Source organism: Neolamprologus brichardi, chromosome 7, assembly GCF_056152115.1.
Source record: "Neolamprologus brichardi isolate AB-2024 chromosome 7, ASM5615211v1, whole genome shotgun sequence".
Lineage (NCBI taxonomy): Eukaryota > Metazoa > Chordata > Actinopteri > Cichliformes > Cichlidae > Neolamprologus > Neolamprologus brichardi.
In genome coordinates, this window is record NC_142110.1 from 55,134,692 (window position 1) to 55,259,030 (window position 124,339).

Below are 124,339 nucleotides of genomic sequence, written 5' to 3' on the forward strand. Positions count from 1 at the left end.
GGAAAAAAAAGTGGTGCTGTTGTGGAAGTGCCAAAAACCACAGTTCATAGACATTTGTGGCTGACTCCAAAACTGAGTGAAACACTGTAGAAAACTGTGTTAAAAAAACACTGGACTATTAATAAGCCAGTTTACAACGTGGTGCAAAAACCAGATTTCGTCTCTATGGATAGTTTCCACCTTTTTAAAAAAATATGTATCAGTGTGGGTACTGGAGTTAGGGGCATAGCTGCTTGACAGGTACACTGGTGGAAGCAGCTGTAGCCAGCTGTTGTTTCGTAGGCCTTACCTCCACTAACTGGAGTCACCAAACTGGAGCTTTTGACTCTGAAATTACCTGATAAATCCTTTTTCTTACTGTGTGCTATAGAGAGTTTTGGTGAGAAACTTGCAGCCATACCACACTTAGGATGCCACATCTTGTCTGATCTCTGAAGCTAAGGAGGGTCATGCCTGGTTAGTAGTTGGATAGGAGATTCCTCAGCCACTTATTCTCAGCTTCTTAACTGCTAAGATATAGCAATCTGGAGTCAGAGCCGAGCCAAGAAGAAAAGAAAACCTGTCTTCTGTGGCAGGCAGAGAGAATAATCTCTAACCCCTCCTCTTCTGTGGCGATCCGGTTGGCCACCCACTTTGACGCCAAGCTGTGATATGTCAGATGGTCGTTGTTTTCCTTCACCCTCTTAACCCTCATGGCGCGGGCTAACCGTACGCCACTTGTAATATGGTCAATATGAGAAGATGAGGGATTGTTGACCTCTGGCTTCCTCCACAGAGGCGCAGCTGAAGAATGACTTTGTCCTAAACTGGATGTGGATCACAGTGTAATTCCTGCAGATGACTTAGGTCTACCAGAATCACTCCTGCTCCACCTCAGCAGTGACACACAATCTGTCAACATTACATAAACAGATGTTTCTGGGGCGAAATGGTGACCGCATGCACAGAGATCAAACAGAGGTGTGCATGTTTAGATCCAAACGTGAATGTGTGAACCGTTGGTATTTTATGATGTTCTTTGTGTTAAAAAAAAAAAAATACTGCTGTTCTGTTCTGTGGGGGACGTGTTATAGCGCCACACCTCTCACAGGTGTGCCCCCTGCTGACCACTAGCTGTGGCTTCTGTAAACCGTACCGCCATTATTCCTTTTCCCTCCTTGTTTCTTTCCCACACTCCCGTCTTACTTCCTCTCGAGCTCAGTGTTGTGATTTCCTCGCCTCCAACACACATGTGTGTTTTTGCTCCAGCGGTACTCCCGAGAAAGTTGATAAAATAGCAAATATGCTGCAGAGATAACACTCCCACGCTAAGATGCGGGGAAGTAAAAGCACCGCTGACGAGAGCGGGATGGATAAAAACGAGTGGTGTGATCTCGGTGGGGAGATTTATCTGTCTCCTGACCTCAGCTGTCGCATTAGATAAATGGATCGCTGTCAAATGTGTGAATAAGACGCTGAGGTTGTGCGTGACGATGAGCCAGTGTCAGTGAAAACACACTCCTTTCATTGCTTCCGTCATGTTTGGCATTGCGTAACATGAAATGAGATGGCACAGGCTACACATACCCAAATATTGTGATCAAAGTGTATCTATAGCATAGAATAAAGTAGTAGTAGTAGATCCTAATTTTTTTTTAAAAATTGAGACGAACTCAGTCAGTATGCTGCTTGATATTTGCTGATTTGTTAATAAAGTTAATGCCTGCTTGTTTTTTGAGCTAAAGAATCAGTATTCTTCAGCTGACACCGTACAGCCCTGCCCAGAATGTTATTTCAGTAGATGTGGACCTCGTCCCCTGTGTGTGCGTGTCGAACATCTGTCTCCATGTGCCTGCTGATGGGCCTCAAGCAGCCGTGGCCTTGAAGTGGCAGATGGTCATAGCGGCTCCCTCTGTGGGATTCAAACTCAGCTCGGGCTTCTCCGATTGCGCAGAAGCAAATGTACATCACTGCAGTCTCCCTACATACATTTGTCACCCCTGAGCTGCTTTTAGACTGCACTGATGATCCCGAGGTGCTTTTTTTGGATAACTAAGGAAGGTTATAAAAACAGGGATAACATTTTCTTCCATGTGCTACCATCATGTGCAAGATGCTCTGTTTTGTCTGGGTGTTTGTTTAGTGCTCTAGAGATTTTTGTCTAGCAAACTGCATCTGATTTCAGCACTCAGTAAGCTGTTTTTTTCACCCCCAACTGGAAACTCCATAGGCTCTCATCAGAGCCAGATATTCCATCTGTCCATCCGTTGCCTCCAACTCTTTCCATATTTCTCTCCTAATGCCATCTCTTTCCACCGCAGTTCTTAAAAGCGAACTCGGGGCAGCCTCTTAAGGGTGGCTGGACGCTGGAGTGACATAACATGTGCAGGCAGAGCTCAGATTGAAAACATGTGGAGATAAAGCCTCAATGAGATATCTGTGGCATGTCTGGGAAGCATGCGTTGACACGAGCCCAAATAAAGCATTTGGTTTCTCTACTATGAAATCAGTTCCTTCCTGACTCAAACTGGGGCTTGGGCACACCTGAGTATTCAGGTCACAAGTGCATGCACAGTCATGTTAATAAGTTGTTTGTTTGTTTTTTTTATCATTAGATGGTAAGTGTATAAAATCAGAACATGCTTCAGGTGGATAAACAATAGAGTTCTCCATAAGTACACCCGGCACCTTTACAGTGGCGCCTGCCATAGTAGCTCTTTCAGGGACCACATTTTGCCATGACTCGCAAGATAGAAGAAACACCATTCAATCTGTCACAGTCAGCTGGGATATATAAAGCACTCCCAAACTTGGTTTCAAATCCAAAAGCTTGCAGATTTTTACACATTTATTTTGTTTATTGGGCTACTTGGGGTCAGCAGAAGAAGCACTGACACGTTATAACACTACACAGCTGCTTTATGTTCAGTGTTGTGTTTCTGTCACTGAATGGATGTAAGAAGAGTGTATATTTCTTTTTGTTCTTTGTTCACTTTCCACCAGCTCTAGAATGAAACATGTGGCTCTAAATGCTTCATTAGCTACTATTATTCACTTTGTGAGTCCAAGCAGACAGAACACGTTTGGATTTGAAACTTTTCTCATAGTGAGTGTGAGTTAAAACTGTAAAGTGATGAGATGTCCCGGCCCATCAGATTTTACTTATTTTCATATCTTATCTTTCTTATCTTCCATGTTTCAGAGTTAGTTTTTTTGTCTTTTGGTTACTTTGAAGTTCACTTTTCCCATGTACCTTGTGATTTTCCCTGTTTGCTTGTTTCCTCCTGTGTCACATTTGCTCCCATGTCTAATTGCCAGTCATCTGTGGATGTATTCCTGTCTCATTATTAACTCACTGAACTTTACATTTCCTGGATGAGCCCAACAAAGACTTGACATTTGTTGTTCCGTCCTGCATTGATATTCCAGTTGGAGAACTAAAACAATAACCTGCGAGCCTGAAAAAGGCTGTCGACCTCATTTTAAAAGGAATAAGGGCTCAGGTGATAGCTTTTTGTGGATGTGTAACTATATACATCATGAATCCATATATATGTAAATGCTTTTATGAGTATATGAAGAATTAGGGCTGTTTAGACACATTCATTTCTAATTTTAATGATTATTACAATTTAAATATATGTCATTTTTTTCTTTTGATCAAAACAAATGTATTTAAATACTTTTTATATTTATTGTGGGAGGCTAATGAGAGCATTTTTTGTAATTGGGGGAAAAAAAAATCTTGTTTAGGTTTTCCCCAAAAAACAGACAATCTCGCTGCACTGTCCGTTGTCTTTTTATTCTCTTCCTTTAAGTTTTCATGATTCCACAGACAAAAGTCTGTCAAGGAAAGATGAATGACTAGCGGCTCAAAGCAAGACACCTTATGTTCTGTTTGGATCTGTATGAATGATGTTTTAGCCTGGCAGGCGTCTGGTGTGTACATGTAGATGGTTACTCCCTGCTGATCCACTGGTCTTTGATGTGAGCGTCTGTGCTTTGTCTGAGTTCCTGAGGCTGCCAGGAGAAATCTCTCGGAGATGTTGGTAGCTTTATCTTTGTCTGTGAGAATCAATTGAAGTCTCTGGGTGTTCTGAGTTTGTATCTCTACATAACAAATATCATATCTGAGAACTAGGCCCACTCACAGTCAGGATAATGAGTAAAAATATTAACTGAAAGTGGAACTGATTGGTGTCAGTTGGTGCCCCAACACCTTGAAACAGCGATTATCTGGATAAAAGCTTAAGCAACAGCCAGTGTGCAGTGACGTTTTTCTCTGTGTGCAGTACACGGAGGTCTGATAACAAAACCAAACCACAGGAGTATACAAGAAGTAAATTGAACAGTGTGTCTTTTCTGGTGTAAACTGCCAACCTAAGTGTATCCAGCTACTTCTACTACATTAGTATTCGAAGCAGTAAATGGCAAGAAGCACATAACCAATTAATATTAGTTAAAATAATTAAATATTATAAAAATAATATAATAATAAATAGCACATATAATGATTATTATTATTAAGTAATTTCTGCTTAAGATTCTTGAACCATCTATATTGTGATTACACTGCCCCTTAAGTTTGTTTTTCATTCATGTACCTATGCATATTTTGTGACATAAAACACCTAAGTATTGAGTAAAATGAGGAGTACCATAGTATCTGACCTTTGACCTGGGGGTGGAGCAATCCTTTCTAGTGCCAAATCTGGATGTGGCACAGTGCTAGCTACTGCTAAGACTACAAACATTTTTATGTATGTTTGAATTTAAATGAGTACATTTAAGAAAATATGTGCATGTGCAAGAATATCTGAAGAATTACTTTTAGTTGATTAGAGACAGACTCTGATTTATGAATCAGAGTCTGTTTTATGTTTTTAGGGGTTTCTCCACTCCAAAACACCTGGTTCAAATGATCAGTCAGGCAGTTGCAGCCCAGCAGGACATTTGAAGGAGGTATGTTGGAGCAGGGATTGAGATCACTTTTTGAGAGCATTGATTGATGGGATGTGTAAGCAATCAAATCATGCACTAAAATAATAATGTACAAAGCTGCAGGAAATGAGCACAAGCAGCTTTCATAGGAGGATAAAATTTGATTGGACAGTTAGGGTCATAAGTACACTCCCTCGGTGAGGACGGCGAACTGGATGAGAGTGACAGCAAGTACAAGAGGGTCCCAGAATCAGGTCTGAGGTACAGTTAGGAGATCAGGGGTCATATTGATTCAAAAAAATGCACGCTGTGTAGTTTTCTTTTCTTCATTGTTGTAGTTTTTTGTATTATTTTTATTCATTTATAGATTCTAACAATTACTGCTTACTATAGTAGCAGCTAGTAGTTGGTTAGCTAGTAGTTACAGTGTTACATTTAATTTTAGTCTTGTATTTACTTTTGTCTTGTAATCCTAAAAATAAAGAAAACTGTAAATTACTTTTTAATATAAAGAATAATGAAAGCTTATATTAAACAAACAAGGTTAACCTGTTAATTAGCTAGCTACAGCTTTTCACTTCTGCTGGATGCTGCGATCACACTGTTGGACACATATGAGTGCTCTGGTTTCTAAAATCATTTGACATAAAGCGCCACTGTATCAAGAAATATTAAGAATTTTGAATTGTATCACTGCTATTACAGAAAACTTTATGTTCACAGTATAAAAAAATAAAAAGCCTGGAGCCTTCGTAGCTGTTTTGTTGAGTGTGACTGGGTTGAATTAAAATGGCTCATTTAACTTCTTCCCATACAACTCTACCGTACGAGGAGGATGAGTCACCAGGGTTTATTAGAAAATAGGTTAAAGTTGAAGTTTTATTTGGTCTAGCATGTATACATCTGCATTCACAGGCTGCGTTTTTGAACTGTTCTGGCCTGACTTTAATTGAAAGTGATAAGAAAGGCCTCTTCCTCATGCTTTGCAGGTTGCATTCAAGTGTCTAACTGACCTATTGGCTTCTCTTCCTGTTTGCCTCCTGTCCCCCCCCCCCCCCCAATTTTATTATTTTTTTGTCTTCATATGGATCTCATTTGCGAGTGAACACAAAAGTCAGAGAAACACTGTGGCTGAGTGCACTGTTGGCTGAATGCACACAGTGCTGCTGTAAGCAATCCCAGGGCACTTTTCTCCCATCAGCCAGAAAGGTTAATCCATTAGTCAGACATCAAACCATCTGCTCAATCAGTCAGTTAACAAGCATCGAGGCAGCTATCTTTTACAGCAGTCTGATGTAACAGGATCTGTGTGTGTCATCGTTCATGGAGCCCTTTTTAATAGAAACAAGCCTGATTACAAATGTAGAGTTTTACAAACTAAATAGCAAAACCTATTTATATTCAGTGTGCCATTTTATACATTAGTGAACAAATCCTGCACTTCAAAGGTTACGTATATATAAGCTATATAAGTAATTGTTTTCTTTAGGTATACTTGCATACATACTTATTCCTTCCGTCTCACCCGGATACTGAAACATTCCGAAATCAGCCAATAGACGTAATCTGGATGTAATCTTCTCAGCTGGATGTACCCCAAGCACCTCACCTGTGACAGACACCCAAACCATTCCAGCTGTGCTCCCACCAAATAATCAAGCTCCGTATCTACAGTATACGACTGAGCTCAGCTGTCAGTTCCTTGCTCCATTCATCCTCGACTCATACGTAATGAGCTTCTCCACCTGAGGCAGCCACTCGTCCCCACACAGGAGCAGGCAATCCACCCTTTTCCTGCTGAGAACCATCATTTCAGACTTGGAGATGCTTATTAGCATCCCAGCTGCTTTGCACTTTGTAGCAAGTGGTCAATCAGGTCAGCATGACCACCCACATTCAGTCCCAAGCCCAGCGAGCTTGGCACTGCAGCTAACTCCACCTAGAATTTCTATCCATAAATGTTCCCAACACATCCAGTAAAAATGGATGCAACCATAATATGTAATTTACAAACAAAATTATAGAAATGCCATATTGTAGTTTATTATTAACATGGATAAATAAGTGTTAAACCAGTCTATTTTGAAGTGATGCTCACACAGCTGTATGTTAACCAAATGCTTAAAATTATATATTTCAGATTTAAGAAAGTGAGAATGCAAATCTTATTGAAGCTGATAGTGAAATGTTGGGCTTGGATGATTGAGAAGGTGCAGTGAGCCATGAAAACAGAGCGAGAAGGTGAGAGAAACTGAAACCAAGAGAGAAAGAGGAGAGAAACCCTGGGCAGCTCCAGATCTTGTTATTTTAACCCAGATTCAGCACTGAAATATGGCCACCATGTGGACCCTTTCAGAAAGTTTGGATCTGCTGTCAGTCTAGCCAATCAGAGCAGATGCATTGGTCCAAGAGGAGGGACGGTGGGAGGGTCCTGGAGTCTCGAGCGTGAGGGAGGTTATTAAAGTGTGTGAGCAGAGGAGAGCAGGGGCACAGAGGCCGCATTTACAGGAGAGCTGGACTATCCACAAGCCAATGGAGACAGGTTGGACTATTGTCTCATTTCTCTTAATTTTCCTGATTTCATTTCCTGTTTAAACAACTGTGTTGACTCCTGGGGTAAACTAAATCTAAAGAACTGCCTTGCTGATGCAGTAAAATAGGATACCTTGTATTTGGTCTTAATCACAGACTATTTATAGTGTTTCGGAGCTCCGGGATTCTGAGCAGATGTGCAGAAGTGGTGAGAAACAAACTCCTTTGTTAGTGACTGAAACTGTAATTTTCCTTAAATAAACAAAGGAAAGTCTTGAAATACAAAGAAAGACAGATGCTGTGCTTTCATTGCAACTTATTTACAGAGTTGACGTTGACCCAAATATTATATTTGTAAGACTGCTTGTCATCTTTTCACCATGTGGTTTATCTTGAATGGTTATTAGTTATTTAAGACCAATCACAGCCTGCGTTCCCCCTCCATAGCTGCAGGGGCTTCTCATTCAAACAGATCCTCACAGATAATAAGCACACGAGAGGTGTGGCTGGGAATGCAGGGAACCCAAAAAATAAACAGGATTTGTGATTTGTCACTATGGTGGTATTACCAGAATGACACCAGAGGGTTAGAAGTGCTTTGTATTAATTGTATCTGATCTTTTTGGCTCTTTCTTAATGAATAAACTCTTTAAATTTCTTTAGGCAGGTTGAAGCAGTGGTGGGATGGGATTTTAGTTGCAACAAGTCCATATAGTAGATATGTAGATTGCTTCCTGTCAGGGGCAGTGTGGAAAGGCGTTTCCTTCTGTTTTGCTGTTGTGATAAGGGAAAAGCTGAATGGATGCTCTCAGCAGGGGCCATAGTGTTAAGCTTTTCAGGCCTATAAACAGCTTAGTTTTTTGGTTGACAATGAATGTCTCAACAACTACTGGGTAGATAGAGTTGTTTTCAGAGCCATTCATGACCCCATGACTTAGGTGAACATCTAAGTGAACAAGTCCCATTATGAGTGGAATTATAATCTTGCCATGAAATTGGTGTCCACAAAATCCAGAGGATAAAAGTACTCCACAGAGTCAGCTAAACGTAATTGTAGTGGGAGACTGTTTCAAAGGGTTGGAAAGGAAGCCACACTGCTAAAGCTCAGTCCACCCCTAGTCTTCAGGCTTGTACGTAGAATGACCAGCAGATTCTGAGATTCTCATAGAAGACTATGAGTAGCAGTGTGTTTGATATAAAGATGGACTAAATAGTTTAGTTCTTTGTAATGTGAACGTATTAATAGTCTGGCCGCAGCTTTCTGTATCGTTTGGATGCATGAAAGAGATCAATTGTTCAAGTTAGTAATCTTAATTGTGATGACAAATGTATGAATATGTTCCTCTAGTTCCACCAAAGATCAATTTAGAAATGTTCCTTAAATGAGAAAAACAGGAACAAGAAAGGTTTTTACATGAGAGTCAAACCCAGAGAGGAATCAGATATTTCTCCAAGTTTTCAAACAAAGGATTTACTGGTTAAACAAAATGAAGTTTTGTTGGTGTCTAAAATGAAGTAATTGATACAGAGCCAATCATTAATCCTGGGTAAACGCTGGACTAGGGTGGACAACGTATCCAACTGGTGAGGCGTAAAAGACATACACAGCTGAATGTCATCAGCATAGAAATGATAAGAAAAGACTGAATGATGCGAGCTGAAGGGAAGAAATGTAGAAATAAAATAGTATTGGTATTAATGGTTTCAAGAGGATGATGCTCAGTGACTTAAACAATCCATTAACCTTTTCTTCTAGCTACACCATGAGTTTTTTTTGTGTTTTTTAGTGAAGTGTCTCCATAGCTTGCTATGGAATTTAGTAGACATAATCGAGTTAAAATTTGGTTTGCGTCCAAGTGTAGTTTGGTCCAAATGTCATATGTAAGTATGCTGATGTGATTGTGTGTAGATTTGAAGGGTATTGGCATCGGCATCAGGAGCATTTTAGCATTAGCTTAGGAGTGTACCCTGAGCTAATGCAGCTGAGGTGTGTTCCTCTTTATTTGTTAATTTGTTTCAACAAGCACAATATTTAATGACTGCAGGACAACTGAGATGCAACTCTGGAGAAGTTCCTTTTCTTTCTAACAGCTGGTTACTTGCTCACACTTTATGGGAGTATGTGTCAGATGCAGGGAGTCTTGTAGATGGGGATTAGTGTTGGGTGTCACTATCGTGGCGGGTGCAGTCTGAGGGCTGTTAACTCTTTTGTGTATGTAAACTGATCCTCAAATAATTCTCTATCTCCTGCCTGGTTACTCTGGGAGCATAAAAGACATCATAAATCCACCTCAAGCCTCACATTTATGGACTACCATGCTCCACTCTAGCTTGGGAAACCTGCGTTCTTCATACCTGCTCAAATCTGTCTGTCTGGGAACAGGAAGCAGACGTCTGGGTATATATTGTCACAAATACCAGGTGCATTAATTGAACCAGACTTGTTTAAGTACCCAAATTCAAAGAAACTTCACAGACATAGAAACCTGCTAGTTGCATTTGTGCAACTGAGAGGCATGTGGTGCAGACACACTATGGCTGAGCAAGGTCAAAGTTTAAGGCTCAAGGTCTTCAAATACTTTCCAGCTGGTTTAGATTTTTTTTTTTTTTGGCTCCAGTGTGTTTTCAATAATATTTCTGTCAGGGAAGAAATAGTCTTTGCAACTAGCTAGGAAATGTTTGACTAAATACTTTAGAGTCAAACATTAAATCTTAAATCCTTATGTCAGACATTACTCAAAACACCCCTGAGACATCATCAGTTTAAGGCCTGGGAAGAGTTCTCCAAAAAAGTGAACTGTATGAGTGTGCATATGTTCTCGCAATTGTTCACGGTGAAGCAACGAAAATGCTTGTGATTCATAAAACTAACTCTGGTCCAACTCCACTGAAGCAGCTCTCTGTGCCTGTTCTTATGATCTCATCTGCTTTACACAGTCCAAACATATTGTACGTCAGCTCACACACATACACAAGGACCACATATCTGGCTCATTTTCTCCACTGGAAAAGACAGGGGGGTGGAGGAAGGCGAACCACTGTTGATATCTCAACAGGGTGACAAAGATCAAAGTTTGTGATGTGCTCTTACACACACACACACACACACACACATACTGAGTGTTACACAACGGGATGTAACCACAAGGGGACGAACGTCTGTCCCGACCCTCTCTGTAAGGGCACTCCAAGGGCTGGGCAATGGAAACCTCACAGTGCGGGCGGCACACGTGTCAACAGTGGCCCCCGGCTCCCTTTGCTGCTCTGCCAAACATTGGTTGGAGAATGACTAACAGACTCCCCAGAGGCAGCAGGGAAACCATGGCACAAAAAACCCTCAAAGAAAAGAAACAACTCTCAGCTTTAACCTAGAGCTGTATTTAGAACATGAGCACAAATACTTAAAAGCTCCTATATAAGCTCCTTTTAATCTTTTCTGGCGTTCCTGCTTACATTTGTTAGACAAAAACTCTCTGTAGGTTATCTACAGGTTGACATTTTATCCATCTAGTCTTGAGACAGCCTCGGGTAGGGAAACCATTTTTTCTGTGTAGTAAAATGAATGATATCTCTCACCCGAAAAGGGTCTTATTGCAGTGTAATTATGATATGTAAAAGGTTTGCAATAAAATAAAACTTGGCGATAGCAGGAAGGAAGAACTTCTTTTTAACAGGAAGAAAGTTTACAGCTCATCTAAAAACGCTTTCGGAAATTGATAAATGGAGAATTCAATAGGAAAGTTCAACTAGTGGAAGAACAATCAGATTAATCCACTTAGTAGTAAGACCACATTATAAAGAATGACTATGAGTCTTGAATTCAAAATTATGAAGTGTATATAAGTTTTTTCAAGAGAACATATGCCATTTATAATAATCTATTAAGGTGCATTAAACTTTAGGCTTTTATGTGCCAATTAGTTATAGCTTGTGATAAAGTATAGAGGATTTCAAATGGAAACACCCATGCATGAGGTTTGGAGCTTGAGTAGCAGCGTATATTTCATCCGTGTGCTGTGCCAGATGTGCATTTGGGACCACCTGCTGCTTCCTGTTTGTATCATCTTTAAATCCACAGAATTGCTGCCACTGAGGTTATCAGTGGTTGTGTGACAGCCGGACGGCCGTTACGCTATCAGCCGTTGACTGACCCCAGGTCAGCTGTGTGGGCTGCTTGATGAGAGGCCTCGGGCTTGTTTTTCTCTTCGTCTGCATCCGCTCCTCATTCCTCTTTTTTTCCAAGTCTATTTTAACCTTTCCCCTCTTCCCCCACAGCACACACACATATGCACAAACGAGCACAGGCATAGATAGAAATGTTCTGTTTTTCAACACTTTAAAATTTTACTGCCTCAATCACAAAGCTTTACAGGGAGTCCAGAGCCTGATCTGCGGCCTGATCACAAATCATTCAACATAAACACAGCGAATGAGGCCCACTTCAAACGAGCATGTCTCTTCACAACTCATTAGACCCCCCTCTTAAAGATCTACACCAGGAGCCTCCCTGCCTCTTTTCTCTGTTCCTTCTGCACACTCTTTTCATCCTCCACACTCCTGCTTTTGTAAAATATGATGGGAAACCGGGAGGCGTAACTCTGACCTGCACTTCCTCAAGCACAGCAGAAATGACTGATCATCTTCGAGCCTTTATATGTGCAATTAAAGCACTAACCCTGTTCTTGTCCCTCCCTGTTTTATCTTTTAGGTGTGTTTGATGTGACGCCAGCGGGCTGGCTCAGGGAACACAACTTCAATACAATGTAGACACCAAAAACCAAGCACAATAAGAGTCTGAAGACCGCACCGACAGGAGGGTGAGCTCAAGGAGGAGGAACCTGCTGTACTGAGACAACACCAGGTTAAGATAAGGAGTGAGAGAAGTGGAGAGAAAAACAGAGAAGGAGCAGGCTGTGAATCATTGACGTGAACCTTTTGTGTACAGCGGTGTCACCTTCTTCTTCCTCTGAAGGGTTTTCACTCGCTCTCACGTTTTCGCTGCAGAAGGATCACAACCTTTGCTCTCTGTCTTTTGAGGACTTTCTATCCACAATCCAGCTTTTCATCTTTCAGCAAGTAAAGGTATTAAATTGCAACAGAGGGAGCCATCCAGCCACCGTCAGCATGTGCCATGTTATTGTCACCTGTCGCTCCATGCTGTGGACTCTGCTGAGTATTGTTGCCGCATTTGGAGAGCTCATCGCCTTCATGAGCACCGACTGGCTCGTTGGATTCCCCCGTGCATCCGATGCAGTTTTCGGCCCCCATGGGGCCACCACAGCCGGAGAGGCTTACAGGCCCACTTTAGGCATCTATGGTCGCTGTATAAAACTGCCTCAACTGCGGGGAATACTGTGCGGACCGTACGCAGTCCACTTTGGAGAGATTGCCAGCGGGTTCTGGCAGGCTACTTCTATCTTCCTGGCTGCAGGGATCCTGTTGCTGTGTGCCGTGGCATTCATTTCCGTCTTCACCATGTGCTTTCAAAGCATCATGAAGAAGAGCATCTTTAATGTGTGCGGACTGCTGCAGGGAATTGCAGGTGAGATTCTCACACAATTTATATAAAACAGTTTTGATATTTAACACTGCTTTGAAAGGTTTGGAGCCCATACTGGTTTGTGGTCAGATGCTCAAATTTGTCTGATGGATGGAGAGCTTTAGAAAAGCACACGCCTTTATGGGCAGTAGCTTTCCGAAAGCAACAATCTGACATCCACACTTTGGCAATGATTGACCAGATCTGGATGTGAGAAAGTAAACGAGGTCTTAAACTGCCTTACTTTTCACATCAGTGATACAAAGAACATATAAGCCGGATTTAACAAATATTTGTCTGCTTTCTGTAATGCCTGGCTTTCAGTTTACCTTCAAAACACTGTGACTGAACGACTTTAATCTTCCTCGTGCTTGTTTTTCTCGTACATAATGAGGAGTCAGTTTAGACTGAGGACATGGAGTTGAGAAATACGTGTTCAAGTTTTGTAATCTGAAAGAAAGTTTGTTCATCTGAACCGTATTGTTTCTGTTCGTTCCTGCGGCGTCCACCGTTCATCAAGGTAAATGAAACGCTGTGCTCTCAGTTAAACACATTCATTATGAGCACCACAACTCCCACTGCTGGAATTATGTGTTTTATTCTTGTGGAGCCCTCAGTGAGCCTTAACCCAAGCAGAAGTTTAAAGGGCATGGTAACTCTTTGTCATCAACTGGAGCAACTACCGCCCAAATATTTATTCTTCACGCAGTCAGCTGGAGCTTTCTGATACTCCTCTGGTCTCCAAAGGGGTCGAGTACGCATGCGTATCTCTCTTTATGTGTGACGGCCGTGCATTCTGTGTCTGTGCACATGAGGTCAGATCCCGGGCCACTTTGACTCGCTGTGGTGAATTATGGAAGGGAGGAGGCCATGAGATCATGCTCGCTGAACCTCATCTTTTTTTCACAGAGTGTAGCCTTCAGCTCTCCGGTGATTATGGCTGTCCTCCCCCACAGTTGTTTATTTGTGGGAGGCCCAAACAGAAACGGTGGGTGTGTAGACAAGGATAAGCCAAGCTGTACCCTCAGATCTATGCAGGCCTGCTGACCTGAGAGAGGAAAATCCATTCAGCCAGTGGGTGGCTCCTTTGAATGCATTTCTTTTCATTAAGATTAAGTTGCTCAATGTTTATTTAGGACAAAACATTCATTTACCAATGCCTCTATTCAGCGGCATAACCTTCACCCATGATCAGTGAGTTAATGTATAGGAGACAGATGACTCTTTGTCAGCTATCTTAAATTTATTATGCTGCTGATACTGAGGAACTAAACATTGATTTCTCTGGCTATTATAGGCCATATTGAACAAGCAGAAATCCTTCAAAATACTATTTGTATTGCCAGTCATTCTTTCTTTAGCTTTCTACATATGAGGAGGTGGCGGTGTGGCAGAACTACTTGATTTTATAATATACATAAAAGTCAGTCTTGAAAATAAATGAACATTTCGAGGTCATCTTGAAAGCCTACAGAAATTAAAAAACAAAACAGAACTCCCTACTCCCAAGTACCTATTTGACCCATCACTAAGTCCTACAGTGACTTGATCAGTTTAAATGAGTTTACCAATAAAATTTGTTGCAATTTGAAGGGATCAGGTGACAAGTAAGTTTGCTTCCCATTTTGGTAAAACAGCATTTGCTAGCAGGATTCAGGATTTAGCATTAAAGGTTGTTTCCTGAGATCCTTGCATGTTGCTTTCCAGCTGATGTTCAGTTCACAGTTTTCAGTAACAGATTGAGGTTAGAGTAAATGCAAAATGAATGTCTGTTTCCATCCGCTGCCATTATGAGAAAGCCACATGTGTTTATAACTAGACTAGTTGTTGCAAGGAAACTCCAACTAAAGAGCCACTTTGGAAGTCTACAAGGAAGTGGTAATTAATAGACTCAAAAGAATTTTGGTGGGGTACACATTTAAGTAAGCAGTTGAACATTTGCTAAGCCGTACAGCGTCTCAGACTTCTTCTTTGGACATGTTCATATACACTTCAGAATAAGTTGGTCATATATCATTCGAGCTTAGTTGCAATTTTTTTTAAAGTAGATACTTCATTTTGCACAGAGGTAAATAAATGTTTCCTAACAGATGCCTCAATCACACAGGACTAGAGATCAACTAGTTTTGTGCAAATTACTGTCAACTGTGGCAGCCTAATAGCCACCAAAGTAATGACAAGAGGTTTTTGGGTGCAGTGCTGTAAACCTGTTTGTGGCCAATTTCACGCTAGCAACTGCCAGGAAACACTCGCCAGCTTATCAGGGCATACACATTTTTACCTAGGGAATGCTAGTTACCAGGGAGTCGCTCAATTTGTTCCCCATAACACACATTACTGACTAGCATGATAAACTACAGTTTACACTGAGAAGTATATTAATGATTGGATTGAATCCATTCATTTTACCTCTGTTTATGTTCCAAAGAGTGATGAAAAACAAACCATCCTCCACACTGAGCCCAGATTGACGGGCATATGTCAGGTGAGCTATAAAAGTGGATTCATGGCCCCACAAAGCACAGTGTTACATAACCGTAAAGTCCTCTATTTACATATTAAGACATTGGATTGCGGGAGACATGGTTGAGATAAAAAAAAAAAAAAGGGAGAAATGCACCCCTGAGTTTCCTCTTTGTTGAGAGAATGAGGATGTGAAAGAGGAAAGGGGGCGAGGAAAGCATCAAACAGTTGAGGAGGCGGGAGAGTTTCTTTTGTGCTTCCGAAGCACTGTTTTCAGCCACAGGATGAGAAAGGAGATGGTCAACTGCATCGGTATCTTAACAGTGTCACTACTTTCCTACATTAGTCAGCCATTGTGCTCTACAGCCTTCTACTCCACTTTTCACGAGGCCAGTGAATGATATCACAATCACTTGATATCCATCACCAAGGCTACCACACCGACTTTTCTACTATCATTATTTCCACAATGCGTGCCGACCCTCCGGTAATGAGAAAACTGGAGCCAGACGGCAGATGTTTGGGGAAATGATTGACCTCAGATAGGAAGACTGCGACTCTCTTGCCAGAGACGGTCACGTCATTTCACTGGAGTGACTCCCAAACCTATTAACCTCGTCTTCACATTCGTTGATGTCACTTGGACTTTGTACTTCAGCCTCTGCAGTCTTTTTTTATACGACGCCTTTCTGATGGCCGCAGTGTCCCAGATGCAATTTAAACTGACAAATAGTTTAAGCTCAGATGGTTTTGAGATTTCAGGAGAAGTTCAAGTCATTCCTTTCACCTTATGCAATCAGATAGCTAAAACAGACTTCTGTTGAAGGTCAGCCGGGTTAAACTTTGCATCCTGCAGGCGCACACTTTAGGGGCCCTAAAGACTTGTTATACCCCAGTTAAACTTGCTGTACATTTACTAAAGTGACTTACTCACTCATCGTCACTCAAGCTGAAAGGGATTACAGATAGAGCGGCAAACAAACAGGGCCATAAAACTGTCTCAGATTCTTGCACGTTCTGTGTCAAATACTTTTATTACCTTCCATAAACTTAAACAGGTTTAATCGGTGACTGTGACTAAGCTCCAGGCTGGAGGAGAAACAAAATAAAGCAGCGTCTTGCGGGAATTTAAGCTGTGCTGTTGAGTAATGACGACTCTCACACAAGATATCACGTTACATAAAAGAAGGAAGCAGACTTGTCAGCTCTGAATGATAAGAGATGCGATTCCCATGCACTGATTCGCTTTTCCTGTGGTTACAGCGGAGGTGTGGATGTTTCATAATGACGGTAAACAACTTTTAAAACCAAACTAACAACCTCTCTTACTGAAGACAGAACTGACAGTTTGGAAGTGAACAGAGACGCAAGCCAGTGCAGAGAGAGTAGGGTGGAGCACACTGGGATATTAGGTTAGAAGGTCCAGCTTGAAGGTGGAATGGGAATGAGCATGTGTGTGTGTGGAGTGGGGGTCTTTGGAGGGGTGGGGTTGTGAATTAAAACCATGCCTTCAATCCATCAGCAGAGCCGGTCTGGCCGTTAGGGCAAGGCAGCAACATGTGGAAAGAATTTATGACCTAGTTTTCATTTCCCTGTTTAATACGATATTGGGTGCTTTAGCGAATGGGAGGAGGAAGAAAGAGGAAGAGAGATTAGAAGAGAAAAGGCATGTTCTCCTCCAGACTTGAAGCAGGCTACACGTGAGGTTTTTATGGAGCAAAGCTAACAGGACCTGCTTGTTGAAAGAGAGCTAAATCCTCGTTCCCTGTCTGGCTGTTTTATTGTCAGTAATTGTATTACTGTAAATGCTTCCTCCTGAGCTTTGATTGAAGGCAGACTCCTCGTCCGGCCATCTGACCTCGTCCGCTGTCATGGCAGAGCAGAGCAGAAGAAACAACGCAAACACATCTAGAACAAAGGTTGCCTTTCCATCTATGAGACAAGCCGTGCGTGCCGAGGGGCTGAAGCCAAGCTGAAGAGGCAGTGTGGTAGAAGTGGGTCATGGTAACACAGGAAGCGACCCCCCTCCTTCTACAAAGACTCAGGACGCCGGAGGGTCGGCCAGTGACCGGGCCAGGCGGGAAAGTCCATCGGCTACTTTTATCCTGTTGATCTAGTCTCTGCTTTGTGCACAGGATTGAGAGGTCTTTCTGTCATATATCAGACAGGAAATCATTTCTGCCAGTTTAAACGTTTTCTTCTTCTTTGTGTCCCGATAGGATGCTTGAACTGCCAGCACGCCGCTGCGGCCGGAAATGTTTTTTATTTTCAAAAAAATAATCGGCCCAAGTCTCTTGCAACAGTGACACTTTCACCCTCACCTACTTAGCACCTATGTGGCAAGCACTACTTAATACATGTTTAGAACACAGGAGGCCTTCTCGATGCACCGGCGAATCCACGTTCAGTTTACGGAGTCACTGCTTTATCATGTCCTCTTTGATGGATTTTCTTGATGCCGTCCCCTAGATTTCATTTAAAAAGTCTTGACAAGAATGTGTCCAAACCTGCAGACGTCCCTCCTACCGTTGAAGCAACCCTGGCCGCTGCATAAACAGACGCAGTAAAACAAAGCTGTAATCATATTTAACCATATGTGATTAGAATCACGGGCAAATACTGACAATGTGTTTATATATGTGCACGGATTTATAAACATGCAGACGAGATGACGTGGCGCTCCTCGGTTAATTGTTCACATTGAAAACAACATTTCACTCAAAAGCCACTCGGTAGATTTTCCATGTGCGTTCAGCTGCTTCTCATGGATGAAGTTCAGCTGGCACAGAAGTATTTCTGATGCTTTTTTTCCTCTTTATTTATGTGTGTAGACATTTTTAAGATTGCAGCTGTTCTATATTGTAAAAGTCATCTGAGCAAGAGGCCTGAATGTTCGCCAAGATAAGGAGCTGTGCTGACGCTGTGTTGTGGGTAATAAAAGCAGCCTTTCTTTGTAAAGAAAACTCATCTTTCTTGACACCGCTGTCACAGAGTGTTGTGCAGGCTAACTGCTATTCCTTCTCCTTGATACAAGCATGCCGTGAAAGCTAGTCTGTCTCTGAAATGAATCCGCTCCTAAACTGTTGATGTGATGTGTTCGCTTACTGACGTACATTATGACGTTACTGCTTAGCTTAGGAAATTTGGGATTTCCATCTGTAGTATGCAGGATTAAAATTAAAAAGCTGGTGAAAGCCTGCTTTGAGTTAAAAGCTCTTCTGCTGTTGAAGCGCACCGTATTTCAAGGTGTAATAAGCACAGGGCTGCTACGTATGCTGGATTTCATTACAAACACTTGAGTTATGATGTCTTTTATTTGTTTCCCTTCTTGCAGGTCTGTTCCTGATCCTAGGTCTGATGCTGTACCCTGCTGGCTGGGGTTCAGACAAAGTCCAGCTGTACTGCGGACCAGACGCGGCGCCATACCGCGCTGGCCTCTGCTCCATGGGGTGGGCCTTTTACACCGCCATGGGTGGCACTGTGCTCACCTTTGTCTGCGCTGTCTTCTCTGCTCAGGCTGAGATTGCCACCTCCAGCGATAAGGTTCAGGAGGAGATCGAGGAGGGCAAGAGCCTGATCTGCCTCCTGTGAAGCTCAGATAACACTTATTGTGCAGGTGGGGGGAGAGAAGAAGGATGAGGCAGAGATGTGCCACTTATGATCTGGCCCTCTTCTGCCTATTCAAAAAGAAAAAAGCTGGCCTGTGAAATTGAGGGCCCATTCATTGTTTACCACTAATACTGACTCTTATTTTGTCTCAGTTTTCTGTTTGAAGTGGGAGAAACTTATAAGTGCCAAGTTTGTTTGTTTTATTTCTAAGTTTCTGTCTTTGTCTTTCTGCCACTAGAGGTGCTGTGTCTGTTATTGTATTCATTTTAAGCATGTGGATGCCCTGCGAGGCATTGTCTGTTACCACATGTTCTGTAAATAAGCGTGATTATATATATTTTGTACATAGTTATGATCGCAGAATGATGGTCAGCTGGATCCAGGCTGGGCTGATGATGTCACTCTTGCCTTAAAAAAAAAAAACTGAAAAAAAACTTTAAAAAAATAAACCTGGATCTGTTAACTGTCAACAAGGGAACCACTAGTCAGTCAGAATAAACTGCTCATAAAAATAAATGGCCTTTAGCTCAGAGTGGATGTTCTTTAGAGCTTACAGAATGTACTATTTGATTAATTAATGTGTTTGTAGACGCTTGAAATGTATCGGTGGAAACGATTCTTCACATGGACTGCACAAGGACGAGCAAAGGAGGCTCTTCGGTGCATTTTGTTTGTCAAATCCTAACATGAAGTGAGCTTAATCCTAACCAGTTGGCCTGTGAAGTGTCTGGTCCTCCTCAGCAGACATCCTGTAATCTGTGCACATGGACTGAATGATGAGGACACATAAATAAATGAAGTATTGCTGTTGTTAAGTAACGTCTGGTTCAGGGAGTGTGTCGAGTCATACAGAGTGTCCTATCTATTCCCATTTGTTTCTGCCAAACAAATAAAAAGGAGGGGGAAAAAAATAAGTTTGGTTTCAGTTCTTATCCAGGGAGAGCCTTGCTGTGGGGAAGGGGGGAGAAGGAGGCCCAGCAAGTGGAGCAGCCAGCTTGAGACCTCGGTTTGGCCCTTGAGGTGGGGGTGGGTGCATTTTCCAGCCAGTGGGTGATCAGTTTTTCCACTGATGCAGAACTCAGCTCTCCATATGTGTACCTCATTTTCAGTGGTGTAATGTAACTAGGTATATTTAGTGAAGTATAGCTTTGAAATACATGTTCTTTAGAACTCTGAGCTACTGAACTGCAGAAGAAAACAATATATTTTATACAGTTAAATAATAAACCAGTTTGATTAGCGTCTAGCTAGGATTCATTATCATGTGCAGATCTATCATCTAAATTAATATTGTTTTGGGAATATATGGTATATTGGGTATTTTGTTGACAACTTGATTTTGTAAAACTATAGACTGTATGTAAAGGATGAATGTTGCCACCTTTGCATTACTTAGCCTTTTGTGAACTCCAGTTTGGAAGCCTTTAAATTAAGCATCTCCAGAAGTGGATATATTAGGTCAAGAGAGCAGATAATGAAGTTAAAAGCTAATATTAGCCACCTTGTTTATCAACAAGATTTCTTGAACAAGTTCTTAGCGCAAAGTAATGCACAGTAAGCCATATTACATGTGAGACTAGTGCATTAAAATGCTCCCAAAGGTAAAACACACAATAAAACATGTTCAAAAGGCCCAATTCAATGACTGGATTTAGCAAAAGTGACTACTAGCATTCAGTTAGCGACCTAGTCTGTACTTACCGTGTGCTTAATGCAAAAACCTTCAACCTTAATACAATTTAACTGTTTTCAAATTTTGAAAAGAACTGGTCAAGAGGCCTGAACTGTTCCTATAATGTGACACTTACATAGGAAACAGTTTAAGTAAAATAATTGTACATTAGCAAAACTAGCTCTACTTTAAGCATCTTCAGTCGCAGAATGCTAAGTATCCAGTCCAACAAGCTAAGAAGTTGTTATACTTGGAGTCAGTAAAGTAAACTACATTTTCATAATTATTTTATCTATTTTTTTGTTTTTATACTCGTTTAGCACTTCACTTTTTCATTTAACTAAAAGGATTTCACTGCCTAAATGGACAACAACACATTTCTCACCTCTAGCGTCTGTTTGGCCCTTTTTCTCCCCCAGCACTCAATGCCAATACTTGCACTCAACCTGAGTGTACTTGGAGTTCCTTCCACAGATGTCCCGGCCTCCATGTGGACTACAGAGAAGCTTCTAGCTCAACCCAGTGGCTCCCTTCCTCCACTTCAGACTTAGCTCAAACTAAACACAGTGCTTGATGACTTCCAGATTAGGCACATGACAAATAGTGCAATCTGAAGAGCGCAGCAGAAAGTCAGGCCTGCTTTGCTGCCACAGGCTTTTACTTTTTGCTTCTCATTTTCCTTTCGAGTCAGGAAAAAAAAACTTAAAGAAAAGAGCCAGAACTTGTGAGCTTTGTTTCCTTTCAAACCAGGAAGAGGAAAATTTCAGTCTCACATGTTGATAAGTCATGTTAGAGAGGGACTTACACATGATTGTATGAGAATCTGGTTCAAATTTAAAACTGAAAAAGCCTGGACTGATGTCAGATTCTACCTTAACACACACAAAAAACTGTTTTTATTGTTCCTGTCCCTATATGTAATGTTAACAAGGGTGGTTTGTAATGAGAAACCTCCCTCACTGCTGCTTTACTCAGCTCCAAGAAGCTAATTAGTGACATTCTGCTCATTGTTTTAATTTTTTGGAAATAATAACGCAACTGTAATCATCCAAGGGCAGCTGACAGTCAGAGGAAGCCCATGTGACAGCACGGACAGAGCAGCCAACAGCACATTGGGTTTTCACACACTCCTAGAAAATGTTTCAAATGCATTAAAGAATGGCTGTTATTTCTCTTCTGTGCCCCTTCCTGTTGGCAGTGAGTCTGGTCTGCTAAAAGTTTCCTCCTTTGCAAGAGTGTCGTCCTGCTTTATTTCACGCAGATCTGTTTCAGACTCAGCAACTTGTCGCTGATGTTGGAGGACATCTTCAACTTCATAAAAGCGTTCAAGGGACTGGATGGAGATGATCTCAGCTAGTTTTTCTTTGAAAATTGTTGTTTAAAATCATCATCTATAAGAATTAAAAGACTTACAGGTGGGTATATTTTTTAATTAAAGTGGTCAGCAACAATATTCAGGTAGGCTGTGGTTTACAGCAGGTCATCTTAACCAGGTCTAAATGCCTATATGCACTGAGTTGTTGCCATGTGGTCTAATGAAGTGGCCACTTGAGCAGCTAGCTGTCAGTCAGACATATGTCAGTGCGAATTAGCATCTCAGTCTTTAGCGAAGCTGAAGCAGAGGCGCAAATGTTACTTACATTTTTACACATAGCAAAGGGACTTATTTTGTCAATCACATAACAATGAACTGGTTTCCAGCAAACATTTAAAGACTCATAGATGAGCCATGTACACACAAAACCCAATTATTCTGAATCACTTTCTGTTGGGTCCAATTCTTTTATAAAGGTCAGAATTGTTTCAAATCTCTTTGTTCAGGAGACATATTTCTGCCCGTCTTTCAGTATATGTCGTTCATTCTAGTAAACATTTGACATGATTTGTCTTCCCCATTGTTTCACTTTTGGTATACGAGTTTCCTTTTTATTTTCACAAAACATGTTATTAGATTTTCAGCATTTAAAAAGTTGAAACTCTGATCTCTATCCGAAATGTTTCATTAATCCTAAATTGTTAAACAAAGTAAAACATTGTTCCTTTAGCCCACAGGTGTCGAACTCCAGGCCTCGAGGGCCCTGCAGGTCCTGCAGGTTTTAGACGTGTCCTTGATCCAACACAGCTGATTTAAATGGCTAAATTGCCTCCTCAACATGTCTTGCAGTTCTCCAGGGGTCTGGTAATAAACTATTCATTTGATTCAGGTGTGTTGACCTAGGGTGAGATCTAAAACCTGCAGGACACCGGCCCTCGAGGCCTGGAGTTCGACACCCCTGCTTTAGCCTCTTCATATTTAGTACTACACTGAGTGTTGTTATTTTATTGATAATCTTACTGTCTTTCTCAGATGTGGCCCCTTTCTTCTGCCTACCTACAGTTTGAACCTCTTAAATGAACTCAGATTAATCTTCTTGTAAAACAAAATCTGATGCTGTTGGCTGGAAGTCACTCTAGCCATATTTACTCTGAGGTGACATCCTTTGATAAATACTGACCTCATCTGGTTTTCGACAGATAGTGCAAGCTCATTTTCCCCCCTGCTTTTTTCCCAGCTTCAAGTCTTATTCTTGGACTCTGCTGAATAGTTTTGCTTAACTGAGGGTTAAAAATATCTAAACTTATTCCGGGTTTTTGTGCAACATTAATGCAATGTTGTTGTTGTTTTTAATCCAAAAAACATTTAAAGCTGTTGTTAGCTGGAGTGGATTTCAGTGGGGATGAATCCATCACTTGTCTCTTCGTGAGATAGATTGAGATAGATTTTTTTTGTGAAATTCACAAACAGCTGACAAAAACAGGAAAAATTTTGAATTTTTGGAAGGCTTTATTTATAATCCACAATCTTGCACAATCACAATCAAAAAACAAACTTGTTGTTCACCATAAGCGGCAAGGTGGTGAAATGTTAACCTGCAGTAACAAAAGGTTTGTGGGTGGGTGGGGAGTCTGTACTCATAGCCAGTGCTCATGCTGTGCTTGAGTTGACCATGTACTTAATGACATCATGCAAAGTTTTTAGGGAGGTTTGGTACTTTTGGCTCACAGCTAATACTTTTAGCCAGTAGTTAATACTCATTATTTGAAAATTTGGTCATGCTTAATATATTAAGACATACTCTTCTTAGATGAGACCACATTTTTAGCACCTATGAAATTTGAAGTTTTTCATAATTTTTCCCAAGTGCTTTTTTAACAGCGCAAAGGATTTTCAACATAGCTTTTCTAAATTCGTTTTCATTACTGACTACGAGAATTAAATTACTAGGGTCAATATTATTAGCCTCCTGAGAAACGGCCCTTTTATTGAGCCACAGCACAAACCACTGCTGTGCAATGATGAATTTTAACTTTGCTCAAAGCTGGTAAAACCAAGTTAAAACTGAGGGTTATCTTCCAATTTACACACAGTATAAAAACATCAGCGAGGGTGTGAGCTGTCACTTGTCATCATGCCAAAAACAAAAGAAATGACTTTAGACTTCAGTTAAGAGAAAAAGATTCGTTGATGCTCACAAAGCAAGAGATGGATGTACAAAGCTATCACAGCATTTCAAAGTGTCAAGAACTGAAGAGAGAAGTTTCATCAAGAATCAAGAAAGAGTCGTACAGCACAGAACAAGTCTCGCAGAAGTAGGAAGCCAAAGATTTGAAAGACTTGGGAAAGAAAACACATGAGAGATGAGTCTAAAGACCCCAGAACAACTGCTAAGACACGAGCGAATGACTTAGCCAAGTTGGGAATTACAGCCTCAAAAAAGATAGTCACTTAAACCCTGCACAGTAATGAGCTGTGAGCTTACAGACCAAGAAACACTCCACTTCTGAAGAAGAAACAATGGAGAGGTGTAGAACCCAAAGTCACCATCATCACAGGGGTGAGAGTGTCATGCTGTCAGGAAGGACTCATGAAGAAATAAAAGGCATGTGAAGATTCTGAAAGAAAACCAATCAGCATCAAAACTTGATCTGGGCCATTGCTGTGTCTTCCAACATAATAACGACCCAAAACATACGTTGGTCCTGGTGAGGAACTACCTCCAGAAGAACATTAAATCTGGAGAAGCTTGAGAGAATTACCAAAGAATGGACTGGGATTGACAAGACAATATAAGAAGGCAATAAAAAAAAATCCAAAATAAATTTAGGATGTTTGGAAAGGCTGTTTAAAAAAAATAAAAAAACAATTCCTTGCTCTGTTTAACAGCATGGAAATACTTACATTTTCATCTATATGTCTGTGTGTGACACAGAAGATAAGTATAATAGGTACCTTTTAACGTTTTTCTCTACAATGCAAATATGAGCATAATTTCATACAAAGAGAAGCCATGAAACACATATAGAAGAAGAATTTTATTCAGTGTTAATACAATAAATATACAAAACTCAAACTACTGGTCATGCGATTGTAGGTGAAACCTTAAAATTGCACAAACATTTAGAGCAGATAGTCTACCATTTGTAAACCATACAAAACACATCCCTTCATATTTCATCTCAAAAACATATATTAATATATATAAAATTTAAGAGATGCGGATCAGCATTTTAATTTTCATTGTTTCTCTACCACAATTCATGACTCTAAAGCACAGCTTGAAGCCACAGTCGGTCTACAGTACAACGCACAGTTCACATTGCATTGCAGCTTCATGTTTATATTAAAACTAACAGCAAAAACTGGAAGTGTAATTCAGCCTGATGCTCCTTAACTGTACTGGCCCAAATTAAGCCAGTGTGTAGGGAGAAAAAAAAATAAAGAAATACAAAAAAGGCAAGAAGGAACCCACAGCCAGACTGTCCTGCACACACATTAAAATTTAAAGACCCAACTCCCTCCATCTACTCACCACACACACACACACACACACACACACAATGCAAAATCAAGGAAAGTGCTTTGCAGTTTGAATAACACATAGAAAGACAGATTCAAAGACATTTTAGCAGGTGGAATTGTATTGTTAAATCTGATCACAAAAATGAGAGTAAAAGAACAGATGTGGTTGTAGTTTTGCTGGACTTCCATAAAATTAAGAATACGCAAGTGTCACAACACAACATCAACGTACTGGCCCCTTTTGTCAAATTTAAGTCACTTTTATTGTGATTACAACATACTGATACTGATTTACAAGACATACTTAAAACCAGAGGCCTGTCAAATTTTGTACAATCTTGTATAATATTTAACCTCGTCATGCAAGCGGAGAGCATCCTGAGTAAAGCTGAGGTAAATCTCCAGCACTGAAGGGAAGCTAGAGACGAATTACACTTTCCTTGCTTATAAATCGTGCAGCTGTATGTATGGAGTAGTGGCTCTCTTTAGGAAAGGACACAAAATGGTAGGCTTCAGGTGAAAATCAAGCTGACTCAGCTAATGCAATAAAAAAAGCAAGTTAAGCATCTAGACTACTGAGCAGGAAGGCCTGAGGGCACTGTTAGAAGTATCTGTACCGACTGCCAACGTCAGAGAAAGAACCAAGTCCAGATTTAAAATGCGACTTGCTGAGATATGCAGATCAATAGAAGCAGAAGATTTCAGTCAAATAAATACTTGACAATTACCTTTAAAGTGATACTCAAATATCAGACACTGTTTGTGGATTGTAGCTTTTGCAGAATGACAACTGTTGTCTGCTTAGATGGCAAAACAGTGCCATCAATCTGTGAGCACAATCTACTTCTGTCCATCCCTGTACTAACGACGCAGACTATAAACGATGGCGTAGCCACTGTGCTGTTGCCCACTGCTTTGTGAACTCTGAGTTTTGAAACTTGACTGTTAGCACTTCCACAGTGCCAAAGCTGGATTTGGAGCCAGAAGTGACCATATTTGGATGAAAGAGTGGAGTGGCTGATGTTAGCGAGCAAGTAAAGTTGTCGAGGCTCAACCCCTTTCTTGTTTAAAGCTACAAACACGTTAATCTAATGGCTACACTTGGAGATTTTACATTGGGAATCTATGGGGGCTGACTCGCGTTTGGAGCGTTTTTGGCACTTCGGTGTGTTTCAGCCCCGGAAGTTGCCGTTTGCCTAAAATTGAAGGGTTAATCATTATTATTTTTATTTCTTGCTTCATTCTAATTGTAATATTTCATTAATGACAGAAATATCTTCCTTCTGTTATTCTACAGTCTCCACCGGTGAGTGTTGATACTTGGGTAGGTAAGATTTCAGATGAGATATCACTTTAAGGAATTTCAGGCTACATACTTTTTACATACCCAATTCTAAATCGAGCGAAGAGAGTAGAAAGCAAAGCAGCGGAGTGGAATGCACAGCATTCATCTTCAGCAGTATACAGTTACTCCATTGGGGGTCAGCAGTGTTAAGCCATGCACTCATGAAAGAAGAAAGCACCGAAACAGATCAAGTAATGCTGCTTTAACTCAAAGATAACTTCTGTTTGCCAGATAAATAAATAAATTCAGAAACAGAAAGTGGTGATTAGGTTGATAAACACACAGAAAGCAAGCATCTGTTCATGGTGAGAAATGCCCAGGTAACTTCAGACAGTCGGTTCAGCTACTTTAGAATCTGCCTGAAGACGAGCAGGCCTCGAGGACAGCAACAACATTTAAAAAAGGCACACAAACCTTCATTTAATTGGCCATACATCCACACAAACCCTGAAATCCACACAGAGACAATAAAGTTGAGCACTCTGGTTAAAGGACTCCTAGAGTGCACGATGTTGCAGGAGCAGGTAGACTGGGACAAGAGAGCCTGTTTGAAGGTTGAGAGGCTACAGATTGTAGATGAGTGGATGTTCAGCTGTAGCACCCCCACAAAAACCCCTTCAGTAGTGTCAGAAAGATGGGGAGGGGGGTTGTAACTTGTTCAAACAAGGCAGGTATAAGTGGAAGCTGGATACAGAGGAGGGTCAGATGAGCGAGCTCTCTGCTTCAGACTTGCTCCTTGAAGGCTCCTTGTGCAGCCCTGGAAGCAGCATTAGCAGTGGCCGTTTGTACCGTTTTGTTAGACATGACGCCCGTGGCAAATTCCTGCTGTGCCTTCTCAAAACTGGCACCGGTGGTACGGTACATCCCATGGACCTGAGGGGAGAAGGAAAGGGGGACAAGAGGGCAAAATTAGGGCCTGAAGAGTCTGTAACAGACATTACTCAGATATCTTATAGGCCTACTGTGCATTTACCTTTTTGAACATGATGAGAGACAGGACAGCCAGAGCGGTAAAGAGAGCAGCAACGAGGATCATTATAATGCCCACTGGGATGCTTTTATTCAGGCCAGTCAAAGCTGAGATCCACCCGCTAGGGATAAGAAAATCATTAACACACAACAACAACGTGACAACTAACCAGTCTCACTACCATCTCAATCCTCTGAGAGAACTACTTGTTTAAAATGCTGTAGTTTACTTGGGTGAAGTCAAACACCGGAGCACTCAAACTACAGAGGGTAAAGCAAAGACCCGGCCTCCACACTACCTAGACCTAAAGGATGTGTCACCATAGACACTTACAGTGGCACAACAGGGACCTAAAAAAAAAGATCTGTTCACTTTATTTAAAAAAAAAAAAAAAAGACAAGAAGTTCAATATTAATTAACACAAATATAGAAATATTTCAGACTTTGTCTTAATCATCACATTAACTGATCAGTTCATGAGATCTACGATATAGAGTACAGATATTTTTCTCAGTATAAGACCAAAATCTAGACTAAATGCAAAGCCAACCACCTCACTAAGTAACCCCAGATGTGTCTTTGTAACATCCGTCTTACCTAAAAATGTCATAAAAATACAGTGCTATGGAAATTTATTTTAAGTCGTGTTATCTTACCTGGCTCCCCAGCCAGCGATGCCAATAGACTGGATGACATAGATGCCAATCTGACAGACGTAAATGAAGAAGAAAATAAAGAACCTGAATGAGCTGTCGATCCTGTAGAAAGATGAAAGTGGAGGATATGAAGAGCACAGTGGGCACAGGAGGGTCCTCGTGATTGTTGTGCTTGTGAACACAATTTTGGATCATGTCGTTTACCTGAATGCAGCATAAAGCGGTCTGTACCAACAGACAAAAGAACACGGTGTGAAAAGCAGAAGCCAGAGGATCGACAAGCCAAAGTCCACACCTCGGTTTCCATCCACGGCAAACCAGGACAGGCAGGCGATCAGGTTTGCAAGCAGAGTCCCAGTGTGCACTGAAAGGTCAAGAGAGAGAGGAAAAAAAATACAGTAAATATGTGGAGGGAGACTTTGGCTTAAGTGTGACAGTGTGCCAGCCCTGCTGTTTAAGTGTACATGCCAAAACATGGAAAATAGGCTGAAGGAGAAGTGTCCAATCGAGTCCTACCAAATCGAGCCTTGGATGGAAGAGGAGGAAACACTGAAACTTAATATTTAAGCATGTAACACAGTGCAGGACTGGAAACAACATACGCACACACACACGCACGCACACAGTTAATAATTCATTACCATTTGCTCTCGAGGGCCTAACAGTATCTGCAAAGTTAAAGGTATTACACATTCACTGAGTCAGTTTGACTGCAGGGATTTTACAGCACAGTGTGAAATATGACAATAGCCCGCTAGCTGACATACCAGTGGTACCGAGACCCTTCACCTGAGCTTGAAAAAGATACAGCCTGTTGATTTAAAAATCAAGTCTTTGTACTTATTAGTAAAAACGACTGAATTCTGTAAACCAGCCTTATAGCAAATCATATGTCCAAGCTGCTTCATCAGGTCGCAAGACTGCGGCACGTGCATTTGTCATGTGGCTACTGAATTCTACTTGAAGTATTGATTCCACCCCCACATACACCAACAGACAGTATTTTTCACCATCAGGAGCTGTGAGGTTTTGACTCGGGGAGTTGGTGGATTAAACTACTCAGGGCGGCTTTAAAGGTCATCTGAAACAGCAGATTATCAGCTCATTAACAATTTCATTATTTCAGCAGATGTGGTTCTAGGTGTTTGCATGTATGAACGTAGTTTAGAATGCAGTTTGCTAAAAAAGCTTGCTAGTACTAGCTGATAATTTAGCACAAATGTTTAATGCAAACATGGCCACTTCATTGGCAAGTGCAGAATCAATGGGTGATCTCACAGTGGCTATGTCCATCTTTTAGATACAGTCTGTGGGGAACATGCATAAAACTATGTATGCAAGCAGGAATAAAACTGCAGATGCTATCTTTTTATCAGATACGTACATTAGCAGGCTGCACTTTTATAAATCTCAGTTACTATGAAATTTTACATACATCTATGAGTCATTTCGACTCCTTTCTTTAGTTGTAAATGGATATACACACCCTCTCTTGTCATTTTGCACAAAAAAAAAAAAAAGGAACTAAAGAGCATGAGTAATCTGAGCTGCAGTGGCCGTCCCTGTAAGTACAAGTAGGCCACAGGTGATGCACTACTTATAGCCTAGCTCTGAAATCCAGAGGATGAAAAACTCCAGACTTGGTACAAGACAGCAAATTTCTTCTGTCAATTTTAAGCCAGACACCTTAAACTGAAGGGGTCAACATAAAGAAAAAGTTTACTTACACATCCAGAGGTAGTACATGATTTTGACTGTCTTCTGAAACTCTACGGGAATGTCTACAGTAATATCGTGGTAGAAACACGGAGCCACAGGAAACCTCTCTGGGAGAGGAGGCCAGTTGTTTTTCCTGCCTACAATAGCAGAAAAAAAAAAATCAAAGTCAAGCTTGTGAGTTACTTCAACATCTTTTTGAAAGTGTCGCTCAGGTTTTACGTGCTGCTCTTCTGTCAGATGACAGTTAGCAGTTACTGAGTGCAAATACTGATTCCCGCTTATTTTTTGTGTGCATGACAATTAACATTTAAATTAACGTGTAGTCATTGCTTGGCATATAATGAGCCATTGTGTGCATTTACAAGCGTCATCATTATCTGTAATGCTTTGCTATGACAGCACTGATCTGTGGCTGTGTTGTGATGACATACTAACCCCCAGATACGTTGATTGACTGCATCTCTCGCTCCCGGCGGTCCAGCTCTGCAGCCTTATTTTCCAGCTCTTCCTGTCTCCTTAGCAGCTCAGCAGCTGCCTGCGACTGCTCCTGCAAACACACACAAACAAATGTCAACACATTGGAAAAAGTACACAAACTTTTTGGCCAATTACTTTCCCCCTCCCTGCTCACTAGAAATGCTCTATTTCTACTTTTGGAATAAGTCCAATTCTCTGCAGAGACAGCACCAGCAGGAGAACAGACATCATAACAACACATTCCCCAGAGTCTGCTTCACAAACGAGATGCTCAATCTCAAGTTATTTCCTCCACCAACCATGATTTCCCTCTGACTCTGTGTCTACTTCTGCTACAAAGGCCAATCACAGATAGAGGCGGTCTCCCGCAGAGCCACTTTTCTGTCCACAAACTCAGTGTGAAATCAGCCGTGGTGTTAATACATTTTCTCTCAGTCTCTGCTGGTGTTGCTGGACTAAAACAATAGATGCACCACAGTCTGCTTACTCATGGTGACACGTAACGCTCTCACCTCAGTACCAATAGCTTTGGTAACTCAATCAGCATGTCTTTGTGTAAAAATAAGAATGCCTTTGTATAATCTGAAAAGAAAGTGGCAGAAACTACAGCAGCAGCTGTAAGCATAGCCAAAAGTTCTACTGAAATAACTGCTGTTATTTGGCTGTATACCATCAACACATATACCTGTGGTTGAGCTTGTGAGTAGGCTGGGGGCTCCTCTGTGGGTTTCATGATGGCTGGCTGAGTGCTGACAGCAGGGCCCGTAGTCTTGGGGGCCATACTTGCAGGTGTCTATAAAGTACACATGGTTAGAGAAAAACTACATGATTCCTATAACTGCTAACGATGTGACCTCACAGTTAATCAGAGGTTTGTAATGCAATACTTAAAACACAAGCCAAAGAAAATGTCAAATATGGTACAACTAAATCTCATATTTTATTAGAGCATTAATAAAGATGCACAGCAAAAAAAATAAATAAAATAAAATAAAATAAATGAAAGCAACAAATGGTGAAGAGCACATGTATGAAAAAAAAAAGTACAATACAAATTTGTGAAATTGATGAGGTTGTACTGTAGAGAGAGAGAAGCCTGTGTAAGCTCTTAAGAGAAACAAAAATGTTTGAGCCAAGCTAAGCAGTGATACAATATCCATGCTCAAAGATCTAGTGCCCAACCTTTTGCAGCCCTATAACAACATCTTTTCAAGGCCATTTCTTCTCAAAGCTTCAAAAAGCTAAACTGACCACAATACTTCAGTCTCTTGGCTTCCAAACTTTTTATTGAAACAGTCTTCTCACAGCCCTTTGTCACTGATAAAGTTGGTTCTCAGATGGATTCAGTCAACTAACATTTAGATGGCTGAAAATGATTACACTGATGCAGTCACATATCTTGCGACTGCTGAAAGCAATCTTGAATTCCAAGGTGGGAACCGCTGCTCAATGTTAGGATTTAGTCTTATGTAACTGCATGTGTGTATGTGCTAAGATATGTGCAGTTAGAAGGCACAAAACAACGATGGCTCCTCCTGTAGGCAGTGAAGCTATCGAAGAATGGCTGAGCCTGTTGGGCTGCACGGGTAAAGGCTTAATAATCGGGGTCTTGCCAATGGACCCTAACCCAAGGTCTGAAGGATTCCTAGTATTCCTCTCCTGGGGAAGATAACAGATAACTTTCTTACCCATCGCCATCTTTTGAATACTTTGCTACTGGAGACCCTACCAGGGGCAAGTCAAAACTCCACCTCAATAAGGTGGCAATTCTTAGAGTGGAAGCTTTCAGGACACATGTCTTGGTGGCTTTAGGTGCTGAGCATGTGAACCATGTGATCACTTTATGTTCTAGCAGTTGCCTATATATACAGACTGTGGGCAGCGACTCATAACAAGACTACAGCTACAGACAAGAGAAAGAAAAAAAAACCCAAAAACTTATTACGAAGAATTTCTGGACTCATCGCTAGAGACGGGGTGAGATTAGACATTTGGAAGAGGCTCAGAGTCAAACCAATACTGGGATGGATATTTCTCAGCATTTAGATAAGGTGTTCTGGCCATGTCTAGCTGAAACAACAGGGCAGTGACATCAGCAACAAAGAGAGGTCCGGTTTGCCTGGTCTGTACCCACGACCAATAACATAGCTAAGTGCATAGAATACATGTCTGAACTATACAAAACTGTAATTGTATATTCCATTATTAGCTTGGGATCCATTAAAATGATGAAATATCACAACTCTTTGTTGTCACACTTGTCTGCCTTGGCGGACAGATGTGGGATTTATTAGTCTTTTATTCTGCTGAATATAATTTTAAAGGAATGTGATTTTCACATGATGTATTACAAAGCTGGAAAAATAAGTAAAACTTTAGGCTCAAATACCTACTGAGTAATTCTGGTGGACCTACCTGATCTTTAACCTCACTGCTACTAAATGCAAATATCCAAGTACTCACTGATTTGCCATCTGCAAAGGGATTGTACTCCTCTAACCCTGGAGGAGACATCTGTCTCACTTGTGTCACTGATGGATCCTAAAAAAAAGGAAGAAAAAAGGATTCAAAGGGAATGCTTTACATGAGATAAATGTAATTGAGTAATACTATTTTGTTTGATCTGTCTTGTCTTTGTGTTTTAACCAGGGATAGCAGTAGAAATCCCTACAGAGTAAAACCCTCCATTATTCTGCTGAGATCCAGGCCAAAGCTCTCTGTATTCAAAATGCAACAGGCCTATAATTCAATACTGGCAAAGACAAGATGATTCCAATAATTTTCACGAGAACGTCGTTATAAATAGCCAAGACCACGAGTTTCTTGAGCTGCTCTGGCAGCCAAAGACCGAAATAAAAAGACATACTTTGGTTATGCTTTGTGCTCCTAAAGTGCTAAAGCACTCCATGCTTCTTTTAACTACAGTCCTAATTTGCCAGACTGACATATCAAAACTACTTTCAAAATAAAGCAAGCCACTACTTTATATTCTACCTCCATTTGCATGCAAAACTCCTTTTTCCTGTTGGTGTCAGCTAAGCTACATTGTCATACATCACTTTTGATAATAAACTCACCATCAGCTGCCGTCAGTCACGCACGAATTTCAAATTGTTGCTCAAGATTAACATCTAATCCGTATAGTCCGAAGTGCTGTCCTTATCCCGTCTCAGTGCAGTCCTCTCCGTCTCTCTGACTCTTAAATTTCTACTGTGCCAACACACACACGCGCGCACACACACACACCTTGTCACCAGACCAGGAGCATAAATATTTCAGGGCCTGTCGTGTTTAAAATTTAACGCTGCACTAGTGCTGGACAAACACATACTGCAGATTCACCGAAGTCTTCATTTTGAAACCTCCAGCTCTGGAGTTCCTGCTCCAGAACCTTTAAAAAACAAACAAAAAAAACAACAACCCCCCCCCCCCCTCCCCCAACCAAAAAACACAAGGAGAATCAGCAAACGTGTGTTCACCATGATCTTGATTAAAGTGCAGGATTCAAAAAAGGTGCACTGTTCAACCACCTGACGACACCATATCTAAGACTTCAACTCTCTGTGGTTTCTACTCATTTCACATTTGATTAAGCTACAAACCTTACAAAGTGAGCTCTTAGCTGCCTTACAAAGTTTTTTTATTCGCTAACATAGAACCTAATGTCTGAGCCCACATCCAGAGAAATAGGCCAAAACAGCCTCAACAATCTGATGCATGACTGCGAGTGATGAAGCTTAGTAGGAAAGGAGCCAACGAGTACCCTGGAACCACATGTCACCATATGATTTCATGAACTATTGAACATAGCTCAGAGAAGGGAAAAAGCTCCCATTATCCTGAGGCAAGGCAGCCAGAGCCAACGCATGACAGAGAAGTGGGAGGACAGCAGGGCTTCAGCACTCGTGTTAGTATGTTAATGAACCCAATTAATTATTCACTCTCCTTGCGTCTGTGTGGTCAGCCTGTACCATCTTCCCATCAACGCTGGGTTCTTTTAAGTCTGTGCAATGAATCAAATCAACTAAAATAGATTCTTTTTAATGTGGTATTCTCTGACAAAAACAAACAAAAAACACACATGCTTTCCTTGTACTGTGTAGAACCGAGCAGGCACAGATATATCACAATTAACAAATGCATTGTCTGAGGTTAAAGAACCACAGGTCTAATTCTGGATTAGTTTGATTCTGACTCAGAAAATTAGATCTGTTATTTATGACAAAAGGCTGATCTATTTAGTTCAGCTGTATGCTCTGTTTTATACTGCTAAATATCAGCAGCAGTGTACTGGTGGCTACCGAGAGGAAGTTAACAGCAAACTACCAACAAATGAGATGACTCGTATAAAAAACTGTGGCTTTGGCTTCTCTTTTTGTTGTTATAACACTTGCAGGGAAGTATTTACTACATTTACAGTAGAACAAGGTGTTGTCATCTATCAATTACTGCTATTTTACTTCCTGCTTCTTACCAGCAACATAACACACGTTGTGTGTATGTGGATGTGCACAATATTGACTCTTAGACTGAGCTTAAATTAAGCTTACTGTAAATAAATTACAGGATTACTACAAATACGTGGGTTCAACCACTAGTTTAACATCAAACAGAAGACACCATAATGTGCATTTTGTAAATTATCCTCATTTAAAGAGCATAATTTATAATGTTCTTTGAATGAGCAATGATATTTGAGGGCTTCTAGTTTCCAAATATGAAGATTTGCTCATGTTCTTTGTTGTGTATGACAAAAATAAAAAGTTGATTTTAAGCTTTTGATGGACATAACAAGCACACTGAAGATGTTACTGCTGATTTCAAGAAACTCAAAATGACGTCCAGATGAACAGAATCAACTTTTGGAGATCTAAATGACAGTCCATTTATTTATCTTTTAAGCATTTCATAGAAAATACTAAAACAGCATTAAATGTTTAGATTCTCAATCAACTGCTAAAGAAATGAACCCAGTTTGGCTGGTTGATGTTAAACAAACAAACACTTCTTTAGCTTATTCTTGGCATGCTCCAATCAAACAATCAATGTTAAAACAACCAACGTGGTCTTAATGAAACTGAGGGAAGCACCTCGTGATTATTTTAATTAATAAATAGTCTTATGTTTTTGGTCCATTAATGTTAGAAATTTCAGAAAATAGCAAAACTTTATTGTTTTGTTGAGTACACCTGATATGAGCGGAGGAGGATAGGCCTGGAAATACCAAGGAGCACATGATCACATGAATGCTTTCATTATGACACAACACTGTGTGAGCGTAAACACAAGACGTCTTCAGTCAGACGCCTAAATAAAGACAACAGCACAATAAAAGCAAGGGAAAGGATGTTTGTCTCTGTTTTTACGTTCCTACACAGCATTACATGATCAGTTTTTAACATTATCGTCTCCAGGTTGGCAAGTTGAGTCAATCACTCTAACGTAATGTCAAACATAAAAGAAACAATACGCAACATCTGAGCATAAGTTGTTTAACCAGGTCGTAAATGTGAGGAAAAATGTCGAACAGGTGGGAATTTAAAGGGATGGGGGATAATTATAACAAAACCCAGCGACCCAACCTGCTTCAGTTTGAATCAGAGCCAACACCTGGAAGCCTAGCCTCATATATTTTAATGTTATGTCACTTCTGCCAGTCAGAGTGCGGCAACGTTAAGTGACAGTTCAACTGAAACCGAGCAGCAGGAGGACGAGAGGGTTTTGGCAGCAGCTAATTTAAAGTCGCCTTATCAGAGCAGGTTTATTCAAACCAACCCCATGCCAGTCTTTCCTAGCCACGCAGTCTTAATGTAAAATGATACGGCAGCTAAAGTTAAAGTGGCTAACGTAGGCTGTTAAGGTTACCTGAAACGGGTTGCTGAAGTCCGGGTCCGCGAAAGGGTTGCTGTCGAAATCTGACATTGTCCAAATAGGACGACTTATTCCGCTAAATGTGTCTTAAGGCTAATATTTATAGCCAAAGTCGGCGCAGACAGTTAAAAAAGACCAACTGTTTCGAACAAATTGTAATAGAAAAGACAAGGGCTGAAGTCAAACGTCAGACTGTCCAGGTGGGGGATTGGTCACCAGCAGCGGAACACACGTGACATAACGAGACGTCAGGCGGAAGTAGGGAAACGTCAAAAAAATAAATAAATCCAAAAAGTTATTTTTTTTAAAAATAATGTTTTATTTAGAAATAATTTAACGCTTTACTCACACTCATTTTTACATTTTGTCATAGAATTGTGACATTTTATCTCCGATTAAATGTCAGGTCGTACATCGACTTATCTACGTAAATGAAAGAATTAAATATATTTAATATTTATAAGTTATTTTAAAAAATAATATTATTACTTGGAAAATATTTGATTTATTTTTTTTTATACCCGCACTCATTTAGACTTTTTGTCGTAAAGTTGTCATACTTTATTACACTTAAAGTGTAAAAATAAAGTACGACAACAATAGCACAAACTTCAGGAAAACCCACTTTTCTTGAAAATATCCTGGTCTTGACAAAAATGTTGCTGTTTTGACCTTGTGGACTTTATCGTGATGCTTTGGCTATTCAACGTTGTGGCTACATCTATTTTTTGGCCGGCTCTCTTCTAGTTGCGGTAGATCTATGAGCTCTCTGCCTCTGAATCCCTGTCATGTGACGCTCACTTGTCCAACTCACACTTCCGCTACTGCGTGTAAAAAGTTGGGTGATACATTAAAGAAGTTTTTGCAGGAACTTCAGCGTCAACATTAAGTTAACATTATCACCAACTTTATGAACATTTCATAGCTCGTAAGAAAAGGCGAGTAAGTTTTCTTTGTCGGCCGTTTGTCTTAAAGCTCAGCATGTCGACAGGAGTCTCATACAACGACCAAGGAGGAGCGGAGGCTGCGGTGGAAGCGGGTCAAGAGAGCACCCCGACCTCCTCGAGCACCGGAGCTGCCTTCGGACTGTTCAGCGCCGACTTTAAAAAGTAAGCTAGCTCAGCATGTGTTCCGTTTCTCGTCACGGTGGTTGTTTTTTGGCACAGTTGGGTTGTTTTTGTTGAACTCCATATGGCTAACTTCCAGTGTCGTAGTCTTGAAAAGAGGCCAGTAGCATCCACAGGCAGGGCAATGGTGGCAAATGACAGCCCCCTATCCCTTCTGCAGTAAGCAAAGTTGAGCGATAAAATGGCAAGACGTGGCTTGGACGTGTTTTGTATTTGTGATCACTGAGTTTTCCTTTTTCTGGTTGGTTTTCCAGTTGCTTTGCACCTTTCTGTGTGCTCAGGGTGTACTTGTATTGCCTGTTTTTTTTGCTGTTGGTTTTTCTTTTCCATCTCGTGGTTGTTTTTCATATTGTAGTGTACACTTTTTGTCACGTTTTGTCATTTTTGCGATCATTTTTTTTTTACTATCTCCACCTGATTACTTTGTATTTTACTGTGATTATGAATTTTGGTGGCTCTTTTGTGTATTCATCTCTGTCCGCTTTGTGATTGTTTGGGTTAGTTAGTTCAGTAAGGCTCCAGTCATTGCAATCACTGCACAGGGAGAGCTTGATAAAATATCAACTGCAGTGGCTTCATCACAGAATCTTCAGATACCGGTATTTATTGTGAAACAGCAGAAAGTGCTTGCATGTTTTTAAGCGGATGCTACACACTTCACTGTTAAAAGGGACGCAATCCTCCCCACTGTCGCAAAGTGGGGGGTTATAGTGGAACACCTGATAGTTGGAGTTCTCTTCCAAATCTTTCAAAAGTTTTTACCAATTTAAAGCACTTTAAGATGAGAGCTGCTGTGAATTTGCTGGCTATAAATGAGCAAGCGCTGGGACACACGTGTAGTCCTGTTCCTGCAGGTGGATTGCGCTGACCCTATTACACAGTGGTCAAAAGGCTTAAAGGAAATGTCGAAAACTTCATTTTTTTTAATGCTCATTAAAGCTGCTGTTATCCAGCTCTAAGCAAGTAAAGGAATCCTTGGAAAGATAAGTTTGCTGTATTTCTTGTCTGTACTTTATTGACCTCTTTCTGTCTCAACCTGTTTTCCAAATGTCATACTGGGCCTATTGACTTGTCAACAAGTAAGATGGTCTTATACTTATATCATTGATCTTTGTTGGATCAGTTTTGTGCTGCATAACGCTTAGTTTATACGTCTGCTGTAAATCTATCTAGAGCCTATGATGTAGCCCACATAAGTGCCCCATACATTTGCAAGCATTTATACCTGTGCTGAGAGTAAATGATCAAATATGGAATGATGATAAAATGAAAAGTTTCAAAATGTATTTTTTATCATGAGAATTTCTTTGTTTTCTTGGCAGAAAAAAAGCACAATAACTAGCAAAACATAATATACCACCAAAAAAAGGAAATAAATACTGGACCCAGAATTTGACAGTCAGTACATTTCTTTCTAAGACCAGCAAATGGAGAAATGCTAATAAGTTGCCTTCATAAGCTTGTGTTGCTCATGTATTTTAAGTTCCATGTCTGCATTCTACCACTAGAGGGCAGCCAATAACCAGTTTAATCATCTTTTGACTTTGGAAATTTCTTGCAAATTCTGTGACTATGCATCTCAGTTGTTCTAGTGTAACAATCTGTGTTTGAAGGTACATACACAGGGTACCAGATTCTCTGGTCTAGACTTGACTGCAGTACTTAAAATCTGAGGAGCTCTAACTTGATTTAGACTTATGCGTTAAGCCTATGTCCCTGCGACGTAACCGGAAACCCCTCTTAACCATACACTGCATCTACTGTGCTTTAGCAAATTTCCTACTAAAGCATAATTCAGGCCCCAGTCTGTTAGTAAGTTTTATACATTCATAAAAGTTTTGGGTCACAGTTCAGCTTCTGATTTGATTTAAAGCTTTTCCTGCAGGATCCGTCCTCATGTATCCTTTTGCTTTTCATCACTGATGTAATCTTAACAAGAAACATTTCCGAAATGTTTCTTATTAAGTTGAAATAAACCTTAACACTGTCTCACATGATCATCTACCCAGTTGGGGGAGGTTTGGTCATGTGTTTGGCCAACTCAGGGCCAAGCTGAGGGACCAGAAGAATATGCAAGGGCTTGAATGATCCTTCTGTTTGTATGTCTGTCAGACACAATTCACAATGACCAAGTCTGTGAATCCAAAATGCATTTCGTGCTAGTGCCAATATCTGTGTCTCATATTAGTGCTGCACTCAAGGCTTGTCAACTTCACCATGTCCATGCTTGGAGAATACATTGCATATTTGTTCATTAGTGTTTTAATAGCTGAGGATATATTTAGAGTCAGTTCTTTTAAAATTAGATCAAATTTGGAAGTTTAGTTAAAATTGCTGAATGTGTGTTGCACGTGATGAGAGATGCAACTTTGCTCTAATATGTTCTAGTGTTTAAAGGGCGCTTGTTTCTGTTTGAGAGCTCTGTGCTAGGGTTCAACAAATCATACACACATAAGGCTAATTTATTATCTGAGACCAAAGAGATGTCTCACTGTGGCCGAGCGGTTTGGTTGTATAGACTTATTGTATTTCTCTGTGTTGAAAGCAGTCACAAAAAAAATAAAAGGAATGATGGATTTAAATGGAATTATACTATTTCACTTCCCTAAGCTTGGGAAGTGGTGGAAGATTGAATTTTGTATTTGAGGCTGGTTGTGCATGTTAAATGGTTATTTGGTATTTCCAGACTACTGGCATTAGTCAGGAGTCATGCAAATTTAGGCTTGCTACTCTTTTTTTGTATTGTTGCTGCCAGTTTATCCCTGAATCAGCTGATAATTCCCACTTGCAAAATATTTTTTTTTACAGTTCTTCTTTTATTACTGCTGTTCCAGTATTGTAGACTAGTCTTGCTTTTCCCAACCTGTTGATAATGTGGATATTTTATAAAATATATAATATTTTAACAACCTTGCATCGTAGATTTAACTTCAGGGTGATTCCACGTAAAATAACCAAATGTGAAAAAAGTTCACATCTGATCTCCTCAGGGTCAGCTGTTTATTCTTCCCAGTAACTTCAGCTCACAGTAAAAAACGGTACCATCATATTATGAATATTTTCCGAGTTGCCGGTGCTTAAAGGACATAGAGGTGGAATGAAATTTAGTGCTTTTAAATTTTGCCAGCATTTTTCATCCCCTTTGACATAAACTATGTTATGTAACATGATATTGATGCTAAAGTTTGGTCATAGCAAAAACAAAACAAAATCATGATTTTGCTTTTAGATTGGGACCATTGGTGTGGGTGTGTAATTGAACTGGTTACAACTGCTGACGACAGATTAAATGTGCTTTACAGGTTTGAAAATTTCACCGGAAGAACTCCTGTTCTTACGAAGTTATGATGGCTCAAAAATGCTGCAAATGCTGCAAAATTTGGCACCCATTTAGTAACCACCTTTTCCTTTTTTAGATCTGGCACTTCAGACTCTTTTCCGTGTTATTTTAAATTGATGATGATTGAGTGCCAAGAAATATTTTCCCCATGAAAATATTTTATTTTCTAATTTTATACAAGTTATTTTCTATACACATCATAAGGTCTGTGATCAGATTTCTGCAAAAAGGAGAGACTACATAATAAAATGTGTTTGTGTTCACATATTACAACACAGCATTAAATGAGATGGATACACATGTGGCCTGTTTGTGATAAATATTCATTAGGAGACTGCCATGGGTATATTATATTCTAATCAATCTCAGCAGTGATGGGGAAAAAAAGATTTGAAAAGCTAATAATCAGCCACACGTGATGCAGCTCTTCCTCTTTCTTTTTTTAACCTATTTGAGTTGTTTAGGTTTTCAGTGTAAACAGAAAAAAATTGGATGCTATGTTTTTTTTTTTTTTTGTTTTTTTTTTAAAAAAGGAAAGAAAATTGGATATTTCTGTCGCTACCAAACACAGATTTGTTCCGCTCATGTGCAAATATGTGCTCACTGAAGCCTGGATTATACTCTGTTGTGGACACATACAGCTGGTGACCCGACAGCCAAGTAGTGATTGCTGTTTTATACTTTTCATGTTCACGGGTCCACTTGGGTCCCTGTGTTGTGAATTTCGTCCACAGAGAATTTATATTACAATGCATCAACCAAGCATGTGCCCAGGCGGCGGATTACAAAGAACTATAAAGGGAATAACTTTTTGGCCCTTAGGTCTCCTGCTGTCTGTGTTCTGCAACAGAGTATATTTAAATGGTTACTATAGATGGTGTAAAGGATCAATTTAGCTTAGCTTTAGCAAGCACACACTTTAATTGTGCATTCTTTTTGTGACCATCGTGTGGTCGCGATACCTGTGTTTGCAAAAAGATGTCTGGTCCCATAAAAGTGTAGGAAGGTTGACTTTGTAAACATTTGTCGATGGGCTCAGTTACTCATTGTAGTTTCTACTAAATTGGAAATTATCCACATTATGCTCACTGGCTAACAACCTGTCAATCAGAAGTCCCCAGCCAATGAGAGCGTGATTTCAGTCAGATTCATCCATGGCTTGTTTCAAAACACAGAAGATGGCAACAGTGAAAATGCTCACCTTGAGACTTTAGAACAAGACTTCAACATGGTAGCCATGTCCTTGTCCTTTTTACTTTCTATCATGTTACTCAAGAAAATCTTTTGGAGGAGGGAGCTTTGGATATACCTGCAAAAATAATCCTCTGTCATATTGCGTGTGATGAATGTGATACTGTGTAGAGCAAAAACTTTTCCCAATTTGCGCCAATGTTGCTTACAAAACATTTCAAAATCGAGTCATTACTCAGTCAGGCCCTCATGTTACTCATCTACTCCGGAATAAAGTCCACATTTCTCCCTCTTCAAAACCCTTTTGTACCATTCACATCTTCAGGAGTATTTCCTGACATTCAGCTCGGTGCTGTTATCTTTGATGTCGGCCTGTCCTGTTGGCATTGTCAGTAAAACTTGGCAGACGCATGTGCCCTAAGTGGTGCCAATTTAAAGTAGATTATTGTGCAGTGGTGGTGATGAAAAGTAGCTCAGTGTTTACCCACCAGAGATAAGGCCCTCCTTTTTCCTCTAGAGGGAAGTGACCATAGTCACACAGAGGCAGAGTCACATACACAACCAGGAGCCAGGTGAGACAGCTTTCCATATGAAAGTCAGCATTTTTCAGAATAGAGGAGTAACAGTTTAATATAGTAATGGCTAATTAGCCAAGTAAGCGGTCATTACTCTCAGGCATAAGGATGACTTGCCATTAGCGAGCTGACGGGGCATCTTGTGACTTTTTTTTCCCCTTTGCCCAACAGAAGAGGAAGGGAGTACCGGTGAATGACAGTGACAAAGCAGTGGAGCCTGTGCTGTTTTTCCACAGTTCCTAGCTTTGACAGTTATGAACTGGACAAGAAGACAGCTGTAAATAAAGCCAAGAGAACTTGGGAGTACACCCTGAAGGAAAGTAATTACCACAGCTCTCTTTGGTCCGTGGAAATTCAGTCAGCCGTGGTTTTGTGGACTCTGTTCTTTAGACAGCTAACACACACACGCACAGACACCACTGAATGGACTGCAGCGGTATGGACGCTGGTTTCTCTTCTTTGCGCTCGGAGGCAGCAGGAGCCATGAGGACAGTGTTGGTGTCTGCTGAGAACTTACAGCTTACTCTGAAGCCTGAGCTCAGTCAGGAAGAACAGTCACTCACACACACCAACAGTAGCCCTAAGGACTCACACAAAGCCGGGTACTGTAGTAAGACAACACAGGTTGTTTTCTTGTAACATCTGACAGCGAAATATATGCGTTTTCCTTTAAATAACACTGAAATCTTTAGATGTAACTAATAGAGGTAACAAATTTTTAAAATGATGTCTATTTGTGGATGGAAACTGAATTTTCAGATTACCATTACAAATTATTCCTTTAGAATTAAGATTATCATATGAAAAAAAGTATGAACAACAGTCATTGACTTGAGTGCAGTCTTTTTAACTTGGCAATGTTTAAAGTGGATTTAAATAAAATATTGAAAACCTATAATGAATTAAAAGTAAAGCTGTTTTCACTCCTGAATGCTAAAAAATGTCACAGGATCAGGTCTAGTTGTGACCAAAGTTGTAGAAGTGTAGATGCTGTTTTCTTTCCCGTCACCTCTGAACTAGGCCGATGGCTTCCCCTCCCTGAGCTTGGTGCTGTCAGAGGTTTCTTTCTGTTAAAAGGGAGTTCTTCCTTCCCAAAGTTGCACATTCTCACCTTTGGAAAGACTGCTAGGCGTTGGTGAGTTTGATGCGTGGGTGTTACACAGGCGAGTTCAGCATCTCATGGACTTTGTACAAGGGAGCAGTTAAAGACAGATTAAAGTTTGATCTAAATGTTTGGACAAGTTCTCATATCATGGTAGCACATCTGACATGTCAGTGTTTTTAACGAAATGCTTGTTAACAGCGTAAATTGACAGTTTTTATATCATTTAACAGTGTCACCATTTGTCTATTACAGTAAGATATAGAGTAAAGTCAAGGTTGTTGGGAATTTCATTAGTTACGTTTGCTTCTCAGTGGTGTAAACTGACTGAAGTGATACTGAAGTCATACCAAACAATATCAGATATTACAGATTCACATGCAGTGGAGCTTTTTTCAAATTAGGGCTGTGCGATATGACCAGAATCTCATATCCCGAATTCTATCGTCCGATAACGATATAAATCACAAAAATGTAACATTTTCTGTAAATTCTGTGAATCTCGGTCAGCTCGTCTTGCGGGAAGTGTTTCCAGTTGCGCGTCATGTAGCTGGAGTCGAGTGTTTTAACTGATGCATGAAACTATACATTTTTAGACATAAGTTGTAACAGCCGCCGTTTTTCTTTTTGAGTATTTATTACACGGCGTGCTGCGGGGAAAAGCCTGTTCCAACGTTTGAGTCTAAGGTTTATTTTTTAGCACCTGGCGGCTCTTTTTTACTTCTCATCCCTAAATAATCTGCTCTTTCACGTGATTCAGTTCATTTTGAAAAGTCTCAACAGGATCTTGAGCCTTATTGTGAAAGGTTTATGTGGAACATAAACAAGCGGACACGCGATGGTGTTACCGTCGTTGTTGCTAACCACAACGCATAAAAACAGGCGCTTGTCCTTCCGTAGTGTGGTTATATAAAATAAAAGAGAAAGAGAGAACTTTAAGAAATTAATAAAGCCACTACAGTGACCATCAAAACGATGAAAAAATATTGCCGTAAACAGTTTATTTTGTGACACCACGAAACAAGCCATAGCGTAAAATGAAACGATAGACGTTTTTATATCGTCATCCGATATATATCGTTATATCGAACAGCCCTATTTCAAATTTAGTTCAATCATTTTGAGGCTCTATATAAAATATTGTAAAGGTTTCAAAGATTTAGTTGCTGTCCTACAAAAACTATTTTTGTTTGTTTACAGATTAAGAAACTAAAGTTTGACCTTTTGAGCTTTAGGATATAAAATATAATTGCTCATTTTATCCTATGAGACATCCCATATGGAAAAGAAATAGTAAAACCTTATAAAAGACTTGCATAAGATGTGGCCCACTTCATATAGTGATTCATATAAGGCTTATATGATTTACTCATGAAATTGGCCACTTTCTCATTACTTTCATATATTGTTTTAGTAAGTATCCAAAACATACAAGTTTCATTTATATAATTTTTCAAGGGATCTTATATCTGTTTTCAAACTTGTATGCTTTTCATACAAGTTTCACACAAGACAGATACAAACTTTATAAGATTTATATATATCTTTTCCATATGGGCTTTGTGTGAAATAATTAGCATGTAAATTCCTGAGTTCTAGATAAAGTCTTGACCCTTGACCTTAGACCACCAAATTGTAATAGGTTTTTGCCTAAATTCAATTTGGAGGTTTGTGCTTTTTAAATTCACAATGTTTTTAAGACATAGCTTCCTCACAATGAGCAGACCCAAAGCTCATAAACACAATGCATCTGTGTCAGTGATAAATACTGTCATGCATCTGGATTGCAGCTCAAGCGCCATGTTGTTGAGTCACTGCTGCTAAATATTGGCAGATTTGATCTTGTCATTAATTTTGACCATTTTGGATAAGCACCAGGTTATTATATACCTAAAATAAAACAGAACATATCTGCACTCTTTATTTTTGTCTGCAGCTTGCTTTCCACCCTGCACAGCATCTCTGTGGAACAAGCATCCTGTTGTGTGGGTTGTTTTTGAGCAACATTGCCTGTTTGAATTAGTCAAGGAATTAATGTGGTGATCATGTGATTGCTGAGTAGCATCATTGTTATGATGCTGTTGTGTTGTTGTTTAGGACACCATTGTTGCTGCATTGTGAGCATACACCTCATCCATTTACATACCCATGTATGGCTCTTGTATTTGTGCCCATGTTATGTACAAGCATGAGTTACGCTTCAAATCTAAAAACTTATAACCCGAAACCCCAGGGGTGTTCCTCCTCTAGCTCAGTAGGTAGAGCAGCTCATCTATTAATTGGAGGGTTGGTGGTTCAATCCCTGGCTGCTCCAGTGTCATCCACAGTCTGAATGTGTGTGAATGTTGGATAAAAGCATGAAAAATCAAAGTGCTTGTCTGCTGTCTAAATAGCGAATCTGTAAAGCACTTTGAGTGCTCAGGTAGAGTAGAAAAGTGCTATATAAGAACCAGTCCATTTACCATTTCCGATCTTAACCCGAGGCTGTAACCTTCCAGTCTGCGTCGATCCAACATGTAGTTACGTTTCTCTAGAGGTGCACAAACTGTTACTGCTTAAGTTGCAACCTAGATTTCCCGCTGAATCATAATTCGGGCATAAGTAAAGCAACTAACCACTGACTACAATAACACTCAGGATGTCTTCTGTCCTCAGGAATGAAGACCTTAAAGAGATGTTGGAGAGCAACAAGGAGTCGCTCAAACTGGAGGCCATGAAGAGAATTGTTGGGGTGAGTGCATCACGGGAATCCACTAAAGCATTTCTTTTAAGTAACTGAGCTGTTTTGTGCTGGTAATAAAATGTTTTACTATTTCTTTCTTCTTCTTTTTTTCTCCAGCTCATTGCCAAGGGCAAAAGTGCCTCTGAGTTGTTTCCTGCTGTGGTGAAGAATGTTGCGAGTAAAAATATTGAGGTATGACACGATTGAGAAATAACGCGCACTACTTCATTTATTTTAATGCAGTTCACTGTTATGATTCATTTCATTCTCACGCAACGCAGCACGTGGTTTCCCAAAGCATGACGCCCAAAGGGGGAACTTACAGAACAATAGTTAGATCCACCGAGAATCTTTTTCTTGCTTTAGACGCATGCATGTGCTTGAACATTTAAAGTTAGTGGTTCTACAGAAAGCAAAGCAAGGAAACAGGAAATGGTCGCAGCAGATTGAGATAATATTGTTAAATAGACTCAGTGTAAGAATACAGTCTGTGTTATGGAAATAAATACCTAATACATCTTTTCACTTGTAAGAAAATGCACCTCTTTGTTAGGTGTATTACATTTCAAGCAAGTTCACAAAGTTGCTCTGACTTCTGTGGCTTAGACTGCAAAGTATGATAAAACAGCAGTATTATTATGCAGAGCTAATTAAAATTAGATTATTTCTCAGCCCTACTTGGAGCCATAAATTGGTACAGCAGTAGCAACAGCATAAATATTCTGTAAAGCTGCTGTGAGCTTGCGCCAACATGCCACTGAATCCTGCGAGCCTTGGAAAAACTCAACCACCGCCTATTCCAGTGAATGACCGAACATTAAGCAGCAGCTCAAGAGGCGCTCCCATGCCCAGAGCCTGTGAATATTGATTAGCAGCAGCAGAATAATCAGGTAGCATGAGAGGCAGCATGTAAGCCGGGGCGGTGGGGTGTGGAGGGGGGTCCAGCCAGGCCAGGCGCTGTGTGCGAGGCATGCAGCCGAACCAGCTCGTGGCAGGGGTATGGGAGCAGGTGGGTGGATGTAATTGGGGGAAGAGAGCTCCGAGTCACATCTTCTCTCTCCTGCCTCATACACACCAGCTGCTAAGGTAGTGTGAGGTCTTGGTCTGTGCTTTCTCTCTCTTCTCAGTTTCTGCTCAGCTACAGTATGTCGTGCTAAAAATGGCCTCTTATTTCGCTCCCGCCGTCATCCCTTCTACTTCGCGTCATCTCGAGCTGCCCATGAGCCCCAACAATTAGAGCGTGAGCGTAACTGCACAAGAACATGCAGTTTTTTGATAGCGTTTCGTGGCTTAATGTTGGTGCTCTTTGTTTTATTTACTGAATTTTACACTGAAATTCAGGGAAAAAATAAAATAACACCAGATGGAGCAAGTTTCACCTGTAGTGCACGTAATTGCCTATTTAGCAGTTCAAAACGAAGTCCGTTGCATGCTCTGTGGTCACACAAACCCGATCCTTGAGGGCAGATGGGTTTTGTCTCCTTTTTTTATAGTGAGTAATGCCATTACTTCCAGCAGTAATGGCCTCAATGATGATTGAGAACTGTGCTGTGAAACCACAGGTCAATACTCGTTGCATTAGAAAGCATGGTGCTGATTACTAGCTAAAGCGCTTGGTGATTTGTACCTAAAATGTAACCTTAGTCCTGACCTCCAGCTTAAATCAGGTTATAAATTAAAAATAGTTCCTTAGGTAAATCATTTTTCATAACCCTTTCCTCCCAGTTTCATGGTCTCCAACTCAACAGGCTCATAGGAAGAAAATTAGCTCCGTCTATTCTCTCTCGGAATAGCTGATGTGAATCAGCTGGCAAAGCACCTTTGACCTCTAGTTAAACTTGTCAGAATCCAGGACAAATATTATCTCAGGCTTTCCGGTGAGCAAAGAATAGGTGAGGGAGCCAAAGCACGAGACTCGGGAGGGAAATATAAACACATAATACAGCTCCTCTGTCTGAAACCGTTCTCTATTGAGAGTGCAGGTTTTGAAATTAAAACAGGAAAGCTTTCCACCTCCATCGACCCGCCCCCAACCGCCAACCCCCAGTCTTTTAAAATAATAAACTCAAATTTTTCCCTTAGAAAAATCAACGTAAAGGAAGCCGATTTTTGTATTGTGCTATATTTTGTACTCTTCTTGTCTGTAAAAAAACAAAACAGTGTGTCCTCACACAAACCTGCTTAAATTTTCCAACACAGCTGGTTTGCTCGATTAGTTTCATGTCTGCTGCAGTGGTTTTTCTTTTATAGCCGTTTCGTTTTATTGCTGTTTTTGATGTCATTGTTCTTCGCAGCTCAAGAAGCTTGTGTACGTGTATCTGGTGAGGTATGCAGAGAAGCAGCAGGACTTGGCATTGCTGTCTATTAGCACATTCCAGCGGGCCCTTAAGGTAACATTCAGTCTCTCTGGATGCGGATAGATGAATGTGTTGATGATCAGAGGATGATAAATGTCTCACTTCTCCCTGCCTCTTGGTGCTGGGAGGCACTGTTTTTGTTGTAGCACACTGTCTCGCTGACAATTTGTTTCTGTGCCAGGACCCAAACCAGTTCATCCGGGCTAGTGCTCTGAGGGTTTTGTCCAGTATCCGTGTCCCCATTATTGTCCCCATTATGATGCTGGCCATCAAGGAGGCTGCAGCTGACCTGTCCCCATATGTGAGGAAGACTTCAGCACATGCGATCCAAAAGCTGTACAGGTAAAGGCATCAATGGATAAAGCCGCTGCACTTGTAAGTTTTACTGGCTCGTCTTACTGCCTCAACAGTGAACTGAGCAGTTAATGCAGTGAAGGTTGGGCAATGTTGGCATAAGGGGCTTTGCCCCGCTTTTATCGCTCTCTTATCTTAGTAGTAGGTGCATGTTTGATGATCAGTGATGGTTCTTTAGAAAACCTGGCACAGTTTTGCTATTTATCTGCACTGCTTCTATCAGATTCTTGAAATTCCTTCATGCTCTATATACCGTAGACCTCTTATGCTTTTCCTTATGTTCTGTTCTATATTGTAGAGAAAAAGGCTTTGTGAGTTTATTCCAGTGTACACATAGAAAACAGAAACCGCCCTTACAAAGTGATACGTTTGGGGTAATAAGTTTACTGTGAGCTGTAGAAGTCCATACATTTGGAATAAGCTTCAACACATTTTTAAAATGCCTGTCTTCAAACAAAAAACACCTCTAAAATAATTGTTGCTACTTGATTTTGAAGCCTGTATGGCATGGATCTGTCAAAACTTTGCTCTACATGAGGCTTATCCTGTCGTTTTCATGTGCCACTGTCTAGATGTATTGGATTTTTAAAAATGTTTTTATTTTATGATTCCTACGGCAATCTTAGGATATTTAGTGATTCTTTTTGGTATGATAATGTACATTTGGAATTGTATATATATTTGCTGTTTGTTACCTGATTTTATGCAACTTAAAAGCTTTGGGGAAGCCTGTTTCACAAAGAACTATCTTATGTTCAGTTTGGAATTTGTATTTTAATTGATTTTTTTTAATAAAATGAATGAAAACTGAATATAGGTTTACATACTACTACTCATATTAAACATGGCATGCAACCATGTGTGAGCACAGCAACTTGTGAAGAGCTGCCAATCACAGGTAAGCGGTTTTAGGAGGTAGGGTTGCCTTAAAAGGGGAGGAGCTAAAACAGCTTGTTTCAGACAGAGGATAAACTGAGGAGCTGTATCGAGCTCTGGATTAGTAGTAGTTTCGGGCTACTGGATTTAATTGGTTATGAAAATGTTTCGTGCTGATCTAACTGGTCTCTGTTAATCAAGAGCAGCTACTCTCCTGTCTGCTAACATACCAGCAGTGTAACCTAGGGTGTTTTACAGGTTAAAAATATGTGCAATGATGATGTTTTACAGTAGTCTAAAGTGAAGCAGTGACGGATTGATGCAGGGAGTGGCTTTGGTTAAACACGCACAGACATCTTTGTATTCTGAACGCACAGCAGGGACATGATTTAATTTGTTAGTCTGTATGTGAATAATTGCCATTCTGTTGTTGACAATTAGTTTCCAACCTCTTTGTCTTTTGTCCTCAGCCTGGACCCAGATCAGAAGGAGCAGCTGATCGAAGTGATCGAGAAACTATTGAAAGACAAAAGCACGGTAAGCAGACACAGAGTACCGTAGTGGTTCACAGTACACCTCCCATGTTTGAGAACGAAGACCACTGGAGGGCGCCCCAGTCAAGTGATTCTTCTCTTAGCTCTCCATCCCACAGCTCATTCGGCAATGCCACGGTTTGTTAACACCCACTTAAACCCACACATCTTCAGATGCTCCTTGTTAAGTGTCCATTTGGAAGGAATTTTCGCACTGATGCTAGTGTCAGCTTAATTTTCTCAAAGGCCAGCTTCTTCTTTTTTTCAAATTTTCTCCCAAAATGGACCGTAAATGAGTTGGATTCTCAAATTCTGCAATTTGGCCAATCACAGACACAATGCAGAAGGCGCATTAGAAGTCAGCAGGCAGCGCATTAATTTGACGAGGTCACAGTGAATACTAAGGGTGCTGAAATGCCAATTTCAAATATGTAGACACTGGCTGGAGGATGCAGTGCGTTGTTTGCATGTGCAAATCATGCACAGTTTGTTATAATTATGTATTCATAGAGTATGCCTACCATTATATAAACAAAGCAAAGCAGCTTAGGCCAAACGGGAATGGGGGGGGGAGTGGAAGCCCAGTACCAGATGCATAGCATATTTAGCCCCAGACGCTAACGAAGACAGATGACTTCTCCCTGTTGGAGCCCACATTGTGAGGCAGGGGACAGAGAGAGAGGGCACTATCATCACACAGACGCACAAGCACATCAGTCGGTGATGAATGGTGAAAAACCTAAATGCAGTGGATACTGAATAGCTTTCAAGTGAGGCGATGCATTCGACGATGCCATGTAGAATTTACAAGTCCCACAATAATGTCCCAGAGCTGAATCGGTGCCATCAGAGGTTCTTGTTATGTTATATGTAATGGAAAGGATTACTCCTGCTACTACATTCAAGTGTTAGTGTACTAGCTGGATGGCTGTTTTGTGCTGCCTTCAAAAACTTTCTAGGATCCTTGTAAGTGTGAAATAAAAACCCTGATGATGACATCAGTTGTTATATATCAGCTGGATTGATTGTGAATATTTGTTATGTCGGTTCTATTATGAACTCAGCGGTCGTACTTACTTTGGGGTGGCAAAGTATTTTTTAATCTTTGTCTCATATTAAGAAAATATCTCACATTATGACTGCCTTAAGTTTACAAAGGTGAATCTCTCACAAAATACGTGTGGTCCAAACAAACAAATGTGCCGATCTATGATCTTCATCCCTGCTGAAATCTAAAAATGAAAACAAGACTGCAGTTTAAATAAAAGGGAACCGTTTTAACTGGTATGTTAACAGGTGAACACTATTTTCATACAGTTTTGCCAAAAATTAACTGGATATGTCCAAATTTCAAATTACAGACAGCATTAGCTCTCAGCATTAGAAATCTGGACTATTTTGCTTGTCTACTAGAGACTGAGTTGATATATCTCAGCTTTTGCTGGTTTGATTTTCTTCATCAAAATCACATCTGTTGATGTTTGCAGACGTGAAATGCTAATTTTCCAGGCTAGCCTCTCGATAATGTTGCTTATAATATTGGAGAAAAAGACGAGGCATTTGGAGCAGTTGTAGATGACTAAAGATTACATATCTAATTTGTAAAAATAACACAGGCCAGATCGCCATCCTCCGTATGTAATTTTTGCATTTTGTATCATTTTTTTATTTTAATAAAAATATCAGCATTTTCAGGAATGTCATTGCTTATGACTAGTCATAACTAGTTCTGGCTTGGATATATGAACATTGGTTGAATATCACATGAATTTGTCAAAACTCCACCTTCTCCTGCTATGAAAAAATGTCATAGTTAAGTTACAAATTGCAGTTTAGAAAAGAGGCCAATTCCCCAAACTGTGTTTGTCACAAGGTGACTGGAAAGGTCACTAATACCTCCTTTAATTTCGCACGTTCCCACGAGATCATGGAAGTTTGCTAAGGAGATGTCCTTGGGTTATTTGTCTTGTTGTCCAGGGTGAAACATAGAGGAGACTGAGCCTTTCGAATAGCTGTTCCTAACCCCCGGTAAACCCCATTCACCAACAAAGACTGTTTTTAAAGACCTGGTTTAAAACTCATTTTAATTCCTTTGCCTGTAAATCAGATCGAGTTTTGATGGGAGTTTTTGCGGATGTTTTTTAACGCTGTATAGCACTTTGATCAATGCCAGTTGTTATTAGATGTGCTTATAAATAATTTGATGAGACTTGACTATAAAGGGTATCCATATGCATTCATGCCTAGACATTTAGGTGTGCTAATGTTTAATGTAGACGCGTCAGCATGTGCAGCAGGGCTACGGATCTGGTTTTACATAACGAAAAACATATTTTGTATTTATAAAGCTATCAAATTTCAGTTTTTAACAACAACTCTATTGGAACCTTACGTTTTTCTGGCAGCTTTTCAGTCAGATTTCAATTTGTTGCACAGTTTTTCTTCTTGTGTCACTACTAAGTTAGCTGTGTGGCTTAAAGCTGTTGAACTGGTATCACAATGGCGTTAGTGGGAGATGGAAGCATTTGGTTATCATTCAGGCTATATCCAGGCCTGCTGACATTTACCTTTACAGATGTGCCTCTTTGGTTAAATGGCTGTGACACATGTGGTGGTGGGTGGGGGGGCTGCTTATAGGCAGGATGGTTTAAAGAGAAAATGGGAAGGCCTGATGACAGAGACAACACAGGAGTTTGTGCAGCTGTTTTACCGTGATGGATCTATTATCCAGCCATTACAAGATAAATGATCGATCTCTCCCGTCCTCTCCCCCATGCACCTTCTGCAAAATTGAAATGAGAAGAGAAAGGAGGAGCAGTTGGGGGGAGTGGCAGTGGGGGTACTATGATTAGGGGCTAGGTGAGATGCCCATTAATTTAAGAGAAAAAGGAGAGAGGGAGGGAGGGAGAAAGAAGAGAGTAAGCAGAGGGAGGATAGGCCGACCCCACACCGGGCCATCAATCAAAAAGGCGCGCGTTGTCTCTGACGTGATGACCCAGCACTCTGCCTTCCTGGCACCCTAATTAGAATTCATAGCAAAATAGATGCAAGGAAACGGTTTGAGCCCTTCATAATTTTATAGGAAATTTATTGTTATTAGAAGAACCATTTGCTTAGTGTGATTTTTCCATTACCGGCTTGTCATGCAGGGTAGATAATATGGCCGAGGTAGGGGACGGGGAGGAGGTGTATGAACTCCATAGATTGGGGTGTCAGTTTTGTTGATGGTGCATGTAGTTTACCTTGGAGCTGTGTCTAATGGGGGAAGTTGGTAGAGAATGCACAAAGCCTTGCTGCAGGATGCACGTGCTAAGGAGTGTTGCTTTTAATAGCCTCAGAGACAGGAGAGGGTCAGAAGAAGACAAAAATACACACAGACATACTTAAAAATCCATGTTTTACTAAATGCTTTGACTAAGTTAGTCTGCTGTAAAATGTTATTGACACTGATGCTTAAATGAAGGTTGCTGGAAAGATTTATGCTACCGGTCAGACTCTATGAATAGTTTTCATTGGAACGTCTTTCTATATATTACAGTGGTTGTACAAGTGCTTTAAATCTTTTTAAATTCTGAAATGATTGGATAGAAGTGTGATGATTTAATTTTTGTGGCTTTAACTAATTATTTTTTCTTAAAGTTCCATTTAGACTCATGATGATAATAATGATGATGATGATGATGATGATAGGATATAGTGAAACATGGTTTAGGGTTATACTTTCAAACAGATTTTTGTGTGAACTACAATTAAGTAATGGGTGAAACGTTAGGTAAAAGCTAAAGTATAATAATTAGTTTTCAGCAGTTGTTGAAGTCCAGATTCAGTTAACCCAGAGGGCTGATGACAGCAGAAAGTTTAAGCGGTACAACCTCAAAGGTGTGGTTGCCTCTGTATTTAAAACAGATTGTGGACCTGATGATTGAACAGGCTGACTACTGGAAAGAGTTGTCAACAGTTTTGCTATATATACAGGAGCCTGGCATTATAGAACTTTGTACAGTGTATCCGCAAAGTATTAGAAGTGCGTCACTTATTCCACATTTGATCATGTTTCAGCCTTTTTTCCAAAATGGATTAAATTCATTTTTCACCTTAAAATTCTACACAGTGCTGCGAATACTCTCCGGATACACTGATGTAAGTAATAACATTTTAAAATTCTGAATTTCACTGAAGCGTGTGAAGCAGTAATAGGGGTGACAGGAGTATCTGTTGTTTTTTGTTGGCAGCCTAACTGCTGCATTCTGGGTTATTTGAAGACATGCAAAGAAGGACTGAGAAATGCACATGAAAAATGAGTTGGAATAATCAAGACAGGAAAAATGAAAGTTAGAATTATGCATGTGTCTGTGTGTGTTACTATTGGCCTTAGTGCATTAATCACTGTCCGGAGCGCCATGTCATTCCTTGAATATACATAAAATTCCTGTGCATATCATGAAATATAACTATATATACAGCACTGCAGTATAGTAAAACATACTTGTTTGTGTGTGATTTCTCTGGGAATCTACAGACGGCAGCTATGCACATGCACATCTCTCACACTCACACAATCAATGCAGGCTCATGACAGTGCTGATGGGTAAATGCTCTGGGTTCCCACAGGGCCACCAGGGGCCAGAAGGCTTTAATTGGGAAGACTGAATTCTGCTCCCTTTCTCTTCATCTTCACCTGCCTGCGATAATGCTGTTTGCATATTAATACACTGCCGTGTCACTCACTCAGCCTTGCAGTCAGTCAGCGAGGCAGCAGGCAGTTGGGTGATGGTGGGAGTGGAAGGTGAGCAACAGTCAAATGGGTTTTTTCCCTTTACCAATAAAGCATAGTTGATTATTGGATCTGTCAGCTGCTGCTTCCTCCTTGGCTTGCTTTCCACATGAACTGAACACTTATGCTTGAGAAAAACACTCTTACTGATGGGCTTCTCTCAAACACAAAGCAGTAGAAAACTTATGTTTTTAAGTGCAAACAATTTACTTTCAATTATCAACTAACTGCTTACAGGATGAACTGTGTATTTTAATCAAAGCTGTAAATTGCCATTGCTTTTTGAAAGTGCAATTATAATACTTTGCAACCAGGGTCACGTCTGTTAACCAGTGTTTTATTTCTCTAGAGTTTGTGTATATTGCAGCTTGGCCAATTTGCTTAACAAAACAATTTGCTTAACTAATCTATACAACCCTCATTAACTCACATGTTAACAGTGGAGTGAAATAAATGGGGGAAAAAAAAACATTTTCCTCATGAGTTTGCTTCTCTCTGTTCTTTGTTTTAATTTTGATCCTTTCTATAGCTGGTGGCTGGGAGTGTGGTCATGGCTTTTGAGGAGGTGTGCCCAGATCGCATCGATCTGATCCACAAGAACTACAGAAAACTGTGTAATCTGCTGGTGGATGTGGAGGAGTGGGGCCAGGTGGTCATCATCTCTATGCTGACCCGCTATGCCAGGACACAGTTCACCAGTCCCTGGACAGAGGTAAGGGTTTCATGGACCTAAAAGCAATAGTGATTCACATTTGTAAAGTATCAGTTACATAGACTGTATGTAAAAGATGTGCAAACCCAGTGTGATGCCACCTGTTGATTTTTTTTTTTGGACTGCACATTTGTGAAACAGTTGACTGCTGTTATGTTTTTGGAGACAGAAGTTACCATATTAAGACAACAGGGTTGGATTATGCTAAGAAGCTTGGTTAGCACACTGCATCTATAAACTGCATGGGTGCATCACACGGGCACAGGCTATTTAGTGCTATCAAACAGACTAATAACTCTCCTTGTACTTCACACCAAACCACATTACTTGATATCTATTGCCTTTTAAACATTCTCCAAAGTGAACCATGAGCTTAAATGCACTCGAGATCACCAGTTCAGTGACTTAAATTAGAGGAAGTGAGGCCTAGCAGACAGTTGGCCACAGCTGCCTGTGTCAGCACATCTGTCAAAGTGGTCTGTGCCAAAAATGGCAGTTCCTGGAATAGCCACTTAACACCAGCTCCAAAAAAGAGTCAGTCTCTATAAACATCCAGGTTAAAAAGCATACATTTAGAGCATTAAAACACACGGTTTAATGGATCTGACAAATAGTGCAGTCAACATGTTTGTGCTTCATTTTTTTATGACAGTCTACATTTTAATTATATGATACTTATGAATTAATTGGACATGTACAGTTTATAGATGCATCTCACCAACCAAGCCTGGCACCCTTAGCTGACAACTTAGCACTCCAACAAGACTTAAAAGGCAGTGTTCCTTCAGCTTGAGGGCTGGGCATTTTTAGTTCACAAGAATCCAATAAAAATCATTCATTTTAATTTTGTTAGAGGGTTATTTTTATAAAAATAGTTTTGTGCATTAGTTTGATGTACTATGCTTGTGTTTCAGGGTGCTGAGTTTGATGAGAATAAAGCCTTCTATGACTCTGACTCCGAGGAGAAAAAAGACCAGACAGAAGCAAAGCCTTACATCATGGATCCAGATCACAGGCTGCTGCTCAGGAACACCAAACCTCTACTGCAGAGCAGGAACACCGCTGTGAGTCACTCAAACGCTGACATGTAGACACAAGTTCAGGTTTAACCCTGGGTTTTCATGGTTACTAAGGTGGTCCACATTGCCATGGTAACTCATGCTCCATCAATAAGAATCTGTATTGCTGATTGATTAGCATCAGTGTGAGATGCAGAGATACAGACTGGTGCAGTCGGGCGGTATCTGCAGAAAGATAGGAGGTAAATTTACTGTTTTAGTTTTTGTTAAAACAGTGTCACTGGTCTATAGTTATATGCCAAGTCTCTATGAAATGAGTTGCGAAATGAAAATTGGTGGCAAAGAGGTATACAGTACTGCACCAAAAACCTCTTTGTGATTGCTGTAGTTGTTAAAATATTGCCACAGCAATAATTTACTTACTTTACTTGGAAGGAGAACATTCTTCGTTTCAAGTTTCAGTATAGCTTGGAGAGAATATAGCGAGTGTTTGCAGTGTGTAGGAATTATAGGTAACTGCAGCAGCCTTCTAGCAGCCAAAATGATCATGCAGTGTTTTTCATCTGGAGACAGTGGGCAACATTCAGCAACAATCATCCCTGATCAGTTGGGAAGTGAGACCAGAGGTTGCCTGTCACAGACAGACCTCTAGACCTGTGTGATTCAGACGTCAGGCTAACAAACTGTAACACCATCTGTAGAAGCAGTCCCCTCATAAACAAGTTACAGGCTACATTCACACATTATTATGGCACTTTTTTAATGGTATGCAAACATGCATAGACTAATAAGACTGTTTTTAGTCGAATAAACACACATCCAAAGTTGATGGAAATAGTAGGAAACGCAGCGTCTCTTTGTGTCTGTTGCATCACATCAGCTAATGCTGTTGTAACCCTGGAAGGACACATTTATGTGCAATAACACATTCACTCAAAGTACTACATACAAAGGACACGCCACACACACAAAGACACGAGAATACCTGTCTTAATGCGCCACACAAGCCTGAATAAAAGCGATAAAAACCAGAGTGAGTGCGGGTCTCCATCATCCAGGAGCCTCAAGGTCTCTGTCGCTATGTAGCAGCGGGAAGGAAAAATGCTCCCAAATGAAAGTGTTGATTAAAATGTGACATGCTGTGTCTTTACTCACGACAACACGGTGACATCCTCAATCTTCATAGACGCCCGAAGCCTCTCATTGTGCCTGCAACGACGGACACACGTCCTCCTGCTATTTAAAGCGCTTCTGAAAAATGACTTTTAGAGTCTCTTTGAGAGTGCCGGTGTAGAGCCTGAGCAAATGCATGTGAAGGAAGATGATTTTAGTGTGAGCAGACAGAAAGTAACAAGTTTGTTTTAATAAGATGCTGTAAGATAATCTACTTATTATCTTATTGGGTTGATATTTTTAGGTAGTGATGGCTGTTGCTCAGCTTTACTGGCATCTGGCTCCTAAACACGAAGTCAGTATTGTCACCAAGTCACTGGTTCGACTCCTGAGAAGCCACAGGTAAAAAAAAATAAAAAAATACATATATATGTGTGTATATTTATACAGCATTTGCGTATTTGCTGCTAGTGTCTATGTCCATGTCTGTCTTCTTGCTGTTGTGTGCAGAGAAGTGCAGTACATTGTGCTTCAGAACATCGCCACGATGTCTATACAGAGAAAGGTGAGTGCTCATGGATAGCAGAGGGATGAGAGTGTGTTGGGTTGATGCAGCCTGTGTAGTAACACGAGTTCTCTTCAAACAGGGGATGTTTGAGCCCTTCATTAAGAGTTTCTATGTGAGATCGACAGATGCCACGCATATCAAAACACTAAAGGTAGCCCCTGTTTTATTTTCTGCATTATGTACATATAAGCTCAAATAAGAATACTGAGCTTAGTATTATGTGTAATAGTATAATATTATGTACATTTAAATACTGCCATATTGGCTTTTGAGCCCCTTTGACCTTTTCGTGAACCTAACAACAGTCACCTTTCTGTTTATGATTTTTCCAGTTGGAGATCCTGACCAATCTAGCTAATGAAGCTAACATCTCCACAATTCTGAGAGAATTCCAGGTTTGTTGTTTTCTTTGTGTGATAAGATGTGTTACCTACTTTCCAATTGGGGTATTACACTAAGTACATCTGATCTTTCTTTTTTTTCCCCAAGACCTACGTGAAGAGTCAGGACAAGGCGTTCGCAGCAGCTACCATCCAGGCCATCGGCAGGTGCGCTACCAACATCTCTGAGGTGACGGACACATGCCTCAACGGTCTGGTGTTGCTGCTTTCTAATAGAGACGGTAAAAAGCCCCCACTGAATAGTTACCTGAGTCCATATTTGCACTTTGAGCTCGTCATTAGAGATGTCGGCTCTGTCCAGTTTTGTGAAGACTTGTTTCGGTTCTCCAGAGACCGTGGTGGCCGAGAGCATCGTGGTCATCAAGAAGCTGCTTCAGACTCAACCCACTCAGCACGGTGACATCATCAAACACATGGCCAAGCTCTTCGATAGCGTCACTGTACGGTTCATGATTGTGCTGCTTGTGAAAGTTATCACTGGAGCATTGTGTCTGAAATAACACTGTGACAGGTGCTGCTCTTTGTCTCTGATATGTCACCCTCAACTGCAGGTTCCCATGGCCCGAGCCAGCATCCTGTGGCTGATGGGAGAGTACTGCGAGAAGGTGCCAAAGATTGCGCCCGATGTACTGCGCAAGATGGCAAAGACGTTCACAGCAGAGGAGGACATCGTCAAGCTGCAGACTGTCAATCTAGCTGCAAAGCTCTACCTGACCAACTCTAAGCAGGTGCAAAATAAGACATGCAGAGAAAAATCAAGGCTCTGTGTGTGTGTGTGTGTGTGTGTGTGTGTGTATGTGCGTTTACAGAGCTTTATGTGCGAATAGTTGCAACTCATTGCTAAATACCCATTTCAAATACAGAGCTGTGAAGCAGTTTTAATGTAATGCATCTTCTAGAGCCACTTGGTGTCTGCAGACCCATTGAGTCAGATGAGGTAAAATTGGTGTGTGAGGTGATTTTATGAGCCCAGACGCTGCCTTCTCAAAGCACATTATCACACCTCTTGCTCCTTGTAATGACAATTCAGTAAAAGATTGGGGCGATAATGCTCCTGTCGTGACAGGAGCAGATTTTGTTTTTATGTCTACCTAAATCATTTATGTTGGTGCAAGTGCTCTGTCTCCCTGTGCTTGGGTGAGACGGGGGTTTGAAGTAAGGATCCTGGCCTTGTGGAGAAGGAGATGCCTGTTGATGAGCGACACTCACATTTGCTCCTGGCTCAGTTCAGCTGGTTGTACACCAGGTTTGCATCATCACTGAAAGGGTTCATTGATTTCTAAAGTGTTAGTTGGATGTTATGGAAACGTGTCTGCTTTATGCTTTTTTTTAATTTATTTTTAACTGGTTTCATCTTCCTCTTAAATACTTGAATTGTTTCCTTGACATTTTTTGTTGTGCTTGACTTTTTCAAATATTCACAACCTAATGGTCTGTCTTGGGTTGGTCTCCCTTCAAGTTTCTAATCTCGGGGGGACCTGCTGGTCATAAGTACATAAAGCATTGAAACACCCACACTTTTGTCCCCAGACCAAGCTGCTGACCCAGTACATCCTGAACCTCGGCAAATACGACCAGAACTACGACATCAGAGACCGAACACGATTCATACGGCAGCTGATAGTGCCCAACGAGAAGAGCGGTGCGCTCAGCAAGTACGCTCGACGCATCTTACTGGCCCCCAAACCGGCTCCAGTGCTCGAGTCTGCCTTCAAAGGTACTTTTAAATACCTTTTCCATTTTCAGATTAAATTTCATTCCTCTCCCGCATCACTGAATACATATTAGCTGCTCATCTATTTCAAACCTAGTGGCTCTATTTCCTGCAGTATGCAAAGTTGATTCAGGCTGAGGTTTTATTATTCTGCTGTGTGTGTGTCTCTCTGAAGGGCAGTTAGGTCAGAAACCTTTACCTCACACTAATGAGATGGGTAAATTATTGAGCTCATGCTAACCTTTTTTCCGGCTTTCTCATTTAGCTGTCTTTTCTTTCTCTCCCCCCGCTTGACACCAGAGAAAAGCTGCCTTCTACAACATTAAAATTCCAGCTCAGTTTGCACTTACTGGATGTTTATGAATGTGTTAATGGCCTCTGTCATTCTTAATATTCAGAAGTAGTCCTTTTTTGTGGTGGGCAAATCACACCTCCCATAGCACACGCACTGATTGTCTTCTTGTGCCGCCCTTTGGAAAGGCAGAGCAGGGAGTGTGATCACGTGTTATCATAGACAGAGAGGTGACGGTGCTTGGTGGAGAAGATGCCACTATAAGCTGTTTCCTTCATTTAGAACACAGTGAGGTCATTGCTGCCCCGTCCCATTTCTCCACCACTTATTAAACTTTTTTATTTTTTTCCCATAATTTTCCTTCTTGATACTTTCAGATCGAGACCGTTACCAGCTCGGCACTCTCTCCCACAGTCTTAACCTTAAAGCCACTGGGTACCAGGAGCTCCCAGACTGGCCTGCTGTTGCTCCCGACCAGTCTGTGAGAAACGTGGAGATTGTTGAACCAGTAAGAAATCCACCTTCCTAAACGTCTTTACACACCAGATGTGTAAAATTCAGGAGACTATTTTACGCATTAAAAATGTTTTTTTGGACTCACTTATATTTAATGCTGTCATTTTTTGTTGTGTTTTTCACAGCGGGTTTTTTGAATACAAATTTTCTGCAAAAACACAACACACTGAGTGTATATGTTACATGACAAGTTTAGATGTGAAAAACTTGGAGTTTCGTGTTGCTTTTTTGCCTTTTACACACTCCTCATCATATTTGCAGTATTCAAGATGTGTAAAGAAAAACGTGAGCCAAATCAGACATTCAAAACTAGCTCAAATGTGAGGAAACTCATGCCCTTAGGGGAGGAAAGTGAATGCACCACATCTCAGTCCTGATTCTAGAAGTTATAGGCTCTCTGTTAACATTATGAAGCATTTGTCAGGAAAAAATGAAAAGATCATTGGTTTTACCTCCAACTATTACTTGGCTGATTGGAGTGGAACTCCAAACTGACTGTTTTTAAAGGTGACAAGTTTTGCTAATTTCCAGCTGCAAATCTTTATTCTTGTTTTCAAATTACACTTCAAAGTAATTCTCATTTGCTGCATACTTGGCCCTTGTGCAGCACCTTAGTTTATTCTGTGAGGCTTTATGAAGTGGTGCATTTTTCTCATTTTTCTCACATTTCATCAGTCAACCAATGACTGAGCAACACAGAAAATATAGAAAAGAAAACGTAGAAAAGATTTATTTATATTTTAAGCATGATCATTTACAACCTTTATAGAATTAAAGATCCTTGTGTTTAGTTTAGTTTTTTATTTTGTGAGGGACATTATTGCTTTAGCATTTTCTCTCAGGTTTATCACTGTTACTTTGTGTGTCTCCTGATAAAACAATAAGCAGCGATAAATCGGTGGTGTCAACAAACTTCAGCAGAAACATATTTGGGGTGACGACATACTGCTAAAAACTCCTTTAATTGAAAAAGCCACTGCTGGTTTTGCTTAATTGAGTACATTTAGGAAGCCTGTGTGGAGTGACCAGCAGCTACACAATGTGCAAAATGTGAACATGCCTCTGTTACGTGTTAGGAATCAGATTTTTATAGATTCTAACTCATCCTTAAATTGCAAGGCTTGGATTCTGTAGTTTAACTGGTCCATCTTCCCTCTGCTGTGTCCATTTAGCTGAGCGAGTCGGCACCAATAGTTGGGAAGACCAAACAGCCTAAATCTGATGACAAGTTCTACTCAGATGATGAAGACGAGAAAGAGGAGGAAGAATCCGACAGCAGCGGCAGTGGAAGTGAAGACAGCAGCAGCAGTGAAGGTTTGTTTCTGCCTGTCCGATTTAAAGTTTCTGAGACTTTCTCCTTTTATGAGGCTAAGTTAATGTTGTTGGTTATTAGCATAACCAACATTAGCATGACTGGTTGATTTAGTGACACACTCATTATTTGAGGCCATGATCTGACTATCCTGCACGGGGCAAAGCATATCAAAGTTTGGTATCTTGTTTAGAAGCTGGAGGTGTAAAGCACAGCAAAATTTTCACTGCATTAAAACTTTCTGTGTGTTTGGTTCTGGATCCATCCATCCATTTTTACATTTTTACCATTTATCAAATCAAACCTGAGATGCAGGATCAGCAGTGTTGTAGACACAAGCAAAACAGAACACACAACATTTTACTAAGCATAATAACATTAAACTATACAGATTTGTTAATGTGTTTTCAAAACTGTTTGATTTTAGAAATGTGTCTCTAATTTTATCCTTCCGTCTATTTTTCTGATGTTTATCCAGGTCTGGTTAACTGATCATTTTGAGAATTTACAAATTTGAGCTGAACAACATTTGATGTTGTTGTGCTTTTGGTTTGGAATATATTAGTGTTGAGCAACAGTCATTTCAGAGTCATGATGATTGACAAGCTGTTAGCCAGTGAAGTTTTAGATCCATCCCTCATTGATCCCGTGCAGTTGCAAAACAAAGAAGAAATTAAGACCATAAGTAATATGAAAAGAAAATTTCAGCAAAGAATAAAGTCTGATTTGTTTTGGGTTTAATATGTACAGAATCGGGCAGTGAGAGCGAGGAGGAAAGCAGTGAGGATTCAGAGAAGACCTCCAGTGATTCTGGAAAAAGTTTCAGTGGATCTGAAAAGAGCTCCAGTGAGTCTGAATCAGATCAAAAAAAGAAGAAAAAGACCAAGAAAGCACCGCAGAAGAAAAGCAAGCCTGCTGGTGACAGGTACACTGAAATCCCTGCTGTCTGTCACAGTCTGAAAGCATAATTTTTCTTCCCTGCAAAGGCGGCGTGTCCAGATGTTACCTGCGTCTTTCTCTTCTTCTCTTTCTGGCTTTGCTAATTAAGCAGGTGTGTGTTTGCCAGAAACACGTAGTCAGCAACAAATGTGCCCACGATTCTGCTGCATCCGAGCAAACTCCATCTGTTGAAAGATTCAGCAGTTTATATTATTCATCACAGCCCACTCACAGTTACAGTTCTTAATGCTCAGTTGTAGCTTTCCTCCACTAAACCCCTCAGACTTGATATGTCAGGATTTACATTTGCACCTATAGCGTGGATAGAGGATGCAAAATTTGCTCAATCACATTTAAAAAAGGACATTGAAAACAAAATGTGACAATCAGAAAATGTTGTAAAATCTCAACTTAAAAAAAGGTATAGCTGTATTCAAACTGGCATGTTTATGGATTTATGGATGGGGTCTTTGTCTCATCTACTTCTAAGATATGCGGGGGGCATGGAAACTAAATCCAGTGGATCTCTTAGAAGGAAAAAACCAAACATTATAATGGTCTGTAGCTACGCAGCCCCATACACAACCAACTGTACTGCACGGTGTATTTTGACATCTTTCTGTCAAAACCAGCATGAACTTTTTCTGCAGTTTGAGCTGCAGTAGCTCCTCGTCTGTTGGATCGGACAACACGGGCCAGCGACCTTGGCCACCCATGACTGTATTTTGTGGGGTTTTTTTAGCACATTTCCTTGGATCAGTTTTCATAGATACTGACCACTGCAGACTAGGAACACCTGACGAGAGCTTTGGAGAAGCTCTGATCCAGTCGTCCAGCCATCACAATTTGGCTCTTGTCAAACTCTGAAATCTTTATGCTTGCCAATTATTTTCTGCTTCTAATACATCAACTTTGATAACAAAATGTCCACCTACTCCCTAATGTGTCCCACCCATTAGCAGGTGCTAGATGAAGAGATGATCAGTGTTACTCACGTCACCTGTCAGTGGTCAGAATCCTTTACCTGATCGTTTATGTTTCTAGTTAAAGTCTTCTGGGAGATTCACATGGAGGGAAAAAAACATCATACACACCTGTTACACTCTGCACCATCTCTCTCACACACACACACACATGATGGCAGCACTGCTGGAATATTGTTAGCGCGAGTTCCATTAACAAGCTAATCAATGAGAATTTTCCTCCAGTAGCGTAACCCACATTTACATGGCTAATGGATAATGACTTTTGATTGGTCATTTAACAGCCCGGTGTTACCAGTGAATGAGATTTGAGTCATTACTACTGAGTATGCTCACGTACACTCTCTTACACACTAGCAAATTTAGTTTCTTATGCACTCTACTTCATTTGCTCATGGACACACAAACTCACACCGAATGTACCTGATTTCACTGTGTGACAGGCCGGCGGCTGACCCTGTTCTCTCCATTAGAGAGTATAATTAGAGCAACTCACCCCAGTGCTCAAACACACACAAACACGCGCACACACACATACACACGGTAATTAGAGCAGCTCACCCCAGTGCTTCCACAACAAACACAGCATAATGCCCTCATTATGGCCCAGTCATTTCAGGCAGGGCCTAATCAGGCCCACAGTGATTTATATCACTTTTTCCTGTTCGCAGCAAATGAAATCTGTAGGCCAAATTAATACTGGCTTTTCATCATCGCCCAAGTTAAAAAGCCAGTTACCGTCACAATTCCCCTCATTAATTTAACGGCTGAAAATCCCAGGCAGGCGGAGTAAACACTCATTATCGGGACAAATTGAAGAGGGACAGCAAGACTGAAAGAGAGAGGAGAAAGATGGAAAAAATCTTTTTGAGTAAATGCAACATTGAATTAACTTCACAAACAAAAACAGATTGATCTTTGTTGTTCTAATCGGGGCTGAAGCTTTCAAGTTGGATGGAAAATAGGAAAACAATAGCACCAAGTTTGTTTTATTTGTTGGTTTCCAGACTGTTTCATATTATGGAATAAATTAATATTTTACTTTTAAGAAATAATGGAGAGTGTTGCTTTTTTTTTTTTTTTTTACTGTGTATTCTCTGACTACTAAGCTCATTTTGTTTTCTTCTTCAGTGACTCTGATGAAAATGGCAATGGACCTGTAGGCCAAGCTAGCAGCTCATCCTCTGAAAGCTCCTCAGACTCTGAGTCGGACTCTGGGTCAGACTCGCCCGCACCCAAGAAGAAGACTGAAGAAAAGGCCAAGCCCAAGGTGACGATATAATGCATGGATGAAGTGGGCATATTTGGATTTAACTGCGAGTGAGAGTTTCTAACTTTGAGAACAGAGGCTGCCAACAGCATCAGTGCAGTTCCACCAAAAATAAAATGCATTTGCTTTTTCCAAAGAAGAAGTTGTTTGCAGTTCGTTGATCTGTCGTTTCAGGCTGGATCAGATGACCCTCAACTACTGCTTTGTTGTACAAGGTTGAGGCTGATTCTGCCCACACCACTTATCTTCTGTTGGACAGTAGCGCATGCCAAAAATCATGTCGCATCCACTGGCACGCACCACTGTTTTCTCTTGGCTTTTTATTACATGATTATAGGATTACTGGGGATCTCTCTGTGTCATTGCAATATCTCTAAATTGAATGCATTTGAATTGAACTTCAACTTATTGATCGCTGTAGTTGCACACGTTTGCAATAATGGCCTTGAATCAGTGTCTTTGTAGAACTTCTTAGACTATTAAAAATACACATTATAAATGAAATTTAAGGGGAGAAAGAGGCATTATGCAGTGCTAAAGAGAAGATAATGGTATAAAACAATACAGGAAAACACACCTTTGTCACATTATAATGTATGATATTGTACTATATTTACAATGCATAATGTCTAAATCAGTATAGAGTATGATATTAGGATAATGGCCCTGCTCTGCTTAGCCTTCTAAATATTAATGTGCAGTTCTCGCAGCGAGTTTTTGTTCTGTAGGTGCACAAGAGCTTCTAAATCAGGATTTATACCTTGGGATATGATTTGGCTCCACTATACCACCTTTTGTTTTTTCCCTTCCAGCCTTTCATTTGGCCCCTTTCAGCCCTTACAATCTTTTTCTTATCTGTTTTGCTCATCACATTATTTCTCGCCCTCCGTTTGCTTTTCTGCGCTATGAAATTCTCATTTCATACACTTTGTCATTTGGGCATGGCTTATGAATTATGCATCTCTACCTTTCTTTCTACACCTCTCTCTCTCTGTCTGTCTTGCTCTATCACAACACCCTTTAGTAACAAGGTTTCCGTCTCTATTACCACCACCGAGCGTCAATCAGAGAAAATCTGATAAGATACGGCCTCTAACTTTATGGTTTGTTTTCACTCACATCACATTGGTTTTTTTCCCCCCCTCCCTATCTGCTCAGCTTGGGCTATGCAGTGTGGAATTTTATGGCTCTTTATGCAATGTGAGTGGTGCCAGGTTGGTTAGTAGGGTATGGAGAAGGAGCGATAAAAGCCCTCTTACGTTTAAGCACTGTTTTATTGTCAGCACCGTACAAGCCTGACTCAGTTGCAGAGGGTGGTGAGTAGCAGTTGTGACTCAAAATGACATGTGACCGGTCACTGAAAATTCCAGACAAGTTACCCGTGAACGTGGGATGAATGTGTTCAGAGACACTGTTGGTGAAATTGAAATTGAAACCATCATGTTGTTGTGCTTTCTTTTTAGGTGGCAGTGAACTCCAAGAAGGAAGTCTCTTTACTGGATCTAGATGACTGTGAGTTTTCCTACAGTTTCCGCTTGCATAAACTCACATTAACAAGAGCAGCAGGCTTCACAAAAAAAGCTCTGATGTGTATTCTATTTCCCCACCGCCCAAAGTAGCAAGCAGACATAGATGATCAAGTCCTGGTGAGGAGAACTGAATTGTATCAGTTAGAGGTAGAGAAAATATTGGACTTGCATTAATCGCTTGGCTAAAAATAAAGTCCAGTTCATTGGAGAACTGTAGTGTAGGCATTGCCGACATCACGTTAGAATTTGTAGTAGAGTTTAAATATTTAGAACGTGTGGACCAAGAGGCGGAAACCTCCGCTGAAAAAATGAAGTCAGAGTGCCAAAAACTGCAGTTTAGTTCACACACTCCCAACTTTGCAGCATGGAAAAGCCTTTTTAACTGTATAGATAGTTTCCCACCTCATAACAGCTCTGAGTGAGGTGAATTTATGTATAACTTGTCCATCTGGAGGATTATGTCCAGATGTCCTGACACAGGCAGCTGCAGCTGGTCGCTATCATCTCACCTACTGAGTCACTGACCTGCAGCCCTCTATTTTGCGCCTTTGAAGCATCTTAATGGATTGTCTTGCTAATATTGTATCTTGCTGTGAGGTAAAGACCGCCCAAGAAGTTTTAGCTTCAGGTCTGTAGAATGAAATTCGAGTGTTTTATTGGTCTATTACTTTGCACTAATTAGCTGATATGTGTATATGTCTGATGCATCTGCACAGTTTATGGAGACAGCTTGCTAACCAATTTTCCTGGAGTTATTTGATAAATCGCTTCTCCTCCAAATGAGATCATCTCTGGCTCCAAAAGCTAACAAAGCATTGAGGTTTCAAGATGTGGTCCATCTTTTATACTCTCTATGGTGTGGGACTGTATTTAACCATATAGATGTCAGTTCATGTATCGGCTTACAATTTGTAGGTAATCATCCTGTAGAAAACCTTTGCTGACACTCATCTCACAAGTCCGTGCACACATTTGCTGCACATTTATCTGTGACTGATGCAAACTATCAAATATAGAAAGCAAAAATGTCATTAACTTCTGTCTTGGACATAACTCAGTATCTGTGGAACTCAAGGGAGGCATAAAAGACGAATGCTTACAGGGATTTGTAGGATGATGATGGAAAAGAGCTCTAAACTTCTTGTTCATTTCTTCAGTGGCAAAAAAAAATTCAGAGTGTTTACAGTTCCAGCTTCCAAAATCAATGCAAAGTAAAACACCACAGTTTTTATGTGATATTAAAAAGTGCCGTTCAGCCTGTGTGGAACAGGAGAATCACAGTGTGAGGAGTAGTTTATGTTAAATCCCGTCGAACTCCAACAATGGCCTTTCAAATGCAAAATGCCTTTAGTTTAAAACCGGCTTGTAACCTGCAGATTGTGTGTCTAACTCTGCATCCAGATAATCTTCATGTTTTGGGGTTTGAATCAGGTTTTCCTAAATTACTTTTTGACACAAGATCCCATGACCCTGTTGACATTTATATCAGTATGACTGCTCACATTCAATGCTGAAATATTTTTATACGTCAGTTTGTTCTGACATGTTGTGACGTGACTTAATAATAACACCGGAGTAAAAGTTAAACAGCCTTCAGTTGCTTTCTTTTGTCATAAAGTATTATTATTATTAATATTGTAATTATATTTTTAAAAGTAACTCTGTGTGCGACATTGCTGTAGTAGCTTTAATAATCTTTATGTTGTTGTTGTTTTCTTTGCGCTCTTTAGTTTCTCCTGCACCCACCAACGCACCAAAGCCTTCTGTGCTCTCTCAAAGTCTGCTGTCCGACCTCGAAGGCCTTTCTCTCTCCAACATCACCTCCACTGTGCAGGTTAGTGTGTGTGTGTGTGTGTGTGTGTGCGCATGCGTGTATTAGATGCACACAGGCTGACATTTCCTCCATCAATGTGCGTTGAGAGTCAGTCGTTCCTTTCTGTCTGACACTGACAGTACAGCAGAGCAGCATATGAGATGGTGAAATGAGCCTCACTCCCTTGTGGAACATTTCTGCTCCAGACGCCAACTATTGACCTTTTCTGCCTTGTTATATTTATAGCCAGTCAGGATGGTCCAACAGCTCTCGCTGTTTCCTGTATCTCTTATAGTCTGTCTTTCTCACCGTCACTGTCTTTTGCACTTCCACACCCTTGATCTCTATTTCTCTCTCGTCTCTGAGTCCATCCCCTCGGTCTCTCTCTCTCGCGCTCTCTCTCTCTCTACCTTATTTCTCTCCTCCTCCTGTGTCACCTTCCATCTCTCTCTGTCAGATGTTGTGTCCCTTGTGTCCTCATGTTGTGTATATTTGATGGTTGACCTTTCCCAGTGTGACGGCTCCTTTCTCTCCTCAGTATATGAGCGACTCTGCATGTCTGTGTATTTTGTATCTTGTCTCCCTCCTGGGAGGGAAATGTCCAGACTATTCTTTGTGCTGTTGCTGTGTCTTATTTTGTGTCACAGCTGTATGGAAACTCTGTTCTTTGACAATGTCACATCAGAAGGTTAGAATCTAATTGAGTAGTTTTGTTGTTTGTGGGCTGTGAGTAATGATTATTGTTCTAATACAAAGCTATTTATTGATTTCAACCTTGTAAGCATGGCATAGCTTGCATTTCCCAAAGATATTAGTTGGTGAAATAAATAACAGATAATCTATTAATGTTTTTTTTTTTCTTCAGTAATGAATTCCTTAAACTGCTTAGTTGTTGTTATATTTTATTACTTCAGTGTCTAGTTCCACTTGTTTTTGGGGGGTTTTCTCAAGCAGAAATAAAATCTCAGAAACATTAACAGAGGAGATGTGTGCTGACAGCAGGATCTGTATCTGTGGAATGGACTGAATTGAAGGTATAAGTGAGAGGGTGAAAACGCATCAGGAGGGAAGAGATGGGAATGCAATCAAGTCAAAAACTGTTTATTTTATAGTCATGTTCATGGTAGTCTTTTTTTCCCCCTGTATAACTTCTTTGTACATGCAAAGGGTAATTTACTACTTCAAAAAAAGCTGAAGCTGAATTACCTGAAATTTCTAGTCTAGGTGTTTTCCCCCATTACTTCTTTGCCACTATAATCCATTACTAGAAGCTCTTCTACTAACTAACAATTGCTTTTTGCTCACTTTTGTCACCCTCACCAAAAGTGACGTCAAAACTGCTCAGTGTGCTTTAGTGTCATTTCAACTTGTCATTCACAGTTTTTGTCCCAGCTCAAAGACGTGAGCATGATTTTTGTCGCACTTTACTGCGATTTCAATGACAGGAGCTCAGAGATTCTCACGTTACACAGGAGCAGAACAACAGTGAAAAAAGAGGAGACAGTCTGGTGAAGACTTTGAAAAACAAAAAAACAAAAAACAGTTGCTGTGCTTCCTGTTTTGACTTCTTCTTGCATACAGTGCTGATACAGAGGTTTTTATGTGAGTGGTGAAACCTATTGTTCATGAGAAGACTGCAGTGGGCCCTCTGGCACCACAGCACCACAGTTCGCACGCAACACAATGAATACAGTGACCGTAATCGAGGCATAAAATAACTGTATAAATGTAATTTGTTGACTATAAACGTGAACCCCGACTCTTCCTAAACTACTGGCAAGTGGATTGCTATAATAAAGAAAGGCTGAACGTGGGTTACTATGTTTTTATGTTGCATTTTATTTTTTTTGCTTTTTGCTCTGTAAACTCCGCTGACTTTTTGTTGTCATCACAGGCGTGTAAATGAGCTTCCTTTGGTCTCTTTAAAAGTGACTTTAGGCTGTCTCTAACTTTTTGTACAGCCAGATTTAACTGTGTGTGTCTGTGTGCGCACTCCCAGCTTATGTGAATGGCCTCTGCTGCTGTGCGTAGCCCTGTGGTGCGTTGGTCTGTATTCTAAGTTTGCCCGTCAGTCCTGCTCGCCTGTCAGTCAGTATGATTGACAGCTGCTCTCAGGCCAGCATTTATGCAGCACAAGTCTTGTTAGCCAATCTCTCCTCAGGTGAAGGCCAGGGAGTAATAGAGAATAGAAATGCAGATTAGAACAGGGAACTTTTTGCACATCAACATCTGATTTAGAGTCAATTCTATGCATAAATACATGATGGGCAACGGGATTCATAGACAAGGGTAAATAACCTCACCTTTATTCACGCACGCCCCTCCCCATGCATGCTCTTCAACAACAGCTCTTTCCCACACCCACACACACACACGTTGGCCCCAGTGTCATTTCTATTTCTCAGCAATCTGCCCACAGAGGCAGCGAGTCTGTCTCAGCTGAGCGCTCGGGCCTTTTTAGAGAATTACTGCATGGTTATCAAAGGCATTTAGATTAACCCTGGCCACTGTCTTTGACCCACCTCCTCCTCGGTCTCCTCCTCCTCTCCTCAGCTTCTTCATGCTACCGCTCTCTCTAATAACATTTTGACATTAGGATCTCTCACAAATGCCTCTTAAATCCTCCCCACCATCGCACCTCACCCCCAAACCTCTTCCGACCGCTGTCCGTGTGTGCGGCGGGGTGGCTGAGGCTGATAACTTTTCATTCATAATTAGCAGTCAGCGAATGGGGCTGCGCTGGGGGGAAATTGAACTGTCAGCGGTGGGGCGCAGGGCGTTTGACCCCATCACACCCAGAGGGGGCCATCATAATTTGTTCATTTGGTGTCCATCAGGCGGACGCCGGCTCGCCCCCTCCTCCTCCCTCGCCTCCCTCCTCACCCTTCTGACCTCCCCCGTAGTGGGCGCTCTGGGTTCACATCTAATTATGAATCAGCAAAAGGACCTCGAGCGCCACGAATATAGAAGCTCCTGCCCTCCAAACCTCCTGCTGCCACTCAAACTGCGGAGATTGCGGCTTAAGTAGGAATAAATGCCCACACGGAAGCAGCCTGTCAGTGTAGCCAGCAGGTAGTTTGGGAAATGTTTGTATTTTAATGGCGACTGCCTTAGCCACTTCTTGATTATTAATAAGTTTGTCTCAGGCGCAATTTATTTTTCTATGTCTATTTTTATATATAAGCATTTTATCTTTTTCATAAAGTTTTTTTTGACGGCATTGGTCTGGTGTGATTAAGGTTATGACCGTGTTCTCTCAAACCTCTAATGATCATATGTGTGTTTTCATTAACAGTTGACACCTAAACTAAAGCAAAAACACTTTGCCATTTAATTAATGCGGGCCACTGCTGTAAGCTCTTAAATCTTTATTTTTACAGTTATTAACATAATTGCTAGGCTATTTTTCTGCCTTTTACTTTGAGTCTATTTCTCACAATACATCATGTTTTCTGATCCTCAAGTTAAGGTTACAATAGCATTAAAATGCTTGTGAAGATTTGACCTCCATAAATGATTGGACTTTAATAAAATATGTGATTATAAGTGTATTTTCTGAATTGTACTACAGTGCGTTTTTCCTATTGTGTTTCTCAAATTAATGTGCCACTGACACCTACATAGCTAACTGTCAACTGCTTTCCCTTGACCAGATGTTAAAATATTAATTAAAATGACAGTAAAGCATAACATCTAAATCAATTGTAATGGACTTGCAATTGCTTCAGACTACAAGTCACATTTTTCATATACTTAAAGCTGTTTAGCCATGGATGTGAGACAGACAGCTGAATTACCAATTAACCTAGTATGCACGGCAGTGGGACTTTGGGAGAAAGCTGGAGTACCCACAGTGGCAAAGAAAAGCCCCACCTGGGGTTTGAACCAGGAACTTTCTTACTGTGAGGCAACACAGTTAATCCCTACATCACGGTGCCATGCACAAGTAGTAGTGGGTTACTATTTGTGGGTGACCCACAATACCATGTGGGACAGTGTGACAAACACAGACATAAAGCAAATGAGAGTAGGCAAGGCAGATGTGCTGTAACTTGATATGATGTCAAGTTTTAATGGCTTTTTGCTTTTAACATAACAAACCTAAGGATGCAAGAATTGTGTTCCCCCAGTAGTGTCCAATAAAGAAAAAACACAGACAATATTTGGGTCAACAGTGCTTTGTGAGTTGAGTGCTTGAATGGCTGACAAGTTTGTTTGAAGAAGTGAATAAAGTAACCGTGTCATTAGTACACTCTGTCTTCTCTGCAGCAGTGGCTATGTTAGAGGAGCAGCAACTAGATAAAGAAGTATAGTCCACATTGCCCATTCTTGCCATAAGCGGTATAAAAGCTTGCATTCTTGTTAATGGTTACCAACCTGTGGTTCCAACTTAAGACCATAACTGATGGACGTGGTTAACTTTGACCCTTTGGTTTCTTAAGCTACGAGAGAAGCCATGTTAGTTGCAAAAAACAGAAATAATTTGCAGGGGCGGGTTTTACAGTGAATCCACGTGCTTATTGGCTAACACTTAGTGATTGACATTTGTTAGCCAGTGAACGTGTAGTTTCACTCAGACCTGTGCTTTTGTCGTCACATCCAGTTTTAAAACATCAAAATGGCAAAAATGCTCAGAAACCAGCTGATGTCACAGCGGCTAGGTGCATCTATTAACCTATCTGTGGTGGTTGGACGTTTTCTGACACGACCTTCTGGTGACAGTAAGTATACAAAAGCTTTGTGAAGCACCAACATACAACCACGTTGTGTGCTTAAAAGTAAGTGTTGAACATTTAATAGAAGCTCTTATTATGAAAGCTTTGTGACCAAATCACGAATTCTTCCTGTGAATAACAATGTGTAGTGTTGGGAAAATATCCAAGTATATGCGAGTTGCTTCCTTATTCTTATGCCAGAGTAAATGTATACTCTTATCATCCACTAGTATTTTTAGTGCTGCACATTGATAGTGAATAGTGAATGATCTGTGATTTATAAACACGTGCATACATCTGTTAGTATTCTTTAATCCTGATCTAAGTGTCTGTGAAAGTTGTGTCTAGTTAAAATTCATATTTTTGTATTTGGCTCTGAGTAGAGCTGAAATGATTATCTGATTAGAATCAGTCATCAAAAAAGGTTTCGGCACACAATTTTAATAGTCAAATGGTTCAAATTTGACGGCTGCAGCTATTAAATCTGAACACTTGCTTTCGTAGTCTTCATTTCTAGTGTTTTGATTCGATTATTGTCCAAGTTATTACGTGTTAATGCAGAAAATAATCAGTTGCAGTTGAAGATCTTTTGACTATGATGCTAATTCAAAGAAAGTGTTGACAGGCTGTTAACAGCACTTGCAAAACTCGATGAAGGACACCTCTGTTTCTGAATAACAGTCCTCTATTATTGCTAATAGTCTTTAATGGAAAATTTCAAAATTAATCATTTTAGAATACCTAATTTACAGACAAATTGGCATAAATGAACTAACCTCTGTCTATATGCGCCAGAGAGACTTCTTGTTACATTAAAGTAGTTTTAGGAGGCTGTAGTAACATTTGTTTAATTCAATTTGCAGTCAAGGTCCTTGTGACGGCCCTCAATTAATTGTCATCTCCTGACTGAAGGGAACAATTAGGCCCTAAAGTCAAACACATGTCCCTCACCTTAATCCTCACAACTCTTGTAGAGCATAATGGAATCCGGTGTCTGAAAAACAGAAATGGATTTTCAATATATGCCCATACATCTCTGTACGCCTCACCCTGCTTTCTCTGAAATTGGCCTTCTAATACACACAGCACAAGGCTGCCCGGCTCTGGTTAGCCCTTTTGAATATGTCAGCGGGATTTTCAGGTCATTTGCCAGAGAGGATGCTGGGAACGTGTCGTCCGGGTTCTGAAGGTGACTGGTGTCTGTGTCATCCATCACGGGAGCTTCCTTTAAGTTGATGCATAATAGAGCCTCTCAATCAACTTCCTCGCTCATTGTCACCTCCCTCCTTCCTGTCCAAGGTGGAGACTGAGAACCAAGCTCAGAGAGGCGGGGAGGGAAAAAAGGCAGACTGACAGAGAAGTCAAGGTTACATTCCTCTTCCCTTCTTATTTACACTTGAGGTGTTATGGGCTTGCACCGCACAACAGGACAACAATGGATGGAAGGGTGAAGCGGCTTGCGTGGGCACTTGTGTCAGGCTTTAACTGTCCGCTGTGTCAAATTGGTGATAATAAGCAGTTTGAAACCCTGTCCTATCGCTGTCCGTCCCTCCTGCCGCCTGCTTGGGGCGAGGCGACAGATAAGACCTTGAAACAGGATGTGTCTGTCAGGGAGGTAAATCTCTGCTGTGATGGGGTGGCAAACATTACGACGAGCTTTATCGACACCGACTGCTCTGACACATCCAAAAGTGGCCCAATAAATTTGCGGGCCGGCGGTGGCGTGACGGGCGCTTGTGGGGGCAGAGCAGCGTTACAGCGCAGCAACAAATGTTTGTTTGACCTCCTTTAGAGACGGCGGTCTGGGCACAAGAGACGCTGCGAGCATGTCACGAGGCCAAGGGGAGATGATGGTGTTGTTGTTAGAAGAGTTTATTTTCTATGTGTTCGTGGTTATGAATTTGTTGATACTGGTGGCAATAAAACACATAAATGGCCAAAAGTCTTTTGTTACTATTGAAGACTTAAATAATTGAAAATAAGCCACAGATAATACTTGATATAATATTTATTGAATCCTACTACTAGCAGCAGATAAATGTTCCTTAGCATGCTTTGTTGCTTTGTTGTGCTTCTGCAATCATTAGTTTGAACTAATGATTCAATGCAGAGTGGTATATAAACAAAGAGAGAGTGAAAAGAAGTGAAGAACAAACAGTGCATTATGGGAAGCCCCCAGCAGCCTATGCCTATTGCAGTGTAGCTAATGGAAGGGTCAGGGTTACCTGATCCTTTTTGATAAAGCTTAAAGTTAGGACTGGAAGGTTTTAAGTGTAGGACAAAAGCCTGTACATAGACCTAATCTTGAAAGTAGAGAAGATGTCTGTTTCCTAAATCCAAACTGGGAGCTTGGTCCACTGAAATATGAAGGCTCTGCCTCCTATTTTACTTTTAAATATCCTAGGAACCATAACTAAGCCAGCAGTCTCAGCAAAGGTCTATAATGAGGTGATTGTAAAAGCAAAAGAATTAATTCAGTGTATTACTATTTATCTGACTCAGCCAACAGCGCAGGCTTCAGACTGCTCTTTGGTTTCTCCTCTTGTACCAAGGCGACATCAGCTTGGAAGGGATTTACGTGCATCTGAGGCAGAGCTGAGTTAACCTGAGTCCACAAGCACTGGGTTCTCTTTCTGGGCATCCTGGACTTTATTTGAAGTTGCAGAATGTCATGGTCTCGGTGTGGTTGACATGCTGCTAGTAATCTGTGGATGTCCCTTTAAAGCAGGGGTGGGCAACTCCAGGCCTCAAGGGCTGGTGTCCTGCAGGTTTTAGATCTCACCCTGGGTAAACACACCTGAATCACATGATTAGTCTTTTACCAAGCCGCTGGTGAACTTCAGGACACGTTGAGGAGGTCATTTAGCCATTTGAATTAGCTGTGTTGGATCAAGGACACATCTAAAACCTGCAGGAAACCAGCCCTAGAGGCCTGGATTTGCCCACCCCTACTTTAAAGAGATGAGAGCTACTAGTTAACCTTTAAGGCCTGGGAAAAGAAACGTATGTCCCATGGGTTAATGTTAATCCAGGGTCAAGCCACTGCGTACATCAGATTTTAGGCTCAATCTGTCGTACTCGTTAGCTGAATAAAGCTGTTAAATTTTGTTTATATAGTATTTGTTGAAACATATAGAATTTTCTGTCATATATACACTAAAGTGATGAGTGGCCACATTGAACAAGTTTCATATGATGGTCAGTGTATAAGTAATCCCTGTGAGCAAAACGTTTTTTTGTTTTGTTTTTTCTTTAAATCTTTGGTTTGTATGATGTCACTAAGAGGAGATATCCTTAATGCGGTCATCTCAGGCACACAGCTCTGGATGTTAAAGGGAGAGGTACTGAGAAAGTTATTCTGAGCCTTCAGTCTCATAAAGCTACTCTAATAGTCCCGAGATGGAGAGTATGCAGTAGGAAATAAGCAAAGAAGACTATGATGCTGTCTAATTTACATTTGTGTCTTTGTTTTTTCATCAAATTTATCCAAACTGTCAGACTTTTTGCTTTTCAGCACGTTGCTCCAAGAGTACAGCGATAGTGTCTGATTTCATCTGATCGCTTCCTCGAAAGCGAGCACATTCAGACTCGTCTCGGCAGCTCTCGTCGTATGTCAAAGCGATTCTTCATCCTCACGCAGCACATGACAAGGCGAAGGATGCCTTTTACATTTCCCACCCAACTGAGAGCGCTCTGGCAGCGCGTTCAACTTTAATAAAACAATGCACGCTGACACTACTCAACACGCTGAGCTATAGCATCAAGCCCGCCCGTTTCCACAGTTTCCTCGCATTATATTCTTAGTCATATTCAATTAACTCGGTTAGTTGAAACACCTCGCTCAATCATTTATGTACAGGATCTGTTTTTCTTCCACTGCTTGTTTTGTTTTTTTTTCTTTTGCCATTCATTTTGTTACTCTTGTGACTTATTTGAGTTTTTTTTTTTTTTTTTATCTCTTTCAGGTGATAAATAGATTTTTTTTTTGTTTTGTTAAGCCTCTGTACTCATTATTATTTTCACCAGAATGACATGCATCTGTTTAGGCTCTGTGCTGGTGTGTGAGTGCATTCAGGTGCTAATTGTTTCAGAGAGTGTGAAAAGGCTATATCTGTCTCATGTTTTTAACTAATTAGTGCTGTCATTCCAGACAGAAGAGCCTTTGACTTCTATTGACTGTTAAACTACTGAAAGCTGTCATACTTTGGAGATTTTTTTTTCAAACTTAGTGTTTTTTTTCTCCTACAGCAGAGGTGTGTCTTGTGCACATGAGGATTCCCCCCCCCCCCCCCCCCCCCCAATCCACTTTGCACTGTGTAGTGTACCACTGCTGGCTGACCTATCTTCTCTTTCGAGAGCATCAGATAAAAATCTCAGCCGCACTGGTTGTTAACAATTTTTATTCTAGTAATGAGATGTTTAATTTTTACATTAAAAAAAAAAAGAAATTCAACCACACTCTTCCCCCTCATTTCATGTCTGTATGTTTTTTAAGTTAATGCTGTTTTCTGCCTCTGAAAAGGTAAAAGCCCCTTTAAAAGGCCAGCGAATGGCAGTTTTGGCCCATGCAGGCACTTGTGTTTCTTTTCATTAGAGGTTGTTTTTATTCAGCCTGGGTTGACTGAGCATCCAGCCCATTTCCATCTAAGTGGGCTGATTGGAGGGCATTTCTTAAATGCGCTCCTCTTTATCCTACAGAGTTAATAAAGAGAGCTTTGGGGTAGGAGAGCGGGCAGCCAACACTTCGTCCCACATCGCTAAAAATGCAGCCTTTTGGCCGCTGATTGGATGAAATAAATTGCGTGAATATAGGTGATGGGCAAACCGAGGATTCTTGTATTAATTTGACTTTTTGTGTTGATGCATTTGCGCTGTAATGTACAAAGCAGTCTCTGGTTTTGTGTTGATTCAGGAAGCTTTACACTGTTGGGTAATGTGCTGCATTTGCGGTTTTGTTCGGTGTTTGTTTTTGTTTTTTAATCATCAGCAGGCTTTGGTTCATTCCTGCCCAAACTGCAGTTTCTATAATGATCAGTTTTTTATGATTTTTTTTTTTTTTTTTTTGTCAGCATTGTTGATTCCTCAAAATGACTCCAAAAACCCCACATTTAGAACCAGTGGTATATATCCCTGTTTTATGTGTCCTTCCAGGTCACCACTTCATCTTTTGGCCCTTTGAAAACCTATGAGCTGCTTCACCATATGACAGGAAAAGGTCTGTCGGCCAAGTACCATTTCCCCAGGCAGCCATGTTTGTACCAGCCCAGTATGGTTGCAGTACAGGTCATACTGAACAACAGCTCAGACCACGCCCTGGAGGAGATCCATATAGGAGACCGGAGCCCTGCAAGCCTGAACATCCACTGCTTTAACACCATTGGTGAGTTTGATTTCAGTAAATACTCCACAGTGGGTCATCACAAACCCAGTAAATAGTAAGCACACTACTTATTTTTAATCAGGATGGCACATGTTCAGCATTGTCTAATCTACACTGAGGATTACAGTTTTAAATCTGTGCTAATGATGTATCGTCTCCTGATGTGTTCTTACTTAGCATGCTTTGTTGTGCTTCTGCAAGCTGTTTTTAGTTGCTTATAAGCAAAACTTTTACTACTTTTAGTAATTTAGTTACAATGCATGTGTCGAGGGGTTTCACTGGAAGAAGCTTTTTTTCTCACAAGCAAAAAAGATCAGTGACCCAAAGTGTGTGAGTGGCAGCGCTAATAAGAGCTGTTAGAATTCTGCAAATACTAACAAAAATACTATCATTGTTTCCTTTATTACTTCCTTTAGCGTATAATACACTGGGCTAGCTTTTATTACAAGAAAGGAGATAATTCTATCCCTTGTACTTTTAATCTGGCAGATATCCTGACACCTTGTCAGGGAGCAGTGCAAGTTTACTCAGATTCTCTGCTCTTCTCTTTTGCTCAGTCCTGATAAATCTTTCTTCACACCTTGTTTGAGCTTGTTTGAGTCAGCAGCCACTTCAGTCTGAGTTTAGGCCTCCTAGAGTCTGCCTATAGGACAAGCAATGACCACACTACAAACCTGACTTTTAAACCAGAACAACACTCTAAGCTTTAGATGTTTTTGATGTTGTGTAAAGTCATTTAAATGGTTTTTTTTTTTTTCTTGCCGTTTGATGTCATTCTGCATTAGTAAAAATGTTTGAGGCAGTATTACTGTCACTGAGTCCTTGATGTTCTGGCAGCGGTGGTGAGGTCTTTGTTTTTCAGTCAGTGGATTAACCGTTGGTCTGGATAGTGACTTAAAAGAATTCCTTGATCTGACCAGTACACTCACAATCAGGTCATTCCTGATTGTGCACAATCATCTTGTGCAGTTGTTTGTTTTTGTTAAATGGATATTAATGAATGTAATAAAAAAACTGCAACCTCTCATCAGCAAATGACACCATCTCATTCCCTGAGCCTGAAAACAGCCAACGTTACTTCAGCTAATCCTTTTCTAATCATTACAAACAAACATACACTCACACTTATTGCCCTTACACACTCTTGTATGATGACTACACTTGGTATATTCCATTTGTGTAGACACACACACACACACACACACACACACACACACACACAAACAAAGAGAACTGCTGTGCGTCAGAGCATGTTAAAACTGTCAGTTTCAGGGAGATTGATTGGGCATTGAAGGAACTCGAGCAGCCAAACAGTTTCTAATTTGGATCGACTGAGCCCGGCGAGTGGGCGGTTGAACTTTATTTGGATAATTTGCAGAGGACAAATACAGACAAACCTTAATGTGTGGTGAGGAGAAATACATGACACAGTTTGTATTTAATATAAAATCTTGCCCTTTGATTACTTGATTTGTTTACCGACATGTTCCTAAACCAATTAACAACTTTTCTGTTAACTCATTTGGAACAAGTACTTTACATGTAGCTTATCTCTATATGGCCAAAACAATTATTGTAGATTTAGATTAGAGGATATGTACATTACATGTGTAGGTGTAATGCAGATTATCTTCTTCCCCAGTCCGTGTTAGATTATCTCCAATTTTTACCCTGTGTTAGAATAAAAAATTTAAATACTAAAACAAGAATAAACTGTTCCTTTGCTATTTGTTTAGAGGTCCTTACACCTAGCTGAGTGTTCACAACCCAGTCGATATTCTTCTTAAAATAAAATAAATAGCTAATAGTGCACATTGCTTATTTATTTGTGTACAGACTCAAAGACCCTAAAGACAAAGCAAATCCTTTACTTGATTTAGAGCCCAACACAGAAGGCTGGATTGGAGGGCGTCCATGACGGCTCTGTTTTTCACTGGGTTTCCACTTCCTCCTCCTCTTCTATCTGTGGAAAGAGTTGTACAGTAAACGGGCCTGCTCCACAGAGAGAGAAACGCAGGCCGAGTAGGGATACGTGCAGGATGTTTCTGTCTCTCTGTGTTCTTCTCATCGTTAACCTCCCACTCCTCCTCCTCTTCCTCCATCACCTCTAGCATTCAGCTGTCCAGATTCACTCTTCAGCATTTTTGGCTTTGCTTCACTTCTGTCTCTCTCCCTTTGACAAGCCTGTTGTTTTGGAAATATGCTAGTCCTTCATGTTTTTTGTTTTTTGTAGCTGAGGCTGAGGTGTGTGGAATGAGATTGAAGGATAGATTTCTCACACACGGTGGCCTTGCTTTGTGAAGTAGAAAACACAAGTGGTGTGGATGCCTGTCTGTTCCACTCTGCTGCTGCCCCCACCTCCCTTCTCTCCACCTTCCCCACACTGCACACTGTGCCCTTGTCACTCACTGATTCCTTTTCTCCTCTTGTCTTCCCTCCCCTCTTTTCCACTCTCAGAGCGGTTGGAGCCAGGGGCCTCGGTGACAGTATCCATGGGTATTGACTTCAGCGACTCGACACAAGCAGCCAACTTCCAGTTGTGGTAAGACAGCCTGACATCCACTCATATTCAGTCAGGTGTGGTTTCCCCCCCACCCCAAAGACCTTCAGTTGTACATCTTCCTCACCACCTTTTTTCTGCTCCTGTTCATCATCGCGGCACCCTTACATGTCATTTTCTCTTATGTTCCTTTTTCCTCTCTTCATGTTCTTTGTTAATTCTCCTTTTCCTACCTTTCTCTGTGCCAGCACTCCCAGGTGAGACATCAGGCACAATTGATCCTGGTTCACTGGAATAACAATTATTCCTCCAGTAATCAGCCCTAGCCCAATCAACCTGCTGAATGCCATTGGCACCGCTGTGCAGCCGATCAATAACCTTATCAGAAAATCAGTTTGAGATTGGGCGGACGGGGGGATCAATGTGGCCCAAAATGCCATTCACCCAGCATGGTTTGCAAGATGATCAGAGAAACATTTCATACACAAACCGAGTATACATACACAAAAGTGCACAGATGTCTTAAATTATGCAGCAAAAAAGCAGTAAAGTGTTTTTGTTTGTTTGTTTTTTGTTTGTTTGTTTGTTTGTTTTTTTTGGGGGGGGGGGGGGGGGCATTTTTGCTTATTTCTTTGTAAGAATCTGTTTTTGTTTTTTCCTCTGTAAATAAATCATTTGCTACTGTGGTACGTGCGTGTTTATCCTTCCTCAGCACCAAGGAGGACCAGTTCAGTGTGTCCATCCAGCCTGCTGTAGGAGAGTTGTTAATGGCCAGCACCATGACAGAACAAGACTTCTGCAAGGAGCAAGGTGAATTACTGTGTGACTCAAAGATTATTGTCAAACGAAGTAAAAGTGTGTTTTGTTTTTCCATTCTGTTAGCCGAAATGAAACAAGCTGTTTAACACACAGAAGCAAACAAATTGAACCAAATTGAATCAAATCACCATATTTTGAGATGGAATGGCAAGTCATGATATGTACTGAAATTATTATAATCTCACAAGCACTTTAGCAAAACTGGCTGATGAATTTGAGAGAAGCAAATAAATTTAATAGATCATATTTAACATTTTGCTGTGCTTATCAGCGAATTTCACTTTGTATGTTACCTTCAAATGAAACCATTTAAAGTGTTTTTCCTCTACTGAGGATAGTTGAGTTTTTCAGATGTTGTACTGTCAGGGTGTTAAAGTATTTGGCATCAGGCACTGCTCGAAGCAGTCGGGAGCTCTGAACGGCTCAGAAACTGAGCAGACACGGTCAGAACAGCAAAAGAGATTTTAGCCACCTGAAGGAAGCCGTAGGTTTTCGCTGTATTTAGAAGATTTTTGCTGCTGCAACTGCCGTCAGACCACGCTATGGCAAGATGCTTTTGACACATCGGTAATGAAGCTTCACAGAAAATGAGAAATATGAATGACTTGATTGGTTAGTTTGCAATATTGTGACTTTGTTGTTCTGATTGTGATTGATAGATAGATACAAAATACACACACACACACACACACACACAGGCAAATGTTAAATTTAGTCATTCACTAATCAGCATTTCCTTACCTTTGTCATTAAAACACTGCTTGCTTTTTTGAGGCACTTAACAGTATTTCCAGCACATACAAACACCTGTAGAAGTGCATGCTGTTATCGCTATTGAGACTGGAGAGTGTACTCATATCTGAGCCATCGGTGTGCTCTTAAGTGCCTCCTAAATGCTGCTCCTGCATTAATTAAGTTTCATTCAATGTGCTTTTTTTTTTTTCTTTGAGTGCCTCTGAAACGCAGACAAAAGAATTTAAAAAGAACAACTTGCTTTTCAGGACCATTTTCTCTCTAGCAGATTTATCATTCTTAAAACCAAATGAGTGGAGTTTAATTCTTATGGTAATAGGTTTTTAATATATTTGTCTCTTTTATTTTTACCTAACCAGTGATTTTCTTTTAAACTGCTTGCTCATTGCTGAGTGTTCATGAACCAACCAGGGAGTCTGTTTTTGCTTTATTGATGAAGGCATCATTTCATTGGGAGGTTTTAATCTTGAAACCTGATTCCACAGTACTGCACAGTTAGGGTTGTGGTTTTTTTTCTTTACTTGACTGTGGACTTGTAATTTTGCACTTACTGATTTAAAAATGCCGAACTATATTTTTATTGGTGGCTAAACATTTTGATCTTCTCAGGTAAGCTCCAGGGCATGAATGAAACATCTGCAACCATCACCATGGCAACAGCTAATGCATCCAGGCAAGCCATCAACAAGCAGGTCCTGTCTGTAGCCAACATAGGAGAAGTGCCTTCCAGTCAAAACAACTTCAGCAGGTAAAGGGACGCACTTGTCATTCACCTCTCCATTATTATCAAGCTCTTTTTCTTGCTATAGATTGGACCTGCAAATAGATTTGAGATTTTCTTACATAAGCACTATGATTTTTTTTTTTCTCAGATGTGTGTTTTTTGGGTTGTCTACCACCAACAGTTGGTTAGCTTAGCAAAAAGACGTGAAATAACGTTTGTGTGCCAAGTCAGTACAGACTCGGATGGCTTTAGCGTTTGGCTTAAGGGTCACTGTTAATTGTCCTTTACCAAAGTTAACTTAAACTGTGGTTATTCCTTCAAATACAGGGTGATTTTATTTCATCAATTAAGTCTTGTTGAGGTCTTATTTTCAAGGGAGAATACTAGTTACATAAAAAATTAAAAGAACCACGTGACGACACCCACTGGATTGTGGAATATCAGTTTGAAGCCTTGAGATTACACATGGCACACAGCAGCAACTCAATTCATTTAGGCATGTAGACATAGTCAGGATGTTCTGCTGAACTTCAAACTGAGCATTAGAATGAGAAAGAGGTGATTTAAGTTACTTTGAATGTGGGATGGTGGTTGGTGTCAGATTTATCCATGTCAACCAGCTCTAGAGTTTAGAGAAATGCTACATCCAGTGAGCAGCAGTTCTCTGGGCGATAATGCCTTGTTGGTGCTAGAAGTCAGAGGAGATTGAGCTTATAGAAAGGTGCCAAACTTGTTAACAACGTTTTGCAGAACAGCATCTTTGAATGTGCAACAGATCAAGCCTTGAAGCAAGATGGGCCACAGCATCAGAAGACATTCCTGTCACCTAAAAACAAGAAACTCAAGCTACAGTTTGCACTGGCTCACCAAAATTGGATAGAAGATTGCAAAAACATCGCCTAGTCTGATGAGTCTTGATTTCTGCTGCGTTACTTGGATGGCAGGTTCAGAATTGGGTCTAAACAGCATGATGGTGTTGGTTTATTCTGTCTGATCAGATCAGGCTGATGTTGGTGGTCTTATAATTCTACTTTTTTCGGACACTTTGGGATCCTTAGAAGGAAGTGTTGTTGCTGTCTCCATCCCTTTCTGGATACTTTGTGTACTCAAATAGCTCCAGAGCCAAGAGGTCTCAATCCAATAACACCTTTGAGATTTTGGTCCATGTTATCATTCTGTTGTTCCACCACATCTCAGAGGAGTGTTTCCTGCAGCTTGTTGAATCTTTGAAGAATGTTGTGAATGTCAAGGCAGATGGTGAAAGGAGTAAAGTGTACCTAATAGTAAAAGAGTTATCACGTTAAAGTACATTATAATGAACCTTTTCCCCCTAATATTAGTATTACATTTTGACTGGAGTGCTGCATTCTAAAAGAACAAACCAACACTTGCGAGCAAATCTTTCCTCACCAAAAAAAAGATGTTTGTGCAGCTAACACCAACGATAAGGACTCATATCAGACATTTAGTAGTCTTACACTACTGTCTGCGAGTTGTTCCCGGGCGCCCGGTGCATTTTAGGCCGAGTTTGGTTAAGCAGCGTGCATGTGGGTGTCACTGAGTGGAAGTGCCTGTTTGTCCCCAGCAGCCTCACATAGACATGCCAGGGGAATGCCCTGAGAAGCCTGGCTGTGTAATTGGTGTACACAGAGTGTGCTAATGAGCTTCCTCCTCTGTCACGCACACCCGAACACCTGATAGATAATTACACCTCCCTCTCTCCCTCTGTTTCCTGCTCTGTCTCTCTTTCAGTTCATCTCTGCACCCCCATCTGTCTCTCCCTCTGCGCTGCTGTCTCTCTTTCACTTCCTCTTTGTCTTTCACTCCATCCCTCTGCACCGTGCTCCGACCTCCTCGCGGTCTCTGTGTCTGTCTGTTAATACCGGCCCGTGTCTCTGTCTGCTCATCTCTGAGTGATCTTGTGATAATTTCTTTATGGATTAAGGCCACAATAGAGGAGACATGTCGGAGAAGCTGGCTAAATAAGGGACAAGCGAAGAAGAGGGACACATTTGCACAAGGGTACAGGGAGCTGAAAGAGTGAGTGGAAATCAATGTTAGCCAGCGGGAAAGACGTGCATCCAATAAGCCCATACTTCATTCAGAATAACCGATAGCTCAAATGACTCCACGCTATCAATCTCCCTGCTGCATTTGTGACTGCTGAAGAAGAGGACAGCATCCCAGCATTACCCCGTACCCTTCTAGTGATAAAGACGCTCTTCCACATGGTCCGCTGCTGTCCATACGGTGACCACCTCTTCCGCACTTGCTTCCCATGGAGGTCTGTCTGATGGAGAAGGTGGTGTTCCTCCCTGACAGTCTCCTCAAACATAACTGACATCTTTGACAGCGTGATCTGTAAGAGGTGGTTATATGTGGTAACCTAATAAAATGGAAAACATATAATAATTATAAAGTGATTTGGCAAGAGTAATGCTAAATGTGCATGTCTAGTCTAATCACACACACACACACACACATATAGAAATGGACTGGTTCTGTAGTGCTTTTCGACTCTACTTGAGCATTCTAAAGGTTTTATACAACGTGCCTCTTTCCAATGAACGCTCAGGGTTCAGGATACTTTTTCATGCAGACTGGAGCAGCCAGGAATTGAACCACCAACCTTTCAATTAGCAGATGACCTGCTCTACCTGCTGACCCCACTGCGTTGGGACAGTTTATGGTTCAGTATCACACAGGATGGAGGAGCTCAGGAAGTGGACTGCTGAACTTCTCTTTACCTCCTGAGCTGCTCCTGAGCTGCAAAAGTGATTTTTTTCAATACAGACTTAACATACAGTAATAAGGTTAATTATGAAAATAGTTTTGAAAAGCACAAAAGTGCTGCTTTTGGCTATTCAGATGTAGATATTTTGTTTGGTCGGCCAGACAATGAGCAGTCTGAAGTTTGCAGATGTGTCGTTCTTTAACAATGTCAGCAGACTGCTTTTAATCATCATTTCCCAACCCTGTGGTTTCGGAGGTAGAGCGGGTTGTCTGCTAAAGAGAAGGTCTGTAGTTTGATCCCCAACTATTTCTGGGCAAGATACTGAACCCTAAGCTATTTAATCTGTTGAAACAGTTTGTATAAAGTAGTGAAACTCGCCCATCAGAAGACCAGCATTTCTTCTGAATCCCCCAAACAGTCAAATATATCTAGGGCTGGGTATCGTCACTGATTTCTAGAATAGATTCGATTTGAATCGGGGAAAATTTTGCCTCAGACAGTCAAAAATATTATAATTCAGATCATGCATCAGCACATCTCCATATTTTTGTATCTATAAAAAGAAAGCTGACACTTGTGAGACTTTATCAAAGGTGTGAACATCACAGCAGATGCCTTTGTGTCAAAGTAGCTGAGGATAAAACACCTGGGATTTTATAAAAATATTCTGCAGTAGATCAAAAACAAAAGAAAACCATTAATCAACACATGAACAGTACCTGATGCTGCTGAAGTGAAGCAGAGCAAAGTTACAGAGGTTTTATTAGAGACGCAGCTAAGCGTTTTGCAATTTTGCATAATTTTTTTTTTTTAAGTTTAAATTTGTTCAGTAGCCTATTGAACAACAGAAATGAGGCTTTCTTATCAGAAGTAAGTAAAAGAACACTGCGCTTTGTGTTTACGTCTTTGTGCAGAATCAGTGTTCCTGCTCTCATTCACTGTTTCAGCTGTTTGGTGGTTGTTGAAATTTTGTGAGTTTTAACCTGAGATTCTGGCATCTCAGGCAAAATAAATTTATATTAAAAAAATCGATTCAGATTCAGATTTTAATTAATCGATTTTAATCGATAAATCGATAATCAAAACCCACCCCTAAATATATCATGGAGCCTGGTAAAGTGAAAAGCATTTGCAGTCTTGTTACAGTCCAGTGTCCTGCTGGGAAACCATGTGGATGTGACTTACCCAACATTAGACGGTGGTTTTAATGTTGTGACAGATCAGTGCATGAAGCAGTGTAAAGCAATAAATCTTTATACTTCAGAATCTGCAGTGAAAAAAAAGATTAGCATAATATTAGCACCGTGTTTGAGTACTGGTGATAATTTTACTTGTGGTATTTGTGTGTTACTTTTCCCTCCTGAATAACACCCCAACCCACACACACAACGCCAAGTGATCGATCAGATCGGATACACCCACTGAGAGCTTATTGTAGAGGTCACTCTGCATTAAATGTGGTATGTGAGGTGACCTCCAATCTAGGCCCTGTTTTTCTGCTCTGATCTCCCTGGAGAAAGGCCTCTCTAATCTTGGTAAGATCACACAGGAATCTCCCCTTTGCAGAGTGAGACTTGGACTTTAATGTAGAAATAATGGATGGGATTTCAATATGAAGCCCAAGAATGATACAGTTCACAACACACACTTCTTGCTCATGAGGCTTTGTGTTATAGATCACAGCGCTCTAGTCGGCACAGGTGCTTTTTAACAAAGTAACAGCCTGACTCCTCCCAACCCCCCCGCCTCCCATCTACATCCCTGCATTCCCCTTGTTTATCAGCAGGGTGCAGCACTGCTTTTCCCAAACAGGCATGAAGGCTGAGCGGAGGTGGAGGGGTGGGGATGCCACTGAAACACAAAAATTGATTGCTGGAAAGGAGGATGGCAATAAATCAAGCAGGAAAGCAAATGTAGAAAACGCTGTTCTTGTTTATGTCTAAACAGGCGGAATAGAATAAATGTGCTCCATTTTTCAGTCCGTTTGAAAGCAAATTTGATCGAATTTTGCATGCATTGCCAATCCCTCCTGTTAGAGGCTAATTTTGAAAGGCGATAAATAAATAAATAAATAAAAAACTCAGGCGCTTGATTTATAAGCTGTTTATTCTCTTTACTTTACAATTTGATATTATCTTTTTTTTTTGTCTAAACACTGGATTTTCCTCTTTTTCACTGAAGTTGTGTCTGTTTAAAACCGGACTAATTACACAAATGTCCTCTGTGGCAGGTTTATTTTATCTTTTATCTTCTTGTTCTGGTCCGTGTTTGTCCTCTGCTGTCTGTCTGTCCCTCTGCCCTTTGAGTGCAGTGCTGCAGTTTGTCTGTATGGCTTAGCTCTGGAGATGCGCGGAGGGTTCCTGGTTCTAACCGGGGCTAATAGCTTTGGCCATCTGCCTGGCTGCGGTTGAGTCTGCTCGCTTGTGTTCAGCTCTGGTCTGGCCTCACTGACCACTCAGTTGAAGGACACTTGTCCACCTGGCCAAGAACCAGCATGGCTCTAGCATCCAGCTGTAGTCTTCACACAGTCAGCTTCAGCCTTTCTGATTTTGGTGAAAACATACATGATGGTTTTTGGGGTTTTTTGTTTTTTCTTTAATCAAACATGGTTGCATGTTTAGTTGAGATGCGGGTGAGGAGTGTGTACTTAATCCATTCTTGCGTGCCGAGCCGTATCCTCTGGGCCTTCGCTGTCTTCTCCGCGTGAGGCTGAATGTAAAGGTGAAGCCGACGTTGTGTTTCCAGTGACGGGGTGGAGGGGAGGCAGATGGCACACACAGGCTCTCTGCACTGAGGAGAATCACAGATAATTGGAGAGTGATGCTTAGCCGCAGCCCTGCCGATCGATGCCAATCCACCTGCTCTAAGTCCAGGGGTTATGCTTTGCTTTTCTTTCCATACACTGCAATTAATCCAGTGTTTAGCCCGATATGTGAAGAGTGCAGGAGAATACCAATGACCCATTTAAGGCGCGCTTGACCTTAATCTTTCCCCCTTTTAGTCCTTAAAAACGCGCAGAGATTGTCTGATGTTTATGGTGTTTTTTTTGTTGTTTGTTTTGTTTTGTTTTTTGCACCTGCACACAGCTACAGACGGCAAAGGGAGAGTATTCAAAGCAAATACGCTCAGAAATCAAACCCAATCATGTTTCTTTCAGTCGCTCTTATTACCACACGTGAACAAAAGCCCATGGCAGCGTCTCCTGAGACGAAATAAAAGCAGCCTCGGGGTAGTGTTAACTGTCTGAGTAAATAAAAGATTTATATCCTAAATCTATTAGCAAAGCCACAGGGACCACATAGACACCTTAGGCTGTTTGACAGTGGGGGGAGGGAGGGTTAGGGAACAGGGCAAGGGACAAGCGTTTATGTTTAGATTTGTTCGTGATTCTGCGGTGAAAAAAGAAGAAAACATTTCCTTAGCACAAGTAGGATTTTGTTGTTTTGATTGGAATGCAGTGCAGCTGAAGACACATCCTGCACACAGCTGGAAACCTAGATGAATACACATGCCCGGAATTATTTAAAGAAATAAGAGCGGGGCAAAAGAGGTTGGTACTTTTGCAAGAGAGAAATTCATCCTCTTCATGAATGGCTGCTGTTTCCTGCTGAAGTGGCTAATATTTTAATTAAGCCTGAGGAGGACTCTCTCTCTCCTCCCTGAGAGCTCCCTGATAAACTCCCTCTTCTCTGTTTATGGTAATTTAGCAGCATCCCCAGAGACACGCCACAGACACACTGGGCTTCATTGTGTACGCATGTGCCCCCCACCCTCCTTCCCATCTTTAACGTGTGCGCGCTAATTGGTGGATGTGCTAGTCGCTCCCACCACGCAGCCTCTGTGACGGCGCCTGTTCACGGGCCATCCTGTGGGGGCTCTTCACAGGCTTTAGTCAGGCCTAAGTGGAGCTCTTTGTGGGCTGTTTGTCAGGCCTAAGCGGGCTGCCACGGGGGGTCTTTGTTGCGCGATGTAGTGCTAAATGGAGGCAGATGGCTGAGAGTTAGCCACGTGAGGCTCAGAGATGCAGAGGGCCAAAGGGGGGCAGGAGAGGGAGCCCGGCACCCTCAAAGAGGGTCACACTGGGTCATAGCCCCTGTCTGCCTCTTGTTAGCACTCTCAATGGGGACCATGTGTGCACAGATATGCCCCCAGTCTACAGGGGATGGTATCCAAGGAAACGGGAGGCTGAGAATTCTCCTCACTGCCCACAGGGAGTTGGTTGGACGGAGCGTCCCCCATACTGGTCTCGGGGCTCCCACACACTCACAGACACTCGGAGTCCATAAAAACAGGAGAAATTGAGTTTGACTGACTGCAGGGCGTGTCTCCTCCCTAATGAACTGTCTGTTGCATTGCTCTCTGTATTTCCTGTCACATCGTTTTCCTCTTTTGTCTCATTGCCTAATTTAGGGTAATTACAAGGTGTGAGATGTTAGAGAAGCTTCCATTGCAAAGATTTATGAGTTTGGGGAAACAATGCAATTATCATTTATCAGTGTTTATGTGGATCTGAAGGGGTAAAATTTTAGTAAAGTTGTTATTTTTTGTGCGTACAGCAGAGATTAATAGATATATGAGCTGATATCACAAAAACATTTGTGCTAATGTTTCTGTTTCAGTTTTTTGCAGACAAATGTTCAGATGGTGTGATGAATGTTTGAAAGACTTTAAAGTTATTGGGTATTAAATAACACAAACTAATCAAGCAGACAAAAATGTCAGCGCTGGGGTCAGCGATCAGCTGAATCTGCATTTTAAATTGCAGTATTGGCTTAATATCTTTGTTTACTTATAGGGGGCAATGTCATTCGCCTGGTTTATCGGTTGTTATCAGCTCTACACTGGACAGGTTCAAAGATAGTCATCAAATAAGATCAGTAATCATAAAAATTATAGAAATTTGTATTTATCGGTGGTATAGAATTAAACAGTCGCTCATAGTATGACCCATATGTGCCTTTTAAGGTCCCACTCTCAGCCTTGCACTTCAGTTCCTGGTTTCTTCTTTGGTTGTTTGAAACTGATCCAAGTGTTCCTCCTCTCCTGCAGGTTTGCTGGGCAGACAGTCAGCAGCAGAGCTCTGGTCTTGGTGTCTCTAGAACTGAGCGAGTCCTCGGGAGCGCTGCTCACCATCAACACAGAAAAGAGCGTCATGGCCTCCATGCTGCTCCGAGACCTCAAACAAGCCCTCGCCCAAGCGTAGGATCCTCCCCTCTTTTCATCTCGCTGTAATAAAAAATAAACGGGGGCGACGCTTAATTGAAGATTTCACCAAAATGCAGAAGAACCATAGCGAGAAGTGTTCACAAAGAATGAAGTGTAAACAACTGAAAAATGCTATTCAGTGTTTATTTCTGTGGCCTATGTGTTTGGAAACAGAATATCTTCAAACACGGGAATAATTGAAATCTTAAATCTTTAGAAGCCTCACGGAAGTTAGAATAAATTAGAATTAAACTGAACTTGCTGTCGTTGTGTTTAAGTATTTCCAGACACAACTCCATGGTAAAAATATCCGACTAACTGGCCATTTTCCTCGGCAGTAATTACTTAAATCTCATGCTGTTTATGGTTTGATGAAGCATGATAATGTACCAACATCTGTACATACATTTGGGGGGAAGAACTGCATCACCGCTCCACTCACAGTGCCAACATGTCTGTGCCTCTGCGATGTTTCGTTCGACTTCTTTGCTGCCAATAGGGGGGGGGATGCTCTGTGGCATTTTGACCCACAAACACAATGTCAAATCATAAAACTGTATGAATACCGTGACACCAAACACTGATTCAGTTTTACATTCTAGTCTTGAAACGTTACCAAATCACATTTGTTACAGTGCCTGACATTATCAAGAAAACCAAACATCAGACTCGGATCTCCAAGAGTGTTTTTTATCTGTACTGCTACATCTCAACAATAAAAATGTGACTTTACTAAAACGAAGTTGTGTCATGCAGTCTAGTCATTTAACAGAATGTGGCTGAAACAAAAATTGAGCTCTAATTGGCAGGCTGAGGCTGGTAACGTTTGCACAAGCCCCTACTTGTTTGCACTTGTTTTAAATTAGAGAGGTTGATTCCTCTTGAATCACTGCCCTCCTACAAGCTAAGCTCATTCACTTTTAAAAGAGAGCGCATTATATGTGGAAGCAGAGTCAGTATAAACATGAGAAGAACACCAAATTTAGTCGTAGCTTAGTTGCAAACTGAGAAAAGTAAAAGTAAGGTGCAAGATTAGGTGCACCATAAAAAATGTTTTATGGTAATTTTTGCAGTGCAAGATGCATGAGGACTTTGTGTATGTACAGCCATGAAAAGGCTTCAACTTGACTGTTGAGCAAAGCTGCTTCTTGCAAACTAAAACCTCTGTGCCGTCTGAAGGCAGTTCTGCCGTGTCGCTCATTGTTGAGTAAAGTTGTGCAAATGTACGTGATGTGTTTGAGCACTGAGGAGGCCGGTGGCGGAGTGTGCTTTTGCGTCTGGCTGTCTTTTCCGGCTCATAAATAGCGTCTCTCTGAGGGCTGTGGTGAACACCTGTTAGCTCATCTGTCACAGGAGCTCCACTCGCATCCATCACCTCTCCCTCTGTACTCATTCCCTCAGCCAGCTGTTCCCATTACACACACACACACTGTGTCAGGCCTGCCAGACACACACACCTTGCATTTCATCATACAGATCCACACGGAGAAGGTTTCCAAAAATACTTGCATGCTTTACAAGTTTTCACACAAAAAGAAAGACTTTCTTTCACATGAGGCCCACAGGAAGCAGTGGGTTGGGCAACTTGTTGGTGATTATATGATTGTGTCTATGTGACTGGCTCTGACACAATCAGCCCAGATTTCTGCCTAAAAGAAGACTCGTTTAAGTTACAATTTCATTGTGTGTGTATCGAAGAATCTGATTCGTCAGAGGCTGAATGAGGATATCTATATCTGAGATAGTGAGTGACTTAGCTGGTAAACTAGAGGTGTTAAATGAGGACAGAATCATCCACTCATTCATTAAGTCAAGCACCTAACCCTTTAAACGTGTACCTGCCCTTGCTAATGACTAGCCTCAATTGGCAAGATATTCACAACCATATGGACCATTTAAATAAACAATCATCATAACACACAGGTGATGCTCAAATTACAATTTTCTTCTCGAAGTAACAAAGTGAGCAGATTTCAGAACCAGAAGCAACCATATTTGGATGAGAGAGTGGGGTGCAAACAAACAAGCTAGCACTAGCAAGCTTAGCAAGTCGTTTTACCAGATAGAGATACCTGATAATTAGTGCATATAGGATGAAGTATGTGGAACATATGAATAAAATAGAACATAACCAAACAATTATCAGGTAACTGTTTTTTTTTTAAGCTTCAGAAATCATTAACATCAACATGACCGCGAGGGTCAGATTAGCTGATGTTGAAGCCCAGAAAGCAGCTAGCGGTGGCTACAGACTAAGCAGCCAAGCCTGTAATATAGGGTTTAATAGAGTTTAAATGACTGGGATCTTAACATGTTAGATGCTCCACATGTTAGAGCAGAATTTTAGCGGCATGACTGCATGCAGGTTAACAGTCCATGTGGAGAGCAAAAGAGATATTGCTCTTAATTCGCTATTATCTGACAATGAAGTAACTTTCTTTATGATCTAATTATATTCTTAAACAACACTGATGGATAGAACTTGAGGATACCTGCTGGCTCCCCCAGAACCACAGAAAATTTTCCAGTTGGCCCCCATACGCTCAGTCAGCAGATTACCTTACTCACTGAGATATTTCCCAAAAAAGAGACATGTGTTGGTTTTCACTAAACAATATTGAATATTAAAGAATATTATTATAATTTTGTGATTTAGGTTCAGTCTGAAAACACTAAAGTACAAATCCTGAGGTTATTTTAAGTAAATAGCCCATGTCCATGTCACAGTATTGTCTGTAGTCAGAAGCCACGAATACCTGGTTGGTAACATGATGATGTCATAATGTGTGATAGAAAAGAACCTTCAGCGGCCTAAAATATAAACGGGTGTCAAATCTAGTTGCTGAACTCCTGATCGTGTAGGAGACGTTGGCGTTAATATGTTGGTGTACGATGATGAGCATAAACGGAAGAAGAGAGCAGCAAATGGTGGAAAGGTTTGAATAAACATTAGAGCCTTACTTCAGCGCTTGCTGACTGATTGTTTAGGGTTAAATAATCCCTTAGAAATAGAGTAATTCATCTTTCATTTGTTAATTTAATTTTTAAAATTATTTCCAGCTACAGAAATAACTCGTTTAACATCTTGGTGATGAATAGATGCTTTTTGTCTGACTTCAGCTTCATAATGTGCATTTAATTAACGGAAGCTTAGCTGGCTCTGGTTTATCGTCTTTTTATAGCTGTGCAAACAGAATCACTTTGGAAACCTCAGCATAACAATATAAGACTCACAGATACTAGAGCAGAGCCGAAGGCACCTACATATAGGCCAGGTGCAGGATAACTGATGTTGTGAAGAAAAATGGCATTATACTGTCAATAGGTTGTATATGGACATATTTTTAAGTAACTGGACTGATCACATGTCAAATCATCAGAGGTTAATGTAAACACAAGGATGATTGATATCGGATAAGTAGCTATGAAATCTATTACAGACACATTAACTGTGGTGATCATCTTACTTTCAATAAGCAACTTTATTTTCCTTAGCATGTGGTCATAAAGCAAATACTAAGGAAAAGAGCACCACTGCACTGGATTTTCTATCAATCAATATGCAACTGAAGTAGAGACTAGTGATCATGTTACACCTCCCAGCAACCTCAAAATCCAAAGCTCATCTAATGGCCAACTGAGGCTGGCTCCTAAAGCGAGTTGATCCCAACAGATTCAGATGTTCAAATGCTCAACTTCAAGCATCATTAAAGATTTTCTTTAGCATTTTAAATTCATATTCTGGAACAAAAAAACAAAACAAAGCATATGTATAGTAATTGTGTGGGAACATGACTTGCTGTGAATTGCAGACATTTAAAAAGTTTGTGCTTCAGCTTTAGTAAGTAAAGCTATAGTATGTCATCACTTTGTTACTTAGCACTAATTATCAGATATCTGTGTGTGCGTGTTCCCTACTGAGTCCCTAGTTCCCTAATGAGTGTGACTTGCTAGCTAAGCTTACTAATGATAGCATTAGCATTTCACCTTCTCACCAAAATAAGGTAACATTTTAGGGTAAATAAAATGTAAAAAAACAAAAAACAACACATGACAGAGGCTAAGATGCTGACACTGTGATTAAAAAATGGGTCTGTGCTACTCTGTGCTAGTAGCTCATCACCTACTAGATTTCAATCATATAACTTTGAAGAAAGAATGCTAACAAGCTAAACTAAAGCAGACATGGTAACATAGCAGAATAGAATTACCTTTATTTTCATTGTACAACCTCACTTGGGCTGACAAAATCAAGTCGTCATAACATAAAACATTACATTTTCAGGGTGAAGACTTGGTTTAAGGTTGGATAAGTCTCTAGAAGATGAATGTAAGTCAGTGCCATGTGCTCTGAAGTAATGGAAACAACACTGTGTGTGTGTGAGTGTGAGAGTGTGTGTGCATGCGAGATCTGTCTCCCAGTGTTGGCACCTGCTATAATGGGCTCTGTGGAGGGAATGGGAGAACAGGCGGCTACCTCTCTTCCCCTTCACCTCTCCCTCAACACTCCTGCACGGTGACAGCTTGATTCGGTTCCCCTCACTGGGCTGCAGCACAGTGACATGATGGGCCTGTTCACTTGGTCTTATCACAGCCTCTGTTTGAACAGAGCAGAGCGAGATGAAGGGAACGATGGCGCAGAGAGAAAGAAGAGCCTGGCTCGGGAAACGCCTGTCTGACCTTACCACCGAGAGCGACTTCTCATTAGCCTGTGCAGTCTGATCAACCCCTCGTTCATCTGACAAGGAGCCACGGATAGTGCAGACAAAGATACAGCACGCGTAAGCAAAGACGGCAGTGGCAGTCCAAATTATTCCTTCGCTACATTTCGAATTTTAGTTCTGTCATAACAATAAAATTACATTTACATTTGTTTAATCAACATGTCAGCTTCTCTTACAGACTCAAACAAAGCAAATAGTACTCTTAGCAGCTCTTTCTTTATCATCGTCTCCCACTTATTTGATTTATCAGTATCTAAAAAGCCATTCACAGACAACACATGAGCTCTCTCTCTTTATAACCCTTTGGAAATCTTTACTGTTCAGTTATCTTTTAGGGTGTGCTCTTCCACTCTTACAAAAACCAATAAAGGTCATGTTGTGAATTATAATTATCCAACACTTTTCATATCCCCTCTCGTCCACGGGTGAAGACTGAGCTAACAGCACGGATGTATTATAAAGTGATGGTAACATATTCATACTGTATACTAGCCGTAACCTGGACTATGACCCACTGGTTTTTAATGGGTTTTTAATGACATCATTAGAACCCCAATGATTCTCACTATTGCCATCCTGTTCACCATTATTGTCACCACCACAATCATTATCACCAACATCACCTATTGCCATAATCTTTGCTATCATCATCAGTGCTGTCTTCATTACCATCATAGTCACTATTATCACCATTATCATCATCATCATAAACACCATAACCAGTACTATGAGTAGTAGTGTAAGTGGTTTGGAAGAACTATCCCTTATGCAACATTTTAAGCGCTTGGTCAGGCATTGGAGTTAAATGTGCACACACACATAATAATATATATATATAATCCAAGTCATTAGCTTTCTCGCTAATGGCTTGTGATTGATAAGTTAATAGCTAGTAAGTGTGGGTTTCATAATAAGATCTGCCTGTTGCTAATCACTTCCTGTCTCTAGAAACACTCATTTTGAGGTTTTAAAATAGGACTTCACAGCAGTTGCCTCCATCTCTTTAACTGTCTGTGGTTTGCACACATGAGCCCCGGACAGTGTCGGGAGAATCCGATTAGAGACTGTTGGCCTTCTTCATGTGATGCACACGACAGATGTGCTTCAGCTGTGTTCTTACTACTGAAAATTCTTTGGTTTAAGTGGGGGAGTTGTCCGGGCACAGCATGGAGGCTACAAAACACATGGCGACCCCTCGCTTTCTGTGAATTAACCGGACTACTACCTGTGCTCATCTCACATGGGTGATCAGACTTCACACAGACTTTGTACCAAGGTAATGGCAGATTAGAGACTATTTAATGTCCAGGCCAAGTCCCTCAGACATTTCTGGTGTCACGTTTACCCTTGTTGAGTAATCTATATGGGGGGAAAAAAATCAGGGTTGCACAACAGCTTCATGTTTCCGAGGGTTCAGTTGTTTTTATAGCAGGTTAACGTTATCAACGCAATACATTATCAATGGTTAGAAAAAGAATAGGGGAATGCCTACAGTCAGATTTGAGATATTCATTAAGATATTTTCGCCCAATATTTATTTATCTTTTTCCTTTTAAGAAGCTGATTGAGATCGCCCATTAGCTGATTCCAGCCCTCAGGCCATGTTTGGCTCACGTGTGGCCTACAACAAATAATATCACATAAGACTTAAAGTTCTGAAAGTAAAAAATGTTTCAGGAAAGTACATTATGTCAAAAATAAAGGTGACACTTCTTGGAAAGAACCTCACATTTTGTTTCGATTTTTCAGTTATTGCCGTTATTATGCTTAAAGGCACAGTGTGCAAAATCTCACCACTAGATGTCAGTCGGCTAAGTTCTGTTTTCTGACCCATCCCAATTTAAGTGCATAATCCTAGCTATGGTGGCTGCTGTAGGACAAACAACTCGTTCATCTATTCAATTTTTTTTATACATGGTAAATGGCCTGCATTTGTATGGCGCTTCACTAGTCCCTAAGAACCCCAAAGCCCTTTACACACTCAGTCATCCACCCATTCACACACACACTCACACACTGGTGATGGCAAGCTACATTGTAGCCACAGCCACCCTGGGGCGCACTGACAGAGGCGAGGCTGCCGGACACTGGCGCCACCAGGCCCTCTGACCACCACCAGTAGGCAACGGGTGAAGTGTCTTGCCCAAGGACACAACAACCGAGACTGTCCAAGCTGGGGCTCGAACCGGCAACCTTCCAATTACAAGGCGAACTCCCAACTCTTGATCCACGATCGCCCATAAAACTATACAGGGCCTAATCACAACAACAGTCGCCTCAAGGTGCTTTATGTTGTAAGGTAGACCCTATACTGTACTGTAGTGAGTCTGAGCTCCGTCTAAGTCCTCTGTTTACCTCAGCTGGTGTCCACGTCTATTTGCTGTGGAGGAGGCTATAAAACTTTGTGAAAGGAGTTGGATATGAGGCGATGAGTCAGTAAGTGACTCATTGTCATGATCATTGACAATGATCATCATCGACAGTGATACTGAGGTGAGTTGTTTAGGTTATCCTGAATTTTTCAAACATAAAACGTAGCAATTTTTGCTGCTGTTAGCTACTATTAGTGAAACTTTCTTTGAAATGGATCCACTTCAAAGACAGTTAGCAAATAAACTCATACAATGTGAGAATGTAATCAAAATGTTTATCAGAAGCAAAGAAACTCAAGCCTAAAATTAGATGATATAATGTTAGCTCATAACCAGCTGTTGTTGTTTAAGACAGGAGGATAGCGTGCCTGATCTGCTGTCAATAAATAACTGTGACAATATCGTGACCTGACTTTAATTCAGGAGATGAGGCCTGAGGTGTGGAGGAAGAGGATGAAGTGGAAATGAGGGAGGAGGCAGAATGAGAAAGACATGATAAAAATATACACGTACAAATGTTAAATGGTCATATATAGTTTAAAGAGGTATTTTTAAACTTTGAATTAAAAGGAACTTATAAGGCATACGTAACCGATCTGTAACCACAAACCTTAAAACACAATTAAGTGGGATGGTGATGTTGATCTTGCCCACGTTTCTATTGTGTAACCTCAAAAAAAAAATCACCTACTGTGCCTTTAATGCTGTTAGCCCATGAGTTTAGCTTTAATAATTCTGCTTTCTGACACAAAGAATGGCCAGACGTTCCTAAGCTTTATAACCACAATTATTACCCAAGCTTCGTAAAAGAGAGCTGACTTAAAAGAAGGGGCGAGGAAGTGAACTGGGGGGCTGGACCAAGACCTAGTATGAGATACAAAAGGAAAGTTACTGGAGTCCCAGAGGAGTCACATTACCTCAAAAACTTTAAGCTCAGAACTTTACGCAGAGTAGATTTGCTCCTTTCTCGGATTTAGATGACATGAATGTGGTTTGATCGCTAAGGCCATATTTTATAGATTGACTTACCACAAGCTGTTGTAAAAACAATTAATGGTGACAGAAGACTGATAGGATACAAACAAAACAAAGCTTAAAAATATGCCTGGCAGATTAATTTATGCCCAGTGGGCTAGACTGCTGTGGAAGTGAAAAAATATTCTGGGTGGTTAAATTGATGCCTGGATATGTTAAAGGTTTCCAACTCAGGGCAATGGGAGATCATTTAGGACGACGATGATAGAAAATCTCCTTAAGCTCAGTCAAAAAACTCCCATTTTTACTACGCTGTTCACTTTGAAAGTGTTATTTTCCAGACAGCATATATTTTCACTTTTCACATGTATTTACAACACAATTCTTTCCTTAGATTTCATTTAAATTGCCATAAAAAGTTAATTTAAACAAAAACATGTCTGTAATTTCCTTGAACTGACCCTTTAAACTATCTCATGAAACACACACATATGCACGCGTATTTGATTTGTTTCTCAGGCTGATTGGTAAAAGTCTGCAGTGCATAAACAGCAACTGATCATTTCACAACACGCTAATGCAGTTAATCCTCTGGAAACACAAAATTATGCTCCCTTGATGAGCTGAACGCACTTAAAACACAGACCCGCGCGGCAACGAGAAGATGTGTGACATCTGAGGAATAGGTGTCATATCTTCGCAAAGACGTTTTCTTTCTTCTTCTTCCCTGAAAACAATCACAGTGTAACTTCAGTAGACCCATGGGAGCAGTAATTGTGGTGATTATGCTTAAATTGATGCTTCACAGCTATTCCTGTGACTCCTGTATTGTAATTTGATTTTTTTTCTCCTACTGAAGTTTCTTTTAAATGCTTCCTTGGAGCACAGAGACTAATGACTACATGTTTGCCCAGTGAAATGTTCAATCAGAGGCTCATTAGGAGGACAGACACATTCAGCTCCGCTGATTTGATTTTTCACTTTCTTTTTTGGTTTCCCACATTTATCGATCTACAGTCCAGAGGAGATGAGGAGCGAAGGGTTTCTGATAGGTTACTTGCCGAAATATGCTTTTAAAGATGTCACTGATGTAGTCTGTACTTACATGGTATTTCATAAGTGACACTATAAATGAAATGTGTGATAACAGTTAACAGGTATTTTCTATACTAATATATTTTTACTTTTTTAGTGAAAATAAAATACAAAGTAGAATACATATATCGGTTTGTGCTTGTCTTTTAGATATTTCAAAAATAAAAAAGTGCCTTAATCTTAGTAAAAAGAGTATTCGCTGCCCGCGTGACCACAGTTTGGTCTGCCGTCTCCTGTTCTACCGTATCCCAAAGCTGCTCTGTTGGATTGAGATCTGGTGACTGTGGAAGCCGTTTGTGTAAATTATCATGTCTGAGATGATCTGAGCTTTGTTACACGGTGTTGGAAGATTCCTACCCATCAGAGGATGGGCACACTGTTTTGACAAGGACTGGGAGTAGTGAGCAACAATTCTCAGGAAGGCTTGGGTGTTTTAGCAATGCTCAGTTGGTACTAAGGGGCCCAAAGTGCACCAAGACAATATCCCCCACACAGTTATACTACCACCAGCCTGACCCTTCGATATAAGACACGATGGATGCAAGCTTTCATGCTGTTTATATCAAATTATGATCCTACACTCCAAACGTTGCAGCAGAAATTAGCACTCATCATACCAGGCACTGTTTTTACAATCTTCTATCATCCAATTTTGATGAGGCTATGCAAATTGTAGTTTCAGTTTCATGCTCTTAGCTTACCATCTAACTCAGCGGTCCCCAATCTTTTCTGCGTCATGGACCAGTTTATGTCCAACAATATGTTCACAGACCAGCCTTTGAGGTGTTGCGGATAAATACAACAAAATAAAACCAGTAGCGGTACCCAAAAAAAGAAGATTTATTCATAACACACGGTAAAAGACCTGGGGAAACTGAGTTAACAATAAAAATGATAAAAATGTAACGATAAAAACCCTTAAAACCATACATTTCACACCGGAGCCTCAACTCTCGTGGCCTGGCACCAAACAACTCACGGACTGGTACCGGTCCATGGCCCGGGGATTGGGGACCGCTGGTCTAACTTGCACTCAGTGCTTCTCATGCTGTAGCTCTTCTGCTTCAGTTGCTATGTGGTCAGGTTGTAACGAGTGACTGTTTAAGCTACTGTTGCTTTCCCATCAGGTTGATGCAGTCTGTATATTCTTTTCTGACCTCTTACATCAACAAGGGTCTTTCTCCCAGAGAACTGGTGCGCAATTGGGAAAATCCCAGTAGATCAGCAATTCAACACATGTTCAACATTACTTAAATCACTTTTCTTCCTCATTCTGAAGCTCGGTTTGAAGATCAGCACCTCGTCTTGATCATACCTAAATACCTAACTGCACTGGGTTTCTTTCATATATTTGGCTGAGTAAATCTTTGCATTCACAAGCAGTTGAACAGATGTATCTAAAGAAGTGGACAAATAAGAGTACGTTCCAATGTTTTTTGAAAAAAGAAAAAAGAAATCACAATGAATCACATTTTTCACAATGAGTTTTTTTTTTTCTCTCAAAATCTCCAGAAATCTCCACGTGACCATCCAGTTTGATTTCTATCAATATTGTGAACATTTCAACAGGTGGTGTTTGCTCAGATATTATTCAGGCTGCAATTTGCCGAACATTTAATTCTTAAAAACATGATGATTAATTTTTCTGGCTGTTAAATTTCGTTCCAACAAAATGAAACAAGAATTGAATATGGCTTCAGATTTTGTTCTGAATTTCGTATTCAAATTGGCTCATATGTAGGTCCATAATCGCTTGTTTTCATCATTTATAATTGTTATACAACAGAATTTGTTTTAACTGGGTAAGAAAACTGAATAAGATTCATTGTGAAATCTAAAAATAGTTGCAGTTTCTCATCTGAACTGAACATTTTAATATGATTTTCTTAAAAGAAAATGTGGAACATACTTGAGGTTTAAAGGTCTGTGCTCTAGTTTACCCACCCTTCAAATGAAAAAGAAAGCCCGGCCACTTGCTAATTCTTTCAAAGGCGACATTCTTCACCTTCTATTTTCTTATTCTTTCAAAAGAAGCACAGCTCACCGAGGGCCGTCTTGCAGGTGCTTTTAACAATTGACTCATGCTTGTAGTTCCCCCTTGTTACAGAGAAAGTGTGCACAAAAAGAAAACACATTTATGGTCAGGCTTTAAGAAAAAAAACCCGCCACTAGCCTTTAATTAGCATTTTATTGCACTTTAAAAACCACTCAAGTGCATTAAAAAGTGATCACACAGTCAAAATGGAGATTGGCTTCTTTAGTAGTGACTAGGGGGTGGTGGGGCAGGTGGGGGGTGGGGGTGTGTGTGTGTGTGTGTGTGGGGGGGGGGTGTTTTTAAAAAAGGCTTGATTGTGTGTGTCTTCACACAGGGGTAAACACATTTTGCACTGAGACACACTCTTTTGCACGCGCCGCTGTGATTTATTTGGGGATACACACGCAGCGCAGTTGACAGGTTAAAATGAGTTAATATAAGTTAATAAGTTAAAAGGGGTGAGAAGAAGGTGAGTGCTGTTAAAGTGCTCCGCTGTCCTATTCGCCACCAATTTGCCCCCATAAAGGCTTGCACTAAAGCAGACTCCATCTGACATAGTGGCATATTAGTGGTGCAAAAAGACACATAAACCTCAGTGATTCACGCGCACAAAAGCCCCCTCGCCAAGTCTCTCGACGCTCCTAATGAAGACCTGTATGTGACAGCGAGCGCACAATAAAGCACGGCGAGCAGAGTGCCAGGGCTCTCTGCCTGCAAACACTTTGCATCTGCATCAGCCTTCCGTTCCTCTCAATGATTATAAAAGCCGGAGCGGAGCCTGGAAATCAGAGAAGAAACGCCTCTGTGTGTGTGTTTGTTTCTGCTTTCAGTGAATGGGATGTTCATTCAAGGAATTTAGTTGCATTTAGAAAATTGACTGTGCCCTTCCTCATGATTTGGTTACTGACAGCGGTCGTATCTGCTGTTTTTCTTCTTGTTACACAGTGCATTATGTTTGCATGAGTTTATTTCCCCTTAGAACACAGTGTATTTCTGCAGTTATTGCTAATAATCGGAGCTTCAACCACGCAGATGAGAACAGTGAGGATTTGTACCTTTTGTTTGTTGGTCTTAATGTGCATTCTGGACTGTCTGCCTCTAACACCTCTGGGAAGTAGAGAGTTTACACTTAACAATTCACTGATTAACTGAGAAAATAAACAGCATCAAATTATTTTTCTTGGCATTAGCATCTCTTAAATCTTACTGAACCTACCTGCATTTATTGTGAGGTTTACCAAATGCGCTCTTTCATATTAAAAAACATATCGATTTTGCCAATACTTAACTGCTTTATGAACACACCATGATAAAACCTGCCAAATTTGTGATCTCTGACTATCTTCTGACTTAAAATCATAAATTTATAACTAATGAGCGCCAAGGTAAAAAAAGAAAAAATATATATTGTAAATTATAATAATGAAATAAAACATTAAGAAACACTATCCATACCTTCTGATGGTGGGCATTATTTAACCTCTGATAAAGTTTGTGAACCATTTGAAATTGCAAAGTTTTCTGGGGTGATTGGTCTTCAGCTAAATCACAGCTGTAGGCAAACTCAGTTTTTAGTGAACATGTTTCAGTCATGGTTCAGTCTGGAAAAAGTAGGTAAGTCAAAGTCAACCCCCCGCTCATGAATCATCATAAATATCCATGAACAGAATCTGTTTTGTGGGAACAATTATAGCAGCTTCTTTTAATTGTACAAGCTTTGCAAGTAAATACAGGAAACGTCTAATGGAGATGCTGCTTGCATGGATCCAAACATTTGAATCACTCCACATAATGGAGTGACTTCTAGGCCGAAGACTGTGTATACTGAGTGCTACAGGGGGCTGATGGTCAGCTAATCACCGCCATGCGTGCCACTGACACTGTGGAGCTGCTGTGAAGCATTTTTAAGTGTTGTGGCCTGCAGACTCGCGCTCACTTGTTTGTGATGCATTCACGCATGACTACTGCGCAAATATGGAAAAAAACCTCTGCTCAACTGTTTCACTGTGCACCGCTGAATTGTTAAACCCCGGCATGCTGACATTGCTGTGCATCAGTGTTAACTTTAGATGATGTGAGGCTGAAGAAGATGTATTGACCTCTAGTCATTAGATGGAGAAAATGAACGCCTCCCCTCCCCGTGGAAACAAGATAGTGAAGGCAATTTCAGACTGAAGATGGAAACGGAAAGGGTAATCAGCTGATAATTCTTTCTCGAGGAAGTTACTAAATTTACTACATTACTTTTTTCCGAGCTGCACTGTGAATGAATACGGAGTGTGTTTGATAAATGCATGAAAAGAACAGCTGCTCTTATCAGATAACTGTAACTATCACTTTTTTTAAAATATATTTTTTCTGCTCTACCTGAGCATTCAAACTGCTCATTGACACCCATTCATACAAGCGCTTTATTTTCCCTATGCATGCTTTCTATATAACATTTTACACTCTAGTGGAACAAGAACAGCTTGTCAGAGGTTTCTTCCTGTTGAAAGGGAGTTTTTCCTTCCTCCTGATGCTCGCTCACACTGAAAAAAAGGGATTGCCCATCTCTTGGATTTATGTAAGCATTTATGTATTTAACACAATTGCCTCATGCTTTAAAGTTAAGCGTAACTATATAGTAGATACTACATGATATGCAGAGAGGGTATATTAAATTGTTCATATCATGTTCAAGTGAAGTAAGTCAATAATAAAGCAATGTTAAATCTTGCAACACTGCGCATGATTTTGGCTCGCGCACTTTGGATCATGGTTTGAGGAAGGCATCCATCTCATTCAAGTTGAGCAGCCGCCTCTACTTTTTTTTGGAATACTGAAAAAAAGGAAAATGGGTGGTTGTTTTATTTACAAAAGTCTAACTTGTAATTTGTACAAAATAATTTTGTGTTTCTATCTTGAACGTAATTAAATCATGTAGGATCTGAAATTCAACAACTTAATTTGATCTCGTTGAGATGACATGATACAGTCTAGTAAGAGTGGTTAGTTGCTATTAGAGTTAGGTTAACTGGTGAATGTAAGTGGAAATGGTTGTTTGCCTCTATGTGATAGACTGTTGAGCTGTCCAGGGTGTACCCTGCCTCTTAACCTATCACTTTGGGGTTATTTCCCTGCAACCCAGATAAAGTTAGAGTCTGGTTATGTTAACCAGACTCTAGACTTTGTTGAACAATATGTTAATATGAAGACAACATGTAGTATTTAAGTAACCAAGTAGTATTGGGGTAAAAGTTATTAAATAGTGCTGGAATAAAATGACAAATTTGTGAAGGATTAAAATATTCCAAGAGCTCAACTTACTTCATCTAAACATGTTTCAATCATGTTTTAAATTTAAATTTCTGCCAAAGCAAAACATCTGTGTGCAACTAATGTCCACTATTGAATTAAGTAAATCTAACATGCTCTTTTTTTCAGTGCAGGGTGGGTCACCTGATTGTTGAGGTTTTCTCTGTATTATAGCAGGTTCTTCACCTGACAATATAAAACACCTGGAGGTGACTGTTGTTGTGATTTGATGGGTTATAAAAAAAACCCTGAACTGAATTAAATACAGTGTCTTCCTGTCCATCTTGGGCCCACACACGTTGCAGCTCTTCTTTTTGTTGTTACTGGATCTGGAACATCCCAGTATCGGGGATAGCAAAGTTCAAAATCAGATTTGATGGCACACGAGTAACCATCATTTATATTGGCTCTGGTTGTACCACGCTGGCAGTCATGCAGGGTGGCCCAGAGTGTACCCTGCCTCTTAACCTATCACTAACCTATAACCAATCTTTGGGCAAGAGGGCCAATCAATTTCATAATTTCACAATTTTTTGGCATTTCTCTCCTTAATGGTTGCTGATGAGCTTGTTTTGTAGTTGACAGACTCTGAACTGACAATGCTGCTACAGCTCACCTGTTAAGCTGATGAAACATGTCCTGAAGGTGAGTGACCTCACTGCAGGGCCTGGATTTGAGTCTACCCCAGACCATTTCCTGTGTGTCATCCCTCCTCACTCCCCACTCTCCTGTCTAAAGTCTGCATTGTCCTGTCCAAGAAAGGCGAAAAAAGCCTCTTGCTCTGAAAACTCTTCCTCTTTATCATGTTCCAGATCTTTTCTCTCTTCTAAAATCACTCCTGTCTGAGCAGGGACTCTTTTTGGCACCTTGATCGATTAACAGCCACCCTAGCAAAGCTATTTGTTGTTTCCCAACTTGAAATTTGCAGCTTGGATAGAGTATGAGAAAACAAAGGCTGGGTCCGGCAAACACAAAGTGTAAAACGTGTGGCATTGTAGAAGGAAAAGGTGTAGGTGCTTGAAATGTGACAATGTTCGAACATTGTGCAGGAATAGCAGCAGCACAAAGAAAACATACACATGGTAAGAGCAGGGTGTGAAGGAAGACAAGAGAGTGGAGCGACACCGCGTTTCCACACCTTTCTAACCCGAATGCAACGTATGTAATGTTAACGTGTGCATGTGTGGCAGAAAACAAGCCAAAGGAAAGGAACCTGAAGATGAAATAGTGATCAATCACATCACTTTTTCTTTTAGTGAAATACTGAAAAGAAAAACCACAAGAGGGTAAAGAAAGAAAGAAAAAAAGACAAAAACTTTGCCTCGTGAATGCAGGCTGTGTCACAAGCACTCATCAGTATCTTCCCCTGGACATAAAAATGTATCATCTTTAACTCTTCCTGTCCCGCTCTGCAGCCCAGAGCTGTAATGCACCTCATCTGAATGCTAATTTACTATTTAAAAATCCTCCCTTTATAGGCAATGGGGGGGCAGGCGGATGAATTTGCTAGGAATCACAGATGTAGAGAGAATCAAACCTGAACTCTCCTTCTCTTGCAGCTCTGAAGGCCGCTTAATTAACCCCCAGGCGGGGCAGGTTTCCTGGCAGCGCATGGCCACAGGCGGCGGACACTGCTCTCAGATTTAAATGCGCATCTCATTTCCACGGTGCTGATCACGCACAGGCAGGGCCTCTTTAGCGCAAAGAGAAAAGAAATAGTTGGGGGGAAAGAGAGTGTTGCAACCTCAATTCTCCTCCTAAATCCAGCATCTAATCCCCTGAGATGGCCTTTGAGTGGGCGGATCTAGGTCGACCGGAGTCACTTTTTTGGGGGGTGGGCGGGGAGGCTAAACGCTTTGGAAAGATCCTTTTGTTTGCGCCACGCACACAGCGGAGATCCTTTGAGGCGGCTTAAATAGAAAGCAACTGGCCTTTAATTGGAGTGGTCTGTGAGCAGTTGTCATATGGAAATATTTGAATAGAGATCGTGTGCAGCACTTGAGCCCAAATCCACTGGCGGTTTGGAGAGTTTGAGGACAGCGAGGAAACTGAGGGATTAGATAAATGGACTCGTTCAGCCAATTAACAATTTAAGCGGCTTCAAGAACATGCTGGTTAACATTTGAAAGGAGTTTAAAGGCCCGGCCCCCTCAGACCGACACCTTTGTCACATGTGCTAATAACAGATGTGTCATAATACTGCGGGGGGATTACACGAGAGGGCGGCGGTAATCTTGTTAGGTTAAGATTACAACTGTGATCTGGACGCGATCGTGTGGATTTCGGTTTCGTGCCTCGCGAACGCTATTTGAAGTTCACAGAGAGGGACCCAGTGTTTGGTTTAAGTGTCAACTTGTTCCATTTAGTTTCATTTCTCATTGAAGATGATTTCATATCAGCTCGCCGGGCTGACAAGGTTACACGCTGCATTTGTTTGAGTTTGGCATCTCTAATCATGGCGTTTCCAATTGTGTGATTTATGTTCGCCGTCCAAATGCGGGCTATGATTACGAGGCCTGGTGGCGAGCGCAGTTTGGATGTCTGTGGTGGGCGAATGCGGGGGGTGGGGGGAGTAAATGGGCGTTTTATTTATCACCGGTGCCACAGCCCCCCTGGAGCGGAAGAGCGCCCTCCCAAATTGAAATATAGCGGAGTTTACTCTCCTGATTAGGGCTCTCTCCGCCGTGCGCAACCCAAGGCTATCATCAAACTGCGAACAGCGGCGCTCTGACACCTAATTGCGTGTGGATTAATGTGGCCCAGAATGACAGCCAAGACACCCCCTCCCCTCCCCAAACCAGTCAGTGCACCTTCTCTGTGGGGACAATGAATTCAAGAAAAATCACTGGATTTACGAGCTTCTCCAAGAAATAAAGTACACATTAATGCGTCTATGTGTTGCCTCATTTGAGATCATTGAGCTAAGTGTTATCCACTTCTTAAAATTATTATTAGAAAAATAATAATAATAAAACAAGTGTGGACCTGTGCAGCAAGCAAACATAAATCTGACTAATATCAGTTCTGAAAACATCTTCTGTGATCCTTGAGATTAAGTTGCCACCAAGACACAAATCTACAAAACTATTTCAGCATGAAAGCAATACAGTAACCTATATTACAACAGCAGTCTGGATCTGGTTCTGGTACCTGTTGGGTGTCTAGGTATTTGATCTATAGGCTTTAAAAATGTGTAATTAGCAATAAAAATAGACATGATAAAAAGTTTTGTTATTAAGCTTTCTAAACAAAGGATGCAAGCGATAATAAATATAATTGACAGTGTAGTACTTGCTCAGATGTTGGACATCACAGATTTCCTTACTCGGCTTCATCTATTTGACTTCTCAGACCTGAACTTCACCAAAGCTCTGAAGGTTCCCTGGTGCACATTTTATATGGCATTACTAATATAGATGTTATAATAGCCAGATATTATAATTTTTAAAAAATGTAAACCCCCAAATCAAGAAAGAACAGAGCCAAACTGGACTACAGACTGAACATCTTTAATCACCACTGACTGTTGTTTTCTTTTAATAAATGTATTGTACTCATGTATTGTCAGCAAGTAAATTACTTAGGAAAGAGTTCTGCGTTGGGTAGTTTGACAATATTATATTACACAATTAAAATAAAGATTGGCTTTATTATAACCACGTAACCCCAGAGTAAGTCTGCAGAGGTTTGAGTGACGAGCATCTGAAGTTTATTATTATAAGTGCTTCCTCCTCCTCACACTCACCGATATTCTTCTACAACTTGTTGCCAGAACAACAAACACCATACAGTTACTGTCGGTACACTGCTGGTAATGTGGTAATTGCAATTACAGGAACTGTGTGTTTGCTTTTTTTTAAGTACAGTTGAGTACCACTGTGTGCATTATGTGTCTACATCATGTTCCTGTTGAAATTAAATTTTATTCTTATGAATTTATAAGAATATAGAATATATAAGCATATATAAGAATGACAATAAAAAACTCATTGAACTTGAGTTTGTTAAAGGCTGATGAACTTGGATGATAATGTGACTGTGATGTCTAAAAAGCAGATGATTTTAAGATAAAGTCTGGGTAAAATGAGATCCACAGGGGGAACAAACATGTTCACACATGAATTAACTACTTCTTTAGTAATGTTCATATTTAAAAAGATATAACAAATTATTATCATCTTATAAGTTACAAACATTTAAATTAAAGGTTTATACGTGCAATAAATACGTTTATTACAATTACAGGTACATTAAAAATGTTTGCACATCCTGATTTACTGTCATAATAAGAAAAAATCAATGCTGTGTTTGTTAAGTCTTAAATAGAACTTTATATATATCAACCAACCAGCTATAGCCAAGGAACATGTCTTTATTACCATTACAAATAAATACATAAAAAAGTCAACTGTAAATGTGCAGGAAAAAAAAGGTTGATAACTATAGCACTGTTTTTTGTTTTTTTTTTGGTCTTTCATTTTTATAGCGCATGAAAGACTAACACCAATAACAAGAGAAATACTGATGTACTATCAATAATCACATAAAATTATAATTCCTCTTCTTGTACACTTACAGAATTAAAAATCTGATATCTAAACCAACAATGTGAGCTTCCATTGGTTCATTGGAAAGTCATGGATAATGAAGAATTCCAGTACAACAATTTTCACTGAACTCCGTGATTTATAGCACAGAGGGATTGGAAATGTATAGATATATATTTTCTAATAAACAAAACTTCCTGTTTATTTCTTTTACTTTCAAAACTGAGGGCTGTTTATCTCACTTGTTTTCTGACGGCCATATGCTCCTGGGAAGCTGAACTTAAATGTAAATAGGAAAGTTAAAGTTGTGTTATCAAAACAGTGATCCCATCTCCACTTTTTTTCCTCTTGAGATCAAAAACCTCCAACCTGATCGTTTATGTGTGAGTGTGTGAGGTACCTGCCCGGCTGGCCAGCCGACCCTGGAGGCACTCACCTGAGCGTTAACATACAAGCCCTCCATAAAGCACCAGCAGGCTATGACCTTTACTATAATTCATCACACGGCGCGAAGACAGAGGGGCCCTTCACAGGCCAGTAATTTGATTACTATAACATCTGTAACATCAATAATGTCCGATGAGATTGTTTTGCGCAACCAAACATGCAGAGGCTATAAAGGATTGCTGTGGCGGAAAGGGGGGGGAGGGAGGGAAAATGAGGGTTTGTGACATTTAACCGCGTGCAGCCAGTGTATAGCTTTATGAGTGGAGGATGATGGTCGTGCTGATAGTGATGACGATGGTGATTCAGGGCCATAGCATGATTTGGCATCACCTTTTACGCACAAGTGTCAGTGCGGGTCAGGGATGCAGACTCAGTAGGAGTAGGAGCTTTAAATTGAGCTGGACTCCAATGAGCCAATCATCCAACCATCTAAGCCCTTAGCCACGAAGTCGTGAATGAATTCGGATCACCCGAAAACAAGCAAAGCCAAATTATTGCGCATGGCCCAGAGAAGGGTGAGCAATTAAGCACGCGCTTCCGCAGAGCTGTTTGTGACGTAACAGCGACAGTATGAGAGAGAGGGAGAGAGAGGGAGAGATTGTGGGATATAAATGTTTTGCTTAACCAGAGGAAACACTGTGCCCGCTAACCGATCGTCGAATCCATTAAGCTAATTTATTAAATGCAATTTGCCGTGTGTCATTGAGCTGAGTAATGCCGGGGAGAGCTGAAAACGGGGGCGACAAAGGGGCCATTGGGCGGGACAGCGGGGATGCAAAGCCCTGACACACGGAATTAGAGAGGAATTAAGAGACTCATTGAAGAGCTGCTTCCAGGATAAACAGCACGGCCATCAGACAGACAGATAGACAGACAGACTCAGGGAAAAAAATCCAGCGGCCTCTAAGCCCCTCAGTGGATTTCTGCTCTCTTTTCTAAGGTAGTTTGATTATTGAATTTCCATGTCCAATAAAGCCTATATTTAGCCAAGCATACAGCTTTGATTTGCAGGCGCTTATTCCCACTGGCGACCATGCATGATTAGCACTTCTCTCTAGAAGCTAATATGCTCGAGGTTGTTTTCCTCCACGCACCTTGCATTAAATCATCTTCCAGTGTGTTTTGCAATCCTCTTTGTTCTGCTCTGCAGATTCCTTTATTCCGCAGGTACCCCTGGTGTCACCAGGAGGCATTCAAGGCCCCTATTTAACCCACAAATGCAAGGTTGACATTTTCCCCCCAACTAAATAGTTTTTTTTCTCTCTTCGAATTCCTCTCTCAAATCCTCAGCAGGCTTTCAGTCTCACCAGTCACAAAAGCGTCTTATGTTTCATCGTTTTGACTAGTGCAAAAAACAAAAACAAATGTGTTCCAATTCCCACACTGGAGAAATAAAAAGAAAAAAAATCTAATGCGCCCCGGTTATTAGCTCAGGCAATCTATGTGTGTGTCAGAAAACAAGAAGAGCAGAAAAAAAAAAAAATATAGGCTTTCTTTTTCATTACCAGACATTACAACCTTATTTCCATCACTGCACCGTTAAGTAATTTGCGGGGGAAAAAAACCAACACAGCCTGGCGGCATTTTCGCTGCGTGTGTTTAAACCCATTACTTTGCCTTTTAATCAAACGGCGCGCTGGTGTCAAAAAGCACTATTTTCTCCATGCATCTACCCCCCCCCCCCGTTCCAGTTCACTTGGTGACCTTGAAAATGTTTGCTCTTCTAAACGTCTCCCTTCGCCATCCCCTGCAGCCCCTCTGGGCTCCGAACCTCTCATCAATCCCGAAAAAAAAATAATAAAATAATATATATATATATATATATATATATATATATATATATATATATATATATATCCACGGATTCATGGCTGGACATCAAATTTAAGATGATGACGGTGTCGACGATGGTGTGGGGCTTTGAGGTGGAGCCATGATTAGGTGAGCAAATGACCTCGTGGGATTATGAAGATACTAATATCAACCAAAAATCTATTACAGTTCCAGAAAGGCGCGAGTTAAATCCCCCCCATGATTGATCGCATTCATTTATGTCATTTAGATTTATACGAGTTTCAAAAGGGCCCGGATTACCATGAGAATTTGAGGAAACGACGACGACAGGAGACTTCACCTGTGCTCATGCTAACACATGTCTATCTATCTATCTATCTATCTATCTATCTATCTATCTATCTATCTATATTCAAAGGAGCTTGCAAAGAAAAGCGTCTGAAAGAAGTCCAGACGCTTTTCTTTGCAAGCTCCTTTGACTACGATGACCTGGATGACTGAGAACCTTTACAGACATATCTATCTATATATATCTATATATATAGATATATATATACAAATGTGTGTGTGTGTGTCGATTAGCCCAAAGAATCAAATCTAAATCAGATCTAAATTAATAAAAGGGAATAACTGTTTTGCTGTCACCGTATCAGATGATGGACTAGTGCTTCAATTACACTGCTGATCGGTTGATTTAACCCTGCAAGTGCAAAGGTGAGAGAGAAGCGCGTGGCCAGGCAGCACGTGATACTCTACTACTAGTGAGCGTGCGCGTGCCAAAGCGAGACTGATGTTGGGAGGGAGGGGTAAAAAGAGGGAGGGCATGATGTGAGTGTGAGTGGAACAACATTGGGCCGTATGATTTATCGCAATGGGAACGCGGCTCCCGTTTTTTGGTGCCCGGCCTGTCCTAACGCATTTCGCTCCAGCCATCAGCTATGATTAAACACCTGCTTTTGCGGGGGAACAAAGCGCACTAATCCAATATGTATTTCTGACATCTTAAATATCACCCAATCCCCTGACATCACGGGCTGGGCTTTTTCCGCGGGATGGAATTCTAAAACATATTTTTCTAATTTATGGACGGACTATAAATCAAAATTAAGGCCGGCGCACAGCGAAATATACATCAGTGCAAAAAAAAAAAAAAAAAAAAAAGACTGGAAAAAGAAAACTGACGATGAAGGAGGCTTTCACAGCTATCGCACACACAACACTGAATGCCCTTGTATGCTCTCTCTATCTCACAAACACACTGTGGTGCCTCTAGATAGATTCCTTGATGTGTCACATTGTTCGTAGTGAAATACTGATCCAGTTTTTTGTGATGATGATGTGTAACATATATATTTATTTGGTCAGAACCTAATGGCAGCACACAACCTGCTTTGTGCTAAGAGCCCATTCAGCCATTTGAAACCCTTCAAATGTTCATTTAGCTCCACAAATCGAATCAGGACTAGTGATAAGTCACTCATTCGCGCCTTTTAAACGTGCTCGCAGTCGATTAGACACAATTTAAAAGCTAAACTGGACAGGGACCTGTGGGCTCTTCCTTAATTAGTCTGCGATTTACATCCCTCTCTGTTGCCTATACACACCATGCACCATGGGGAGCTTTCATCGATGGTATCGGAGGCACATTTGGTATTGTGTTGCACTTTTTATCAAGTAGCTGAGTACTTTTACTTGGTTGTGAAGTACTTGTAATCCACCCAAGGGGATCAATGCATCAACACATGCAAAACCTAAATGGAACATAAAACGATGCCAACACGATGGCCGTGACATTAAATAAATACTTTATTTCTATTTCCTGACAATTTTCTATTGGAAATGTCAAGATATTTTGAAGATAAGCCCATCTTAGCACCACAAATGTTGTATTTTTCTATTGTAAATGTTAGCAAGACACTGATCATAGTCAGATTTCAGAAACATGGAGCAAAAAATTAAGGTGTGTTTGTTAGTGGTTGACATTTGGTTGACAGTTGTAGTAAGATGACACTCATCAACAATCCTGTCATTTCTTGTACTGCGTTGGTTTCAACCCCAAGTCGGCCTTTTACATTGTTTCAATAAATATCAGCTTTACTTCTTTAATTTAAGAAAAACCAATTTTTCTGTCATTGCTGCAAAGTTGCAGCAGTGTTTCCAAAGGTAATGCTGAATTTGCCCCTCGGGCTCCCCCACCCTCCCACCCGCGGTCACTGTCCCCCACCCCACCGCTAAGGTGACGCTTATTGTATGTGACTCTTCAATTTCGCTGCTTCCCTGCATTTACAGCACATTTCTGCCGCTGTATTACCGCACTATGAACTATCTCGACAACCGCTGTTTGCACCAGGTAATGGATTGTTTTTTTCCTTATCCTCTGGACCCCACTGCTATTGTGCTGAGAAGCCATTTCTGCCACAAAAAGAAGAAGACGAAGAAAAAAAAACACCCATAAAGCACAAACATTATTCCATTTGTTCTTTTACTTGCTGCTGGAATTCATGCCCTTTGTGCTGTCCTAAGTAGCTCTGTGTAGAAATTAGTCTCACCGTGGTGCTGATTCCATCGCAACAATGACCCATTCAAGGAATACTGAGAAACTAACCCAGATAATTGTTTATAGTGGCCTTAATTAATACACTAATGACTGCATTTCATGCCTCCTAATGAAAATAAAGTATATTTTCAAGCATATAAAGTTTGTGGCCAATAGGGCGGATAATTGTCATAATGTCTTCTTATTGATATTTATGTAAATAAGCGAGTTTCTTTAATCCAACAATTTGAATCTAGTGAAAACGTTCATTACAATGCACACACGGTGAATCAATGCAGCATTAAATTTTAGCACCACAGACAGCGCACTTTAAGCTGAGGACGTATTGGCCAATTTGCATCTAAAACGACTCTGTCAAACATGTTTTGGTAATGCGTTTATGAATGTTATTCAAGCATTAGTGTTGTGGATAAAGAGTGATATTAAGGTGGGTTATTTTCCCTCATAAACACACGCTTCAGTTAAATAGTCTGGACTGGGAGAATGTTAAGTCCTTTAAAGTGGGCTGAAGTTACAGACTTTAGTGCTGACAAACTGGATAATATCCCTACTTGGCACACAAATAACAAAGTCAGATGAAGACTTTGGAACATAATAGTCCCGTTGGATCTCTTCTGGGCTTTTGGGCTTTTTTGTAGGGAAGCCAGTAACACAGCAGGTGATCCGTTTCTCTCCTTCAGAAATGATTCTAAAAGGTTTTGGGGAAACAGGTGGCATTAATTAAGAGAAGAGTGAAAAATGTTGACGTTCCCATCCATTCAGCGACTTTTATGTCAGACAGCACAATTTAATGGTGATGTCGATGTACACAAAATGAATGCTTTAACTATGATTTTCATCTCCCTGACAAATTGGGTTTCTTTTGCCTAACATGCGTCCCAGTGAAGCTGTTCTTCATTTTTCACCCTTGCGGCTCCCATCATCCACCTTTCTCCTTCCTAAAACTCCTAGTACTGAATTACTGCAAGTGTCCTTTTCTGTCTCATCTCAAGGCTTTATCACAAATATGCAATGTTCAAAAGCAGTGCGTTTGATTTAGTATTGCAGTTAATCAATTAATATACTTTCATGTTACATTAATACCAACTTCACTTATTTCACAGCTACCTATCTAGTTACTTAAAAAACTCTTATATTAATAATTAGCTAAATTTACCCTTTTTTAAGCAGCAATTGGCATTAATTATAGCTCATTACTTTATATAGTGCAGTATTGTTGCTTTCAATTGAAGACCAGTGTATTCACATATGTGTGCCAACCAAAGACATTTTACATATACAATTTACAAGGTTATAGTTTACTTGTACTTCTTTTCATTCTTTGAAAAAATTAATTCTACTGCACATAATTTGTGAATGAGTGGTTGGTGAATATTCAAGGTTTTCCTAAACCTACGATGAACTCATCACATAGTTATATGTTAGCATGACTTGTAAATCACTAAAAACCAGCAATCAGTGACTGGAACTTAAGATAATTATAGATGAATAATAATATAATCAGAGGCATAAGTAGCTTTTATAAATTATTGAGGGCCAGATTTTTTTCTCTTTATGCACCATAATAAAAATGCTCCAATGAACAGTAGAAAAAGCTACACTTTAGAAGAGGCTGGGTCCTGGAGTTGCAATACAACCAAAACGTAGACTCAAAATCAAAACCAGAGACAATTGTATACAAAGAAATATAGAAGATGACTGTTGTGTTTATAAAACAATGAAAAAAAAGGAGTTATTTTATCGCTTGAAATGAAAATGGCACGATGGAAAAAGTTCCTTACTTCCCTGTGGGGTTTGTATAATTTGTAGAATTCCCAAAGAGTCTTTCACATTAAAAGTCACGTTGAAAATCAGACATTGATTCATGGCATTTTTTACTGTCTTTGTTTAAAAAAACATACTGAAGTTCAGACCTTGATGACATCGTAGGTGGTTGCAACCATGAGTATAATTATATGTACATGACTCTAAATAATACTTTTATAGAGTGAAATATAACGTTATAATAGAACTCTTAGATTATCCAAACATCTCAGTCACCACTGAATACATGTACTTTTACATTTTATTGCTTTTATATGACATAATAGTGAATTTTTTGCGTGCATTCAGCATTGGTGGAAAATACGTTATTAGAAGTGCTATAAATACACACACAGGTATATTTTGCATCAGGAATCGCTGTGCAAAAATTAAGGATAGGGAAGAAATCAGCTTTATGATTATGGACTGAGATGATTGAGCTTAAACTAATGTGCTTCTTTGAATAGTAGCAGTATTATTTTGTGACAGTGACTGACTGAATGAGAGAAAGCTGAACCATACTGCACACATGAACTATAATCAGGTCATCATGTGTGATTTAATAAAGTACCATTTTATACAATATTTTGCTCATTATACTAAATCAAAAACAATGAAACAAAGTATCAAATACTACTCATACAGTAGTCACCGTTTGTTCTAACTTGAGATGATAAAATGATAAACTACTGGCTACACAGTGATGCCTCAATAATAATAATAAAAACAATAAATTTAAAATATAAGATGTTTATGTATCATCAGTGGCATCAGTGCAGTCACACGGATAAAGTAATGAAATACTTCTTGCACAGCTGCATTTTTAAAAATACACGGCATTATGTAAATTAATGTGTTTGTATATATTTTCCAAAAAGCCACATATAGTAAGAACACATGTACAATGTCAAGTAACTGCTAAAACATTCAAACACAGGCATCCATGAATCTGTGTGCAAGAGAAATGAGAAGTGCGTGGGGAGATGATTTTTCATTTGGTGTTTCGCTTCAGCTCTGCCCCCTTCTACAGAGGATCCAATCAATCTGCCAGCTATTAAGTTTGTTAATTGATAATGCATACTAATTAGGCTGTGCGCAGTTACTTTGGAGACTCTGAGGAGGTAATTGTAGGCACGAGTCCAAATGGAGTTTAAAACAGCCTGTGCCAGGTAAAAATTCATTAGGCGGATAGATTGGAGAGGACGAGGAGTGGGAGGAGGCGTGGAGCAGAACAGGTGGAGGTGGGGGGAGGGAGGAGGATGGGGGTCAATGCTAATGCCAGTCTATGGAGAAATTTCCCGCCGTGATCCAATCATTGTTTCTTTGCTGCGCGGTTCAACACTTATGGAAAGAATTTGTTGTTGTTCTATAAACTTCTCCATTCAGCTGGGAGGTCAAGAAAGAAACGCTGAACTGACTTTTCTATTCTGCGTAAGTGAAACTTGTTTGATCATTTCAAACACTGCAAAATATGTCATTCTTTGAAACTCACACTTAGGGCCGCGGTTCTCTAACTCGCTTCTCTCCAGCACCGCCTCCTTCGCTTTGTTGCCCTGAGGCTTGTGTGATTGACATCCATTTAACATAATGAGACCTATCTTCGGGATCCATGCGTGACAGCTGTGAATCAGCTGCTAATTGAGACGGTTGTGGTGTGTTTACTGTCCCCTTTTGGTGTCAGCCCGATGACCCTTTGAACTGTCTGTCAGTCTACTCGACAAATGAATGTGTCCCTCACCGTGAGAGGCATGTCTGGGGATCATGTCAAAAGCATGTTTTACAGCTCGGCTCAGTGTCTTTGTCACTGAGACAGAGTGACAGAGATATACTGTGCAGGAGTGGAAATAGATTTGGCTTAGAAGCATCTCCACATCCCTTTAGGACTCAGAGATTGCAAATGGGAATTGTATTATAGTGGACAAGAGTGCATGGATTGTTGTACTATAACTCACTTGAATCCAAATCAGCGGTATAAATGGCCTACTCCAGAGGGAACTTCTGCAGTAGAGAGGGCCTACATGGAAAGATGAGCAACTGTAAGCAGACCTGAACAAGTCTGAGCAGAACAGTTAACTAAATCAAATTAATAAGTAGAGAAGCGTAGCTCAAAGAAATGCATAAAATATTAAAGGAGATAATCTTTAAAAAGTGAGTAAAATTTTAGAAAGAGTTTTGTAAAAGTCTAATAGCTGAAATTATTAGCTAGGGGTACAGATAAATAAATAGACTACACACATATGCTTTTCTACTCTGAGCACTCAAAACACTTTCCTACTTCCTCTTTCACACAGTCATTTTATTTTTGTTTTTTAAACAAATCCAACATTCACAAACACATTTAAATAGATGATGCTATGATGATGATGCTACTTGCAGCTAGCTTGCACAGGGATACTTCAAAAATAAAAAATAGAGGAGCCAGGAATTGAACCATTAAACTTCTAGTTAGTAGACTCTCCTACGGCAAAATTAGGAATTAACGTTTAAATACAGTAGTTACCTAAAACTTAAATAAAATGTTATCAATTAGCTAAAGTTATAGCTAGAAGTTGAATTCTTCTGCAATATCATTATAGATAAGCAAAGAAAAAAATAGTAGCTAGCTAAAATTATGAATAACATATAGTAGCTGTTTGGTTCTTTAGCAATATCATTAGGCCTATGAATAAATTAAATATAGTAGCTAGCTGACTAAAATTGTGAACAAAATATAAATTACCTAGCTAAATTCACGGCTAGCATGTCAGTTGTTTAGAAATAATATCATGGATTAATAGTTCAAATTGCAGGATAAAAATACTGACTCTGTTATCTAAAAGTGCTAATGAAATATTAGCTGAACATAGGAAACAGGTGAAATTAGTCGCTAATCACTACAAGTAAAGATACAAATAATATAGTAGCTAAAACCAACATCGTAAAGTATGCATGGACTGTTAATACTAATAAATCTAGCAATTACTAAAAAAGGGTTGACTAAAGGTTATCCAGAGCCAGTTTAAAATGACTCCAGCTGAACTCATTTGAACATGAAAGATGTTGAGGGAGCAGACATTCCTGAGTCCATCTCACAGGGCTGAGTGAGTAGATAAAAACAATGGGAACCATTGGCCTAACTGAAGAGAAAATAATCCAAGTACACACAAAAGCAGGCATCTTGAGTACAGTGTTGATGGGACTTTTTCTGTCAGACAGTCACCTTTGTTTTTGTCTGTTTCCCTGTTTTTGTAGCTGACAAAGTGAATTAGCTATTCTGCTGCTGTAATATGAAAAAGCAGGACAATTTATGGCATCCCAAACTCGATGAAGAGAGACCGTAAACTCTACAAATTGCTTTGATGTTCTGCTGTTGTCACATTATTTATCCAGCAATATCCTCCATTTTAAATATCGACGGCCGCCTTTTGTTGCGTTAATAATAATTCATAGTGAGAGATTTCACTTGCAGTGTGAGCCTATCCTTCACTCTTTTCCCCCCCAGTGGTCACTTGTTAAATAATCTCTCTCTTTCTCTCTCTCTCAGTTTCTGTTTCTCAGTTTTGTTTGTTTCACGCTCGCCTCACGGGACACCCAGAGACAGACAGCCTTGCCAGATTCATTTTCTGATCAAAGCTGTTTGATTTGGTCAATTTTGCCACATTGGAGACGTTCTCTATTACTGAGATAAATAGCCTCGGGCTAACTGTCAACGAAAACTTGTAAGCTAATAAATTATTCCAATTTCTTCCAGCTGGATTTCTCTTGGGAGTCAGCCTCTAGGAAATACACTTTTTGATTAGTAAATTTCTGCCCGAGTGTGTGTGTGTGTCTGTTTGGGCGTGCAAGCTTGCGCATGTGTGTATGTCCGGACATTCGGATGTGTCGTTTTTGATTAGCGGGCAGGCTTCTGGAGTGGAAGGCGGCAGAGGGGGCTGTCAGGAGAAGGAGGCCTCTAATGCATTATGCATTGACAAGGCTTTGGATCCTGCCACCTTCGCTGGCACGCCTGGGAGAGGAGGCTGAGTCTGGCTCACCTAAGGGGCTGCTGCTGCTATATGCTCTCCTCCTCCCTTCTTCTCAGTCCTCACTTGTACTCGTGGGAGAGGAAACTTTGACAGAAGCCAGCCCCCGCCGTCTTCAGCACTTCTCCCCTTGGACAACCCCCAGGTGTGTGCTCTCTCTCACTCTGTTTCAGACTGACACACACACAAACATGCACATTCAAGACAAACACACACAGCTAGACTTTCTTTTCTCGCTCTTGGCCTGGAAATGGGCCGATGGGCAGAGAAAGTGTGTCATCAGCAGAAACGGACAGAGTGAGAGGACATGACTGATAGGCTGGAGGAGAAAATTGATCGGCTCCACGTCTCCGAGCCAGGCGGTCTGTCCTCTTTCCATCGCTCCATCCCTCCACCCCCTCCCATCCTCCTCCTCCTCCACCTCCCTTGGCCTGTCTCCTCACTCAGCTAGCCCTGGTGACTCAATAAGGCTCAGCATGCTCCACATCTCTAGCCCTGCTCGGCTGGGTTTGGGCCGGAGCAGATAAATAGGTGTGCATGTGCGTACGAGCACCAAAGCCACACACACCATTCATCAACCTACCAAAACTGTCCCTAGATGATTACCTCTTCCAAGCTCCCCAAAACCAGGGGGAGGGAGATAGAAGGGGGGAGATGGTAAATGAAACTTTTGAGGGGTCAGTGGTTTTGTACTTTGGCTATTCATCTTCTCTCTCACCTCGCAGGGCTGCAGAACGGCAGGAGTGCTGCTGGGTAATTACCTCTCAGCGTGCCGCACTGCTTCATTATGTCCTGCAACTCCAATCCACTGAAACATTTGTAATTTAGTCTGGGAAGCTTCGCGCAGGCCATGCTGAGAGCAAGATGGTTGTGTGTAGATGCCTGCAAATGTGTGTGTGTGCGAGAGCAGCCGTATATGGTGTCTGTGTGCCTCTGAGGGTAATATGTGCATGCATATTATTGGTTGGGATCACTTCTATCTCTAGCTAGCCCATTTAGGAAATGATTTGAAATTTAATTCATCAGCGGCAAAGATTGCCCATTATTTTCGATGAGTATTGTTTTTCAAATCTGCGATTGAATTTGCATCCACCAATCCTGCTAGAGTGCCGTATACATGATGCTTATGGAAGAACAACTTCATCTAAATATTGTATTATTTTGACACGCTCTGCAACTAGTACTTGAGGTAATTGACCAAAACAACCATTCTTCATGCTTGACTTCAGGAGAGACTCTGGAAATCAAGCTGGACTACAACAGCTATGTCTCCAAGTTCCACATCTTACCTGTCATGACCTCTAAACCAGGAATGAACCCCTACCATACACACAGACCAGTCATAACATACCTCCAGCCCCCACAGAGCTGTCGTCCATGCTGAGGCCCAGCGTCTCAGATGTGGACTCAGATGAGAGGACTGATGGATGAACAGGCCTTTGTTTTGACAGAACCGACGGGACTGAGGTTACAGTCCCTGGCACAAGTTGTGTTTTCTGATCTTCTCTCTGAGAGAAAACACAGTGCTGTCACTCAAATGTATATGATCCATGTTTTACCTCTTACTTATCTCAAAGACTGCTCAAACCTTGTGTACCAGGTGCAGGGGAAATATGTTTAAGAATAAGACTTTTAAAGCTCACCGAGCACTCAGTACTTAGAAATACATAGATAATTTCATTATTTTATCATGTTCTTTGTGCATCATTACTTTGAATTTGTCAGCAACTAAAGCAATGTACTACTGCTCAAAGAATTAAAAAAAAGTGACCAGAACTCAGGGGTCCACTTTGATACAAATTGTGAGTATTTCAGATAGCACTTAACTCAATAAACAAATGTGTTTTAATAAGAATGAAGACGTATGTTGATCTATAATTTTAAATGACAGTACTGAAAACACATTAGCCACTCGGTACTTCATGATTTCCCTCCACAGTTTGTAGGATATTGCCCTAACTCCCTGATAGATGCCATCCATCCATCCATCAGTAGCCTTGGTCTGCTCTGGGGGTTTCTGCCAGTACGACATGGGAAAACCTCTCCCTAGAAGGCATTCTCCCTTGGGAGAAAACTCATTTTCATTGTTTGTAACCGCAACTTATTCTTTCAGTCAT

General features: G+C 40.7%; 3 protein-coding genes across 4 annotated transcripts; 2 read left to right on the forward strand and 1 right to left on the reverse strand.

Annotated features, from left to right (window-relative positions):
* Positions 1-12,575: 12,575 nt before the first annotated feature.
* On the forward strand, positions 12,576-19,962 carry lhfpl2a (LHFPL tetraspan subfamily member 2a). The gene is made up of 2 exons (XM_006796901.3): positions 12,576-12,994; positions 18,789-19,962. Exons 1-2 carry the CDS (start codon positions 12,577-12,579, stop codon positions 19,043-19,045), a joined length of 675 nt encoding a protein of 224 aa, XP_006796964.1. The 5' UTR covers position 12,576; the 3' UTR covers positions 19,046-19,962.
* A 5,134-nt stretch (positions 19,963-25,096) lies between these two features.
* LOC102800293 (secretory carrier-associated membrane protein 1-like) lies at positions 25,097-36,855 on the reverse strand. Its single transcript, XM_006796903.3, has 9 exons — positions 36,608-36,855; positions 33,206-33,283; positions 31,428-31,535; positions 30,701-30,812; positions 30,274-30,402; positions 28,751-28,910; positions 28,547-28,648; positions 27,894-28,011; positions 25,097-27,793 (listed from the first exon to the last, which is right to left on the reverse strand). Exons 1-9 carry the CDS (start codon positions 36,662-36,664, stop codon positions 27,644-27,646), a joined length of 1,014 nt encoding a protein of 337 aa, XP_006796966.1. The 5' UTR covers positions 36,665-36,855; the 3' UTR covers positions 25,097-27,643.
* On the forward strand, positions 36,853-93,317 carry ap3b1a (adaptor related protein complex 3 subunit beta 1a). 2 transcript variants are annotated; one of them, XM_087843894.1, is made up of 28 exons: positions 36,853-36,871; positions 37,589-37,722; positions 46,604-46,679; positions 46,788-46,862; positions 48,965-49,060; positions 49,209-49,369; positions 50,728-50,794; positions 56,094-56,276; positions 57,191-57,340; positions 58,713-58,810; positions 58,919-58,973; positions 59,056-59,127; positions 59,309-59,371; positions 59,466-59,598; positions 59,708-59,817; positions 59,929-60,105; positions 60,908-61,094; positions 61,761-61,891; positions 63,072-63,213; positions 63,962-64,136; positions 66,265-66,403; positions 67,867-67,915; positions 69,663-69,766; positions 79,612-79,840; positions 82,298-82,382; positions 83,053-83,150; positions 84,522-84,660; positions 92,420-93,317. In XM_087843894.1, exons 2-28 carry the CDS (start codon positions 37,595-37,597, stop codon positions 92,571-92,573), a joined length of 3,276 nt encoding a protein of 1,091 aa, XP_087700020.1. In that variant the 5' UTR covers positions 36,853-36,871; positions 37,589-37,594; the 3' UTR covers positions 92,574-93,317. The 2 variants fall into 2 exon arrangements, with proteins under 2 accessions (XP_087700020.1, XP_087700021.1); XM_087843895.1 differs by lacking the exons at positions 36,853-36,871; positions 37,589-37,722 and adding an exon at positions 43,028-43,448.
* The last annotated feature ends 31,022 nt before the right edge of the window (positions 93,318-124,339 follow it).

Excerpts from the sequence above, each read along its gene's own strand:
- lhfpl2a (XM_006796901.3), top strand. The coding sequence starts at position 12,577 with ATGTGCCATGTTATTGTCACCTGTCGCTCCATGCTGTGGACTCTGCTG. Across the intron at positions 12,995-18,788 it reads ACTGCTGCAGGGAATTGCAG|GTCTGTTCCTGATCCTAGGT; the intron begins GTGAGATTCTCA and ends CCCTTCTTGCAG.
- LOC102800293 (XM_006796903.3), bottom strand. The coding sequence starts at position 36,664 with ATGTCAGATTTCGACAGCAACCCTTTCGCGGACCCGGACTTCAGCAAC. Across the intron at positions 28,649-28,750 it reads CCGCTTTATGCTGCATTCAG|GATCGACAGCTCATTCAGGT; the intron begins GTAAACGACATG and ends ATCTTTCTACAG. Across the intron at positions 28,012-28,546 it reads ATCGCTGGCTGGGGAGCCAG|CGGGTGGATCTCAGCTTTGA; the intron begins GTAAGATAACAC and ends TCTTATCCCTAG.
- ap3b1a (XM_087843895.1), top strand. The coding sequence starts at position 43,270 with ATGGACTGCAGCGGTATGGACGCTGGTTTCTCTTCTTTGCGCTCGGAG. Across the intron at positions 57,341-58,712 it reads TGCAGAGCAGGAACACCGCT|GTAGTGATGGCTGTTGCTCA; the intron begins GTGAGTCACTCA and ends TGATATTTTTAG. Across the intron at positions 59,818-59,928 it reads AGCTCTTCGATAGCGTCACT|GTTCCCATGGCCCGAGCCAG; the intron begins GTACGGTTCATG and ends CCTCAACTGCAG.